Source organism: Ranitomeya variabilis, chromosome 1, assembly GCF_051348905.1.
Source record: "Ranitomeya variabilis isolate aRanVar5 chromosome 1, aRanVar5.hap1, whole genome shotgun sequence".
NCBI lineage: Eukaryota > Metazoa > Chordata > Amphibia > Anura > Dendrobatidae > Ranitomeya > Ranitomeya variabilis.
In genome coordinates this window covers 392,491,599-392,613,494 of record NC_135232.1, presented here as the reverse complement: position 1 = coordinate 392,613,494, position 121,896 = coordinate 392,491,599, and the positions used below count along the sequence as shown (strand labels likewise).

General features: G+C 44.7%; 1 protein-coding gene across 2 annotated transcripts; it reads right to left on the bottom strand.

The window, feature by feature from the left end:
- Positions 1–2,572: 2,572 nt before the first annotated feature.
- LOC143761249 (cytochrome P450 2J4-like) lies at positions 2,573–66,880 on the bottom strand. 2 transcript variants are annotated; one of them, XM_077249091.1, is made up of 9 exons: positions 66,653–66,880; positions 55,960–56,122; positions 55,572–55,721; positions 45,557–45,717; positions 43,231–43,407; positions 42,606–42,747; positions 20,453–20,640; positions 17,580–17,721; positions 2,573–3,301 (listed from the first exon to the last, which is right to left on the bottom strand). In XM_077249091.1, the coding sequence occupies exons 1-9, from the start codon at positions 66,821–66,823 to the stop codon at positions 3,123–3,125; spliced, it is 1,473 nt and encodes a 490-aa protein (XP_077105206.1). In that variant the 5' UTR covers positions 66,824–66,880; the 3' UTR covers positions 2,573–3,122. The 2 variants fall into 2 exon arrangements, with proteins under 2 accessions (XP_077105206.1, XP_077105205.1); XM_077249090.1 differs by lacking the exon at positions 20,453–20,640 and adding an exon at positions 40,168–40,376 and having other exon boundaries at positions 2,997–3,301; positions 66,653–66,876.
- Between the last annotated feature and the right edge of the window lie 55,016 nt (positions 66,881–121,896).

Below are 121,896 nucleotides of genomic sequence, written 5' to 3'. Positions count from 1 at the left end.
TTGCGTGGAGCCCCAGATCGAGGGAGATTATCAGTGGTCTTGAATGTCTTCCATGTTCTAATTATTGCTCCCACTGTTGATTTCTTCACTCCAAGCTGGTTGGCTATTGCAGATTCAGTCTTCCCAGCCTGGTGCAGGGCTACAATTTTGTTTCTGCTGTCCTTTGACAGCTCTTTGGTCTTCACCATAGTGGAGTTTGGAGTCAGACTGTTTGAGGGTGTGCACAGGTGTCTTTTTATACTGATAACAAGTTTAAACAGGTGCCATTACTACAGGTAATGAGTGGAGGAAAGAGGAGACTCTTAAAGAAGAAGTCACAGGTCTGTGAGAGCCAGAAATCTTGATTGTTTGTTTCTGACCAAATACTTATTTTCCACCATAATATGCAAATAAAATGATAAAAAAACAGACAATGTGATTTTCTGGATTTTTATTTCTCAGTTTGTCTCCCATAGTTGAGGTCTACCTATGATGTAAATTACAGACGCCTCTCATCTTTTTAAGTGGTGGAACTTGCACTATTGCTGAATGACTAAATACTTTTTTGCCCCACTGTATATAAAGGTGTTATCAGTCATTGTACATGAGGAGGAGGAGGTGAGCTGTGACATAACCTATTGTGATGGGTAGATCCTGTCTTACCTACTGTATATAGAGGTGTTATCAGTCATTGTACATGAGGAGGTGAGCTATGACATCATCTATTGTGATGGGTGGATCCTGTGTTACCTACTGTATATAGAGGTGTTATCAGTCATTGTACATGAGAAGGAGGAGGTGAGCTATGACATCATCCTTTGTGATGGGTAGATCCTGTCTTACCTACTGTATATAGAGGTGTTATCAGTCATTGTACATGAGGAGGAGGAGGTGAGCTATGACATCATCCTTTGTGATGGGTAGATCCTGTCTTACCTACTGTATATAGAGGTGTTATCAGTCATTGTACATGAGGAGGAGGAGGTGATCTGTGTCATCATCTATTGTGATGGGTAGATCCTGTGTTACCTACTGTATATAGAGATGTTATCAGTCATTGTACATGAGGAGGAGGAGGTGAGCTGTGACATCATCTATTGTGATGGGTAGATCCTGTGTTACCTACTATATATAGAGGTGTTATCAGTGATTGTACATGAGGAGGAGGAGGTGAGCTGTAACATCATCTATTGTGATGGGTAGATCCTGTGTTACCTACTATATATAGAGGTGTTATCAGTCATTGTACATGAGGAGGAGGAGGTGAGCTGTGACATCACCTATTGTGATGGGTAGATCCTGTCTTACCTACTGTATATAGAGGTGTTATCAGTCATTGTACATGAGGAGGAGGTGAGCTATGACATCATCCTTTGTGATGGGTAGATCCTGTCTTACCTACTGTATATAGAGGTGTTATCAGTCATTGTACATGAGGAGGAGGAGGTGAGCTGTGACATCATCTATTGTGATGGGTAGATCCTGTGTTACCTACTGTATATAGAGGTGTTATCAGTCATTGTACATGAGGAGGAGGTGAGCTATGACATCATTTATTGTGATGGGTTGCTCCTGTGTTACCTACTGTATATAGAGGTGTTATCAGTCATTGTACATGAGGAGGAGGAGGTGAGCTATGACATCATCCTTTGTGATGGGTAGATCCTGTCTTACCTACTGTATATAGAGGTGTTATCAGTCATTGTACATGAGGAGGAGGAGGTGAGCTGTGACATCATCTATTGTGATGGGTAGATCCTGTGTTACCTACTGTATATAGAGGTGTTATCAGTCATTGTACATGAGGAGGAGGAGGTGAGCTGTGACATCATCTATTGTGATGGGTAGATCCTGTGTTACCTACTATATATAGAGGTGTTATCAGTCATTGTACATGAGGAGGAGGAGGTGAGCTGTGAAATCATCTATTGTGATGGGTAGATCCTGTGTTACCTACTATATATAGAGGTGTTATCAGTCATTGTACATGAGGAGGAGGAGGTGAGCTGTGACATCACCTATTGTGATGGGTAGATCCTGTCTTACCTACTGTATATAGAGGTGTTATCAGTCATTGTACATGAGGAGAAGGAGGTGAGCTATGACATCATCCTTTGTGATGGGTAGATCCTGTCTTACCTACTGTATATAGAGGTGTTATCAGTCATTTACATGAGGAGGAGGAGGTGAGCTGTGAAATCATCTATTGTGATGGGTAGATCCTGTGTTACCTACTATATATAGAGGTGTTATCAGTCATTGTACATGAGGAGGAGGAGGTGAGCTGTGACATCACCTTTTGTGATGGGTAGATCCTGTCTTACCTACTGTATATAGAGGTGTTATCAGTCATTGTACATGAGGAGGAGGAGGTGAGCTATGGCATAATCCTTTATGATGGGTAGATCCTGTCTTACCTACTGTATATAGAGGTGTTATCAGTCATTGTACATGAGGAGGAGGAGGTGAGCTATGACATCATCTTTTGTGATGGGTAGATCCTGTCTTACCTACTGTATATAGAGATGTTATTTTTCATTTTAATCCTGAAAAGTTTTCTGTAAAGAACGGGCTATGTCAGTCTATTATTAGTGGCCAGCGTGAAAAGGGCAAGATTTCTTCTTTTTATTTATATAGATACAAATATGGAAAATTAAACATAATTATCAAAATTTGTATAAAAACATTTACCATAAAAAAGATTTAAACAATAAGTCATTATGTAAAATACTTTGCAAATATAGCAAGGATTGTTTACGATTACAGCTCAGAAGTCTTCAAAATCGTGAATGCTGCCCTTTTCTGTTACCGATTGTAACTCATCGTTACAATTAAAGTTCGGCAATATATTTATAAATGTACTGGATGTTGTTTTTTTTTCCTCTTTTTATTATTATTATTATTATTATTATTTATTGTTATAGCGCCATTTATTCCATGGCGCTTTACAAGTGAGGAGGGGTATACATAATAAAAACAAGTACAATAATCTTGAACAATACAAGTCATAACTGGTACAGGAGGAGAGAGGACCCTGCCCGCGAAGGCTCACAATCTACAAGGGGTGGGTGAGGATACAGTAGGTGAGGGTTTTCTGTTGTTTTCTGTTGTTTTTCTTTTTCACATCGAGGACAGTTGGGATGTCATCTTTGCATTACACACACTTTAAAAGGTTGAGGCTGTAATGTCAGTTTTGCTATGTACTTTGTATTAACTTCTGTCACTCCTTTTGGAAGTTGGAATCTGAATGCCCTCATTAGAGTAATAAAGAAAATGACCAATTCAAATCGTGCTAATTGTTCTCCCAGACATACTCGGTGCCCTGTAAAAAATGCAATATTTATATTTATTAAGAGATATCAAAGACGTACTTAACCCCTTTAGTGACCTAGCCAATTTTGACCTTCATGGCCAGACCAAATTTTTTAAATCTGACCACTGTCTCTTCATGTGTTAATAACTCTGGAGCGCTTCATCGGATCCCGCTGATTCTGAGATTGTTTTTTTCTGGACACATTGCACTTTTATGTTTGGTGGTAAATTTAGGTCAATATGTTTTGCATTTACTCGTCAAAATAATTTGGTAGAAAAATTTTGAAAAATTCGCAATTTTCAAACTTTCAATATCTATATCCTTAAAGCAGTTAGTCATGGTGTACTAAAAAAATAATAAATAGCATTTCCTACATGTCTACTTTACATCTGCATAATTTTTCAAGCCTAATTTTATATTGGTAGGATGTTAGAAGGGTTAAAAGTTTAGCAGCAATTTCTCATTTTTTCAAAACCTGTTTCTTTAGCGATCTTTTCAGATATACTTGTAAATGGACTTTAAGGGGTCTAAATATTGGAAATTCCACAAAAGTAATACCATCTTAAAAATCGCACCCCTCAAACACTTGTCAGGAAATTTTTTAACCCTTCACGTGCTACACAGGAATTAATGCAAAGTGGAATTTTAAAAAAATCCCCAATTTTGTTCACTTTTACAAGGAATAGAATAAGAAAATGGACCCAAACATTTGTTACCCGTTTCTTCTGAGTTCTCTGACACCCCACATGTGGTCAGAAATCTCTATTTGGACAAAACGACGGGGCTCGATAGGGAAGGAGCACCATTTGAATTTTGGAACACAAATTGTTGTGCAATAGTATGTCGAGATAAACATGTATTTGAGTTCAAAGGACTATCTGTGCTAGCATAATACAATTCTTCAGCATTGGGGTGGTTGGAGACACAAAGCACAGTATATTGGCAGCATTTATATGCAAGTACTTTTGCTTATCTAATATTGTCTCATCATTTTGCTGCCTTGGGCGTCCGACTTATGTTAAGATTAGTGTTGAGCCACCCCCCTAGTGTTCGAGTTCGGTTCGGTTTGTTGAATTGGGGCGTGTTCAACGAATGTTCGTCGAACGTTCGACGAACACCGTCAAACCCCATTGAAACCAATGGCAGGCAAACACAAACACATACAAACACATAGAAAACACATAGAAAACACCTTAAAAGGTGTCCAAAAGCTGACAAACTGCTCAGAAAACACAACAAACACATGGAAAAGTCACAACTATGGAGCGCCCCCACACCGCCGCAGGGCCGAGGGGTACCCGGAGCCGGGCCTCTGGGTCTCAGTCCTGGAGTTGTCACGGTGGCTAGACCCGGTCCGTGGCCCTGTCTGTCAGTGGGGGACGTCCGGTGCAGTAAGTGGTGTTGTAACGGTGCAGTTGTGGGGTGCAGGTCGCGGTAAATAACGAGGACACCAGGTTGCAGTCTCTTTACCTCTTTACTGGAGATCTCTGAGTCCTCAGTCCAGAATACGGTTCACCAAGCTGCGCAAGTCCGGCCGGTCCAATGGCACCTCCAGAGTTCTCTTCACAGGTGGAAATCGGTGCCTTCCTTCTTAGCGCTATGTGTTGTAGTCCTTCCCTGCTGTGCTTACGGAAAGTACCCCACAACTGTTGTGTCTGTTTCTTAAGTTCCCTCACAACTCGATTAAATGATGTTCTTCTAATCGTCCGTCCCTTCCTGATGTTACAGTTAGAACGGCACCCGTTTGTCGGGTAGGCCTGGAGTTCTTCCGGGACCCTAGAGACGCCCCTCTCCCGCAATTGCCTCCCAAGACTTCATAGGTGATATGTGTTAGACAGCCCGCCTTAAACTGACTGTCCTGCCGCTGTTTAGAGTATTGCTTGAAGCTGAATGTTATAATACTCCCTCGGCGTTCCGGCCACCGGTAGTGCGCCTCAGTAGGGTGTTGCTCCGGTCTTACAGCACGACCCCTACTGGAATTCTCCTATCGCTTGATCTCGTTTCTCACTCAGCACAATCTATCTCGCTTCTAGTCCTTTCTTGGGCCCCGCCGCTTCCCGGAGCTGGCGCGGACCCGTTACGTTCTTTCCAATGCCAAGCCTCTGTCAGGATCCCACCCCTGACAGAGACCCTACTGTCTCTTCCTCCACAACACCCTCTGCCACTAGGTGTTGCTTCGTCCAATCCAGTCAGCTTTTTAATCTAACTTCCTGCCTGACCCCCAGTTTACCCACTATGGTGGGGAGTGGCCTAATGAATAGAACCCTTAGCTCCCCCCGGAGGCCCGGCTGTGAAATGTATTGGTGTCTGTGATACCTGATCAGATGAACTCCTTCAGTGCCATCGGACGCACCATGGCTCCCCATAGTGGCGGAGCCACAGTACTGCAACGACCAGGACTCTGGGGCGCTGCACTCCCCCCTGGTTAAACACAGTACTCCGGGACTGGGAAGAAAACAACAATACAAGTTAGCAAAAAGACATACAATTTTGTTGAGTGCAATGACAATAAGTATACTTGAACAGGCTTCCCTTTATGGGAGGTAAGGACACTTGAACGTTACAAACATGGCAAAAATATCATAGCAACATGCTATAATGAACTTTTCTTACCCAACCGGGTATTCTACTAAGTGCAAACATTATTAACCAATAATTTAACTTTGCCTTTAAGGATATACACTCTTAGTCCGCTAAAGACCTTCCTATAATCACATTACAAGGTATTTTAACTTTTTCATTCTCCTACTTTGGATCTGCAGGACCGCCTGTCCTATCGGCACCAGACCTACTGCCTCTCCCTTCTGTTACAGGACCGCCCCGTTCAGCCAGGGCCTACTGCCTTTTCAACTACTATACACAGTATAGAACATAACTTTTCTTTCAGTTTGAGAACACCGAGCCGGCTCTACTTGGCTCCTATAAGGACTCACCCACTAACCCTTACGGGTTCACTTTCTGTCCTTAGTAACACATTACTAACTTTCGATGGGGAACGCAGGGTTTACCTTCTATCCCCCCCCCTTTTCTTATCAACATTATCAACTATCTTCTTTTCACAACATTAAACTTTCTCATTACTTCCTTTTTTTTCTTTCAGAGAACATTATCAGCATTCCTTTACAATTAACTAATGGCATACATATAACTTTTACATGTAAATATTATCATCATTTTCTTCCATTGACATTATTGCTACCGATCTTAAAGCAATATCACCATTTACGTGCAACAAATGAACATCCCCTTTAAGAGGGGACCAAATCTCTGTGAGGTAGCACATCTTCTCAAGCTACCAGTCCATACTCATCAAAGGTTCCAGTGCGGTATCTTCGCAAAGAGTCCTTGTTTAAGTAAAACCAGTAGGGAGCGCCTTTAATAAGGTGCAAACTATATACAAAAGAGTTCGGATCATGCACTGTTCATGATTCAGCAGTTTTTAAAACTTGTGCAAAACTTTTGGTAACAAAAACAAACAATAGGGATCCCGAGTCAACAGAAGGATCCCCTAAAGAGTTAACCCTGGACGGGTTCAGCAGCAAAAGTCAGGAAACAATAACTATTTACATATTCATGGTATCGAGGTTTATTCTCTTGGTAGGTTGCCAGACATCAGCTGATGGTGGACATCTCCCGACCGTGCAGGCTTCAGCCCTTGGTCCACGGCTGATGCAGCGGTAGTTGGTTCCCTCTCTTTCCAGTCCTTCCATTGTAGGATCAAGTACCGCTTATATTGTTCCCAATTCAGCACGGCAATGGTGTGACCTTCTCGCCGGACTCCATCTAGCCCAATTCGGGGGGCCTCCCACCGGAGGATGACTCCCTCCGGGCTCACATCTACGAACTCCCCCGTCTGGGTCGGTGGCAGAGGTATCAGCCTTCCCATTGCGCCGGGGGATAGTACCCCTAGCCCCGCCAAGAGGAAACGGTTATTGGGGAGGCGAGGATCGATCGCAGGATCGGGATCGGTTGGGGGAGCAGGGACGCTTTCTATACCCGCGTCTGATGTGATTCCACCGATGTCGGTCCGTTCCATTAACGAGGACGCTGGAGTCGGCTGCAGCCCGGACCGCAACTCCTCCTCGGCAGCCTCCAGATACGGCTCCGCTCCCCATAGCTCCTCTTCGGCTAGTTCCGAGGTCGGGATAGGTAGGCTCAGCTCCGCTACCGGCTCCGAGGAACTCAGGTCCTCCCGCTGCGGTGGACGCGGGTCCTCTTCTGATGGGTGAGGGCAAGCCGGGATCACCTCGCCGTTGTTCGGGCTCCTGCTGTTCATCGTCGCTGTCCGACATTCGGCGGCAATGCATGCATCTGACTCTGCCATTTCTCCAAGGTCGAGCTCCTCCTTCACCTCGTTCCCGCCGTCGCAAGTCAGGGGGCGGTTGTTCTCTGCTGCTGGGCAGGTCATCCTCTCGCAGCAGGAGTTGGAGGGGGCGGTCACTACTTCTGGCGCCGCTTTGGTAGTCTCCTCCCATGGCACGCCCTCCGTCTCCCTCTGCGCTCCCTGTGACGCTGCAATGGCGGCGATTTTGGCGCGAACTTTTGGCGGCAAGTGACAATCCACAGTCTTTGCAATAAAGTACAGTCTAAGCACAGTAAATCACAGTTCCAAGGCACACATGACCTGATTCTTCAGGCTTAAGTAGATCCTGTTCGTGACGCCAAGTTGGAGCGCCCCCACACCGCCGCAGGGCCGAGGGGTACCCGGAGCCGGGCCTCTGGGTCTCAGTCCTGGAGTTGTCACGGTGGCTAGACCCGGTCCGTGGCCCTGTCTGTCAGTGGGGGACGTCCGGTGCAGTAAGTGGTGTTGTAACGGTGCAGTTGTGGGGTGCAGGTCGTGGTAAATAACGAGGACACCAGGTTGCAGTCTCTTTACCTCTTTACTGGAGATCTCTGAGTCCTCAGTCCAGAATACGGTTCACCAAGCTGTGCAAGTCCGGCCGGTCCAATGGCACCTCCAGAGTTCTCTTCACAGGTGGAAATCGGTGCCTTCCTTCTTAGCGCTATGTGTTGTAGTCCTTCCCTGCTGTGCTTACGGAAAGTACCCCACAACTGTTGTGTCTGTTTCTTAAGTTCCCTCACAACTCGATTAAATGATGTTCTTCTAATCGTCCGTCCCTTCCTGATGTTACAGTTAGAACGGCACCCATTTGTCGGGTAGGCCTGGAGTTCTTCCGGGACCCTAGAGACGCCCCTCTCCCGCAATTGCCTCCCAAGACTTCATAGGTGATATGTGTTAGACAGCCCGCCTTAAACTGACTGTCCTGCCGCTGTTTAGAGTATTGCTTGAAGCTGAATGTTATAATACTCCCTCGGCGTTCCGGCCACCGGTAGTGCGCCTCAGTAGGGTGTTGCTCCGGTCTTACAGCACGACCCCTACTGGAATTCTCCTGTTGTGAATTTGCTTTTTGCTCCCTCTAGTGGTTACTAGTTTTTTGACTCTGGTTTTTCTGTCATTCCTTTTATCCGCACCTGGGTCGTTAGTTAAGGGTGTTGCTATTTAAGCTCCCTGGACCTTCAGTTCTATGCCTGGCAACGTAGTTATCAGAGCTAGTCTGCTGTGCTCTTGTCTACTGATCCTGGTTCCAGTTATATCAGCTAAGTCTGCTTTTTGCTTTTTGCTATTTGTTTTGGTTTTGTATTTTTGTCCAGCTTGTTCCAAATATATATCCTGACCTTTGCTGGAAGCTCTAGGGGGCTGGTGTTCTCCCCCCGGACCGTTAGACGGTTCGGGGGTTCTTGAATTTCCAGTGTGGATTTTGATAGGGTTTTTGTTGACCATATAAGTTACCTTTCTTTATTCTGCTATCAGTTAGCGGGCCTCTCTGTGCTAAACCTGGTTCATTTCTGTGTTTGTCATTTCCTCTTACCTCACCGTTATTATTTGTGGGGGGCTTCTATCCAGCTTTGGGGTCCCCTTCTCTGGAGGCAAGAAAGGTCTTTTGTTTTCCTCTACTAGGGGTAGCTAGATTCTCCGGCTGGAGCGTGTCATCTAGAATCAACGTAGGAATGATCCCCGGCTACTTCTAGTGTTGGCGTTAGGAGTAGATATATGGTCAACCCAGTTACCACTGCCCTATGAGCTGGATTTTTGTATTCTGCAGACTTCCACGTTCCTCTGAGACCCTCGCCATTGGGGTCATAACAGTTTGCCAGGCCAGTATTAAATGTTTAATGCATTGCAGAAGAGGGATTATAAGAAAGAAGATTCTGAGTTTTTTTTTTTTTTTTTTTTCTTCTTCCCCTTTACCTCAGAGTGGCTATGCTTGCTGCAGACATGAATGTCCAGACCTTGATTACAAGTGTGGACCAGCTGGCTACTCGTGTGCAGGGCATACAAGACTATGTTATCAGAAATCCTAGGTCAGAACCTAAAATACCGATTCCTGAACTGTTTTCCGGAGACAGGTTTAAGTTTAGGAATTTCGTGAATAATTGTAAATTGTTTTTGTCCCTGAGACCCTGTTCATCTGGAGACTCTGCTCAGCAAGTAAAAATTGTTATTTCGTTCTTACGGGGCGACCCTCAGGATTGGGCTTTTTCGCTGGCGCCAGGAGATCCGGCATTGGCTGATATTAATGCGTTTTTTCTGGCGCTCGGTTTACTTTATGAGGAACCCAATCTTGAGATTCAGGCAGAAAAGGCCTTGCTGGCTATGTCTCAGGGGCAGGACGAGGCTGAAGTGTACTGCCAAAAATTTCGGAAATGGTCCGTGCTGACACATTGGAACGAGTGTGCACTGGCCGCTAATTTTAGAAATGGCCTTTCTGAAGCCATTAAGAATGTTATGGTGGGTTTTCCCATTCCCACAGGTCTGAATGATACTATGGCACTGGCTATTCAAATTGACCGGCGGTTGCGGGAGCGCAAAACCGCAAATTCCCTCATGGTGTTGTCTGAACAGACACCTAATTCGGTGCAATGTGATAGAAAAACCGCAAATTCCCTCATGGTGTTGTCTGAACAGACACCTGATTTGATGCAATGTGATAGAATCCTGACTAGAAATGAGCGGAAAATTCATAGACGCCGGAATGGCTTGTGCTACTACTGTGGTGATTCTACACATGTTATCTCAGCATGCTCTAAACGTATAGCTAAGGTTGTTAGTCCTGTCACCGTTGGTAATTTGCAACCTAAATTTATTCTGTCTGTAACTTTGATTTGCTCACTGTCGTCTTATCCTGTCATGGCGTTTGTAGATTCAGGTGCTGCCCTGAGTCTTATGGATCTGTCATTTGCTAAGCACTGTGGTTTTACTCTTGAACCATTAGAAAATCCTATTCCTCTTAGGGGTATTGATGCTATGCCATTGGCAGCAAATAAACCGCAGTATTGGACACAGGTTACCATGTGCATGACTCCTGAACACCGCGAGGTGATACGTTTCCTGGTTTTACATAAAATGCATGATTTGGTTGTTTTAGGGCTGCCATGGTTACAGACCCATAATCCAGTCCTGGACTGGAAGGCTATGTCAGTCTCAAGTTGGGGCTGTCGGGGTATTCATGGGGATTCCCTGCCTGTGTCTATTGCTTCTTCTACGCCTTCGGAAGTTCCGGAGTATTTGTCTGATTATCAGGATGTCTTCAGTGAGTCTGAGTCTGAGCCGCTGTTTAGAGTATTGCTTGAAGCTGAATGTTATAATACTCCCTCGGCGTTCCGGCCACCGGTAGTGCGCCTCAGTAGGGTGTTGCTCCGGTCTTACAGCACGACCCCTACTGGAATTCTCCTGTTGTGAATTTGCTTTTTGCTCCCTCTAGTGGTTACTAGTTTTTTGACTCTGGTTTTTCTGTCATTCCTTTTATCCGCACCTGGGTCGTTAGTTAAGGGTGTTGCTATTTAAGCTCCCTGGACCTTCAGTTCTATGCCTGGCAACGTAGTTATCAGAGCTAGTCTGCTGTGCTCTTGTCTACTGATCCTGGTTCCAGTTATATCAGCTAAGTCTGCTTTTTGCTTTTTGCTATTTGTTTTGGTTTTGTATTTTTGTCCAGCTTGTTCCAAATATATATCCTGACCTTTGCTGGAAGCTCTAGGGGGCTGGTGTTCTCCCCCCGGACCGTTAGACGGTTCGGGGGTTCTTGAATTTCCAGTGTGGATTTTGATAGGGTTTTTGTTGACCATATAAGTTACCTTTCTTTATTCTGCTATCAGTTAGCGGGCCTCTCTGTGCTAAACCTGGTTCATTTCTGTGTTTGTCATTTCCTCTTACCTCACCGTTATTATTTGTGGGGGGCTTCTATCCAGCTTTGGGGTCCCCTTCTCTGGAGGCAAGAAAGGTCTTTTGTTTTCCTCTACTAGGGGTAGCTAGATTCTCCGGCTGGAGCGTGTCATCTAGAATCAACGTAGGAATGATCCCCGGCTACTTCTAGTGTTGGCGTTAGGAGTAGATATATGGTCAACCCAGTTACCACTGCCCTATGAGCTGGATTTTTGTATTCTGCAGACTTCCACGTTCCTCTGAGACCCTCGCCATTGGGGTCATAACAGTTTGCCAGGCCAGTATTAAATGTTTAATGCATTGCAGAAGAGGGATTATAAGAAAGAAGATTCTGAGTTTTTTTTTTTTTTTTTTTTCTTCTTCCCCTTTACCTCAGAGTGGCTATGCTTGCTGCAGACATGAATGTCCAGACCTTGATTACAAGTGTGGACCAGCTGGCTACTCGTGTGCAGGGCATACAAGACTATGTTATCAGAAATCCTAGGTCAGAACCTAAAATACCGATTCCTGAACTGTTTTCCGGAGACAGGTTTAAGTTTAGGAATTTCGTGAATAATTGTAAATTGTTTTTGTCCCTGAGACCCTGTTCATCTGGAGACTCTGCTCAGCAAGTAAAAATTGTTATTTCGTTCTTACGGGGCGACCCTCAGGATTGGGCTTTTTCGCTGGCGCCAGGAGATCCGGCATTGGCTGATATTAATGCGTTTTTTCTGGCGCTCGGTTTACTTTATGAGGAACCCAATCTTGAGATTCAGGCAGAAAAGGCCTTGCTGGCTATGTCTCAGGGGCAGGACGAGGCTGAAGTGTACTGCCAAAAATTTCGGAAATGGTCCGTGCTGACACATTGGAACGAGTGTGCACTGGCCGCTAATTTTAGAAATGGCCTTTCTGAAGCCATTAAGAATGTTATGGTGGGTTTTCCCATTCCCACAGGTCTGAATGATACTATGGCACTGGCTATTCAAATTGACCGGCGGTTGCGGGAGCGCAAAACCGCAAATTCCCTCATGGTGTTGTCTGAACAGACACCTAATTCGGTGCAATGTGATAGAAAAACCGCAAATTCCCTCATGGTGTTGTCTGAACAGACACCTGATTTGATGCAATGTGATAGAATCCTGACTAGAAATGAGCGGAAAATTCATAGACGCCGGAATGGCTTGTGCTACTACTGTGGTGATTCTACACATGTTATCTCAGCATGCTCTAAACGTATAGCTAAGGTTGTTAGTCCTGTCACCGTTGGTAATTTGCAACCTAAATTTATTCTGTCTGTAACTTTGATTTGCTCACTGTCGTCTTATCCTGTCATGGCGTTTGTAGATTCAGGTGCTGCCCTGAGTCTTATGGATCTGTCATTTGCTAAGCACTGTGGTTTTACTCTTGAACCATTAGAAAATCCTATTCCTCTTAGGGGTATTGATGCTATGCCATTGGCAGCAAATAAACCGCAGTATTGGACACAGGTTACCATGTGCATGACTCCTGAACACCGCGAGGTGATACGTTTCCTGGTTTTACATAAAATGCATGATTTGGTTGTTTTAGGGCTGCCATGGTTACAGACCCATAATCCAGTCCTGGACTGGAAGGCTATGTCAGTCTCAAGTTGGGGCTGTCGGGGTATTCATGGGGATTCCCTGCCTGTGTCTATTGCTTCTTCTACGCCTTCGGAAGTTCCGGAGTATTTGTCTGATTATCAGGATGTCTTCAGTGAGTCTGAGTCTGAGCCGCTGTTTAGAGTATTGCTTGAAGCTGAATGTTATAATACTCCCTCGGCGTTCCGGCCACCGGTAGTGCGCCTCAGTAGGGTGTTGCTCCGGTCTTACAGCACGACCCCTACTGGAATTCTCCTGTTGTGAATTTGCTTTTTGCTCCCTCTAGTGGTTACTAGTTTTTTGACTCTGGTTTTTCTGTCATTCCTTTTATCCGCACCTGGGTCGTTAGTTAAGGGTGTTGCTATTTAAGCTCCCTGGACCTTCAGTTCTATGCCTGGCAACGTAGTTATCAGAGCTAGTCTGCTGTGCTCTTGTCTACTGATCCTGGTTCCAGTTATATCAGCTAAGTCTGCTTTTTGCTTTTTGCTATTTGTTTTGGTTTTGTATTTTTGTCCAGCTTGTTCCAAATATATATCCTGACCTTTGCTGGAAGCTCTAGGGGGCTGGTGTTCTCCCCCCGGACCGTTAGACGGTTCGGGGGTTCTTGAATTTCCAGTGTGGATTTTGATAGGGTTTTTGTTGACCATATAAGTTACCTTTCTTTATTCTGCTATCAGTTAGCGGGCCTCTCTGTGCTAAACCTGGTTCATTTCTGTGTTTGTCATTTCCTCTTACCTCACCGTTATTATTTGTGGGGGGCTTCTATCCAGCTTTGGGGTCCCCTTCTCTGGAGGCAAGAAAGGTCTTTTGTTTTCCTCTACTAGGGGTAGCTAGATTCTCCGGCTGGAGCGTGTCATCTAGAATCAACGTAGGAATGATCCCCGGCTACTTCTAGTGTTGGCGTTAGGAGTAGATATATGGTCAACCCAGTTACCACTGCCCTATGAGCTGGATTTTTGTATTCTGCAGACTTCCACGTTCCTCTGAGACCCTCGCCATTGGGGTCATAACATTCTCCTATCGCTTGATCTCGTTTCTCACTCAGCACAATCTATCTCGCTTCTAGTCCTTTCTTGGGCCCCGCCGCTTCCCGGAGCTGGCGCGGACCCGTTACATTCTATCCAATGCCAAGCCTCTGTCAGGATCCCACCCCTGACAGAGACCCTACTGTCTCTTCCTCCACAACACCCTCTGCCACTAGGTGTTGCTTTGTCCAATCCAGTCAGCTTTTTAATCTAACTTCCTGCCTGACCCCCAGTTTACCCACTATGGTGGGGAGTGGCCTAATGAATAGAACCCTTAGCTCCCCCCGGAGGCCCGGCTGTGAAATGTATTGGTGTCTGTGATACCTGATCAGATGAACTCCTTCAGTGCCATCGGACGCACCATGGCTCCCCATAGTGGCGGAGCCACAGTACTGCAACGACCAGGACTCTGGGGCGCTGCAACTACATATAGTCATGCGAAAAGAAAAGAGGTGGAGGAGTAAAAGGAGGAGGAGACACAGATATAGGCATGTCATGCCCTTCTAAAATCAAGAAAGGCTGGAGTAAAAATCTAAAATCACCCTACCAACACCCAGACGTCGTGACAAAAAAATGTAAAAAATAATTATCTTTATGTAGAAAGGCGGCGGGTCCATTCAGAACACTTTTCTTAGAAGACGTAGTGGTATCCCCGTTGTGAGTCGTGCCAAAAAAGGAACCCAATACATTTAGACTAATCCACCATTTGTCATATCCAAGGGGCAGGTCAGTAAATGACAACATCGACGCGGAACCAAGTACAGTACTATGTATTGTACCTCCTTTGACGAGGCAAACATGTGGGTCAAGAAGTTGGGAAGGGTCACCCTAATGGCGAAAACAAACATTGAGGGGGCGTTCCGGTTACTACCTGTGCCTCGGAATAGTGTTCTCCCATTGGGCTGCTTCTGTGAAGGAGCATACTACATAGATCGCTGTTTGCCCATGGGGTGCTCCATATCCTGCTCACTATTTGAGGTGTTTAGTTGCTTCCTCGAATGGGGTCGTCATGGACGTTTCTAAGGGGGCACATATTATCCATTACCTCAACGACTTCTTATGCCTGGGACCAAAAGATTCGCCACAGTGTGAATACACGCGGTAGTCCACCTGTGAGAAGGAGAGAGCTGGAGGGAGTGTGGACACCCCAGAGCCGAGGGGTTAGATTGAGAAAGGAAGAAGGCGCTGTAGTTTGCTTCATGGGTGGGGTACTCTGCTGAGTAGCAGAAATAGCTACTAGGCCCAAAGTATTGCCTGGGCTAAATGCAGTTAAAAATTAGTACTTAGATAAACAGGCGGTGTAGCTTGCTTCATGGGTGGGCTACTCTGCTGACGTGCAGACACTGCTCCTAGGCCCAAACGATTTACTGCGTTAGATGCAGTAAAAATTTAGGTACACAGGCGGTGTAGTTAGCTTAACAGGCGGGATACTCCGCTGACGTGCAGACACTGCTCCTAGGCCCAAAACAATTTACTGGGTTAGATGCAGTAAAAATGTAGATACACAAGTGGTGTAGCTAGCTTCACAGGCAGGCTACTCCTCTGACATGCAGACACTGCTACTAAGCCCAAAACGATTTCCTGGGTTAGATGCAGTAAAAATTTAGATGCACAGGCGGTGTAGCTAGCTTCTCAGGCAGGCTACTCAGATGACTACCAGACAATGCTACTAGCCCAAAAGGATTGGCTGAGCTAGATTACACCAAATGCTATGAAAAACACTTGCACAGCACTGGCACAGACCTGCCTGGCAAAAAGTGCTATGAACTGCTATAACCTACCCTGAAAACGGCTGATATTACAACTAGTCCCGACTCCCTAAACCTATCTCTCAGAAAATTTGCTCTCAAAAAAGACTCTTTGACTGTATAGTGCCCACAGCAAGCAGCAGTGCCGTCTAACACTAAGCTGCAGCAGTGAGGAAATGGTGGCGACGGCTAAAATGGCTGGTTCTTATAGGGCAAGGACATGTGACATACACAGCCAATGACACATGCCCTTGCTTGTGTGCATCACATGCACATTGCTGTGTGTGTGCACTGCTGATAGGCTGAGAGACTGCACCACCCCACTGTAAATGCGGGAAAGGAAAAAAAAATGGAGATCGGCATTATTTCAGCACAGTTTCAATAACGAATATGTTTTTAATGATTTAGCTTATATCTTGTGAGGCAGGGAGGGGGATCATATGCGAGGGTCAATATGTATCCCCCAGGATGCGGACGGAGTCCTATTAGACCCACTGGAGTGCCTTGTGGTCACAGCAGGACGCCTGTGAGTCACAAGGCAAAATAAAAGTAAGCATGGACCTGGTCAAGCTATTTGGCCATGGCATTGTTCTGGAAAACCCGTTATGGGCTTTTATTTTTTAAACGGACTACAGGAAGGTAGTGGGGCAGTACATTTCCTCCAGGCCGAGTCTTGCAAGTGGCCCATGGCCACAGATTCCAGTTAAAAAAAAACCTGCAGCAAGGGTTTGGGTGTGTGAGTGTTTGCAAGTAGCGGAGCAGGTGGCTCTGGAGTGTCCAGCCTGTATGAGGTAACACAGAGCCCAGAGCAGCGAACGCCTGGTAAGCCGCAGCCTGATACGGTGGTGCAGTCGCCCTCGGCAACTGTACAGACTGTTGTGACGCTCCGGCTGCGATCCAGAGGATACCATGTGCTGTGCACTGTGTGAGTTTTTGGACATTAAACACGTTTGCTATGAACTTTCTTGTGGTCCCTGTCTATCTGTCACACTGCACCAACCCCGCTGCACTACAATTTCTTTGTATCCTGTGATGAATTTGACTTTTTGTCATGGATAATGGTTAGTTTACTTAGGCTGCCGTCACACTAGCAGTATTTGGTCAGTATTTTACATCAGTATTTGTAAGCCAAAACCAGGAGTGGGTGATAAATGCAGAAGTGGTGCATATGTTTCTCTTATACTTTTCCTCTATTTGTTCCACTCCTGGTTTTGGCTAAGGCTAGGTTCACATTGCGCTAATGGGTTAACGCTAACGGACTGCGTTGCATGGCGAAATTGTCGCAATTAACGCCATGCAACGAATCCGTTAGCGCACCCATTGACGGCAATGTGATTCTGATCTCTAGCGCATCGCTAGCGCATGCCATTTTCGGCACGCGCTAGCGATGTGCCGTTATCTTCTGACGGACCTCGGTGCGTCCGAGGTCCGGTCCTCGCTAGTGCAGATCGGTGATCTGCACTAGCGGGATCGGCAAACGCGATCCCTATAGATACATTGCGTTAGCGCAATCCGCTAGCGCTATACGCTTAAATAATAATGAAAACATCGACATCCTGTTTGCACAAATGCGCACATCCTATTTTAGAGACTGCATCTGTGCTCACAATAACTCAAGCACTTTCAGAAGTCTGTCCAATAGAAATTCAAGGGCAATTGCTAGTTCTGAAATATATGAGACATTTATGAACTCACCAGCAGAAAATGGCAGGAAAGCCTCATTAGATGTAAAGTTTCCAGCTTTGTCTAAGAAATGTTCAGGGTTGAACTTATCAGGCTTTTCCCAGCACATGGGGTCATGTAACACAGAGTCTAGATTGGGTAAGATATGCATGCCCTGAAACAATGAGAGAAGCCAGAAAATACATATTACTTATAGTGTATCTCTCAATTTACATACATTATAATAATCTTCCTGTCCGGGACTGAACAATTCATGACGTATCCTTTGGATCCGTCATCAATATAAGCGCAGTTTAATCCACAATAATAACGTACAAAAAAAAATCAAGAAAAATTTGCATGAATCAACTAGACATTTAATAATGCTTTGAAATATTTGTATTACTAGAAAAAAAGGGGCAGAGGCAAAGAAATTACCATGTCAAATGTCTTGACCCTATGAATGGATTCCCAAGGCAGTACACTTAATAAGCTAGTAGTTTTAAAGGGACTGTAAGCACAAAATGACTGTTCAAGCCAAGTACAGGCGCTCAGTGCATCACGGCGGGGCCAATAATTTACAATACACCTTCCCACCTACTTGCTTTCCATCCATCTCCACCGTTCTCTGGCCATTTGAAGCCAGAGCTGTCATCAAAGAGGGGGCAGTTCCATGTATCATAAAAATTAGTCCCTCAGGTGTACACAGCATACATGAGGTGGACCCTGCAGTTACACAGTTCTGAAAGCGCGTGCCAAATGTTGGTAAGTACAGGAAGCATATGAAGTGATCGCATGCAGACAAAGGTGAAGCAGGATGATCTCACCCAGCTGTCAGATCTGTGTAAAGCATTGGAAGCGTCTGTCTGCAATGACAGCAGATGCTTCCCGTGCTTACCAGCATTCTGCATCTAGAGCATAATCCTTAATAGTTGTAAATGTCAAAAATATTTATTTGAGTTTTCTGATTAATGAAAATATTTGCATTTTGCTGTTTGTACAGTACATTAAATTCACAGATAAAAATTGGGTGTTTCTCTTATATAAAGATGAAACAGATCCAGTTAATGTGCTCACGTGAGCCAGTTGTGTAGGCACCACTCCTGTAAAAGGTCAACAACAGTTGCTGCTGCCCCGTGGCTGGGGGATGAACTCCACCAGGATGTTTGAAGGAAAAGACAATTCGAGGTTTGGGCTTTGCTAACCAAAATGAAGATCCTTGATCCAATAATCTAAAGGAGCTGTTTTTATTCCACAACGCGTTTCACACTGGATTGACGTCTTTCTTAAGTGTAAAAACCAACTATACCAATTGTACAGTACTCAGTACAGTTGGATTTTACACTTGAGAAATACTCCAGTCTGGTGTGGAAACACGTTGTGAAATAAAAATCACTCCTTTAGATTATTGGATCAAGGATCATTAGTTCAGTTATCAAAGTCCAAAACCGGGAATTGTCTTTCCCTTCTATCAGGGGAACACCGGAGAGATCATACAGATCCCACGGTTGCAACTGATTTGTCAGGGAGATCAGCAAGGGGAATCGTACAGATCCCACCAATTTGTCAGGAAGAACAGCAGGGGGAATCGGGCAGATCCCACTACTGCCACCAGTTTGTCAGGGGAACACCGGAGGGATCATGCAGATCCCACCACTTTGTCAGGGGACGCAACTCTGCTGCCACCAATCGTCATGACAATTATGAAATTAACTGACGAGTGATGGACATGGCTGCACCTTATGGTATGGTATATACACCTCAATTCCAACACATGGAATAAATATATGAAAACTGCCAACTCCACAATAACAAAAGGAACTTCTATCTGGCACCACCAATCGTTTACACAGGCCGATTGGACACTTGTTACAGGTAGTGTATGGATGAGGGATGAGGTTTACTGAGCAAGAGGAACAGAGCTATTACATTTTATATATTTAGTCAGGAAAAGTAGGCAGTATTTATAAAAAATATAAAAAGATGTTACAAAATGGGAACAAAACAATAAAGTACATACAATCACATAAAATAAAAGGGATAACAAAAGAAAAGCACTACACCTGTGTCAGGGAAATGGCTCAGAGTTTAATGAAGGGAGGTACTCCTTAAGAGAATGGACAGAACCACAGCTAGCTGTACCTTGCAGGACTGATAAAAGACCAAAACCCAAAGTCTGATTTTTATTAGATCATGGGTACGCTCACATACCTCCCCTTGGTGAGCTCAATGAGGGCTGGTCATGGGATGTGCTAGGTATTTTAGAAGTTTATGAGATCCCCAACTGTTATGATATCTTCACCCTTTGAGGTCCCAGGCGGGAGATATCATTGTCATGTTTCCTATCAAGATTTTACTTTTCTATAGAGATGAAATATGGCATGGATAGCATCATCCATCTGTTCTTAAGTTGGAGGCGTTCACCCAACCTTACGGTGATGTGAGTGAATGCATTATGTTCGTCCCTTTGCTACAACACCAAAAATATATCTCTCATAAATATCGGATCAATACAAACTCCTATATTCATCACTGATCACTGTCTCCAGAAAGTCTGAGATAAATCTTTTGAACAGAGGAATCTCCTATACTTCTCCGCCTCTGAGTGCACAATTCCTAGACTCGTTGACTCATCAAATCCCCTGTGGTAATTACCTGTTCATGGCAAGAGGTCCTATTTCAATAGCGCTTGAAGGGTCATCTCTTTCTCACTTCCACAATTATAATTAATCCCATATGTTCATTGTGAGGGTGATATGTCTCCTCTCTGGAGATGTCTTTATGGATTTTACAATTTTTCTCTGACACCTTCATACATTAGATTCAAGGCTTCCGGAGATACCAAATATATCTGCTACTGATAGGTTTTCTTCATAGTTTCAGTATTACCTCACCTTTTGACTTACCTTTTTAATAGAATAACCATCAAGAGTAATGTCCTTTATGCTGCTTCTCATGGTTCCAGTAGATGCAATATTTCCAAAACGTTGAATTTCATGAATCACTGCATTGGTGTAAGGAAGTCTCTTCCTGTCTTCATATTTAATGGCAGAGGAGTCCTGAAGAACCTGATCTAACTCTCTATGTATGTTCTCTGTGATTTGAACATGTAGCAAGTCAGTATCCAGTATGTATGGTTTAGTTTGACACATATGTATTCATTTTAATTATTTAAATTATTTACAATGTATATATACCTAAAGGGAACCAGTTACCTTTGCATGCAGTACCAATCTGTGGGCACCATGGTATAGAACAGGGGCAGCTTAGCAGTTTTGTAGGATACAAATGTATTTTTATTCATAAAAATCCCTCCTTTTTCTGTGCTTATTGTCTAGTTGGTGTTCCTAATCAGTACCTGATATTCTGAACAGTTACAAAACAGGACCACCAATTCACAGAAAGGGATATCAATAAATGAAATACAAGTTATATTGAATCTTTATGTACAAAACTATACATCAATCTTCTGATGTCATCCTGATCCATAACACCATTTTAAATGTGTCCAATGATTAAGGGGTGCTCACTGACACAAAAGATGTTGGTGCTCTGAAGAAGTAGTATCAGAAAAATTAACCAAGAACTTCAGCACTCAAACTGAAATTTTATTGTCATATGCAGCATGAAAAGAAAACATGACCCTTGTGGATACAAATTGTTTCAGTAAAAAACAATAAAAAGAAAAGGAAAACACGACCCCTGTGGATATAGATTGTTTTCAGCAACGTTTCAGCTAGATTAAGCCTTTTTCAAGCAAAAATCTGCGGAGTAAAGGGTCACTGCATGGTGATGTCCGCATGTGACAGCTTTCCTGCAGGGCTTATTCACAGCTCAGTATTTACGGCACTGTTTCATCAGCGTTTGTAAACCAAAACCAGGAAAAGCTCTAAAACACAACTGTGGGTCTTACAATTGTAATCTTTTTTTGAGACTCTGTGTAGCTATATGTAAAGTTTGACAGGCCCTATTTAAGCATCTACATTATATTTTATCATTATTTTATATTGAGATTTTAGTAGTCTCAAGCTGGCTTGGACAAAGTGAGTGTTTGCGAGTCCACTTGGCAGAAGAGGTTCAATATGGATAAATTTAAGGTTATGCACTTAGGCAATAATAATACATGGGCAGCATATGTTCTGCAGGAAGTAAAACTAGGAGAGGAGGATGTGGGAGTACTTGTAGATCCCAGGCTAAATAACAGCATGCAATGTCATTCAGCGGCTTCCATGGCCAGCAGGATATTGTCATGTATTAAAAGAAGCATGGACTCGCGAGACAGAGATATGGTACTATCACTTTACAAAGCGTTAGTGTGACCTCATCTGGAATATGCAGTTCAGTTCTGGCTGCCAATTCATAGAAACGATGTACTGGAGTTTTAAAAGTTCAAATAAGAACCAGAGAACTGATAAGGAGCATGGAGGATCCTAGTTATGAGGAAAGATAAAAAAAAAATGGTCTTGAGTAGACATGAGCGAATATATCAATGTTTGGTTTGGATTACGATCGCCAAATTTGCAATATTCGCCGATTAACTCGTCGAATATTCGCCAAACATAACAGAACACCATTTACGTCAATGGGAGGCAAAAACAAATGTATGCACAACACCTTATAACGGCCCCAAATGCTGCCAAAATGCATCAAATGAGGGACAGACACCAGGAAAGTGGCTTCACTTCACCCACAGTACAGATTTTAGCATGGCACTGCAGCAATCAGCCAGGCATGAGGTACAGCATTAACAGCTTTCAACTGAACATCACAGTAAGACGAGGTAGGTGTGGGAGTGGTGTAGGGCCCCTTTGCTGGGAGCTCTGATACCACATGCAACACCTCTACCTGCTTTCATGCTGAGCCACACTCAGGTGGGACAAATATCAGTTTTGTAGTCTATCATTGTCAGAAAAATTTTAGGATAGTAACACAGGTAGTTGAGTCCAAGGAAGTGGAGGCCTGACGGTGTCGGCGGCCTACTGCTACAGGCAACACGTATTAAGGAGACCCAACAAGGAGTGTTCACATTTCCCAAAATTATTGGCAGACACCACCAAAGTGGCATCAATTTCACCACAGTAGAAATAGTAGAATAGGGACCGACAGTTCTTCAACTACACCCAATCCAGCAGATGGACACTCAACAAGGAGTGTTCACATTTAAAGAAATGAGTACCTTACACCACAGAAGTGGCATCAATTTCACCACAGTAGAAATAGTATAATAGGGTCCGACAGGTCTTTCACTACACCCAATCCAGCAGATGGAAACCCAACAAGGAGTATTCACATTTAAAGAAATGAGAGCCCGACACCGCCGAAGTGGAATAACTCACGAGAATAGAAATAGCATAATTGGGACCGAGACGTCTTCCATTACATGTAACCCAGCAGATGTAGACCAACCATGACTGTTCACATTTCCACAAATTTGTGTTAACATCAGCGGCAGCAGGCACAGAAGCCACACTAAAGATATCATAGAGTGCAGTTACGTGACATTAAGGCATCACACTAAAAAATGCAATATCATCTAGTCTGCGATTGGGGTTTAAAAGTCCTTGGAGATCCATGACTCGTTCATCTTGATGAAAGTTAGGCAGTCTACATTTTCAAGGGACAGCCGTATGCGCTTATCGGTCAGGACACCACCAGCAGCGCTGAAGACACGTTCTGAAAGAACGCTGGCTGCCAGGCACAATAAAACCTCAAGGCGTGTGAGGAGAGCTCAGGCCACTCATCCAATTTGGAAGACCAAAGTGTGAAAGGGTCCAAACCCTCCCTGATGGTATTGATATTCAGTTCTAGATGCTCCTGCACCATCCTCTCCATTCGTTCACCACGTGTAAGACTTGGACTCTGTTGTACTGGTGCATGAGTTGGTCAAAAAAGTGTCAAAGGACTCACAGAAATTGCTTCTTCTACTTCCACCACTGCTGCTGCTGATAATGTTTTGGCGTTGATGAATTGATGTGCCGGAGGTTGGAAGTCTATAGCTGCGATGCGAACTGTGTGCTTCACTGCTTTCTTGGGGAAAAGCTCTCTTAAGGTTGTATAAAAGTGTGTTTCGACACTCCAGCATTTGCGGGTCCCTTTCTAGGGTGGGAATCATCTGGCAAAATTTGGCTTTATAACATGGATATAACAGAGTGGCAACCCAGTAGTCAGCATTATTCCTAATCATAACTGTGCGGGGATCATGTTGCAGATAGTGCAGCAAAAAGGCATTCATATGTCGGGCTCTACCATGAGGTCCAAGACCATGCTGTGTTGGTGGCTTGGTAATAATGAGGCTCGTTTCCTCCATCTCCTCCCACCAACCACGAACAACAGAGAGGGGAGGATTATCCTCTTCATCTGACAGTTGCTCGCCCATCACCTCTTCCTCCTCCATTTGTTCCTTGGATCTTGCACCTTCCATAACAGTTTGACTGTTATCATCAGCCCCCCTCGATCGCAGTAATCCACCCTTCTTTGGCACCCGCCTGTGTGACGACAGTCTTGAACTTAGAGACAATGTTATCCCTTTCGCAGTCTCTTCTGCTTCCTCCTCTTCTTCTTTGACCACCATCTCCTCCCGCAGGCTATTTAAAGTCTGCTCCAGCATATAGATGACCGGAAACGTGATGCTGATGATGGCGGCGTCAGTGTTAACCATCTTAATAGCCATTTCAAAACTGTGCAGAAGGGTTCAGAGGCCCTTAATCTGTGCCCACTCTGTAAACGTGATATGTGCCATGTCCGTACTGCATTGGCCCAGGCTTTACACCATGACATACTGTGTCAGGGCTCGTTGCTGCTGCCACAGTCACTGCAACATATGCAGAGTGGAATTCCACCATATCGGCTCATCGCATATCAACCTGTTAACTGGCATGGACAAAAACATCTGTATAGATGCAAGTGCAGCGCCCCAGAGTCCTGGTCGTTGCAGTACTGTTGCTCCGCCACTAAGGGGGGCTATGGTACGTCTGATGGCACTGAAGGAGTTCATCTGACCAGGTATCACAGACACCAATACATTTCACAGTCTGGCCTCCAGGGGGAGCTAAGGGCACTATGCATTAGGCCACTCCTCACAGTCTGGTAAAACTGGGGGTTGGATAGGAAGTTAGATCAGAAAGCTGACTGGGTTGGAACCAGGCAACACCTTGTGGCAGAGGGTGTTGTAGGGGGAAGATTCGGAGGGGTCCCTGTCAGGGGTGGGATCCTGACAGAGGCCTAGCAACCAGAGAGAACGCTACGGGACCGCGCCTGCACGATAAAGCGGCGGTACCCCAAGAAAGGACAAGAAGCGAGGTTTATTGTGCTGAGTGAGAAACGAGATCAACGCAACAAGGAGAATACCAGTAGGAGTCGTGCTGTAAGACGAGGCAACATCCTACTGAGGCGCGTAACCGGTGGCCGGAACGCCGAGGAAGTATAGAGCTCCAGGCCAAACTTCAAACCTACGGCAGGACAGTCAGTTATAGGCGGGCTGTCTCACCCAATTGACCTAGGAAGACACAGGGGGGGTAACAACAGGAGTGGGGCGACGCTAGAGTCCCGGAAGAGCTCCGAGCCTCCCCGTCATACGGGTGCGTCCTAACCATAAGATCTGGGGGACGTGGAAGAACATCAGAATCGAGTTGTGAGGGAACACGAGAAACAGACACAACAGTTGTGGGGACTATCCCGTAAGCACAGCAGGGGAGGACCACAACACACAAGCGCTAGAAGGTAGGCACAGATTCCACCTGCAAAGGGAGCTCTGGATGTGCCATCGGACCGGCCAGGCTTGCGCGGCCCAGTTAACCATATTCCGGATTGAGGATCCTGAAACCTTCAGTAAAGAGGTAAAGAGACTGCAACCTGGTGTCCTCGTTATTTACCGCGACCGGCACTTCACCGCACCATAACGACATCCCATACCTCCACCTTCATTGTACGCCCCTCAGCAGGGTCACGGACCGGGTCTAGCCACCGTGACAACCCCAGAACAGAGATTCAGAGGCCCGGTACCGGGTACCCCTCGGCCCAGCGACAGTGGGGGCGCTACAACTTGGCGTCACGAACAGGATCTACTTAAGCCTGAAGAATTAGGTCATGTGTGCCTTGGAACTGTGATTTATTGTGCTTGGACTGTGACTTATTGCAAAGACTGTGGATTGCCACTTGCCGCCAAAAGTTCCCGCCAAAACCGCCGCCATTACAGCGCTAAGGAGAGCGCAGGAGAAGAAGAAGGGCGTGGAAGTGGGCGTGAACAAGCTGAAGAGCGCGAAAGACAATGGCCGCCCAGTCTAAATATTTCGGCCCCTTGAGGACGTGTCCGTCAGCAGCCGAGATCCGCCTCCTGATCCTCAATGGTGGGCAGAGACAAAGAAAACGAAACCGCCCACGGAGGAGAGAGCAGGAAAAGGACCAGGAAGAAGAAGTCAGTGACATGGAGGACGCCATGGCCAGCCGCCCAGAGCCGGAGCGTGGGGTCGGAGCCGAGGACTCCCCCAGCTACCCGGAGAGGCACCGCAGCCAGACCTCCACAGTTGATGCTGACCTCCTGCAGACCGGAGCGGACGAGCTGATCCACCAACTCCTGCGGACGCAGCTGAGCACTGAGGCCGGGTGGAAGAAGACCATCATCGGGAGCCTCACCAGACATCTGTCGGCAGCCTCGTCTGGTCCGGAGCAAGAAAGAAGTTCCAGCGTTCCAAAGCCAGAAAGCAATGCCCTGCCGAAAAGCGAGATGCTGCGAACGGAGAGGACAACGCCGCAGCGCAAGGCCCTGCAACCAGCGTTCCAGATCCCAGCGGAGACGGAGCAAATCGGCACCGGAGGGACCGCATCTGAAGCAGGTATTAAGAACGACCCTGCCCCGCCAGCAGAGGACCTGCTGATAGGCCCCGTCACGGCACCCCCTCTCCCTGGGACCTATAGACTCCGGCGCCTTACACCCTGGGATCGGGCCACGGGTATGGAGCACTTCTTAAAGGCCCCGATCTCGCCGACCACCTTGCCGAGCGAGGTCTATGCGGAGCTACGGCCGCCAGAGCGAGAGTAAACCTCGATGCCATGGATATGTAAATAGTTAACTGTTTGTCTTCCTGATGTTTTGCTGCTTTAAACCCGATCAGGGTAACTCTTAAAGGGATCCCTTTGTTTACCCGGGATCCCTTCTTCTGCTTTTTGTTTTGTTTCCTGTTTATTCATCATTGAAAGAACTGCTGAATCATGAACAATGCATGATTACAAACTTTTTGTACATAGTTTGCACCTTCTTAAAGGTGCTCTCTACTGGTTTTACACAAGGAAAGGACTCTTTGCGAAGACACTGGTCTTGGAACCAGCACCGGAGTCCTTACTGCGAACAGACTTGCAGCTTGAGAAGTTGCACTACCTCATAGAGACTTGGTCCCCTCTTAAAGGGGATGTTCACATATTGCACTTATGAACAGTGTTGCCTTAAGGTGGTTAAATGGCAATAATGTCTTGAAAGAAGAAGTTAAATGTAGCTAACTAGTTGATTGTGAGAAATGTTTAATGATGTTGATAGAAGAATGAGGACAGAAAGTGAACCCGTACGGGGTTAGTCAGTGAGTCCTCCTAGGAGCCATACAGAGATGGCTCAGTAATCCTGAACTGAAAGATGGATGATAAGTTCTATACCGTGTATAGTAGTAGAAAGGCAGTAGGCCCGGGCAGAAAGGTGCGGTCCTGTAACAGAAAGGAGAGGCAGTAGGCCTGGAGCAGATAGGACAGGCGGTCCTGCAGATGTAAAGAAGGAGAATGCAGAAAAGTTGATTAGCCTGATAATGTTTTGTAAGAAGGTCTTTAGTGGATTCAGCGAGTACGTCCTTAAAGGCAAAGTTAAATTATTGTTCAAAAATTTGCACTTAGTAGAATACCCGGTTGGGTAAAAGAAGTTATTTATAGTATGTTACTTAAATACTTAACCATGTTTGTAACGTTGAAGTGTCCTCGCCTCCCATAAAGGGAAGCTCTGTTAAAGTTTACTTGTTATTGCATTTCAAAAATTGTATGTCTTTTTGCTGACATGTATTGTTGTTTTCTTCCCAGTCCAGGAGTACTGGATTTAACCGGGGGGGGGAGTGCAGCGCCCCAGAGTCCTGGTCATTGCAGTACTGTTGCTCCGCCACTAAGGGGGGCTATGGTACGTCTGATGGCACTGAAGGAGTTCATCTGACCAGGTATCACAGACACCAATACATTTCACAGTCTGGCCTCCAGGGGGAGCTAAGGGCACTATGCATTAGGCCACTCCTCACAGTCTGGTAAAACTGGGGGTTGGATAGGAAGTTAGATCAGAAAGCTGACTGGGTTGGAACCAGGCAACACCTTGTGGCAGAGGGTGTTGTAGGGGGAAGATTCGGAGGGGTCCCTGTCAGGGGTGGGATCCTGACAGAGGCCTAGCAAACAGAGAGAACGCTACGGGACCGCGCCTGCACGATAAAGCGGCGGTACCCCAAGAAAGGACAAGAAGCGAGGTTTATTGTGCTGAGTGAGAAACGAGATCAACGCAACAAAGAGAATACCAGTAGGAGTCGTGCTGTAAGACGAGGCAACATCCTACTGAGGCGCGTAACCAGTGGCCGAAACGCCGAGGAAGTATAGAGCTCCAGGCCAAACTTCAAACCTACGGCAGGACAGTCAGTTATAGGCGGGCTGTCTCACCCAATTGACCTAGGAAGATACAGGGGGGGTAACAACAGGAGTGGGGCGACGCTAGAGTCCCGGAAGAGCTCCGAGCCTCCCTGTCATACGGGTGCGTCCTAACCATAAGATCTGGGGGACGTGGAAGAACATCAGAATCAAGTTGTGAGGGAACACGAGAAACAGACACAACAGTTGTGGGGACTATCCCGTAAGCACAGCAGGGGAGGAACACAACACACAAGCGCTAGAAGGTAGGCACAGATTCCACCTGCAAAGGGAGCTCTGGATGTGCCATCGGACCGGCCAGGCTTGCGCGGCCCGGTTAACCGTATTCCGGATTGAGGATCCTGAAACCTTCAGTAAAGAGGTAAAGAGACTGCAACCTGGTGTCCTCGTTATTTACCGCGACCGGCACTTCACCGCACCATAACGACATCCCATACCTCCACCTTCATTGTACGCCCCTCAGCAGGGTCACGGACTGGGTCTAGCCACCGTGACAACCCCAGGACAGAGACTCAGAGGCCCGGTACCGGGTACCCCTCGGCCCTGCGACAGTGGGGGCGCTACACAAGTCGATGACCAGAGGGGTGCGAACGGCGGTAATTAGCACAAAGCTTACATGCTTTCTGGAGCAGCTCACCCAGGCCAGGATAGTGGCTGAGAAAACGCTGCACCACCAGGTTGAGGATGTGAGCCATGCAAGGCATGTGTGTGAGCTTGCCTCACCGTAGGGCCACCACCAGGTTTGTACCGTTATCAGACACGGCCTTCCCTGGCCTCCATTCCTCAAAGGCCAATTTGACAGCAAGTAACTCCTGATTCCCAACATCATCATTTCTCTGCTGGTGAAAATTTTTTAGAAAAAAAAGTGTCATGATACAGTTCGGAGTTTGTTTTCTGCTGTTCCCTCTTTGGACTGGTCATGTGGGAATTAATCCCCTCGGCCTCGCTTTGGAGCTGGCTGGGCTTTTTAAGTCCTCTGTAGTCTGCTGGCCGGCGTCAGTGATAGTTCATGCTTCCTGGCTAGAGCAGCTGACCCATATATCCTGATGTTCCTTCTGCCTCTGACTTCCCTTATTTGTATTAGACCTGTTCCCTACAGTAGAAAACAATCAGTATCATACCATGCTGCAAGCAGCAATGAAACTGACAAAAGCACACCATAAATAGAGTATAACAATCAATTTTTATTTTTATCCCATATATAAACACAAACAAAAACAAAAAAACTAAAAAACTGGTCTATCTCAGATTGTGAGGGACTCACAAGGTTACTAATCACTATCATCCACATGTGCAAATTATATATTAGTAACACAATGAAGTACATATATGTCTCAATAAATAACCTGCTCAATGTCTATCGCTCCTAAGAAGCCTAATGCGGGTATAATGAGACAGTACCTGCCATAGTATGAAGCAAGGGGCCGAGGCTGCATGCATGCCACCTTACAGCAATTGCACCATACACAGCCTCAAACACCAATCATGCTTACTATGAGCTGCTATTTAACAACAATAAATTACAACAAATAACAATAATATTGCTTACATAGGATGAGTGAAGAGTCCCGGTCCCTCCAACCCCTCCCAAGGGGTCATCCTGGAATCTCAGCCATGTGTAAAGCCATCACTAGGCTGTTTTGGTGGCCCTCATTGGTTTCTGACATCACTGGGTTTGTGTCCTCTTGTGAAACTTGTGTCCGTGCAAAAACCCCCCTTAAATGGCTGGCCGGGGAATTGGTGCCACTGTCAATTCCAGATAGACCGTGGACTCATCTGTCCATGGATTTTATCACCGATCTTCCCCCCTCTAATGGCAAAACCGTGATCTGGGTAGTTGTTGATAGGTTCAGTAAACAGGCACATTTTATACCATTGTTGGGTCTTCCTAATGCTGAGACTCTATCAAAACTATTCATTGAGCATGGGGTCCGATTGCATGGTGTGCCTTTCAGTGTGGTGTCTGATAGAGGGGTGCAATTGTGGCAAAATTCTGGAGGGCTTTTTGTAAAAGGCTGGTTATCAGTCTGACCTTTTCATCGGGCTACCATCCTGAGACCAACGGTCAGACTTAAAGGACCAATCAGTATTTGGAGCAGGTATTGCGTTGTCTTGCCACATCTAGACAGGATGATTGGTGCTCTGCGGTACCCATGGCGGAATTTGCTTTCAATAATCATGTAAATCAGTCCACTGGTACTTCCCCATTCTTCTGCAACTATGGGTGTCACCCGCATTTTGATGAGTTTTACCGGCTGGATTCGGGTATCCAGGGGCTGATTCGGCCTTTCTACGGTTGAGGGGGGTCTGGAGGGAGGTTCAGAGAAACATTGGGGAGGCTCAGGGCAAATATAAATTTTTTGCAGATAAACAACGTTCTGTGGGGCCGGCTTGCCAGGTGGGGAATAAGGTATGGCTATCCACCAAGAATATAAGATTGAGGATTCCCTCTGCTAAGTCCCAAGTTTATTGGCCCTTATGAAATTTTAGAGGTGGTTAATCCTGTGGCCTTTTGTCTGCGCTTGCCTCCGTCATTGCGGATCCCCAATGTGTTCCACAAGGCGCTTTTGAAGCCGTCAGTGCCTTCCTCAGGGGAATCTCCCTCGCACCCGCTGCCTGTTGTGGTGGATGACCAGACAGAGTTTGAGGTGGAACGGGTGGTGGATTCTCGTATGTTCCACTGTTCACTTCAGTACTTAGCCCATTGGAAAAAGTTACGGTCCTGAGGACTGGTCGTGGGTGCCAGCGCATTCAGTCCATGTGGATCGGTTTGTCCGGGCCTTTCACGCTCATTGTCCAGGGAAGTCTGGGGGTCCTGTGGCACCCCATGGAGAGAGGGGTACTGTCATGATCCAGTTTGGAGTTTATTTTCTGCGGTTTCCTCTCTGGACAGGTCATGTGGGAGTTAATCCCCTCGGCCTCGTTTTGGAGCTGGCTGGGCTTTTTAAGTCTTCTTTAGTTTGCTGGCTGGTGTCAGAAATAGTTCATGCTTCCTGGCTAGAGCAGCTGATACCCTGGTGTTCCTTCTGCCTCTGACTTCCCTTATTTGCATTAGACCCGTTCCCTACAGTGTATGACTCGGCCTGATCTCTGACCCCATCTCTTGTTTTCCGTCTCTGTACCACATTCCCTGACCAGCTTTTGACTCTCAGGATTGTACCCCGACTTCGTCTTACGTCTCACGTTTTGGACACCGCGCTCCCATCTGGCTCTGACTTCTGGCTTATCTCTGACTACGTGCTCTTCTGTTACTTCTGGTACCTCGTCTCCTATTTGTTGTGGACCGGCCTGTCTGACCACTCTGCTGCCTCCTAGTGGTGCTCTGCGCCTTGCATTGTGGTGCTACACGGTGAGGGCTACCTTGTCCCCCTTACCTGCACCCCCTGGGGGAGGTTGCATCACACAAAGCACATGGACGCAGATTAGTCAGAGTTTTGTGCCCCTGTGATAAGACTGCCCCCACTCCGATCTCCGAAGCATCCACCTCAACAATGAACGGTTCTTGGAGATCAGGTTGGATCAGAATGGGTGCGGACATAAAACACTCTTTTAATCCTTCAAAAGCCCTGATAGCACCCAGCGACCAAACTTTGAGATTCGCCCCCTTAAGCGTAAGGTCAGTAAGTAGTTTAGCAATTTGTGAAAACCCCTTGATAAATTTTCTATAATAGATGATGAATCCCAGAAAACGCTGCAAATCCTTAAGATCACGAGGTTGAACCCAATCAATTATGGCCTGCACCTTTCCAGGGTCCATCTTAAACCCTTCTGCTGACAAGATAAACCCCAAGAAAGAGATTTCCTGAACAGAAAAAAAAACATTTTTCTAATTTAGCAAACAGAGAGTTCTCCCTCAATCACTGTAAAACCACACGGACATGTTCCTGGTCAGTGTCCAGGTCTGGCGAGAAAATTAAAATGTCATCGAGGTATATTACAACAAATCTTCCAATGCAATCAGAGAAAATATCATTAATAAAATTCTGAAACACAGCAGATGCATTAGATAATCCGAAAGGCATGACCAGGTTTTCAAACAAACCCTCCGACGTTAAAAACGCTGTTTTTCACTGATCACCCTTCCGGATACATAACAAATTGTAAGCCCCTCTAAGATCAAGTTTAGAAAACACCCTGGCACCCAGAAGCTGATTATATAGGTTGGGATGAGTGGAAATGGGTAGGTATTTTGACCGTGATCTTGTTTAGTTCTCAGAAATCAAGGGAAGAACGGAGAGCCTCATCTTTCTTTTTAACAAATAAAAATCCACCAGCTACGGAGGAGGAGGAAGGACGGATAAGACCCTTCCGTAAACTTTCACTAACATACTCTTTTATGGTTGTCCGCTCAGGCCCTGACAAATTGTAAAGGCGAGCTTTTGGCAATTTGGTGCTAGGGATAAGATCAATAGTACAATCATAGAGACGATGGGGAGGTAGTATCTCCGCCTATTTTTCTGAGGACACATCTCCAAAGTCCTTCAGGTACCCTGAAAGACCCTCCAGACTAGCGGAGCATATTTGTACATTTTCTAAACATTCCTTAGAACAGTTGGGGCTCCATTTCACAATCTCCTTCAGACCCCAATCAATAACTGTATTTTTGTGTCTGCAACCATGGAAACCCCAGTACCTATCCAGCAGGTAAATTATCCAACACAAAACAGGAGATGGATTCAGAGTGGAGTGCCCCCACTTGGAGAGTGAAATCCACCGTTGCTCTATTGACCAAATTGTGAGCTAACAGTGTCTTGTCCAGGGCGATGATTTGAATGGGTCTTTCTAAACTAACTGTCCCAAACCCTAACTTCAGAACCAGTTCCGAATCAATAAAGTTAGCAGCAGACCCACAGTCAATGAACACCAACACCTGGTTCTCAAAGAAAATCATCATGTTTATCAGAACTTTGCCATAGGAAGAAAAAGGTACCTGGGAGTCTGAGTGACCTCCTCAGTCGTCACCCAAACTCAGATGTTCTACTGATTGTTTGGTGGCTTTAGGATGAGTTGGGCAATTCTTAAGAAAATGTCCAGAGAGACCACAGTATAGACTGATTCCATGATCTTGTCTCCGTCTTCTCTCCGCAACACAAAGACTGGCAACTCTAACCTCGGGACCTGCTCCGGGGAAGTATAACATGCGGCCTGCTGTTCACCGTATCTCTCATTAATTCTGCAGTCCGTTCGTATGGCCTGAGTCATGGCCTCTATCAGAGAACAAGAGGTGCCATGGAGGACAAGAACATCCTTGAGTGTCTTGGAAAGACCTCTTTGGAACTGGCATCTGAGAGCAGCATCGTTCCATAGAACTTCGGTGGACCACTGCCGGAACTCAGTACAGTAGTCATCAGCTGTGCGACCCCCCTGTGTCAGGTTCATGATCTTAGCCTCAGTGACCTGGATTCTGTCGGGTGTGTCATAGATCAGACCTAAACTGTCAAAAAAGGCATAAACGGAAAACCATTCTGGGGCTTGAGGGGACAAAGAAAATGCCCAGGTCTGAGGACCCCCTCGCAGTAGGGACATCATTATTCCTACCAGCTGGAACTCCTTCCCTGATGACAGGGGGCGCAGGGTAAAAAATAACTTACTGCCCTCCCTAAATACTCTAAACTGGTCTTTCTCTCTTGAAAATGTATCAGGGAGGGATATAACAGGTTCGGGAGAGACCAACTGTACATCAGAGGATACTGACGTCACAGCCACTCTCGGAATAGGGGGGCTTTGGGAGGTCTTCATCAAGTTATTTATCTGACCCTGCAACTGATACTGTGATGACTCCAGACTGGCAATCCTGTCCTGCCTGCATTCGCCACCTGGTCAAAAAGCATGTGAGCAGGATCCATACTGACGAAAAAGAAAAATGTAGCGGCCAGACGTAATGTGACGCTAGTCACTTATCACGGCTAAGCTGTGAGTCAGCGTGGTCAGGGAGTCCAAGGTCCGAAGCCAGGAGGGTACATCATAAACAGAAGGAAAAGACAAAAGTGTAGTCAGGTAACGTACCAAGGTCAGAGTAACGGGAGGATAATGGATCAGAGCTAAAGGGGTTAAGCAGGCAGATGATCAGAACGAAGTCCAAAGTCAGGCAACAGATCAAGCATATAAAACTCAAGGCACAGGACAGCACAAACCTCACAAGATGAATGTACGTCTGGCAGTGGTCTGGGAGAAGCTGCTCAGTTAAGTAGGCATGGGCATAACCAAGGATAGTGAACACCCGAGACAGCCAATGCCTCCCAGACACAGATTGGCTAGTCGAGCTGTCAATAACAGACAGACAGCTCAGCACACCCCTGAACCAGACTGGATGGTCCTGCAGTCAATCAAAGTACTGACAGCTTCAGCACGCCCCTGTACCAGATTGGACAGCCGGGCTGTCGGTAACTGCATCCCAGACACCCCGAGAGGTGGAACCGTGACAAAAGGAATCAATTACGATGTCCATTTCATCTCTCACAACTTCAACGATTTCTACTGCCAATATTGTGGCACAGAGTTCAAGCCTTGGTATTGAGTGTGCAGGTTTAGGGGTTAGTTTGGCCTTACTCAGAATGAAACCACAGTGCACTTCATTGTGTGTTCCTGAGGTCTTCAGATAAGCTACAGCGGCTATGGCTTCTGTAGACGTGTCAGAGAAAATGTGGACTTCTCTTCTGGCGCAAACTGAAGATTTTACAGAACAACAACGTGGGACTTGGAGTTGTTCTAAGACCTTTAGTGACTTCTCCCAGGCCTCCCATCTTTGTTGTTTCTGGGATGGCAGCGGAGCATCCCAATCGGTATTTTCAGACGGTGAGCTGTCTTAGCAGTATCTTGCCTTGAATGGTGACGGGTGCAACGAACCCAAGAGGATAGTAGATACTGTTTATGACAGATTGGACTCCTCGTTTAGTGAATGGCCTTTCATAGGGTGACACTTGAAAGGTGAATGCATCCTGTTTAATATCCCATAGCACACCGAGGCTGCGTTGCATCGGTGGGACATCAGAACCTAAATCGAGGTCTCTTAAACTCGCGGCATTGTCTTCAGATGGAAATGCTTCCATTACCTCTTGACTGTTGGAGATAATCTTGTGGAGCCTGAGATTTGATGAAGAGAGCATTTCGTGTGTCTGGGAGAGCAGATTGACAGCCTCTCCACTCAAGGATAATGACTTGAGCCTGTCGTCCACGTAGAAGTTCTTCTCTACAAACTGATGATTATCACATCCATATTCTCTCTCCCCTTCCTGGGCTGCCCGTTTCAGTCCACAGATCACTACAGCAGTTGAAGGGCTGTTGCCGAAGACGTGTACCTTCATTTGGTAGTCTATGACCTCGTCGTGGATGTCGTTGCCCTTGTGCCATAGGAACCTGAGATTGCTTCATTGTGAAGGAAGACAGTAGAAACTATAAAAAACACCTGCTGGATGTCGGCCATTATAGCCACAGGTTCCTGCCTGAATCGAATCAACACTCCTATGAGACTGTTGTTCATGTTGGGTCCAGTAAGAAGTAAGTTGTTGATGGAGATGCCTTCATGCTGAGCACTGAAGTCAAATATCACGCTGATCTGGTTAGGTTTCTGAGGGTGGTAGACCCTGAAGGATGGAAGGTACCAACATTCTTCTCCTTCCTTCAGTGGTGGTGTGGGTCATGCATAATCTCTGTCAAAGATGTTTGAAATCGATGAAATGTCTTTCCATCTCCAGCCTTCTTTTTAAAGTGTGCTTTAGAGAAGTGAACCTTGCTGTTGCTTGCTGCAGATTGTTTGGCAAACTTGGTCTTGGAGAATGAAAGGTAATGGAGCCACCCAGCTGTTGGAGTAGTCTTAAGCAAATTCTTTGTCCATAAGCCTTACCAATTCTTTGTCTTCTCTTGTGGGTGCCAACTTGTTGTCGTCTTCACTTGTGAAATTGAACACCGTTGACCCAAGGTCATCGTGCCAACGAGGGTCTGTGTTCGCATCGTCAAGTGGTAGCCGTCGCCACTTGGTGTCGCTCAGTTTCTCTTTCACCCAGTAATGATGTGGGCATGGCTGGAAATGAGTGCTGCATTTGGCAAGATGTACTGTACGTCTTGTAGAAGATAGCGTTAGGTCTCTTCATTATGTCTACGCAGACATTCCCTATGATAACCCAGCCTAGGTTGGAGTGCTGAGCAAATGGTGCATTTTAAGGGCCGTTGATTTGCTGGTGGTACCTTGTGTAAACGGAGGATGTCTCTACCAAGTAGAATCAGGATTTCTGCATTGTGATTGAGAGCTGGAATCTTGCTGGCTATTGTCTTCAGGTGAGGGTGATGAATAGCAGCTTCCGGCATTGGGATCTCTTCCTTATTGGACGGTATCTGATTGCACTCGACGAGTGTGGGTAGATGTATTTCTACGGTATTTTCAAGAGACGATACCATGAGACCACTGGCCCTTCCTTCGAAGACTTCTGCTGCTGCAGGTGTCTAAGGTGAGGGGGTAGGCACTTCCCTTTAAATCGAACAGATCAAAGAGTTCTGACCTTGATAGTGATCGGTTGCTCTAATTGTCCAGGATGCTATACACCTTCATGGCTTTCTCTGGGTGACCCTTGGGATATACCCTTACCAGGCAAATCTTCGCACAAGACTTGTCCGAAAGACCTTCTCCGCAGACTTCTGTGCTTGAAGAAGATACTGCGACATGACTTGCTGCTTGGCCTGTACTCTCCCCGATATGGCTTGTGCTAGGAGAAGGCGTAGGTGTAGGGTTAAGCTGGGATGGATGGAGCACTTGTATGTGGTCTTCGCTGTCACACTCCATACACCTGATTGTAACCTTACAGTCCTTAGCAAGGTGTTCAGTAGAAGCATAACATCTGAAGCATACTACAAACTTCTTTAGAAGCTCTTTGTGCTCTTGGAGCTGTTTCTTTCTGAAGCCGATACATTTCTTCATTGGATATGGCTTCTTGTTGATGGGACACTGGCGGTTTGATTCTTGACTCTTTCACCCTTGTCACCCTCATCAAGAACCGATGCTGGTGTGGGAAGAACGTCAGTCTTTTTTCCGATGCTGTGCCGGTGGATTCTCCACAGGTGAAGCTTGGGTCAGCATTATGCTCTGCAATGTCTTTGATGAACTCGCAGAAGTAGGAGAATGGAGGAAATGACACCTGGTGTTCCTTTATTTAACTTGTCCCTAGCATAGTCCACCTTTCTTGCATGTTATATGGCAGCTTGGTGACTATGGGTTTCACCCCACGTGCGGTGTCTAGGTAGCTGAGGCCAGGTAGATGCGTGTCTGCCTTGGCCAGCTGGAGTTTGAACAGCACAGGTCACTGATTTCCTGGAATTTTGAAGCATCCTTGCCAGATATTTTAGGAAAATCCTGGAATTATTTGAGCAGTGCTTCTTTTATGGCTTCAGTACCGCTGAAACCTTGTTTGTCCCATGCTGTCGTGAGACCAGCCGCTGGATCGCTGATGTAAACAGATCTGAGTCTCTTGATTCGCTCTGTGAATTATGGTCCCAGACACCTGGTCAGCAGGTCCAGCTATTCAGCCGCAGTATTGCTGAGGTCACTAGTTGCGGTTTTAAAGGCACACTTCCATCATCTGTAGTTTTTGGGTTGGTCGTCGAACTTTGTGAGACCGGTGTTGGTGAGTTCTTGGTGAATCACGTACCATGCAAAGTCGGACATGTCTGTTCTGACTTTGGGAGCACACTCACTGGCTGAGTAGTGATGTTCGCTTTGCTTATAGTTTCTTCGCTCATGTGGGAAGGTATGGAGTGGCATAAGCGTTTAACCTAGCAACCGGTTTGGTGTATACAGTCTCTGTCGTATGCGAGGTTGGAGCCATGCGGTTGTCAAGGTATAGGTGAGGTATAGTGACTTGCCGTCATATTAGGTTGCATGTAGACATCATCCATAAGGAGTTTGCTGAGGTGCAGTGTTTGGCTGCGTGTTGGAGCGTGAATGAGATTCAGGTTTGGACATTGGTGGTGCTTTGGACAGACCTTGAAGATTGGGAGCTGCAGGTGGATCAGCATCTTGGTGCCTTGGAGAAGTGTCGGAACTGACAGGAACGTTATTGGTGGTCGGAGGTTCATTGTTTTGGCTTAGTACATAGTCTCTTGTGTGCTTAAGGGGGTCTTCTGTATCGATCTCACACAAGCTGATACTGTCCCCTTGACTCCCACTTAGAGCTTGTTCAAAGACCTTTAACTTTGCCTTGGCTGTGGCATGTTCGCATTCCTTCTCTAGGACTTCTATTTCCGCCTTCTTACGTTCAGATTCAGCTTCTATGTCTGCCTTCTTGCGTACAGATTCAGCTTCCATGTCTGCCTTCATCTCTGCTTTCTTGCGTACAGATTTGTCTTCCATCTCTGCTTTCTTTTGGGCAAAGACGGCTTGCACTTTTGTAGTTTCCGCTTTGGCACTCGCTCTTATAAGCTGTTCACTGAGGGTAGAGAATTTTGATGCACTTGATCTGGTTGAGTGCTTTGAGTACTTAGTGGACCTGGATTTGGGAGATGACACTTCCGACATCTGCGCGATTTTTGCTTCTGTTTTATTCACGATGTCACGGTTTCTAGATTATCTTTGATCTGCCATGTAGGTTTAGTCAAGTGTTTGGATCTTTCACTGAAGGCTGAGTGAGATCCTATGTCTTTTTTATGCTCTTGTAAATCAGGCAGAGAATTAGAGATCCTCCCTGTCTTTTCAATTGTACACAGGAATGCAAAGGTGGGGCTGTTCTGCTCCTAGCTGCAGAAGAACTCACATACAATGTTGCTGTTTATAAACAGCACAGGCAGTGTCTGCAGACTCTATGAAGCTGTTGTGTCTTCACAATTAGCTTTATAAATGTTCTTTTCTCTGGATTGTAAGATGTATACTGTTTTTGGTGGCAGGCCACTCTTTCCACTATTCTGACTCTTCAAGGCAGTATTAGTCTCTAAATCCTTAGCTATCAATCCCTTAGATAACTGTAGGATTGTTGTACTCACATGTGATGCGTCTTCAGATAGTTCCAACTCAGGCACACTGACTTGTAATAAGAGTCCAGGAGAAACAGAGTTGATTTTCTCTGAAATCTTTTATTTAAGTACAATGCAGCAGGTGGAAAGAGTAATTCTAAACAGAGATGTACACATGTACATCCAAAATGGCTACAGCAAACTGATAAAGAGGAAGTAGGGAGGACAAAACTAACATCATCAACTACAGGAGAGAAAAAGGGACAAACTTCAAAGGGCAGAGCTTCTCTCTAGCAACAGCAGAATGAAATGCATAACATAGAAAATACATAACAAGTTGTTCCAATTCATAGGACACAACACCCACAGTAAAGCATGTTAATTGCGCATGTGAAGGTTCATACATGTAGTAGTCAAATTATTGCACATTTTACCTCGACTCAGTTTTTTTTTTGCAAAGTTGGCAGATTACGTGAGTTGGATCATCTTTTGCAGTGTCAAAAAAGGCCCAGGCTAGGCAACCCTTGCCACCCTTACGAGCTGCAGATCCACAGACGCTGCTGGTCACAGGCATAGTTGTGACTGAGGATACATTGCTCGTCGTGGCTGCATCACTATGTGTCTGCAACGTACAGTGCAACGTAACTTCCTCGTCTTCCTCCTCAGATGACCTACTCAGCTGTGTGCCTCTATGTTCACGCCAACTGGGATCTAACAAATCATCATCATCATCCTCTGTGTTATCACATTCCCTTGGAGTCACCCTCCTCCTCTTCTTGCCCTGACAGCACAGTACAGTCTGTGTAAGCCTCCGATATCTGAGTCTCATCGGGATTACCTTCCCATAAGGGGTTAATGTGTAATGATGAGGGTCAGGCTGCTGTTCAGACCATACTTCGTCCTGCCCCGGATCCAAGCTAAACAAAACTCGGGGCATCGGTGCAGATTTCCTGCTCTTGACTCTGCAAAGCTTTTGAGTACACTTCTGATGAACATGGCATAGAATGTGTGAACAGCTCTTCAGACTCACCCATTTGTGGATCCATGCAGTCAGTTGAACGGTTGGATAGTTGGGACGTGTGGGGAAGGAAGGGGAATTTGGGTTCCACCTCTGTGGACTGTACTGGGTGTAATGTTGAGATGGAGGAAGACGAGGAGAGGCCACTTGAAGCTGCACTTGCCATCCACTCGAGTACATGTTCTTTCTGGGCATCATCAACAAGGTGTACCACTGTGAGTCTGCCAAAGAAAGGTAGTGGTGTAAATCTGTCCAGTAACATAAGTTGTCAGTTGTCTTTGCATAGGACGTGATGTTGATTCACTAGTGCTTTCACAAACATTACCACCTACCCAACATACACCTTGAACACCAAGACTAATTCCCCTTCCACCAAGGACTCGCTTTTTCCCAGTCATGTTGCTCAGATAGTGTGGTAGCCTGGGAGCACAGTATTAACAACCAAAAATTAGATTTTAAACTCTGCACCACCTCTGCAAACAGCTGAATTTCAGCAATAGTAAATTCAAAGTTGAAATATGGCGTGCTGCATCGTGTTAGTCACAGAAAAAAGAATTGTTTGAGTGTGGATGAGGCCTGTATGACAAAGAAGTTATGCTACAAAAATTTTTAAAGTCAGGTCCCTTACTGTATAATGTTAGTAACAGAAGATTTTTTTGTGGCCTATGGATCAGGACTCTATAACACACTAGATACTACAAACTATTTTAAAGTCAGGTTCCCTACTGCATGACACTGGGAACAGAATAATTTTTTGTGGCCTATGGATCAGTCCTCTATAACTCACTTGATGCTACAAACTATTTTAATGTCAGGTCTCTTACTGTATGACGTAAAGAACAGAAGAATTTTTTGTGGCCTATGGATCAGGCCTCTATAACACACTAGATGCTACAAACTATTTTAAAGTCAGGTCCCTTATTATATGACGTTAATTAATAACAGAATAATTTTTTGTGGCCTATGGCTCAGGCCTCTATAACACACTAGATGTTACAAACTATTTTAAAGTCAGGTCCCTTACTGGGTGACGTTAATAACAGAAGAATTTTTTGTGGCCTCTGGATCAGGCCTCTACAGCTTGATTTTAATCCAACCTAATGACAAAGTGTGATATGGTGGGTTGTCTAACTTTTTGCAACTGAAAAGTTATACATTTTTTTAATGTGCCTTAGGTCTACAGACAGGTTCATATTCCTGCCACAAAATGACAACGTGGGATACAGCAGGCTGTTTCACATTTAGCTAGTGAAAAAATATTAATTAGAATGCTATACTCATGCATGGAGCACAATAGAAGCAGTGCACAAAACACTTGTAGGACATGTGCCCTGCTGGCTTTGTCTGTGGACCTCAGTAATGGCCAAAAAAGAAAAAAAATGCTGGAAGGTAAATTTAAGAGCCACACTGGACAGTAGCTCACTACACTATCTGACTGATATACAACCTCCTAACTAGCTAAAATCTTGCTGTTAACAGTGCCAGCGTCAGGAGTATCCTCTCTGCGCTGTTACAGTGTCAAAATGGCACTAAAACAAGATGTCAGCTATTTATATGAAGAGGACATGTGATTTGATCAGCCAATGACACAAGCCATTTCGTCAGGACATTGTGGGTGCTTTCTGCACCCTGATTGGCTAGCCGCAATGTGCACACATAATGTTAGAAAAAAAAATGACTGCTTACAAGAACGCCACGACTCTGAGCTCTGCAACCCCCCTCCCCTCATCAAACACGTGCCAAACACTCATGATACACCACCATTATCACTGCTAAAGTGCTGAAAATACTTTTGTGGCAACACAAATATTTTCCCGCACTTTTTACCGAATGTTACCAATTTTTCCCGATTTTATAAAATTTTGCTTGTGTTTCCGATCACGAATCCAAATGTGCCATATTTGTGCTGAACTTATGTTTGGAGATTGTTTTCCAAACAAATTTACTCATCCCTAGTCTTGAGAAGAGACCTCAAAGGGAAATGGGGAAGTGTGGGTCATTATTACTACGGTATGTACATAAACGGCCCTTCTAAAAAGTATGGTTAAATGCTATTTCAAGTAAAACTTCCTAAAAAAAAAAACACGAAAAAGGTTCAATCCCAAAGCTTCGTTATAGTAAGAGCTAGTTATCTGTGTAACAGCTTGTATTAGCAGCTGGTCACATCCTGAACCATCAATGGTTTCAAAAAGGCTTAGATGTTTGTAGAAAAAAAAATAACAAATACTTATGTATATGTGTACAATTCTTGTTCTGTAGGTGGTTCTGCCGATAGACACTCAGGATCTGGAGGGACAATCTGCTGTTTAGGGCAGACTGAGTCCCTTTTCAGCCCACGCTTGAACTTAATGGACATGTGCCTTATTTTTCACAACAGTACTACGTAGCAAAGTTAGTTTCGTTATGGTATCAAATCTATTTCAATTGGACCACGGTCCACGATTACACACCTTGTATATCAGGGTAAGCCAGCATGAGCATGATCGCCCACTGTAAGGTGGTGGCAGTAGTTTCAGTTCCTGCAGTGAAAAATTCCATTGATACTTGAAGCAGATTTGAAATATCAAATGTGGAGTTAGGATCACCACTGGTCTGGAAGGAAAAATACATTTTTAATGACTAGTATACAATGCATGGAGTGCATTATTATGTGAAATATACAGTGATATTGTCAGTCACAATACTGCATATCAAGAGAAACCCATATAAATAATCTTATTCTAGCCATTTTTATCAGGACTGACCCTAAAGTGGGTTTCCAAGGTTAAGAAAAAACCTGCTTCTTTCCCCCAAAATAACTCTACACCTGTCTGTAGACTGTGTCTGGTATTGCAGCTCCTCTTATGCTGCATTTCAACATACAGATTTCTGACCAATGTTTCAGATTCTGAAATTGGTCTGGTGTATCCATTTACACCATCCGTTGTAATTGTCCTAAAATAAAACCTTCCTATTCCATGTAAAGTAGTTGTCTTTCAGATGCCTGTGGACATGGCACAACCATTCTGTTTTGGTAGACTGAATTTTCTGGCAGATGAGACATATTTAAATCAGATCAAATTGTCATTTACATACCTTGGCAATCTGCGCCAAATAGTGGTGTATGAGATCGTTAGGCTCCTCCGGCGATTCATTTTGTTGGTGAATTCTTATTTCATTTCTTACAAAATTGTAAATATAGTCTCGATTTTTAAACATTTCCTGATGGGAGCCTGGTAAGCACTTCATCAGCCAAGGAAATGCATCATAAAGCTGTGTAACAAAACCATTGACATCAGTAGTATTATGAATAACCATGGACAGGATGATGTGATGGCTACAATGCCACAGAACATTCTTACCCCTCTCGATAGATGTGTATAGCATCTGCATTAAATTTTGTACACTATATGGATAAAAATATTAAGGCCATACACATTACACCTACAGGAGCTATTATAAAACTATAGAAAATTAACATGATGTTAGTCCCACCTTCGCAGCTTGTGGGAAGACTTTGGACTGTCTGTGGCAATATTTGCCCTTTCAGAAGAAGAACATTTGTGAGGTCAGACCCTGATGTTGGACGACTGTCCTACTTGCAATCTTTATTCTAGTTGATCCTAAAGATACTAGATGGGCTTAATGCCACGTTTCTATGTGAGCCAGTCATGTTCTAAAACACCAAACTGCCCAGCCATGTCTTTATGGACCTTGCTTTGTGCACTTGGGCACAGTCATGCTGGAGAAAACAATGCTCCTCCAAAACGTTCCCAAAAAGTTGGAAGCACATAATTGTCCAAAATGTCTTATTATGTTGAAGCATTAAGATTTCTCTTTACTGTAATTAAGAGGTCTAGGCCAACATCAGAAAACCAACCCCATATTATTATCTCTCTTTGAAGAATCTTCACAATTTGGGCAGGTAACATTCTCCTGGCATTCACCTAACCCAGTCTCATCCACTCGGTTGCCGTGATTCGTCACTCCACAGAAGAAATGTCCACTGCTCCAGAGTCTCATACTTGGCATTGTGCTTGGTGATGTAAGGCTTGCATGTTAGATGCTTGGCCATGGAAACTCATGCCATGAAGCTCTCGATATAGTTTTGTGATGATGTTAGTGGCAGATGAGGTTTAGACTCTGCACTTTATGCACTATGCGCCTCAGCAGTCAGTGACCTGGTTCTGTAACTTTACTTGATCTGCCACTTTGTGACTGAGTTTGTATGGTTCCTAAACATTTCAACATTGCAATAGCACAGCTCATAATTGATTGTGCAATATTTAAGAGGCAAAAAATTTAAAGTAATAACTTGTTGCAATAGTGGCATCCTATTGTAGGGCCACACTCAAATTGAGTGAATCCTTTAGAATGATCCTTTCTTTCCAAAATGTTATTAAAGGCTGGATTTTATACACCTGTGGAAATGGGACTGAATGAAGAATTGGTGTGTCCCAAAACGTTGGTTCATATAATATAATTTTGTAAGTCAGTATATACCTCATATGCACCCCTGCAGAAGCAAATTCATATGACTCCTCTATGATATAAGCTGAGCCCATGATGAATTAACCCCTTCAACTGAGCCTGTTTTCACCTTAATGACCAGGTCAAAAATTTTACAATCCTGACCACTGTTACTTTATGTGGTAATACAGTGGGGTAAAAAAGTATTTAGTCAGCCACCAATTGTGCAAGTTCTCCAACTTAAAAAGATGGGAGAGGCTTGTAATTGACATCATAGGTAGACCACAACTATGAGAGTCAAAATGAGAAAACAAATCCAGAAAATCAACTTGCCTGCTTTTGCAAGATTTATTTTGCAAATTATGGTGGAAAATAAGTATTTGATCATTAACAAAAGTTCATATCAATATTTTGTTATATATCCTTCATTGGCAATGACAGAGGTCAAACGTTTTCTGTAAGTGACTCCTTTTTTCTCCACTGTATGTACATTTTTTAATTTATATTGTGATTTTTTTTAAAATACATATATATATATATTTTTACATATCTAAGATATCTATTCTGAGATTATCTATTAAATCAAAATGTATATAAATCTATTTTTATTTATTTATTTTATTTTTTATTTGTCCCAATATATCCACATAAAATATATAGAGAAATTAACAGATACAACTGCAGTTGTTAGTAAAAACTATTGACATTGCCTGGGTGAAGTGTTGTACAGTATATGGAAATTTGATGGTTGAGTTGACACCTACTGCTCTGTAGGCTGATGTCAGGGGTTTTCTATTCCTTTTAATGTTTTTTATCCATGTTAGACATTTATAGAATATAGAAAATAGAATATTTATGGAATATCCTATGGAGATGAATGTGCTATAAATGTCTTAGATGGGAATAACCATGTAAAGTACATTGATAATTCTAGATAGGCAATTTGACTTACTATTCCAAACTTAGAGGCAAAGCCCTCAATCATTTGTTGATTTATTGATACCAGTTTTTGGAACGATGGATCATCAATGGGGAAACGGTGCCCAAAAACAACTGCACAAATGACGTTTGCAACAGAATGTATAATGAAGTTTGACACATCCATTGGTTTACCTATAAGCAGAAGAAAAACATTAAGCTTTTAGGCGTGACAACATACTACACAAATTTATAGTATAGACGATCATGTTTTAAAATATTTCAGCATCATATTTCATACATTATTCAGATGTGTCAAAAGCTTCTGAATTTAAAGTTATTGTGCCATCTTGGACATTTGATTATCAGATCGATGCAGGACCGACCAAAGGGACCCAGGCTTATCTTGATAACGAGGCCCTATTCCACAACATTGGGAGAGGAAGATAACTATGCACCTACTAATTTGTTTGGGGGTTCTGAAAATTGCTTGTGCGGTTGCTCTGAAATTTATGGAACTCCTATACAGGTGAATGGAAAGAGCAATGCCGGTGTCACCACATCTCTTTTCCTGGTGACAACATTCCCAAGATAGATGTGGATACTCATAGAGTATGGAATGTATGCCCAATATGTGACTAACCTTTTTTGGGGGAGCTTGCCTGTCTCCTCCTATTGGAATGAATGGCAGTGATATATATGTTTGAGACTTCTTGCTGTCATGCTTCCACTGAATTGACACTTCATTTGACATATTTGATTGACAACATGTTAAAGATGGATTAAATGTTATTAAAAAGTATGATTTTATTAAGTATTACAAATCTAGAAGATATTCTCAGCATTCTCTGTGTGATCATGCATACAGCTATTACTGTCAGATACTAAAAAATATACATCAATAGCCCCTAAAGACTCGGCACCATGCTGCTGGCACATAGCAAATCATGTTCAATATTTTGTATAAACTAGCAATGCAAAATTAGAACTCGACAATTTTCAATATTTTCATGTACATCACATTTCCCTCAAAATTTCACCTTTGTGCTACCGAGTTCTCATAATGCGGTAACAGCAAGTTCTCATCATTTTCTATCATGTTACAGATAGAGTGGAGCAGTAGTCCCTTTCGACTAAGTTCACACTAGCGTATAAAAATTAAAAATAAAATCAGCCAATTTTCATCCAGAAAAATTAACTATTTTTGTTGTAATTGTCATCCAAATGCTATTCGTATGGCGTCTGTACAACCCCTGGCAAAAATTATGGAATCACCGGCCTTGGAGGATGTTGATTAAGTTGTTTAATTTTGTAAAAAAGAAACACTTTAAGGCTTTAAGAAACACTAAAAGAAATCAAGAACAAAACATGTGGTAGTCAGTAATGGTTACTTTTTTTAACCAAGCATAGGGGAAAATTATGGAATCAATCAATTCTGAGGAAAAAATTATGGAATCACCCTGTAAATTTTCATACTCAAAAATAACCCCTGCATCAAATTAGATCTGCTCATTAGTCTGCATCTAAAAAGGAGTGATCACACCTTGGAGAGCTGTTGCACCAAGTGGACTGACATGGATCATGTCTCCAACACGAGAGATGTCAATTGAAACAAAGGAGAGGATTATCAAACTCTTAAAAGAGGGTAAATCATCACGCAATGTTGCAAAAGATGTTGGCTGTTCACAGTCAGCTGTGTCTAAAATCTGGACCAAATACAAACAGCATGGGAAGGTTGTTAAAGGCAAACACACTGGTAGACCAAGGAAGACATCAAAGCGTCAAGACCGGAAACTTCAAGCAATATGTTTTCAAAACAGGAAATGCACAACAAACCAAGTGAGGAACGAATGGGTGGAAACTGGAGTCAACATCTGTGACCGAACTGTAAGAAACCGCCTAAAGGAAATGGGATTTACATACAGAAAAGCTAAACACAAGCCATCATTAACACCTAAACAGAAAAAAAAGCAAGGTTACAATGGGCTAAGGAAAAGCAATGGTGGACTGTGGATGACTGGATGAAAGTCATATTCAGTGATGAATCGCGAATCTGCATTGGGCAAGGTGATGATGCTGGAACTTTTGTTTGGTGCCATTCCAATGAGATTTATAAAGATGACTGCCTGAGGAGAACATGCAAATTTCCACAGTCATTGATGATATAGGGCTGCGTGTCAGGTAAAGGCACTGGGGAGATGGCTGTCATTACATCTTCAATAAATGCACAAGTTTATGTTGATATTTTGGACACTTTTCTTATCCCATCAATTGAAAGGATGTTTGGGGATGATGAAATCATTTTTCAAGATGATAATGCATTCTGCCGTAGAGCAAAAACTGTGAAAACATTCCTTTAAAAAAGACACATAAGGTCAATGTCATGGCCTGCAAATAGTCTGGATCTCAATCCAATTGAAAATCTTTGGTGGAAGTTGAAGAAAATGTTCTATGACAAGGCTCCAACCTACAAAGCTGATCTGGCAAAAGCAATCAGAGAAAGTTGGAGCCAGATTGATGAAGAGTACTGTTTGACACTCATTAAGTCCATGTCTCAGAGACTGCAAGCTGTTATAAAAGCCAGAGGTGGTGCAACAAAATACTAGTGATGTTTTGGAGTGTTTGTTTGTTTGTTTTTCATGATTCCATAATTTTTTCCTCAGAGTTGAATGATTCCATAATTTTTTCCTCAGAGTTGAGTGATTCCATAATTTTTTCCCTATGCTTGGTTAAGGAAAGTAATTTTGCCAGGGGTTGTATTTCATACATCTGCAGTTGTTAAATTCAACAAGAACAAATACAGTTTCATATGTCGTATCTGTAAAAATCAGATGCTGTACGGTCGATCCATGTGGGATCTGATGTATTTTGCGTGCCTATAGACTTGAATAGGTGAGTCTCATCAAACACATGGAAAAAACTAGTGCATGCTGCATTTTTTTTTAACACTCACATTTGGTCTGTCAAAAAAAAAAGCTCATCTAAACATTTGATGTCTGTGTGATGTTAATTTTTTCACAACAGCACTAAGACCGAAAAATACTTGGCCTTAAGGTACCGTTACACTAAACGACTTACCAACGATCACGACCAGCGATACGACCTGGCAGTGATCGTTGGTAAGTCATTGTGTGGTCGCTGGGGAGCTGTCACACAGACAGCTCTCTCCAGCGACCAACGATCAGGGGAACGACTTCGGCATAGTTGAAACTGTCTTCAACGATGCCGAAGTCCCCCTGCAGCACCCGGGTAACCAGGGTAAACATCGGGTTACTAAGTGCAGGGCCGCGCTTAGTAACCCGATATTTACCCTGGTTACCATTGTAAAAGTAAAAAAAAAAAACACTACATACTCACATTCTGATGTCTGTCACGTCCCCCGGCGTCCACAGGGTTAAAACTGCTTTCGGCAAGAGCGCTGTTAATGCACGCGCTGCTGCTCAGAGTTTCCCTGTACTGAATGTGTCAGCGGCGGCAGTAACAGCGGTGATGTCACCGCTGTGCTCTGCTTTACGGCCGACGCTGACACATTCAGTGCAGGGAAGCTCTTGGCAGCAGCGCGTGCATTAACAGCGCTCTTGCCGAAAGTAGTTTTAACCCTGTGGACGCCGGGGGACGTGACAGACATCAGAATGTGAGTATGTAGTGTTTTTTTTTTTTTACTTTTACAATGGTAACCAGGGTAAATATCGGGTTACTAAGCGCGGTGAACACATCGCTGGATCGGCGTCACACACGCCGATCCAGCGATGACAGCGGGTGATCAGCGACCAAAAAAAGGTCCTGATCATTCCCATCGACCAACGATCTCCCAGCAGGGGCCTGATCATTGGTCGCTGTCACACATAACGAGATCGTTAGCGGGATCGTTGCTACGTCACCAAAAGCGTGACGTTGCAACAATATTGTTAACGATATCGTTATGTGTGACTCAGCCTTTAGGCCATGTTCACACGTTCAGTATTTGGTCAGTATTCTACATTAGTATTTTTCATCCAAATCAAAAAGTGGAACAATCAGAGGAAAAGTATAATAGACACAAGTTACCACTTCTGTATTTATCACCCACTGCTGGTTTTGGCTTAGAGACACTGATGTATTTGCAAACATATTATTTTCTGGTTAGCCAATAAATGTATCACTCCTAGAATACTTCTGTCATCATTGCGCAGAAAAGTATTCACATCAATTTTTCTGGCTGACACAGTACCACAATACAATTTGTTATTGTACATCAAGATACTGATGTAAAATACTGACCAAATACTGAACATGTGAATATGGCCTTATAGTCACAGTTTTGACTAGTATGCTATCTTAGGCTGGTTTCACACTTGCGTTTTGATCTGCAGCGTTTTAAACGCATCTGCAAACACATGAAAAAACGCATGTAAACGTGTACAAACACAGCGTTTTTTAGACGCATTCGTTAACACATGCGTTTAAAAAAACGCAGCGTTTGACCGCGTTTACATGCGTTTTTTCATGCGTTTGCGTTTTTTTTTGCGCAAGAAGAGAAATTTCACAATAGCAAAAACAAGATAACCAGACACCACCAATGGGACTACAGAGGGCGTATATGATGGGCTCTCTATATATAGACCCTACGGCTACTTAAATTTTAACAGCTTGCTACTGTATCCTGTGTCATGATGGATCTTCGCATGGAGAGCTTTTATTTCAACCTGGATTTCAGCTTCAAGATGTTTCTGGCCTGTGCTTTTGCTTGGAAGCAAGACCGAAACCGCGAAAGATGGAGGAGACAACGTAGGCGTTTTTGGAGGCACCCGATTATTGAAGTGCGTGAGAGGCGTGGAGCCTATCACACGCTCTATGCCGAGCTGAATGCCAACCCGGAGAAATTCCAGGAGTACACGACAATGTCGCAAGAATCGTTCCGGGATTTGCTGTCTCGTGTCCAAGGAGCCATACGGCGACAGGACACCCAGCTCCGTAGAGCGATTCCACCGAGGAATGTCTGCTGGTGACATTAAGGTACGTTCAAAATCTAAACCAATGACAGTCCAAATTTTGGTTATTCTGACATGTTTTTTTTTTTTTTTCATTTTTGAACCACACCATAAAAAGAGTCGATTGTAATGTTGTTTTTTGTTTGTGTTTTTCTTCTAGATTTCTTGCCACAGGGGAGAGTTTATCTTCCCTCCACTTCCAATACCGGCTTGGAATATCCACCCTGTCCGGAATAGTTGTGGACACCTGTCGGGCTATATGGAATGCACTCCGTGATGAGTTTATACCACTACCCACCACGGACATGTGGTGTGAAATTGCTGTAAAATTCTGGAATGTGTGTGATTTCCCCAACTGTTTAGGAGAGGTGGATGGAAAGCACATCCGCATTATCAAACCTTCCAGAACCGGATCGGAGTTTTTCAACTACAAGAAATATTTTTCTGTAGTGCTCATGGCAATAGCTGATGCGGACTGTCGCTTCATCGCCGTGGACATTGGAGCTTTTGGCCGTGGCAACGATTCCCAGACTTTCAAGAGCTCGGATATGGGCCGGTGTGTGTATGGGAACAATTTTAATTTTCCCCCTCCACAGCCTCTCCCCAACACTCAAGGCCCATCGCTGCCATTTGTTATGGTTGGGGATAAGGCCTTCCAGATGTGTGAAAATCTACTGAAGCCCTATTCCAGTCGTGACTTGGACCACACTAGAAGGATCTTTAATTACAGACTGACCAGGGCCCGAAGAACAGTAGAGTGTACCTTTGGCATTCTGGTCGCTAAATGGCGCATTCTTGCATCAGCCATAAATCTAAAAGTGGAAACAGTTGACGAGGTGGTCAAAGCCTGTGTGGTTCTCCACAATTACATAATTACTAAGGAACGACCCCACATTGAACTGGATGAACCAGTTGCACACCCTCTGCCTAATTTCCAGCATCACCCGCTGCGGTCAACTGCAGCCATTGGTCTCATGCGGGACCAATTTGCTGCTTATTTTGATTCAGATATTGGACGGGTGTCATGGCAGGACAATGTTGTGTAAATGTCCTGTTGTATCTTTATCTGTACCAGTAATTTTCTACAATGAAAATAATGTTTCACATTAATAAACTTTAGTGTTGGTTGTGTTGACCGTGTCTCCTATCTTTTTCCTCTCCAAACCAAGGTTACCCAAAAACGGGCAGTAAACCATGTCATATCCCCCTTTTTTTGCATATTCCACACTACAAATGTTAGTAGTGTGTATGTGCAAAATTTTGGCGCTGTAGCTTTTAAAATAAAGGGTTAAATCGCGGAAAAAATTAGCGTGGGCTCCCGCGCAATTTTCTCCGACAGAGTGGTAAAGCCAGTGACTGAGGGCAGATATTAATAGCCAGGAGAGGGTCCATGGTTATTGCCCCCCCCCTGGCTACAAACATCTGCCCCCAGCCACTCCAGAAAAGGCACATCTGGAAGATGCGCCTATTCTGGCACTTGGCCTCTCTCTTCCCACTCCTGTGTAGCTGTGGGATATGGGGTAATGAAGGGTTAATGTCACCTTGCTATTGTAAGGTGACATTAAGCCAGATTAATAATGGAGAGGCGTGAATTATGACACCTATCCATTATTAATCCAATTGTATGAAAGGGTTAAAAAAGCACACACACATTATTAAAAAGTATTTTAATGAAATAAACACACAGGTTGTTTTAATATTTTATTGCTCTCTCAATCCATCTGAAAAATAATAAACCAACAATATACATACCTTCCGATGATCTGTCACGTCCCACGAGGTAAATCCATCTGAAGGGGTTAAAATATTTTACAGACAGGAACTCTGCTAATGCAGCTGTGCTCGTGCCTGTAAAAACCCTGGGGAATGAAGGTAATGTAGGTTAATGACCTGTATTTACCTTCATTCACGGTGATGCGCCCCCTGCTGGATGTCCCTAGAACGTGGGAAAATATTTACCAGGCTTGAGGTCATATGAGGACATCCAGCAGGGGGCGCTTCACTGTGAATGAAGGTAACTACAGGTCATTGACCTACATTACCTTCATTCGCGGTGATGCGCCCCCTGCTGGAACCTGGGCCGACAGTCGTGCTGTGTGTGCTGTGAAAAAAGGAAACAGAAAATTAATACCAAAAAATAACCAGACGCTAAATCCTGTGGAATTTTAAAATACAGATTATGTCAATACAATACAACCGAAAGCATGTGAGAAAAATTTACGTTCACTGGACAAGGACCGGTCTTAGGTCCTTGTTGAAGCGGTCCTTCATGGAACGCCAACGTGTTTTGACTTTGTCCACTGTTAAAAAAAAAAAAATATATATATATGGTCAGGACATGGAATTTTTGACGTTCAAAGACAACTGTGTGTGATGAGAGAAACTCCGGAGAGTTTCTTTCATCACACACAGTCAAGAGAACACGGCAAAGGTCTCTGCTGCTTCACACTGCAGTGCAATACTTACCAAATGCACTACGGACCCGTGGCGTGGCATTGTCCCATCCATCCCACAACGCTTGGGCCACCTCATTCCATAAACGGCGGAGCGTGGTGTTCATCGAATGCAGTGGATCCCGGCTGTCCCACAACGGAACTCGCTCCTGGACCAGGGTTATTAGGAGGTCGTTGTCGATAAGGTCATCGTCCCGTTGTGAAACCTAAAAATTAAAGACAATCATTACAGTTTGCTCAATCACATAAGGAAAAGAAAGAGAACAGATGATGAGAAATGGCATGAATACGAAAGCAAACATACAAATTGATTCCATAAGAAAAATTTAAAGAAATACGAGTGTAAAGAAAGGAAGATTCAAGAATTTTACAATGAGGACAGTCAGCCATGTATACATACCCGCTGCCGTCTTCCCACCGGACCTTGACTCCGCTGCTCCTGCCTGGTCTGTGCTCTAAAAAAAAGGAAAAATCAAATTGCCACATGTGTCGATGTGACAGTGAATACTTACCAATCTGACGAAGCAAATGCTCACCTCACTGACATGCTCCACTTCCGACTGACGTAGTTCAAACTCCTCACCAGATGAAGACTCCGAAGAAGACATTCTGAGGCATGTAGAAAGAAAGAAATGGAAGAAATTAGGACATGTAGAGCCAAAAAATAGAAAATAAAGGCATTGGTAGGATATACTCACATTGATCTGGGTCTTGTCCTCCAAAATGCGGTCTGCCAGTGTCTTGTCTTCTTGAGAGTCTGATGAGAAGTGTCTGGAAACTTTCCCCAGCCTCCCTTTTATCACCTTGTTGGCAGGGGTTGTCTTATCAGTGTCTAGACATGGTTATCTTAATTGAAACACATGAGTTCAAAAACGCATGCAAACGCATGTACGCAAAAACGCATGCGTTTCCATAGACATCAATGTATTTTTTGACGCAAATCAAACGCAAATGAACGCATGCGTTTTTTTGCGGCAAAAAAAGCCTCTAGAAATTACTACATGTTGCATTTCTGCGACAGAACGCATGCAGCAAAAAAACGCATGCGTCGTTAAACGCGGCCAAACGCGTACAAAAAAAACGCATGCGTTTTTAATGTTAAACATAGGGGAAAAAAACGCATGCATTTTTTTCAGTACAAACGCTGCAGATCAAAACGCAAGTGTGAAACCAGCCTTACATTATGCTCAACACATCTACCCCTTTATGCCTTTAGCACTCTCCTGTAGTCACATCTCTCTGACAATGCAGAGAAAGGCTGCATTTGATTCAGTGCTGGTGCTACTGTAAGTACAGGTCTGCATAATAGCAAGTTTTCTCCATAACCCACTCATAATTCATTGGATGGGGAAGATATTTATCTAATTTTAGCTATCTTTTTCAGCAGTTAAGCTAAAGGGGTATTCCCATCTCCAAGATCCTATCCCAATATGTAGAAGATGTAATAATAATATTAGCAAATACCTCCAATTAAAATGTAGTATAGTTCTTCTAATTGGTGATGTCGCTTACCTCATGTGCAGGGCATTGCAGTAGCTTTAGATATCCATAGTTATGACCACTAAGAGCTCTCTAACTGTCACTATATGAGTGGTCGTAACCATGGATACCTAAGCTACTGCAATGCCCTACATGAGGTAAGCGACATAGAGAATCTGAAGAACTATATTACATTTCTAATTGGAGGTATTTGCTAATATTATTAATTTTACACCTACTACATATTGGGATAGGATCTTGGAGCTGGGAATACCCCTTTAACGAGTATAGTAATTCAAGTATTCTACTCTGCCCTGTAATAACATGAATATAGATTGTGCAGTTTACAAAATACAATTTTAATACTAGATTAAGAAACTGAGTTTAAAAAAAATTTTGAATTGAGAGTCCTCAGTGGTTGATACCTTTTAAAGGGAACCTGTCACCCCCAAAATCGAAGATGAGCTAAACCTACCGGCATCAGGGGCTTAGCTACAGCATTCTGTAATGCTGTAGATAAGCCCCCGATGTATCCTGAAAGATGAGAAAAAGAGGTTAGATTATACTCACCCAGGGGCGGTCCGGTCCGATGGGCGTCGCGGTCCGGTCCGGGGCCTCCAATCTTCATAGGATGACGTCCTCTTCTTGTCTTCACGCTGCGGCTCCGGCACAGGCATACTTTGTCTGCCCTATTGAGGGCAGAGCAAAGTACTGCAGTGCGCAGGCGCCGGGAAAGGTCATAGAGACCCGGCTCCTGCGCATTGCAGGACTTTGCTCTGCCCTCAACAGGGCAGACAAAGTACGCCTGTGCCAGAGCCGCAGCGTGAAGACAAGAAGAGGACATCATCCTATGAAGATAGGAGGCCCTGGAGCGGACCGCGACGCCCATCTGACCGGACTGCCCCTCCAGGTGACTATAATCTAACCTCTTTTTCTCATCTTTCAGGATACATCGGGGGCTTATCTACAGCATTACCAAGATATATATCTTTCCTATATCGAAACTGAGTTTACAAACTGAAATACATCTCCCTATGTTTTAGCATGGAGGTATAGTATAGTGTGTGGAAAGTTTTTTCATGTATCCACTTGACACTCAACTTTTTATTCATATGCTAAATACAAAAATAAACTGTCATAAAAATACCATTTTGTGCTGCTAAGATCTCGACAAGGCTCTGAGCTTCTTTCTGAATCCGTGACTCCAATCCACGTTTTCCTAATCCAAGATTCCTTAAGGTCATTAAGCCAAAACGTCTTTGTTGTCTCCATCTATGCCCATTTGAACCTACAATACCTGAAAATGAAGGGGATGAGAAAGGTTGTTTGTTTAAGGTTTTAAGGGAAGGTTTTAAAAGTTAGGGAAACATTTTAAATGTTCCACATTAAATCTGCTATAGAAAAACATTTATATTAAAATATCACTTTTCACTATTTTGAGCATAGTTATACATTGCCTTAGAAATTGTGGTAATGTATAGTTAGTGTTTCATACCTCCGAATAGTACACTTCCTCCGTTATCCCTTGACCCTACCTTTTCTATGTGTAACATCAGCCATGAAGCTGGTGACTGGGCGTCCAGACAACTCTTCTGAGTGAGAGACAATTGCATTCTTCACAGCCTTGTATCCATGTAGTACTATCAGAGGAGTCTCACCAATCCAAACAGTGTACATATTCCCATAAAGTTTAGTCAACTGTAAGAAAAAATTTAGATTTTAGGATACGAGAAGGTACAAACTCTGGGCCCTCAAGAGGATGGGCTGATTGTTGAGGGTCCAACCACTGGGACCTATAGCAGTCTCAAAAATGGGGCTCTTCAGTGCTCTGTCTTGAATGAAGCAGGGAGAGGTTAGCATATTGAGCCTCTGCTCCATTCATTGTCTGCTGGACTGCTGTAAACTTTCATGGCCAGTACCACAGAAATTGACTGGAGTAGAAGCTTAGCATGATGCACATCTCTGCTCCATTCAGGAGAGGGCTCCCCATTCTCAGCGTTTCGCAGCCTCATGATTATTGAAATCACTTGGGTTCTGACCACTGGGATAGTGGACAACTTCTGATTTTAAGAAGGCTTCTTTAAAATTAGATGCATAAGAACATTATGAAACCATTAGCTCACTATAAAGTGTTCTTTAAAGTGCTCCTTATACAGAAATGTGGTTATAGTTCAAAGGGAAACAGCCATTTGCTGCTGATGAGAGCGTAAAAAAAGGATAAGTTCCCTCATTACATAATTATTTTTTTACTATGAAATGTTGCAATGTTTCGGGGAAAACATACGGTAACTTGAAAAACAAGATGGGTATGGAGGGAAGAATATAATGGACAGTTCTGTCTGGTTTCTGACTGCCTGGCATGGCTTGATGGACAGATTGCCCCCTAAATGTTCAGTAAATAAAAAGAGACCTATAGATAAAGCTAAAACAATATTTGATCAGTTTTTACCTTCTCTTTTGCACTGATTGCTACATTGCTATTTTTTTTAATAATCATAATAATAATACTTTTATAAATTATAGCAATGAATGCAAATACTGATTAAGTACTGCTGCATCCATATTTTAAGTATTTTATACAGACTTTAATTGGCATATTCTATCCTTTTAAATAGATCAAAATAGAACATGTTGCATTTAAAAAAAAATGATGTGAAAAAAAGACAACTGTTTCAAACTCTGATAACTCCAGACAGATCTTATAAAAGCTGATTGTCAGGGTTGCTATTGTGTAGCAGCAGCTGCCCGTGTACTGCAGAACAGCCACTATTGTCTTGAAAAGGAGTGCTTCTGCAGTACCCAGCAACAGCCACTACACATTGGACGGAGTAGCTTTGTTCAATGTGTTTACCTCCAGCTGCTGCCTAAGGCTGCTTTCACACTAGCATCGGCACGGGGCCGTTGCTATGCGTCGGCCCGACGTCCCGACGCATACTGTGAAAATAATGCCCGAAGTGGGCAGCAGAAGCAGTCTTACGACGCTTCTGCTGCCCCATTGTAAGGTCCGGGGAGGAAGGGGCAGAGTTTCGGCCGTGCATGTGTGGTCGAAAATGGCGGACACGACGCGCAAAAAAAGTTAAATGTAAGGTTTTTTTGTGCCGACGGTCCGCCAAAACACGACGCAACCATCGCACGACGGTTGCGACATGTGGCGATACGTCGCAATGTGTCGGTAATGTAAGTCTATGGGGAAAAAACGCATCCTGCAGACAACTTTGCAGGATGCGTTTTTTCTCCTAAACGACGCATTGCGACGTCCGCCGAAAAACGCTAGTGTGAAAGTAGCCTGAGCTGATAACAGCTGATCAGTGAGGGCGTCAGGCCGTCTTAGTTCCACATACACACGTTCAGTATTTGGTCAGTATTTCAGTATTTGTAAGCCAAAATCGAGACTGTAAGACCTCGCTCCCATTTCCATATAAACTCAATGAGTGCAATATGCGAGAAAAATTTGCAACATGCTGCGATTCATTGTCCCCTGAGGAAGGTTTCGTTAACCGAAACGCGCGTCGGGGTCAACGGTGGACGGCGTGGTGACTGCGGGTACATTTGGGTATGTGTTCTTACTGCCGGTTTATGATATAATACTTTCTACCTTGTTTAGATGGTCACCGGGGTATCCACCCATGGATATATATGTGTTAATGGCTGTGCGGTGCACTAGTTGTGATATAATTGCTTCTGTTGGAACTTTCCTGCATATTTGATGTACGCTATGTCCACTGTTTTTATTGGGCACTTTTTGTGTCGCATTGTTCCATGTTTTCCCCTTGTTTCCCTTGAACCTGTTCAATAATTTTATGATAATAAAGCATTGTTGATATTTTGGATATAAAGACTGTTGTTTGTGCTTTTGGTTTTCTCTTAGTGAATTTTGCAGTTTGTCCTGCTACAGTCCATATGTATGGTGGGGATTATTTTCTGGCTTGATTTTTGGGCCTGTATCTTTGTTACCTTTTATCCATGCGTACATGATGTCATTTACTGTGTATCTACTAGATTCATTGTGTTTGTCAGACAAGAGTCGCCAATGCAAGTCAATGGATGAGAAAAAAAAATTGGGGGCACACGGACCGTGCACATAGCATCCATTTTTTTCTCTGCTTAAGTAAAAAATGAACAGGATCTTCAAACATCCCCTGACAGGAAGTCATCATACAGGAAGTGTATACCCAGGATATGTTGACAGGGCCAAACCGGACACATCCTGGATTTACATTTGTTGCCAACTCTACCCAAACTATGATGACCGCAGTTGTGTGGTTCAATTAGAAAGTAATAAGTTTGAATTTATATTTTAAATCATGTTACATCTCCAGTATGTTTTTTCACATATGTCTAACACAGCATAATCAGACATGCATTCAAATGCAATGTTACCTCCAACACATGCAATCCGCTCCACCTCCTGGACTTGGCTATCCCACCCAATGATCCTCAGGAGGCCATTGAGACCCTTCAGAATCTCACTAGGAGAAGGGACAACAGGTCACCACCAACACCAATTGTGCGCACCTCTCTGGCAACAGCACCACCATCCCTTGGTAATCCTGCGGCCCAACAAAGCCATCATCACTGCAGGCCCTCCGCTGAAGGCTGGCACCAAGAGCAGCACACACAGTGCTACAGTGCTGGACCAATGGACTATTCTGACATTCAACACCACCACCATGAACCATCAAAGTGTGGCAAGTGAAATAGGCACCTTTTTTTGTAAAAAGCATGTATGTATTGTTATATATGTTTGATTGTATATAATTGAAAAAAATTTTGGGGGAATTATGTTTTTTTAATGACTATAAATCTACACACACATTATTAATGTCATGCTGTAATGGTCTTCGATAAGGAAGGGGGATCTCAAACTGTCCCTGAAACTGGGACCCTAACTATCCCTTTTTGGGTGGTACTCTTGAAGGTACAGAGGCCCGATTCTCCGACCTTACTATGCTACTGTAAAGCCGTGATCTGTCCCCTTCCCCACCCCATGAGGCATGGGACAGAAATGTAAGGTAAACAAGACACAAAGACAAAACAGGGATAACAAAAAACTTCTATCATACAAAAGCACTAACCAACAAGATGGAGCAGGATAGGGACAGGGAGGAATGAACAAAATGGAAACAGGGATCAGGAGATAAACACACATGTACTACAGCAAGTGACAGATCACTACTCCAGTCTAACCACTTAACTTTAGCACACAGCACAGGAAGACAAATCTTTCACTGGCAGGGACCAGACTGTCTGGCCAATTTTTATAGGAAGAGGAAATGACCAGATCTGACCTGCGCTGAACTCTGCACCATCCACCAACGTTACGTTGCACCACCAACTGTCCAGGAGTTGGCAGATGCTTTAGTCCAGGTCTGGGAGGAGATCCCTCAGGAGACCATCCGCCGCCTCATCAGGAGCATGCCCAGGCGTTGTAGGGAGATCATACAGACACGTGGAGGCCACACACACTACTGAGTATCATTTCCTTGTCTTGAGGCATTACCACTGAAGATCAGCCTGTAGCTTCATTTTCTACTTTGTTTTTGAGCATCATTCCAACTCCAGAACTCTGTGGGATATTAGTTGTGATTTACATTGATCATTTTTAGGTTTTATTATTCTCAACACATTCCACTATGTAATGCAAGGGTCCCCAACCTGTAGCTCGGGGCCCACATGTGGCTCACGGTCCCATGCATTGTGGCTCGCGACTGTCTGCCAGCTTCGTGCATTAGCTCCAGGTCTAGCAAACAGATATGAAGAGCACATCTCAAAATGGTGAATTTTGTGAGTAGCTCTGCAGAGAAGAGCAGATCTGGATGCACATATACTGGTCTTAGGGCTTAGAGATGATTTAGGTATGTTACGCTGGAGGATGATACTACCTGTCAGAGGAGCTTCTCGAAGCTGGATGCAACAGTGTGTTGGGAGTGCTTGATAGGAGAATACTGAATGGGGGTACTGTGGGAAGCCCTGGATCTCAGTGTACTTCTTTGGAGTGATTTATTTGGAAAGGCTTTGGAAATCAATATTCCTGTAATGTGGGCTTTGGATAACACTACTTTGAGGGGGGCTGGAGAAGGATGTTGCTTGTGACCCCCTCTCAGAGCTGAATGTGGCTCTCAAGGTCAAAAAGGTTGGGGACCGCTGATGTAATAAATAAAGATTTACAACTGGAATATTTCATTCAGTGATATCTAGGATGTGGGATTTTAGTGTTCCCTTTATTTTTTTGAGCAGTGTATATATATATATATATATGTGTGTGTGTGTCACTGACATCTATTTATACATATATATATATATTATGGGCAGCACGGTGGCTCAGTGAATAGCATTGCAGCGCTGGAGTCCTGGGTTCAAATCCCACCAAGGACAACATCTGCAAGGAGTTTGTATGTTCTGCCCGTGTTTGCGTGGGTTTCCTCCGGGCACTCTGGTTTCCTCCCACATTCCAAAGACTTAGGCTGGGGTCACACTTGGCGTAAGACAATACGCCACGTATTATACGTCCGTACTACGGCCGTAATACGGAGAAATGTTCCCAAAATATTGATCCGTAGTCAGGGTGTGTCAGCGTATTTTGCGCATGGCATCCTCCGTATGTAATCCGTATGGCATCCGTACTGCGAGATTTTCGCGCAGGCTTGCAAAACCGACATCTAATGGATTTATGTGCTCAAATGTTAGGGAAAACATATATACAGTATATATATATATATATGTCATTGAGACACATATATATATATTCTGTATTTAGATTTCATTCAGCGCGATATCTGTGAAAAGCCGGTAATTCAATTGCCGGCTTTTCATTTCTCCTGCACAAACCCGACAGGATATGAGACATGGTTTACATACAGTAAACCATCTCATATCCCCTTTTTTTTGCATATTCCACACTACTAATGTTAGTAGTGTGTATGTGCAAAATTTGGGCGCTGTAGCTGCTAAAATAAAGGGTTAAATGGCGGAAAAATTTGGCTTGGGCTCCCGCGCAATTTTCTCCGCCAGAGTGGTAAAGCCAGTGACTGACGGCAGATATTAATAGCCAGGAGAGGGTCCATGGTTATTGGCCCCCCCTGGCTACAAACATCTGCCCCCAGCCACCCCAGAAAAGGCACATCTGGAAGATGCGCCTATTCGGGCACTTGGCCACTCTCTTCCCACTCCCTGTAGTGGTGGGATATGGGGTAATGAAGGGTTAATGCCACCTTGCTATTAGTAAGGTGACATTAAGCCAGATTAATAATGGAGAGGCGTCAATTATGACACCTATCCATTATTAATCCAATTGTTGGAAAGGGTTAAAAAACACACACACATGATTTAAAAGTAGTTTAATGAAATAAACACAGCGGTTGTTGTAATATTTTATTGCTCTCTCAATCCATCAGGAACACCCTCGCTTGGCAAAATAATAAACGCACAAGATACATACCTTCTGATGTCAGATCACGTCCCACGAAGTAATCCATCTGCAGGGGTTAACTAATATTACAGGCACGAGCTGTGATAAACCACTCGCTCGTGCCTGTAATCCCCGGGTGCTGAAAGGAAAGCAGGATCTGTACTTACATTGAGTCGCGGTGATGCGCCCCTGCTGGATGTTCTCATGAACTGCAGCCTGGGAACTTTTTCCCACGCTCCAGGTCATATGAGGACATCCACCAGGGGGCGCATCACCGCGACTGAAGGAAATGTAGGTCAATGACCTACATTTCATTCATTCGCCGGGGAATTACAAGCACGAGCACCGCTGCATTTAGCAGGGCTCCTGCCTGTAATATTAGTTAACCCCTTCAGATGGATTACTTCGTGGGACGTGATCTGACATCAGAAGGTATGTATCTTGTGCGTTTATTATTTTGCCAAGCGAGGGTGTTCCTGATGGATTGAGAGAGCAATAAAATATTACAACAACCGCTGTGTTTATTTCATTAAACTACTTTTAAATCATGTGTGTGTGTGTTTTTTAACCCTTTCCAACAATTGGATTAATAATGGATAGGTGTCATAATTGACGCCTCTCCATTATTAATCTAGCTTAATGTCACCTTACAATAGCAAGGTGACATTAACCCTTCATTACCTCATATCCCACCGCTACAGGGAGTGGGAAGAGAGTGGCCAAGTGCCAGAATAGGCGCATCTTCCAGATGTGCCTTTTCTGGGGTGGCTGGGGGCAGATGTTTTTAGCCACGGGGGGGCCAATAACCATGGACCCTCTCCTGGCTATTAATATCTGCCCTCAGTCACTGGCTTTACCATTCTGGCGGAGAAAATTGCGCGGGAGCCCAAGCCAAATTTTTCCGCCATTTAATCCTTTATTTTAGCAGCTACAGCGCTGACATTTTGCACATAAACACTACTAACATTAGTAGTGTGGAATATGCAAAAAAAAAGGGGATATGAGATGGTTTACTGTATGTAAACCATGTCTCATATCCTGTCGGGTTTGTGCAGGAGAAATGAAAAGCCGGCAATTGAATTACCGACTTTTCACTAACACCGCTGCGTATTTCTCGCAAGTCACACTGCTGGTCCATGTGGAATCCGTATTTTTCTCGCCCCCATAGACTTTCATTAGCGATTTTTTTGCGCAATACGCTGACAAACGCAGCATGCTGCGATTTTGTACGGCCGTAGAAAGCCGTATAATACTGAACCGTAATATACGGCTAATAGGAGCAGCCCCATTGAGAATAATTGTGCCGTATGTAATGCGAGTTTTACGGACGTAGTTTCTGCGCTCTTACGTCCGTAAAACTCGCATGTGTGACGCCGGCCTTATACTGATAGGGAATCTAGATTGTGAGCCCCATCAGGGACAGCGATGATAATGTGTGCAACCTGTAAAGCGCTGCTGAATAAGTTAGCGCTATATAAAAATAAAGATTATTATTATTATTATTATATGTGTATATATCTATTCTATCTATTCTATTCTAACCTGTCAGTGTGATTTTACTGTACACGCACAGGAATTGCTGGCTTTTCTACTATCTATCTATCTAAATAAAAAGACTTGACAAAGACTGTGCTGTGAGGTCGAAACGTTGTACCACTTGGTGCTGGATTAAAGCCCACAATTTTTCCTAGAACTGGAGTGCTGCCTGATTTTCTTCTTTCTATCTATCTATCTATCTATCTATCTATCTATCTATCTATCTATCTATCTATCTATCTATCATATATATATGTGTGTGTGTGTTTTGAAAAATATTTCCTTTGAAAACGATGTGGAAATGACATAGAGAACTGCTGTATGTAAAAGGTCATGTTAAATTCGCATTGCAATCGGATGTAAATCAAATGCTACGTGTGAAAATCGCATTGTACTCGCATGACACTCGTCCTTTTTTTGGTCCAGATTACTGACCGTTTTTTTAATCACATATGATTACACTGGTCAACAGCATTTTTGGTGCCAAAGATATTTCATCGAATTTAGGGTATTTTTGGGGTGCTGATTCTGAATATGTCATCAGTTTTGCCAGATTGGCTCAAGTTTTTGAGATTTTTGGTATCTTATTTATAGCACTTGTTGGTAAATGCGACGCATCATCTCATTAATTTCTTTGGATTAGTACTTGAACTGAGCAGTTCTCAATATAGTTTTGTGTTAATTAGTGTTCTAAAAGTTTGTTCATAGCTTGATTTTTGCACTAACTTTATGTTGTTGTCTGTTTTCCAGTGAAAAGCATGAACTCATCAAGAAGAAGTTGTCTTAACGATCCAGACTCATTCTGTTACATTTGTGGTGAATACACACTGCCAAAACATAGAAGAAACATAACAGACTTCATAAAAAAAGTGTATTTTGCCTATTTTGGGGTTATGCTTGGGGACCAAGACCAGTTTTGGGCACCACACATAGTGTGCAAAGCATGTATCGAATTATTACGAAAATGGAGCAAAGGACAAAGAAAAAGCTTCAAATTTGGTGTTCCAATGGTGTGGAGAGAGCCAAAAAATCATCATGATGACTGTTATTTATGGTAAACACAGGTACAGGCACATCTTCACAATGAGGGACAGGCCTTCTTGCAGATTCCATGTTACTCCCATTTTCGTTTCTTATGCTTATTGAATCCTTGCACTTGCACTGCACAGAAATAACAGTCGTCATGATGATTTTTTGGCTCTCTCCACACCATTGGAACACCAAATTTGAAGCTTTTTCTTTGTCCTTTGCTCCATTTTCGTAATAATTCGATACATGCTTTGCACACTATGTGTGGTGCCCAAAACTTGTCTTGGTCCCCAAGCATAACCCCAAAATAGGCAAAATACACTTTTTTTACGAAGTCTGTTATGTTTCTTCTATGTTTTGGCAGTGTGTATTCACCACAAATGTAACAGAATGAGTCTGGATCGTTAAGACAACTTCTTCTTGATGAGTTCATGCTTTTCACTGGAAAACAGACAACAACATAAAGTTAGTGCAAAAATCAAGCTATGAACAAACTTTTAGAACACTAATTAACACAAAACTATATTGAGAACTGCTCAGTTCAAGTACTAATCCAAAGAAATTAATGAGATGATGCGTCGCATTTACCAACAAGTGCTATAAATAAGATACCAAAAATCTCAAAAACTTGAGCCAATCTGGCAAAACTGATGACATATTCAGAATCAGCACCCCAAAAATACCCCAAATTCATTAAAATATTTTGGACACTAGAAAAAAAAATTTTTTTTGTTGACCTGTGTTATGAGCCCATAGGGTCAAATCACACTAGCATATGGCATCCGATGCGAGAGCCTAGTGAAACTGGGCTCCAGCTCTGCTGCGAGCTGGACTGTCAGTGCTCTGTGCTTCGATCGGCTCACATGCGAGAATCACAGCACAGGTTCCGAGGAGAAAGATAAATTAATTTCTCCATTTCCTACATTACCTGTCTCGCTGTATATCGGACTGCAATAAATGCTGAGAAAAAAAACTGACAGCACACGAATGGCAAGTAACAAGAAAATCATCCCACTTTTCTGAATGAAAATTGAACCAATTTTTTTTATACTTCTGTGTGAACCTGTCCTAATAGCGACATAATTCCACCCAGGACAGAAGTGGTACGGTGCAGTGTATATATATAGATATTTAGATTTACTCCCCAAAGGCAGTATATATACAGTGTGTGTATATATATATATATATATATATATATATATATATATATATATATATACAGTACAGACCAAAAGTTTGGACACACCTTCTCATTTAAAGATTTTTCTGTATTTTCATGACTATGAAAATTGTAAATTCACACTGAAAGCATCAAAACTATGAATTAACACATGTGGAATTATATACTTAACAAAAAAGTGTGAAACAACTGAAATTATGTCTTATAAAAATACATAATATGTCATGAAAATACAGAAAAATCTTCAAATGAGGTGTGCCCAAACTTTTGGTCTGTACTGTATATATATGTATATATATATATATATATATATATATATATATATATATATATATATATATATATATATATATATATATACATATATGTACATATACACCTGTTCTATGTGTATATATGTATTGTATCTATTCTATTAAAACCTATTCTATACTGTACGCGGCAGATCATTTGACGTCTTTTAATCTATCTAATATATATATACTGTATATATATATATATATATATTGAAGAATATTTGGTTTTAAAACGATGTGTACAGTTGTGTATTACAATGTGATTTTAACATGAGCTTTTACATACAGAGAACTGCTTATGTAAAAGCTTATGTTGAAATCGCATTGCAATCGTATAGCAATCGCAATTAACTCGGATGTAAATCAGATGCTACAGTAGGTATGAAAATCGCATTGTACTCGCATGACACTCGCATAGCACTCATCCGTTTTTTCGGTCCGGAAATCGGACCTAATACTGTGACTATAGGATTAACAATCAATCACGCCATTGGCTAATATTGTTTTAAATTTAGAACATTTGCAGGAAAAACACATTGCATAAGGATTGCATACACATTTCATATGCAAATCATATGGATGGTGCCTGAGAAAACCAGAATTTCTGCAGAATTTCTTAATGAAAAACTTGTTTCTGTAATAAAAAGCGTGTGTCTGTTTTTCCTTGCGCCAATGGTAGTTGCTGTATGAAAAGGCTGACAGGTTCACGTTAACGTTTTACATATTATATATAATAAGGTTGAATTACTTTGAATAAAAAAGTAAAATAATGTCAATACCTTAATGAATGTTTCTGGATGCATATTAAAGCGCATCGTCCAAAGATTCCCAATAAATGGAAACGGAGAAGGGCCAGGAGGGAGACTTCTTGCCTTCCATCTCATTTTTAAGTACTTGCAAAAAAAGAGGAAGAATAAAAATGCTAACAGGAATTGTTGAATAAACCACATAGTGTATGGATAGAGAGATTACACCACAGAATCTGCCACCTTTCTGCTCTTGCAAACATCGCCTTCAGGTTATTGTGCTTTTATACTGGTATACTGATTATTCTGATTGTCAATGATTAACGTACTTGTATATTGAAAAATCTTTCAACTCTTATGAACTGTGTACAAGTATCGATCAAATTGCTGATATGGTTACATATCGTTTTTGGAAGTTTTCAATTTAATTTCTACATGTGGACCTTGGTAGATATTGGGTATTTTATGTTGCCAAATGTATGAATCTCCTTTATTCATATTGCAGGCTTGCGTTAGAGTCACACATATATTTTTTAGTTGTGTCCCCACAGTTATATTTCTTAACAGCAGCATACAGTACAACAAAAGTTGAGCTTTTGATGCACCTATATAGCATCCATAACTGGACATGAAAAAGTTGCAGGCATTATATCTCTGTCTTGGTCAGTGAGGTGTCTAATGAAAATGCACAAAAGATTGTAACAACAGGATACTATGAGATTAGTTTTGTTACCAATTTTTGACTATTCGTTCTCTTCCCCTTTATTTGGCTGATAGATTTTGAGGAGGACTGTGATAACCAGGGGTGTAACGACCACAATCGCAGAGGTCACGACCACGACCGGGCCTGTGCGGGTGGGGGCCTGCTGAAGCCATCATAAGCTTCAACTGGATGTGCATTACAACACAGAGACCTGTCGGGTCAGTGAGTAGCAATTCGCACTGTGGGCCAATCAGAGGCCTTCAACTGGCGTTGGCGTGCGTGTGACTAGGGGGCATAGCCGTGACATCATGCGCTACCGTCGCTCTTAGCCTGAAGTCAGCTGCCGACTACAGAGGAGGAGGATGTGTGACGCCCCAGGGTCCTGGTCGTTACAGTGACATTGCTTTCCTCACGGGTAGAGTGATGTTACGTTTGGAAGCGATGAAGGAGATCTTTTATCAGGTAACCACAATGCATACAACATGTTTACACTCCAGACCAGAAGGGGGAGCACTAAACCTGTTTAAGGTGAACTCCCCTATAACTACATCCTGATCTGGAGGGAAAGGGTTCAGAAAGTGAGAGACACAGAAGAGAGCAGACCGACATAGAGTGTCAGAAAGTCTGAAGGTTGTGTAGTCTGAAGCACTACAGCTCCTGGAAAGAGACATACAGAAAGTCGAACATTCAGTGAGTGTGCAGGAGAGCAAAGCACAGGAGAGTAACATCAGGGGAGACCTTCTGCAAATGATTTATCTCCTTCTGAGGCGCAGAGACTGGTAACTGGAACACTGAGGTTGTAGGGGCCTCTACGACTTACATCAGAGACCGGCAGGACAGTTGAACTGCAAGTTACCTGTCCGCCACATGCACCTGAGACACGGTAACACATAGAGCCTGGGGCGTGCTAGAGTCCCTATAAACCGGCTCAAGTCACCAGTCATACAGGTCGAGTCCTATCCTATATGGGGGACAGAGAGAGAACATCTGTGAGGACCTTATCTGAAGCCATAGGCAGTAACGGACTACAACACCACGGCGCTAGAGGAAGGCTTTTTACTCCACATGGTAAAGGGGACTCTGGATTCGCTTCCAAGCCGGCCAAACCCTGCCTGCCCTGTGATCTGGTGCTCTGGACTGTGGCTGCTGAAGTTTTCAGTAAATAAGGTAAAGAGACTGCAAACCTGTGTCCTCGTTCTTCACTGCACTTCTCACCATCTTCCATCTACACACCGGGAGCCCTGGGGATATACTTCACGTGTGGGAAGGTATACCATCTAGCTGCCATAACATCACCCCTTAAAGCAGCGTCGGTCCCCACTGACCGAAAACCACAGGTAGCGTCACGAACATAAACTTTATTCCCTTTAAAGCCCTTCCCCTTTTATATGGGCGCCCAGGGCCACAGACCAGGTCGCCACCGTGACATCTCCCTGTAAACGCAGGACCCGATACCGAGTACCTCACGGCAACTCAGATGCGCGGCGGGGGAGCGAATGGGAGGTGGGAGATAAGTATAATTGTTTATTTTTTTCTATGCATTAACATAAGCAAAATGGGGGACATATATCATGGATGATGATATATATACCAGGGTGTGGGAAATATATATTAGGATGGGGCTCATGCTAATGGACATATATACCAGATTGGAGGATATATAATATATACTCTCTCTCTATATATATATATACTGTATATACTCATGTATAAGCCGAGATTTTCAGCACAATTTTTTGTGCTGAAAACTTTCCCCTCGGCTTATACACGAGTCAATTGTCCAGAACGCTGGCAGGGGAGCAGAGTAGCAGAGGCAGGAGCCGGCGGCTGTGGCACAGTGACAGCTGCAGCTGCAGCCGCTGGCTAACAGAAGACATCATACTCATCCTCCATCGCTGCATCTCTGGTGTACTGGTGCCGGCGGCTGTCCTGTGCTGACCGGTCACGTGGTACCGCTCATTAAGGTAATGAATATGGACACATCCCCACTCCCATAGGCGTGGAGCGCATATTCATTACCTTAATGAGCGGAACTAAGTGACCGCTGAGCAGAGGAGGGGAGAGCCGCAGGCGCCAGGACAACGGTGATGCAGGGACCGAGATGTAGGCGTGAGGGGGGTGAGTATGACAGGGAGGGGGAGCAATGTGAGCCATGCATACAACCAGGGGAATGGGGGGAGCCGTGCCATGGGGGACTGGGGAGCCGAGCCATGCGAGATGGGGCAGCTGAGCAATGCGGGACCGGGGGAGCTGAGCAATTTGGGATCGGGGGAGCCATGCATACAACAGGGGAGCACACATAAATACACCTACACATACCAGGACATGGGGGCACATACCAGGACAGGACGAGCCACATACCAGGACAGAAGGGGGGGAGCCACATACCAGGACAAGACTGGAGAGCCACATACCAGGACAGGACAGGGGGAGCCACATACCAGGACAGGGAAAGCCACATGCCAGGACAGGACAGGGGGAGCCATGCATAGCAGGACAGGGATGAGGATGACAATACATACCCAGCTTATACTCGAGTCACTAAGCTTAGCCAGTTTTCTGTGGCAAAAGTAGGTGTCTTGGCTTATACAACAGTGAAACATGGTGGTGGCAGCATCATGCTATGGCAGTGTTTTTCATCTGCAGGGATAGGACAACTGGTTGTCATTGAAGGAAACATGAATGCGGCCAAGTACAGAGATATCCTAGATGAAAACCTCTTCCAAGTGCTCTGAACCTCAGACTTGGCTGAAGGTTCACCTTCCAACAAGACAATGACCCTAAGCACACAACTAAAATAACAAAGGAGTGGCTTCAGAACAATTCTGTGACCATTCTTGACTGACCCAGCCAGAGCCCCAACCTAAACCCAATTGAGCATCTCTGGAGAGACCTGAAAATGGCTGTCCACCAAAGTTCATCATCCAACCTGACGGAACTGGAGAGGATCTGCAAGGAAGAATGGCAGAGGATCCCCAAATCCAGGTGTGAAAAACTTGTTGCATCATTCCAAAAAAGACTCATGGCTGTACTAGCTCAAAAGGGTGCTTCTACTCAATACTGAGCAAAGGGTCTGAATACTTATGACAATGTGATATTTCAGGTTTTTTTTTAAATAAATGTGCAAAAATGACTACATTTCTGTTTTCAGTCAAGATGGGGTGCAGAGTGTACATTAATGAGAAAAAAAATGACTTTTTTGAATTTACCAAATGGCTGCAATGAAACAAAGAGTGGAAAATTTAAAGGGGCATGAATACTCTCCGTACCCACTGTATATACCAGGATGAGGGTTATATATAGCAAGAGGGGATATATATACTAGATTGGAGGATATAGATACCAGGTTGGAACCAAGATAAAGGATATATACCATGATGGATGGTGTATATATATATATATATATATATATATATATATATATATATATATATATATATACAGTACAGACCAAAAGTTTGGACATACCTTCTCTTAAAGATTTTTCTGTATTTTCATGACTATGAAAATTGCACATTCACACTGAAGGCATCAAAACTATGAATTAGCACATGTGGAATTATATACTTTACAAAAAAGTGTGAAACAACTGAAAATATGTCTTATATTCTAAGTTCTGCAAAGTAGCCACCTTTTGCTTTGATGACTGCTTTGCACACTCTTGGCATTCTCTTGATGAGCTTCAAGAGGTAGTCACCTGGAATGGTTTTCACTTCACAGGTGTTCCCTGTCAGGTTTAATAAGTGGGATTTCTTGCCTTATAAATGGGGTTGGGACCATCAGTTGTGCTGTGCAGAAGACTGGTGGATACACAGCTGATAGTCCTACTGAATAGTCTGTTAGAATTTGTATAATGGCAAGAAAAAAGCAGCTAAGTAAAGAAAAATGAGTGGCCATCATTACTTTAAGAAATGAAGGTCAGTCAGTCCGAAAAATTGGGCAAACTTTGAAAGTGTCCCAAGTGCAGTTGCAAACACCATCAAGCACTACAAAGAAACTGGCTCACATGAGGACCGCCCCCAGAAAGGAAGACCAAGAGTCACCTCTGCTTCTCAGGATAAGTTTATCCGAGTCACCAGCCAGGTTAACAGCAGCTCAGATTAGAGACCAGGTCAATGCCACATAGAGTTCTAGCAGCAGACACATCTCTACAACAACTGTTAAGAGGAGACTTTGTGCAGCAGGCCTTCATGGTAAAATAGCTGCTAGGAAACCACTACTAAGGACAGTCAACAAGCAGAAGAGACTTGTTTGGGCTAAAGAACACAAGAAATTGACATTAGACCAGTGGAAATCTGTGCTTTGGTCTGATGAGACCAAATTTGAGATCTTTGGTTCCAACCACTGTGTATTTTTGCGACACAGAAAAGGTGAATGGATGGACTCTATATGCCTGGTTCCCACCGTGAAGCATGGAGGAGGAGGTGTGATGGTGTGGGGGTGCTTTGCTGGTGACACTGTTGGGGATTTATTCAAAATTGAAGGCATACTGAACCAGCATGGCTACCACAACATCTTGCAGCGGCATGCTATTCCATCCAGTTTGCGTTTAGTTGGACCATCATTTATTTTTCAACAGGACAATGGCCCCAAACGCACCTTCAGGCTGTGTAAGGGCTATTTGACCAAGAATGAGAGTGATGGGGCCTCCACAGTCACCAGACCTGAACCCAATCGAGATGGTTTGGGGTGAGCTGGACCGCAGAGTGAAGGCAAAAGGGCCATCAAGTGCTAAGCAGCTCTTGGGACTCCTTCAAGATTGTTGGAAGACCATTCCCGGTGACTACCTCTTGAAGCTCATCAAGAGAATGCCAAGAGTGTGCAAAGCAGTCATCAAAGCAAAAGGTGGCTACTTTGTAGAACCTAGAATATAAGACATAATTTCAGTTGTTTCACACTTTTTTGTTAAGTATATAATTCCACATGTGTTAATTCATAGTTATGATGCCTTCAGTGTGAATGTACAATTTTCATAGTCATGAAAATACAGACAAATCTTTAAATGAGAAGCTGTGTCCAAACTTTTGGTCTGTACTGTACATGGGCTGCTACAAAAGTTTGGGTTTGGGCACCCTTGGAAATTTGCATGCTCAAATATCTTTGACCAAGGTTTATTATTAGGTCATTATTAGCTTGTTAGGGTTATGGCTTATTCACTATCATTGTTAGGAAAGGCCGGGTGATTCTAATTTCCAAGCTTTATAAAAACCCAGCATCTTCTAATCTTGTGCCAAAAAAGAGGAGCCATGGTTTCTTCAAAGAAGCTGCCCAGCACTCTGAAAATGAAAATGGTGGAGGTCCACAAAGAAAGAGAAGGCTATAAGAAGGTAGCAAATAATTTTCAAGTTTCCCTTTCCTTAGTTCAAAACGTCATTAACAAATGGCAGTTAACAGAAACAGTGGAGGTCAAGATAAGGTCTGGATGACCAAGCAAAATTTCAGTAAGAGCTGCTTTTAGAATTGCTAGAGAGGCAACTCAGAACCCCAGCTTGACTGCAAAAGACCTTCAGAAAGATTTAGCAGACTCTGGAGTTGTGTTACATTGTTCTACTGTTCAAATATGGCCTTCATGGAAGAAAACCTCTCCTGCATCCTCACCATAAAATTCAGCGTCAGCAGAATGAAAAGAACATCTAAGTCTACGTTCACATTTGCGGTGTGCGCCGCAGCGTCGGGCGCCGCAGCGTCGCCGCATGCGTCATGCGCCCCTATATTTAACATGGGGGCGCATGGACATGCGTCGCACTTGCGTTTTGCGCCGCATGCGTCGCTGCGGCGCCCGCGTCTGGGCGCAGAGGACGCAGCAAGTTGCATTTTTGCTGCGTCCAAAATCAATTTAAAAAAGGACGCATGCGGCGCAAAACGCAGCGTTGTGCATGCGTTTTGCTGCGTTTTTGTTTGCGTTGTGCGCTGTGGCGCCGACGCTGCGGCGCACAACGCAAATGTGAACGTAGCCTAAGGCTATGTTCACACTTTGCGGTTTTTGCTGCGGATCCGCAGCGGATTTGACGCTGCGGATCCGCAGCAGTTTTCCATGCAGGGTACAGTACAATGTTACCCTATGGAAAACAAAAACCGCTGTGCCCACATTGCGGAAAATCCCTTTAAAAACCGTGCGGAATTGCTGCGGAAAAAAAGAAGGAGCATTGTCACTTCTTTCTGCGGATTCCGCAGCGGTTTTCAACATGCACCAATAGGAAAGTGCTGTTGAAAACCCGCAGAGGAATCCGCGGAAGAAACCGCAGGAAAATCCGCAGTGAAAACCGCAGCGGTTTTGCACTGTAGTTTTTCCAAATCCGCTGCGGAAAAATCCGCAGCAAAATCTGCAAAGTGTGAACAAGCCCTTAACAAGTCTGATGCATTTTGGAAACCAGTCCTGTGGACCAATAAGGTAAAATGGAACTCTTTGGCCACAATGATCAAAGGTATGTGTGGAGAAAAAGGTCACAGAATTTCAGGAAAAGTACATCTCGCCAACTATTAAGCATGGGGGTGGATCAATCGCGCTTTGGGGTTGTGTTGCATCCAATGGCACGGGGAATATTTCAATGGTAGAGGGAAGGATGGATTCATTGAAATTTCAACAAATTCTTGATGCAAACATAACACCATCTGTAAAAAAGCTAAAGTTGAAAAGATGATGGCTTCTACAAATGGATAATGATCCTAAATACACATCAAAATCCACAATAGGCTACCTTACAAGGCACAAGCTTAAAGTTTTCCATTGGCCGTCACAGTCTCCTTATCTGAACCTCACTGAAAATCTGTGGCTCACAGAACTGGAAGAATTTTCCAATGAAGAATAGATGAAAATCCCTCAAATAAGAATGGAAAGACTTTTGTCTAGCTACAAAAAGCATTTAGAAACTGTGATACTTGCAAAAGGGAGTGCTACTAGGCACTACTCATGCAGGGTGCCGGAGTAACAGGCCAGATTAACCCCCGGCCCAAAATATACCCGGGGTTAAAGTGGCTTAGGCCAGATTATACCCCAGGTATATTCTGACCTAGGCCAAACTATACCCCGGGGTATAAATTGCACTAGGCCAGATTATACCCCTCCGGGTCAGAATAAACCCCAGCTGCTGTTGATCAGATTTTTCAAGCTTTTGAGAACCAATGAGTGATATACTCAATAACGGGGCCCCAGGCAGAACACGGGGCCCTAGGTAGCACATGGAGGGTAGAGACAGCGAACAGGGTCCCAGGCAGCACACGGGGCCCCAGGCAGCACACGGAGGGCAGAAACAGCGAACGGGGTCCCAGGCAGCACACGGGACCCCAGGCAGCACACGGGACCCCAGGCAGCACACAGGGGCCCCAGGCAGCACACAGGGTGCCAGGCAGCGCACAGTGGCCCCAGGCAGCATACCGGTGCCCCTGTCAGTGCACAGGGCCCCAGGCAGCACACGAGGGCCCCAAGCAGCACACAGGACCCCAGGCAGCACACGGTGGCTCCACGCAGCACATGGGGGGCAGAGACAGCAAACGGGGTCCCAGGCAGCACATGGGACCCCAGGCAGCACACAGGTGCCCCAGGCAGCGCACAGGGTGCCAGGCAGCGCACAGTGGCCCCTGGCAGAAAACAGGGGCCCCTGGCAGTGCACAGGACCCCAGGCAGCACACAGTGGCCCCAGGCAGCACATGGGGCAGAGACAGTGAACAGGGTCCGAGGCAGCACATGGGGCCCCAGGTAGCACATGGGGTCTCCAAGCAGCACACAGGGCCCCAGGAAGAATACAGGGGATCCTGGCAGAACATGGGGGCCCCAGGCAGCGCACAGGGCCCCCGGCAGCATACAGGGGCCCCTGGCAGCGCACGGGGCCCCAGGCAGCACACGGGGGCCCAGGGAGCGCACAGGACCCCAGGCAGAGCACGGGGCCCCAGGCAGCACATGTGGGCAGAGACAGCAACCGGGGTCCCAGGCAGCACACGGGGGTCCAGGCAGCACATAGGTCTCCAAGAAGCACATAGGGGCCCAAGGCAGCGCACAGGGCCCCAGGCAGCACACAGGGGCCCCAGGCATCATACAGGGGCCCCAGGCAGTGCATAGAGGGGCAGAGACAGCGCATGGGACCCCAGACAGCGCACAGAGACAGCGTGCAAAGGGGGAAGAGACAGCGTGCAGGGTCACCACAAGCTGTCTCTGCCCCTGTGCGCTGTCTGGGACCCCTGTGCGCTGTGTGGGACCCCCTGTGGGATGTTTGGGGCCCCGTTCTTGAGTATATCACTCAATCCTGTGTAATGTCTGGGGCCCCTGTGTGCAGTCTGGGGCCCCATGTGTGGCCTAGGGCCCAGTTCGCTGTCTCTGCCCTCTGTGTGTTGCCTGGGGCCCCTGTCTGCTGCCTGGGGCCATGTGCGCTGCCTGGGGCCTCTGTATGCTGCCTGGGTCCACGTGTGCTGCCTGGGACCCCGTTCGCTGTCTCTGCCCCCTTGTTCTTCCTGGGGCCCCTGTGTGCTGCCTGGGGCCCTGTGTACTGCTTGGGACCCCTGTGTTCTACCTGGGGCCCCGTGTGCTACCTGGAGTCCTGTGCACTGCCTGGGGCACCGGTGTACTGCCTGGGACCCCGTTCGCTGTCTCTGCCCCCATGTGCCGTTCGGTGTCTCTGCCTCCCCTTGTGCTGTCTGGGACCCCGTTTGCTGTCTCTGCCCCCCTGTGCGCTGCCTGGGGCCCTGTTCTTGAGTATATCACTCAATCCTGTGTGATGTCTGGGGCCCCTGTGCCATATCTGGGGCCCCTTGTGCTGTCTGGGGCCCCATGCGCTGTCTCTGCCCCCCTTTGCGCTGCCTAGGGCCCCTGTGTGCTGCCTGGGGCCACTGTGCACTGACTGGGGCCCCGTTATTAAGTATATCACTCAATGGTTCTTAAAAGCATGAAAAGTCTGATCTACAGCAGCTGGGGTATATTCTGGCCCAGAGTGGTATAAACTGGCCAAGTCCAATTTATACCCCGGGGTATAGTTTGGGTGGGGGGTTAATCTGACCTGTTACACCGGAACTTTTGCATTGCCCATTTTCCTTTTTGTAATTGTAAAGCTGAAAATATACAGTTGAAACCAGAAGTTTGCATACAGTATACTATATAAAAAGACACATATGCATGTTTTTCCCAATATCTGACATGAAATCAGAATAAACCTTTCCCATTTTAGGTCAATTAGGATTACCATAATTATTAATATTTGCCAAGCGCCAGAATAATGAGAGAGAGAGAGAGAGAGAGAATGTTTTAAGGTATTTTTATTGCTTACTGCAAAGTCAAAAGTTTACATATATTTCATTAGTATTTGGTTTAGATGCAAGTCTGACACCAAAATTTTAACAACTTAGATGTCACGCCAACGTCTAAGTGGTCAAGCAGAGCCTAACAATATCCCCTAGATTAGCCCTTTTAATATACCTATTAGGTCCTGCTAGGCATAATAATACAGTGTATCATATGCGTGTTTAAGGCTCCTTTCACACATCAGTTTTTTGCTTCCGGATCCGTTTTTTTCTCATAGACTTGTGTTAGCGATGGATTGCAACGGATAGCCTCACGTTTCATCCATCGTTCGCCGGATCCGTCGACAATTGTTTGTCCGGCAGCCGGCTCTGCAGAAGCTCCGTCTGTGTGAGGGAACACAGGGCCAAGCAGAGTGAACTCCTGGCACCCGCAGTGAGATACCGTGGTGCAGTTACCCTCAGCAACCGGACACACTTATGGACTGTCTTGTTTACCGGCTGTGATCCGGAGGATACCGTGTGCTGTGCACTGTGTGAGTTTGGACATTAAACACGTTTTGCTGTGAACTTTTCCTGTGATCACGGTCTGTCACACTGAACTAACCCCGCTGCACTACGGTTGGTTGGAGAATGCTGTCAGTGTGAATTGAGGCATACCCCAAGGCCAGCTGCATGTCTGTCATTAGGCCTGCCACACTGCAGCCCAAGCCTGCGGACAAAATGGAGGAAATCCTGAGGCAGCTGAACCTCACACAGCAACAACAGCAACAGACCAATAACCTGTTCCTGCAGCAAATTGCAGCCCTGCGTGAGGCACCTCCAGTGCTAGTGCAGCGCCCCAGAGTCCTGGTCGTTGCAGTAATGTCTTTCTTCCACCAGGGGGAGTGATATTACGTCTGATGGTACTAAAGGAGTTCACCTGACCAGGTATCACAAGTCACACACTACACTTCACACTCCAGTCCACCAGGGGGAGCCTTGCTTCTATCTATTAGGGCACTCCTCACACACGGGTAAAACTGGTGGGTTGGATAGGAAGTCAGGGAGAAGCTACCTGGGTTCGACCCAGAGAGGACCTGTCAGGCAGACAGGGGGAGAAGGAGGAACATCTGAGCTGCAGACAGAGGGTCCCTGTCAGGGGTGGGATCCTGACAGAGGCCAAGCACGAGATAGAACATTACGGAGCTGCGCCTGCACCCATTGCGGCAGGATCCTAAGAAGGGACACGAAGCAAAGTATATTGTGGAGAGTGAGAAACGAAGTCACAGCACAAGGAGATAATACCGGGAGGAGTTCTGCCCCAAGATCGGCAGCCTCCTTCTGAGGCGCGTAGCCTGTGGCCGGAACACCGAGGGAGTAATTGACTCTACGTATTACTTCAGAGACCGGCAGGACAGTCAATTCCAAGTTGGTTGCCCGACCTTAATACCTAAGAAGACACGGAGGCAAATTGTAGGAGAGGGGCGTCTCTAGGGTCCCTATAAATAAGCTCCAGGCCTACCCCATCATACGGGTTGTCCTATCCATACCATCTGGGGGACAGAGAGAGAAAACATCAGAAACATCCACGAAAGTTGTGAGGACTATCCCGTGGTGCTAAGCAGGGAGGTACTACAACACACAGGCGCTAGTAGGAAGGCTACTGATTTCCACCTGGATAAGGGAACTCTGGATGTGCCTTCGGACCGGCTGGACTCTGCCTGCCCTCTGAATGGTACTCTGGACTGTGGACACTGAAGTCTTCAGTAAAAGGTAAAGAGACTGCAACCTTTGTGTCCTCGTTATTCATTACGCCTTACAACGTCCACCATCACTACCTACACATCAGGGAAGCCCTGGGGACATACTTCACCTGTGGGAAAGTATACCATCTAGCTGCCATTCCATCACCCCAGCGGACCCCTAGCAGCGTCGGTCACCCTGACCGAATACCACAGGTGGCGTCACAAACACCAGACAAACTACACCTTTAATTGGGCGCCCCTCAGAAGGGCCACAGACTGGGTCGGGCCACTGTGACATCCCCAGAAGAGAGAGAGATAGACCCGGTACCGAGTACCCCATTGCCCTACACGTGGGGGCGCTCCACTGACCCTGGAACATCACAAGGCCCGAGACAAGGTCCTCTCTGCTTTGAGGAAAATAAGTCAAGAAGATGACGTGGAAGCATTCCTCACCATCCATGAAAGCATGGCAGAGTGGGAGAACCTGCCAACTTCCCAGTGGGCAGAAGTGGTGCCTCCGTTCCTGAGGGGTGTCGTGCTAAAGGCCTACTTTGACCATAGTCGGGAGGACACCCAGGACTACTCCAAGCTAAAAGGTGAGATCCTTGCCCGACTGGGGGTTAATACCTGCGTGAGAGCCCAACGGGTGTTTTAATGGACTTTTCTGGAGGCCCAGCTCGCCTGGTCTTAGGTTTATGACTTAATGCAGCTTGTGAAAAGGTGGCTGCAACATGAGACTTTGACTCTGGCCCAGATGGTGGAGAGGGTGGTCGTCGACCGTCTGGTAAGAGCTCTGCCAGCAGCCATACAGCGTTGGGTGGGGCAAGGGGACCCGGGCACTCTGGACAAGGTGGTGGGACTGATTGAGCGGTACACGGCCACTCAGGACTTTATTATGGCTGTCACATTGGGCCCCACCAACCCAGGAGCCTGGGAAAAATCTGTATCCCTCTACTGGGGCCAATCAGGACGGAGGGGGTATCCTGAAGGAAGAGTCACAGCAGACCCGTGTCCCCTAAGTCAGCCCCAAGGTCCAGAAGCGCATCAGCTATCAAGTGTTGGTGGTGCCAGGGCCCTGGACATTTGGATGGCAACTGCCCCCTGACAGCTGAACCCATGGACTGCGGGTATACTCACCGTGTGTCTATATATGCCCAGCCAGTCTGTACCACCACTATAGGCACTGCTGGTACCGAACCCCAACTGCAACACCCACATAATTTTTTGAAAAGGTGTTTATGATGCCCGTAAAAAAAAATTGCCCCCCAGGGGTAAATGTTTGTCAGCCCATGCTCTTAGTGCATGGGCATTACAAGTATTTGAGACCCACTCCTTTCTAATGGGAACATTTTTTTATGAGGTCCTCCTCCACGTCTCTTCCAAGGGGCATTGGAGTGCTTCCAAATTTTTGACAACCCATGCATTCACTACATAGAAAAACACTATGGGAGACCTACTTCCTAATAATGGAAGCATTGTTTTCAGGAGGCCCTCTGACCTCTATGTCTCTTCCAAGGGGCACTGGAGTAGGTCCAAATTTTTGACAGCCCTTGCATTCACTGCATAGGCAAACAGTATGGGACTGTTCCTAATAATGGGAACATTGTTTTCAGGAAGCCCTCGTGTGTGTCTCTTCAAACGGGTATTTGGGTGCTTCCAAATTTTGGGCAGCCCTGCCACTCACTGCATATGCAATAACATTATAGGATACCTACTGTTTAATAATGGGAACAACAAGGCATAGATGGCTGATGGCTCTCTAAGAATAGTGAGGGCCGACTGCTGGCCCTTCACATAGAACCAATATAGAGGAAAGGTGGGCCTTGTGGAGTTCTTCACAATGGGCCTATATACCTAATATTCCCTGAATTCAGTTTTTGCAACTCTAGATCTTTTAAATGTAGTATGCATTCTTAGATCTCAGACATCTATTATGGCGTCCTGTTTATTGGTTATATTGTTATTCCCATGTTTATTCTTCCAATTCCTAATTTCCCATTTCCCATCCTGTACCAACTACCCCCCATCTCCCCTCCTTATCCCCTCCTTATATATAATTTTAGGGTAATTGTGTCATATACAAATGTATAAAACCTAAGTGCCGTTTTACTTGTTACTGTTTTTGGAAAAGTTCTATAAAAAGTTATTGGTTTAAAAAAAGAATAATAAAGGCCGCCTGATGGCCCTATAAAAATAGGCTATGTGACTTTCAGAGTCCCGCCTTCATAAATGAAACACGATGTGTCTGATGATGTGTCACACACCACATGGCCAGATAAGGTTGTAAAATGTTACAATGCCATTTCCCTGTGAATACATTTGTCTTAGTTGAAAGCAATACTAAAGTTGAAAAACGCATCAAAAACACTACGTGTGGAGGAGCATTTTTATTTTTGGTTATTTATTTTGCCTTACATACAAGTCATTATCCTGGAAAGGATGTTCTTTAACACATTTCCCAGGAAAATCCATTTTGGTTTCGTTTTTGTATGTTTTATTGTGAATCTGTAAAAGTTCACAGCAGTGACCTGGGAGTCAGAAATGCTTCCAGGGGTATTCCCAATGCTGTTCCTATGTCATTTGAGCACTGTTTCCATCAATTTCTGCAATTTCTAGTCCCTCTGCAGACCGCCGGTGGGGCCGCCGGAAAAATGCCCGAGTTTCCCATAGATTTACATAGGGCTCATTGTTCAGGTCGAGCACCTGAGCATTCCAATTTGCTCGACCCGAGCAACGAGCACCCGAGCATTTTAGTGCTCGCCCATCACTATTAATAAACTTATTGAACGTATTTTTGTGGACTATGTGGGGTGCAGTTTTTACAGTGGTGTAAGTTTTGGGTATTTTCTGTTATATAGGCCGCCCAAAAGCACTTCAAATGTGATGTGGTTCGTAAAAAATAGTTTTGTAAATTTTGTTGGGAACGTAATTATTACGCTCCTGTGACCGATATATAGTTGTGTCATGTATCAGATATCATTTATAAAGGAAATATCATATATAGTGTGAGATAGCTAGCAGAGAAAACTATTTTCATCCAGTAAGAAAAGCTTCTGCACCATTGTGAGACCCTCGGCCTCTGCAGCTCCATAAATTTAATATCATTTTATAATTTTTTTTTCACCCAAAATACTATATGTTTCTCAGAGAACAAAATGGGAACTACGAGAAAGCTTGAAAGTCATGTTCAGTATTGCAACAATGCACAAAAAGAAAAAACTCACATGTAATACATGTTTGTGTTACACGCTGTCCTCAAATAAATATGACCCGATCAAATCACAGGCAAACTTGGCGAAGTTTCATCAATTCCGTTATTCCTAGAAAAACAAATTATAAACTCAGCTAACCTTAGCTTTCCACTCAGGTTAACTTTTATCCTCTGTTATTTAGATATGATGAGCATTATAGTATTAGTAGTAATAATAATAATCTTTATTTGTTGCGCTCCCACATATTCCCAAAACTTTATCACATACAAACAAAAAACTGAAATTATAGTGGTCCCTGCTCACAAGAGCTTATAATCTATGAGGAAACAGAGATGACACGGAGGGTAAAAGTAATCAAACTAGAGTCTGTGTGGGAACAGATATAAACTGCATTTGAGTGCATGGAGGTCACTGCTAAATGAAAGGTTTTGAGAAATAATAAAGAAAGGTAGAGGGAATATAAGGAAAAGACTAATCGCCCCCATACATGTTAGTTGACAGTCCAAAGTGATGTTGGGGGAAAGAAGGATTCCCAAAGGCCGATCCTTTTGTTCTCCCTCAAAATAAGTCAAATAGAACAACTATCTTATGTGTGTGGTGTTTTTTGAATAAGGCCACGTTAACACATTCAGTTTTTGGTCAGCATTTTACTTAAGTATTTGTAAGCCAAAACCAGGAGTGGATGATAAATACAGACGTAGTGACGTGTTTCTATTATACTTTTCCTCTGATTTTTTCACTCCTGATTTAGGCTTACAAATGCTGATTATTATTATTATTTATTATTATAGCGCCATTTATTCCATGGCGCTTTACATGTGATAAGGGGTATACATAGGAAAAAACAAGTACAATAATCTTAAGCATTACAATTCAGCCACTGGTACAGGAGGAGAGACGACCCTGCCCGCGAGGGCTCACAGTCTAAAAGGGATGGGTAAGGATACAAAAGGTGAGGGTAGAACTGGTCGTAGGCTTGTTGGAAGAGGTAGGTCTTCAGGTTCCTTTTGAAGGTTTACATAGTAGGCAAGAGTCTGATATGTTGGGGTAGAGAGTTCTAGAGTAGGGGGGATGCAAGCGAGAAATCTTGTATGTAATTGTGGGAAGAGGAAATAAGAGGGAAGTAGTATCGGAGATCTTGTGAGGATCGGAGGTTGCGTGCAGGAAAGTATTGCAAGACTAGGTCACATATGTATGAGGAGACAGGTTGTGGATGGCTTGTACGTCATGGTTAGGGTTTTGAACTGGAGGCTATGGGCAATGGGGAGCCAGTGAAGGGATTGACAGAGAGGAGAGGCATGGGAATAGCGAGGACACAGGTGGATTAGTCAGGCAGCAGAGTTTTGGATTAATTGGAGGGGTGTGAGAGGGGTGGCCACAGAGCAGGAGGTTGCAGTAGTCAAGGCGGAAGATGTTGAGAAATATTTTTGAGTTGGAGTCAGTAAGAAGTGAAAATGGCTTGGATATGTGGTTTGAGGGAGAGGTTTGAGTCCAGGGTTACCCTGAGTCAGCGATCTTGCGAGATTGGAGAGAGGGAGCAGCCATTTACTTTAACCCCTTAATCCCATATGACGTACTATCCCGTCAAGGTGACCTGGGACTTAATTCCCAGTGACGGGATAGTACGCCATATGCGATCGCGGCCGGGTGTCAGCTATCGCAGCTGACATCCGGCACTATGTGCCAGGAGCGGTCACGGACCCCCGGCACACTGCGATCAAACATGATCGCAGTGTTCCGGTGGTACAGGGAAGCCCCCTCCCTGCGTGCTACCGTGAGACGATCGGTACAAGGCGATGTGCTCACCTTGTACCGAGCGTCTCCTCCCTGCAAGCCCCGGATCCAAAATGGCCATGGGGCTACTTCCGGGTCCTGCAGGGAGGTGGCTTACCAAGTGCCTGCTCAGAGCAGGCGCTGGTAAGCCAGGAGCAGGGCACGTCAGATCGCTGATCTGACACAGTGCTCTACAAAGTGTCAGATCAGCGATCTGTCACTATACAGTGATGTCCCCCTGGGACAAAGTAAAAAAAATTTTTTTTAAATGTGTAAAAAAAACTAAAAAAATTCCTAAATAAAGAAAAAAAAATATTGTTCCCATAAATACATTTCTTTATCTAAATAATAAAAAAAAACAGTAAAAGTACACATATTTAGAATTGCCGCGTCCGTAACGACCCGACCTATAAAACTGTCCCTCTACTTAACCCCTTCAGTGAACACCGTAAAAAAAAAAAAAAAATGAGGCAAAAAACAACGCTTTATTATCATACCGCCGAACAAAAAGTGGAATAACACGCGATCAAAAAGACGGATATAAATAGCCATGGTACCGCTGAAAACATCATCTTGTCCCGCAAAAAACGAGCTGCCACACAGCATCATCAGCAAAAAAATAAAAAAGTTATAGTCCTCAGATTAAAGCGATGCAAAAATAATTATTTTAATTATTATAGTTTTTATCGTATAAAAGCGCCAAAACATAAAAAAATTATGTAAATGAGGTATCGCTGTAATCGTACTGACCCGAAGAATAAAACTGCTTTATCCCTTTTACCAAACGTGGAACGGTATAAACGCCCCCCCCAAAAGAAATTAATTAATGGTTTTTGGTCATTCTGCCTCACAAAAATCGGAATAAAAAGCGATAAAAAAAGTCACGTGCCCAAAAATGGTAAAAACAAGACCTCACATGACTCTGTGGACCAAAATATGGAAAAATTATAGCTCTCAAAATGTGGTAACGCAAAAAATATTTTTTGCAATAAAAAGCGTCTTTTAGTGTGTGACAGCTGTCAATCAAAAAAATCCGCTAAAAAACCTGCTATAAAAGTAAATCAAACCCCCCTTCATCACCCCCTTAGTTAGGGAAAAATAAAAAAATTAAAAAAATGTATTTATTTCCATTTTCCCATTAGGGCTAGGGTTAGGGTTAGGGTTAGGGCTAGGGTTAGGGTTAGGGCTAGGGTTAGGGCTAGGGTTAGAGTTAGGGCTAGGGTTAGGGCTAGGGTTCGGGCTAGGTTTAGGGTTAGGGCTAGGGTTAGGGCTAGGGTTAGGGTTAGGGCTAGGGTTAGGGCTAGGGTTAGGGTTAAGGTTGGGGCTAGGGTTAGGGCTAGGGTTGGGGCTAAGGTTGGGGTTGGGGTTAGGGGTGGGGCTAGGGTTAGGGTTGGGGCTAAGGTTAGGGCTACAGTTAGGGTTAGGGCTACAGTTAGGGCTGGGGCTAAAGTTAGGGTTAGGGCTGGGGCTAAAGTTAGGGTTGGGGCTAAAGTTAGGGTTAGGGCTGCAGTTAGGATTGGGGCTAAAGCTAGGGCTAAAGCTAGGGTTAGGGTTGGGGTTGTGGCTAAAGTTAGGGTTGGGGCTAAAGTTAGGGTTAGGGCTTGGATTGCATTTATGGTTGGGATTAGGGTTAGGGGTGTGTCAGGGTTAGTGGTGTGGTTAGGGTTAGGGTTGGGATTAGGGTTAGGGGTGTGTTTGGGATAGGGTTTCAGTTAGAATTGGGGGTTTCCACTGTTTAGGCACATCAGGGCTCCTTCCCTTCCAAGCTCTGCCATGCGCCCAAACGGTGGTTCTCCCCCACATATGCGGTATCAGCGTACTCAGGACAAATTGAATAACAACTTTTGGGGTCGAATTTCTCCTGTTACCCTTGGGAAAATACAAAACTGGGGGCTAAAAAATAATTTTTGTGAAAAAAAAGAATTGTTATTTTCACGGCTCTGCATTATAAACTGTAGTGAAACACTTGGGGGTTCAAAGCTGTCAAAACACATCTAGATAAGTTCCTTAGGGGGTCTACTTTCCAAGATGGTGTCACTTGTGGGGGTTTCAATGTTTAGGCACATCAGGGGCTCTCCAAACGTGACGGTGGTGTCCCATCTCAATTCCAGTCAATTTTGCATTGAAAAGTCAAATGGCGCTCCTTCCCTTCCGAGCTCTGCCATGCGCCCAAACAGTGGTTTGCCCCCACATATGTGGTATCGGCGTACTCAGAACAAATGGCAAAACAACTTTTGGGGTCCAATTTCTTCTCTTACCATTGGGAAAATAAAAAATTGGGGGTGAAAAGATCATATTTGTGAAAAAAATATGATTTTTTATTTTTACGGCTCTGCATTATAAACTTCTGTGAAGCACTTGGTGGGTTAAAGTGCTCACCACACATCTACATAAGTTCCTTAGGGGGTCTACTTTCCAAAATGGTGTCTGTTGTGAAATTGGATTTTGGGCTCCCCCGGTGGCCACTGGTGGAATTGAACTGGTGTGCATCATCCCCTCTGTTCACCTGTTTCCATCAGGATGTGGGAGTCGCTATTTAACCTTGCTCCTCTGTCACTTCCATGCCGGTCAACATTGTAATCAGAAGCCTTTCTGTGCATGTTCCTGCTGCTAGACAACTCCCAGCTAAGTTGGACTTTAGTCCTCGTTTGTTTTTGCATTTTGTTCCAGTTCACAGCTGTAGTTTCGTTTCTGTGTCTGGAAAGCTCTTGTGATCTGAAATTGCCACTCTGATGTTATGAGTTAATACTAGAGTCTTAAAGTAATTTCAGGATGGCGTTTTGATAGGGTTTTCAGCTGACCATGAAAGTGCCCTTTCTGTCTTCCTGCTATCTAGTAAGCGGACCTCAATTTTGCTAAACCTATTTTCATACTACGTTTGTCATTTCATCTAAAATCACCGCCAATATATGTGGGGGCCTCTGTCTGCCTATCGGGGAAATTTCTCTAGAGGTGAGCCAGGACTATATTTTCCTCTGCCAGGATTAGTTAGTCCTCCGGCCGGCGCTGGGCGTCTAGGGATAAAAAACGTAGGCAACGCTACCCGGCTACTGTTAGTTGTGCGGCAGGTTTAGTTCATGGTCAGTTTAGTTTCCATCCTTCCAAGAGCTAGTACTTATGTTTGCTGGGCTATGTTCTCTTGCCATTGAGAACCATAACAGTTTGACCGGCCCCAAAGGGTTAAATTAATTGACAGAGAAAGGAGAGAAAAGAGAAGTCTGCTGAAGATTCTTTTTTTTTTTTTTCCCTTCCCTTCAGTTCTGAGTGTGCTTGTAATTGAATCTCTTGCAAGTCTGCCTATATTGCAGCCTTTCTCTCTCTCTCTCTCCTTCTAATCCTGGAATGGCTCTGTGTTCACCTGTTTAAAATGGATATTCAGAGTTTAGCTGCAGGTTTGAATAATCTCACCACGAAAGTTCAAAATTTACAAGATTTTGTTGTTCATGTTCCTATATCTGAACCTAGAATTCCTTTGCCTGAATTTTTCTCGGGGAATAGATCTTGCTTTCAAAATTTCAAAAATAATTGCAAGTTGTTTTTGTCCCTGAAATCTCGCTCTGCTGGAGATCCTGCTCAGCAGGTCAGGATTGTGATTTCCTTGCTCCGGGGCGACCCTCAGGATTGGGCTTTTGCATTGGCTCCAGGGGATCCTGCGTTGCTCAATGTGGATGCGTTTTTTCTGGCCTTGGGGTTGCTTTATGAGGAATCTCAGTTAGAGCTTCAGGCGGAAAAGGCCTTGATGTCCCTATCTCAGGGGCAAGACGAAGCTGAAATATACTGCCAGAAATTCCGTAAATGGGCTGTGCTTACTCAGTGGAATGAGTGCGCCCTGGCGGCGAATTTCAGAGAGGGTCTCTCTGATGCCATTAAGGATGTTATGGTGGGGTTCCCTGTGCCTGCGGGTCTGAATGAGTCCATGACAATGGCTATCCAGATCGATAGGCGTCTGCGGGAGCGCAAACCTGTGCACCATTTGGCGGTGTCTACTGAGAAGACGCCAGAGAATATGCAATGTGATAGAATTCTGTCCAGAAGTGAACGGCAGAATTTAAGACGAAAAAATGGGTTGTGCTTCTATTGCGGTGATTCAACTCATGTTATATCAGCATGCTCTAAGCGTACTAAGAAGCTTGATAAGTCTGTTTCAATTGGCACTTTACAGTCTAAATTTATTCTATCTGTGACCCTGATTTGTTCTTTATCATCTATTACCGCGGATGCCTATGTCGACTCTGGCGCCGCTTTGAGTCTTATGGATTGGTCCTTTGCCAAACGCTGTGGGTATGATTTGGAGCCTCTTGAAACTCCTATACCCCTGAAGGGGATTGACTCCACCCCATTGGCTAGTAATAAACCACAATACTGGACACAAGTAACTATGCGGATTAATCCGGATCATCAGGAGATTATTCGCTTTCTTGTGCTGTATAACCTACATGATGTGTTGGTGCTTGGATTGCCATGGCTGCAATCTCATAACCCAGTCCTTGACTGGAAAGCTATGTCTGTGTTAAGCTGGGGATGTAAGGGGACGCATGGGGACGTACCTGTGGTTTCCATTTCATCATCTATTCCCTCTGAGATTCCTGAATTCTTGACTGAATATCGTGACGTTTTTGAAGAACCTAAGCTTGGTTCATTACCTCCGCACCGGGAGTGCGATTGTGCCATAGATTTGATTCCGGGTAGTAAATACCCTAAGGGTCGTTTATTTAATCTGTCTGTGCCTGAACATGCTGCTATGCGAGAATATATAAAGGAGTCCTTGGAAAAGGGACATATTCGTCCTTCGTCATCTCCCTTAGGAGCCGGTTTTTTCTTTGTGGCTAAGAAAGATGGCTCTTTGAGGCCGTGTATTGATTATCGGCTTTTGAATAAAATCACGGTTAAATATCAATATCCGTTGCCACTGCTGACTGATTTGTTTGCTCGCATAAAGGGGGCCAAGTGGTTCTCTAAGATAGATCTCCGTGGGGCGTATAATTTGGTGCGAATTAAGCAGGGGGATGAGTGGAAGACCGCATTTAATACGCCCGAGGGCCACTTTGAGTATTTGGTGATGCCTTTTGGTCTTTCAAATGCCCCTTCAGTCTTTCAGTCCTTTATGCATGACATTTTCCGTGATTATTTGGATAAATTTATGATTGTGTATCTGGATGATATTTTGATTTTTTCGGATGACTGGGACTCTCATGTCCAGCAGGTCAGGAGGGTTTTTCAGGTTTTGCGGTCTAATTCCTTGTGTGTGAAGGGTTCTAAGTGCGTTTTTGGGGTTCAAAAGATTTCCTTTTTGGGATATATTTTTTCCCCCTCTTCCATCGAGATGGATCCTGTCAAGGTTCAGGCTATTTGTGATTGGACGCAACCTTCTTCTCTTAAGAGTCTTCAGAAATTTTTGGGCTTTGCTAACTTTTATCGTCGATTTATTGCTGGTTTTTCTGATGTTGTTAAACCATTGACTGATTTGACTAAGAAGGGTGCTGATGTTGCTGATTGGTCCCCTGCTGCTGTGGAGGCCTTTCGGGAGCTTAAGCGCCGCTTTTCTTCCGCCCCTGTGTTGCGTCAGCCTGATGTTGCTCTTCCTTTTCAGGTTGAGGTCGTCGCTTCTGAAATCGGAGCTGGGGCGGTTTTGTCGCAGAGAAGTTCCGATTGTTCCGTGATGAGACCTTGTGCCTTTTTCTCGCGTAAATTTTCGCCCGCCGAGCGGAATTATGATGTTGGGAATCGGGAGCTTTTGGCCATGAAGTGGGCTTTTGAGGAGTGGCGTCATTGGCTTGAGGGGGCTAGACATCAGGTGGTGGTATTGACTGACCACAAAAATCTAATTTATCTTGAGTCCGCCAGACGCCTGAATCCTAGACAGGCGCGCTGGTCGTTGTTTTTCTCTCGGTTTAATTTTGTGGTGTCCTACCTGCCGGGTTCTAAGAATGTTAAGGCGGATGCCCTTTCTAGGAGTTTTGAGCCTGACTCCCCTGGTAACTCTGAACCTACAGGTATCCTTAAGGATGGAGTGATATTGTCTGCCGTTTCTCCAGACCTGCGGTGGGCCTTGCAGGAGTTTCAGGCGGATAGACCTGATCGTTGCCCACCCGGTAGACTGTTTGTTCCTGATGATTGGACCAGTAAAGTCATTTCTGAGGTTCATTCTTCTGCGTTGACAGGTCATCCTGGAATCTTTGGTACCAGGGATTTGGTGGCAAGGTCCTTCTGGTGGCCTTCCCTGTCTCGAGATGTGCGAGGCTTTGTGCAGTCTTGTGACGTTTGTGCTCGGGCCAAGCCTTGTTGTTCTCGGGCTAGTGGATTGTTGTTGCCCTTGCCTATCCCGAAGAGGCCCTGGACGCACATCTCGATGGATTTTATTTCGGATCTTCCTGTTTCTCAGAAGATGTCTGTCATCTGGGTGGTGTGTGACCGTTTCTCTAAGATGGTCCATTTGGTTCCCCTGCCTAAGTTGCCTTCTTCTTCCGAGTTGGTTCCTCTGTTTTTTCAAAATGTGGTCCGTTTGCATGGTATTCCGGAGAATATCGTTTCTGACAGAGGAACCCAATTCGTGTCTAGATTTTGGCGAGCATTCTGTGCTAGGATGGGCATAGATTTGTCTTTCTCGTCTGCTTTCCATCCTCAGACTAATGGCCAGAACCAGCGGACGAATCAGACCTTGGAGACATATTTGAGGTGTTTTGTGTCTGCAGATCAGGATGATTGGGTTGCTTTTTTGCCTTTAGCGGAGTTTGCCCTCAATAATCGGGCCAGCTCTGCCACCTTGGTGTCTCCTTTTTTCTGTAATTCGGGGTTTCATCCTCGATTTTCTTCTGGTCAGGTGGAATCTTCGGATTGTCCTGGAGTGGATGCTGTGGTGGAGAGGTTGCATCAGATTTGGGGGCAGGTAGTGGACAATTTGAAGTTGTCCCAGGAGAAGACTCAGCTTTTTGCCAACCGCCGGCGTCGGGTTGGTCCTCGGCTTTGTGTTGGGGACTTGGTGTGGTTGTCTTCTCGTTTTGTCCCTATGAGGGTTTCTTCTCCTAAGTTTAAGCCTCGGTTCATCGGCCCGTACAAGATATTGGAGATTCTTAACCCTGTGTCCTTCCGTTTGGACCTCCCTGCATCTTTTTCTATTCATAATGTTTTTCATCGGTCATTGTTGCGCAGGTATGAGGTACCGGTTGTGCCTTCCGTTGAGCCTCCTGCTCCGGTGTTGGTTGAGGGCGAGTTGGAGTACGTTGTGGAAAAAATCTTGGACTCCCGGGTTTCCAGACGGAAACTCCAGTATCTGGTCAAATGGAAGGGATACGGTCAGGAGGATAATTCTTGGGTGACTGCCTCTGATGTTCATGCCTCCGATCTGGTCCGTGCCTTTCATAGGGCTCATCCTGATCGCCCTGGTGGTTCTGGTGAGGGTTCGGTGCCCCCTCCTTGAGGGGGGGGGTACTGTTGTGAAATTGGATTTTGGGCTCCCCCGGTGGCCACTGGTGGAATTGAACTGGTGTGCATCATCCCCTCTGTTCACCTGTTTCCATCAGGATGTGGGAGTCGCTATTTAACCTTGCTCCTCTGTCACTTCCATGCCGGTCAACATTGTAATCAGAAGCCTTTCTGTGCATGTTCCTGCTGCTAGACAACTCCCAGCTAAGTTGGACTTTAGTCCTCGTTTGTTTTTGCATTTTGTTCCAGTTCACAGCTGTAGTTTCGTTTCTGTGTCTGGAAAGCTCTTGTGATCTGAAATTGCCACTCTGATGTTATGAGTTAATACTAGAGTCTTAAAGTAATTTCAGGATGGCGTTTTGATAGGGTTTTCAGCTGACCATGAAAGTGCCCTTTCTGTCTTCCTGCTATCTAGTAAGCGGACCTCAATTTTGCTAAACCTATTTTCATACTACGTTTGTCATTTCATCTAAAATCACCGCCAATATATGTGGGGGCCTCTGTCTGCCTATCGGGGAAATTTCTCTAGAGGTGAGCCAGGACTATATTTTCCTCTGCCAGGATTAGTTAGTCCTCCGGCCGGCGCTGGGCGTCTAGGGATAAAAAACGTAGGCAACGCTACCCGGCTACTGTTAGTTGTGCGGCAGGTTTAGTTCATGGTCAGTTTAGTTTCCATCCTTCCAAGAGCTAGTACTTATGTTTGCTGGGCTATGTTCTCTTGCCATTGAGAACCATAACAGGTGTCACTTGTGGGGGGTTTCAATGTTTAGGCACATCAGGGGCTCTCCAAACGCAACATGGCGTCCCATCTCAATTCCAGTCAATTTTGCATTGAAAAGTCAAACGGCGCTCCTTCCCTTCCGAGCTCTGCCATGCACCCAAACAGTTGTTTACCCCCACATATGGGGTATCGGCGTACTCAGGACAAATTGTACAGCAACTTTTGGGGTCCATTTTCTCATGTTACACTTGGTAAAATAAAACAAATTGGAGCTGAAGGAAATTTTTTGTGAAAAAAAGTTAAATGTTCATTTTTTTTTAAACATTCCAAAAATTCCTGTAAAACACCTGAAGGGTTAATAACTTTCTTGAATGTGGTTTTGAGCACCTTGAGGGGTGCAGTTTTTAGAATGGTGTCACACTTGGCTATCTTCTATCACATAGACCCCTCAAAATGACTTCAAATGTGATGTGGTCCCTAAAAAATACTGGTGTCAAAATGAGAAATTGCTTGTCAACTTTTAACCCTTATAACTCCCTAACAAAAAAAAATGTGGGTTCCAAAATTGTGCTGATGTAAAGTAGACATGTGGGAAATGTTATTTATTAATTATTTTATGTGACATATCTCTGTGATTTAAGGGCATACAAATTCAAAGTTGGAAAATTGCAAAATGTTCTAAATTTTCGCCAAATTTCCGTTTTTTTTCACAAATAAACGCAAGTTATATCAAAGAAATTTTACCACTATCATGAAGAACAATATGTCACAAGAAAACAGTGTCAGAATCGCCAAGATCCGTTGAAGCGTTCCAGAGTTATAACCTCCTAAAGGGAACAGTGGTCAGAATTGTAAAAATTGGCCCAGTCATTAACGTGCAAACCACCCTTGGGGCTTAAGGGGTTAATGGATAGGTCTGTTGGGGGGGTTTGAGTGAGATGATGAATTCTGTTTTGTCTAAGTTACGTTTTAGAAATCTAGCAGAAAAGAATGATGAAACAGCAGACAGATATTGCAGAATACTGGTTAGTAAGGAGGTGATATCATGTCCAGAGAGGTAGATCTGTGTGTAATCAGCATAGAGATGATACTGAAAGCCATGGGACTCTATGAGCTGTCTCAGGCTTTAGGTGTAAATGGAGAAGAGCAGGGGTCCTAGAACAGAACAATGGGGGACACCGACTGATAGGGGGTGAGACGAGGAGGTGATATGTGAGTGGGAGATGCTGAATATCTGGTCGGTTAGTTATGAAGTGATCCAGGATAGGGTCAAATCTGCGATGCTAAGAGATGAGAGAATCTGTAGTAAGAGGGAATGGTCCACTGCGTCAAAAGCCGATGACAGGTCACTGAGGAGGACAGAGTAGTGTCACTTGGATTTGGTGGTTATTAGGTTAGTAGGTCATTGGTGACTTTAGTAGTGACAGTTTTGGTTGAATGATGAGGTCGGAAGCCAGATTGTAAGCAGTCAAAGAGGGAGCAGGAAGAGAGGTGGGAGGACAGTTCAAGATGGATGTTTTGTTCCAGTAGTTTGTTAGCATAGGGGAGAAGTGATATGAGGTGATAGAGAGGATGGGTCAAGGGAGAGCTTTTTGAGGATGGGTGTGATCGAGGCATGTTTGAAGCATGAGGGTAAAAAAACACCAGTGATAGGTTAAATAGATGGGTTAGGACTGGGATGAAGACTGTGGTATGGTTTGTGATGAGGTAAGATGGGATCGGATCGAGTGCACAGGTGGTAGATGTCAGTAAGTTGGAGGATGGAGGAGGAGTAGTAGATGTGCACAGAGTGCACCTCAAAAGAAGGGAGAGTAACAGAGGGTGGTAGTGGAATTGGGGTAAAGGAGCAATTATGTGACAGGATAAAACCAACTCCTCTCCCAAGCTTGCTCCTGGGGTGAGGGGTGAGAGAAAGATGGAGTCTCCCATTAGAAAGTGCAGCTGTAGAGACTGTGTCAGAGGGGATTAGCCAGGTTTCAGTGATGCCTAGGAAGGAAAGCTTGTTAGTTATTAAAAGATCATGGATGTATGAAAGTTTGTTGCAGACAGGGTGTGTGTCCCATAGACCTCCTGTTAGTGTTAGTGGGACTGGGTGAGCGGGGGCTGTTCGAATGGGTATGAGAATAGAAAGGTTGTGGAAATTTGTGATAGATCATGGATGTAAGGTAAAACTGACTTTGGAGATGTGGTGAGGAGGACCAGGATGAGGAGCAGAGAAAGTGTTAGTAGGTGGGAGCTAGAGAGGGCATGAGGTGGCTGTCTGTGTATGGAAACATTTGGAAAGATTGTATGTTGAGGAACAGATCTGAGGAGTAAAATACTGACCAAATACTGAACGTGTGCACGGGGCTTCAGGCCACACTTCCCAACTTTTGAAGAACAGAAAGTGGGACAGATCACCCCCTTATGTGATGAGCAATTAACCCCTTCATGACCCAGCCTATTTTGACCTTAATGACCTGGCCATTTTTTGCAATTCTGACCGGTGTCCCTTTATGAGGTAATAACTCAGCAATGCTTCAACGGATCCTAGCGATTCTGAGAATGTTTTTTCGTGACATATTGGGCTTCATGTTAGTGGTAAATTTAGGTCGATAATTTCTGCGTTTATTTGTGAAAAAAATGGAAATTTGGCGAAAATTTTGAAAATTTCGCAATTTTCACATTTTTAATTTTTATTCTGTTAAAACAGAGAGTTATGTGACACAAAATAGTTAATAAATAACATTTCCCACATGTCTACTTTACATCAGCACAATTTTGGAAACAAAATTTTTTTTTGCTAGGATGTTATAAGGGTTAAAATTTGACCAGTGATTTCTCATTTTTACAACAAAATTTACAAAACCGTTTTTTTTAGGGACCACCTCACATTTGAAGTCAGTTTGAGGGTTCTATATGGCTGAAAATACCCAAAAGTGACACCATTCTAAAAACTGCACCCCTCAAGGTGCTCAAAACCACATTCAAGAAGTTTATTAACCCTTCAGGTGCTTCACAGCAGCAGAAGCAACACGGAAGGAAAAAATGAACATTTAACTTTTTAGTCACAAAAATGATATTTTAGCAACAATTTTGTTATTTTCCCAAGGGTAAAAGGAAAAACTGGATCACGAAAGTTGTTGTCCAATTTGTCCTGAGTACGCTGATACCTCATATGTGGGGGTAAACCACTGATTGGGCGCACGGCAGGGCTCGGAAAGGAAGGAGCGCCATTTGACTTTTTGAATGAAAAATTGGCTCCAATCTTTAGCGGACACAATGTCGCTTTTGGAGAGCCCCCGTGTGCCTAAACATTGGAGCTCCCCCACAAGTGACCCCATTTTGGAAACTAGACGCCCCAAGGAACTTACCTAGATGCATAGTGAGCACTTTAAACCCCCAGGTGCTTCACAAATTGATCCGTAAAAATGAAAAAGTACTTTTTTTTTCACAAAAAAATTCTTTTAGCCTCAATTTTATGACTTTCACATGGGCAACAGGATAAAATGGATCCTAAAATTTGTTGGGCAATTTCTCCTAAGTACGCCAATACCTCATATGTGGGGGTAAACTACTGTTTGGGCGCACGGCAAGGCTCGGAAGGGAAGGCGCACCATTTGACTTTTTGAATGGAAAATTAGCTCCAATCGTTAGCGGACACCATGTCGCGTTTGGAGAGCCCCTGTGTGCCTAAACATTAGAGCTCCCCCACAAGGGATTTCATTTTGGAAACTAGACACCCCAAGGAACTTACCTAGATGCATAATGAGCACTTTAAACCCCCAGGTGCTTCACAGAAGTTTATAACGCAAAGCCGTGAAAATAAAAAATAATTCTTCTTTCCTCAAAAATGATTTTTTAGCCCGGAATTTTTTATTTTCCCAAGGGTAACAGGAGAAATTGGACCCCAAATCTTGGTGTCCAGTTTGTCCTCAGTACGCTGATACCCCATATGTGGGGGTAAACCACTGTTTGGGTGCACGGCAGGGCTCGGAAGGGAAGGCACGCCGTTTGGCTTTTTGAATGGAAAATTAGCTCCAATCATTAGCGGACACCATGTCGCGTTTGGAGAGACCCTGTGTGCCTAAACATTGGAGCTACCCCACAAGTGACCCCATTTTGGAAACTAGACCTCCCAAGGAACTAATCTAGATGTGTGGTGAGCACTTTGAACCCCCAAGTTCTTCACAGAAGTTTATAACGCAGAGCCGTGAAAATAATAAATACGTTTTCTTTCCTCAAAAATAATTTTTTAGCTCAGAATTTTTTATTTTCCCAAGAGTAACAGGAGAAATTGGACCACAAAAGTTGTTGTCCAGTTTCTCCTGAGTATGCTGGTACCCCATATGTGGGGGTAAACCACTGTTTGGGCACACGATTTGACCAAGAAGGGTTCTGATGTTACTAATTGGTCTCCTGCGGCTGTGGAGGCCTTTCGGGAGCTGAAGCACCGGTTTTCTTCTGCTCCGGTCTTATGTCAGCCAGATGTCTCTCTTCCTTTCCAGGTCGAGGTTGATGCTTCTGAGATTGGAGCGGGGGTTGTTTTGTCGCAGAGAAGCTCTGATGGCTCTGTGATGAAGCCATGTGCTTTCTTTTCAAGAAAGTTTTCGCCTGCCGAGCGGAATTATGATGTCGGTAATCGGGAGTTGTTGGCTATGAAGTGGGCATTTGAGGAGTGGCGACATTGGCTCGAGGGAGCTAAGCATCGTGTGGTGGTCTTGACTGATCACAAAAATCTGATTTATCTCGAGTCGGCCAAGCGGCTGAATCCTAGACAGGCTCGTTGGTCGTTGTTTTTCTCTCGTTTTGATTTCGTGGTCTCGTACCTGCCTGGTTCGAAGAATGTGAAGGCTGATGCTCTTTCTAGGAGTTTTGTGCCTGACTCTCCTGGAGATTCAGAGCCGGCTTGTATCCTCAGAGAAGGGGTGATTTTGTCCGCCATCTCCCCAGATTTGCGACGAGTGTTGCAGAAGTTTCAGGCGGATAGACCTGACCGTTGTCCACCGGATAGACTGTTTGTCCCAGATAGATGGACCAGTAGAGTCATTTCCGAGGTTCATTCTTCGGTGTTGGTGGGCCATCCTGGAATATTTGGTACCAGAGATTTGGTGGCCAGGTCCTTTTGGTGGCCTTCTTTGTCGCGGGATGTGCGTTCCTTTGTGCAGTCTTGTGGAATTTGTGCTCGGGCTAAGCCTTGCTGTTCTCGTGCCAGTGGTTTGTTGTTACCTTTGCCTGTCCCGAAGAGGCCTTGGATGCACATTTCCATGGATTTTATTTCAGATCTCCCTGTCTCTCAGAGAATGTCTGTCATCTGGGTGGTGTGTGATCGTTTTTCTAAGATGGTCCATTTGGTGCCCTTGCCTAAGTTGCCTTCCTCCTCCGAGTTGGTTCAACTGTTTTTTCAAAATGTGGTTCGTTTGCACGGGATCCCTGGAAATATTATTTCCGACAGAGGATCCCAGTTTGTGTCTAGATTTTGGCGGACCTTTTGTGCTAAGATGGGCATTGATTTGTCTTTTTCGTCGGCCTTCCATCCTCAGACTAATGGCCAAACCGAGCGAACTAATCAGACCTTGGAGACTTATTTAAGATGTTTTGTTTCTGCTGATCAGGATGACTGGGTCACTTTTTTGCCATTGGCCGAGTTTGCCCTTAATAATCGGGCTAGTTCTGCTACTTTGGTTTCTCCTTTTTTTTGTAATTCGGGGTTTCATCCTCGTTTTTCCTCGGGTCAGGTGGAGCCTTCTGACTGTCCTGGAGTGGATATTGTGGTGGATAGGTTGCATCAGATTTGGGATCATGTGGTGGACAATTTGAAGCTGTCACAAGAGAAGGCTCAGCGCTTTGCCAACCGCCGTCGCTGTGTGGGTCCCCGACTTCGCGTTGGGGACTTGGTGTGGTTGTCTTCTCACTTTGTTCCTATGAAGGTCTCCTCTCCTAAGTTCAAGCCTCGGTTTATCGGTCCTTATAAGATTTTGGAAGTCCTTAACCCTGTGTCATTTCGTCTGGACCTCCCAGCATCGTTTGCTATTCATAATGTGTTCCATCGGTCGTTGTTGCGGAGGTATGTGGTGCCTGTGGTTCCTTCGGTTGAGCCTCCTGCCCCTGTGCTGGTTGAGGGGGAATTGGAATACGTGGTGGAGAAGATCTTGGATTCTCGTGTTTCTAGACGGAGGCTTCAGTATTTGGTTAAGTGGAAGGGCTATGGTCAGGAGGATAATTCCTGGGTTGTCGCCTCTGATGTTCATGCGGCCGATTTGGTTCGTGCCTTCCATGTGGCTCACCCTGATCGCCCTGGGGGTTTTGATGAGGGTTCGGTGACCCCTCCTCAAGGGGGGGGGTACTGTTGTGAACTCTGTTTTCGGTCTCCCTCTTGTGGTCACAGGTGGTATTGCGTGAGTTTTATTTTTGGGCTCCCCCTGGTGGCTTTGTTTGTTATCTTGCGGGTCTGTGGCGATCAGCTGCCTCGTTATTCTCTAGGGAGGTTCCTATTTAGCTCTGCTTCACCTCCACTTGTTGCCGGCTGTCGATGTATTCAGTGCTTTTCTGATTACTCCTGACTATCTTGGTTTTCTGTCTCTTCATGAGAAGCTAAGTTCTGTTTGATTATTTTTTGCTCATCTGTCTGCAATATTATTTCTGTTTATTATGAGTTTAGTCCAGCTTGCTAATATGTGATTTCTTGCTGCTGGTAAGCTCTGGGGTACGGAGTTGCTTCCCCCGCACCGTTAGTTGGTGCGGGGGCTCGAGCAATCTCTGCGTGGATATTTTGAATAGGGTTTTTCATTGACCGCACAGTTCTCTTCCTATTTTCTGCTATCTAGTGTTAGTGGGCCTCATTTGCTAAATCTATTTAATCTCTGCGTATGTGCTTTCCCCTTAACTCACCGTTAATATTTGTGGGGGGCTTTTCTATATCTTTGGGGGTCATTTCTCTGAGGCAAGTGAGGACTTACTTTCTCTCTAGGACTAGTCAGTTTCTCAGGCCGTGACGAGACGTCTAGGATTTCCAGGTAACGTTCCACGGCTACTTATAGTTGTTTGCGGTTAGGATCAGGTTGCGGTCAATTCAGTTACCACTTCCCCAGAGCTAGTCGTTGGTTCAGTTTCTTAGCTAGTCAGATTTGCGATCCTTGCCACTAGGATCATAACAGGTGGCGCCCATGCGAGAAGACGGAGGACACCGGGAGGGACACCGGGACTAGGTAAGTATGGGGGGGTGCGATCGGACAGCGGGGGGGATGGAGGGGAGGACGGGGGAGGGGCGGAGGTGAGAGGAAGGCATTTACAACAGGACGGAGGGGTACGGAACACTGACGGCGGCTGCAGATCGCCGCCGCCAGTCGGTGGGGGGGCCAGATGGGGGTCTCCAGCCATGGCCGATGCTATTGCAGCATCGGCCATGGCTGGATTGTAATATTTCACCAATTTTCATAGGTGAAATATTACAGATTGCTCTGATTGGCTGTTTCACTTTCAACAGCCAATCAGAGCGATCGTAGCCACGGGGGGGCGAAGCCACCCCCCCTGGGCTGTAGCACCACTCCCCCTGTCCCTGCATGTCAGGTGAAATTTGAGTTAACCCTTTCACCCGGCCTGCAGGGACGCGATCCGGCCATGACGCATATGCTGCGTCACAGGTCGGATTGGCAAAGGTTTTCATAACGCATACGGTGCGTCAAAGGTCGGGAAGGGGTTAATGTGCTTTTCATACTACAGAAAAGTTTTGATTCTGCATTTAAAAAATAAACTGCAAGCTTTTTTAGGCTCCACATAGAAGCATCTAGAGAAAAAAAAGCACCAAAACTGCACAGTTTAGCAGCGTCCGTGGGTGCATTGCGGGCACCTTTTTTGTTAAAGTAGTTTTTATGAAGGATTTTTTACATAAATGGTGTAAAGAAAATGGGTGGAGGCATATTATAAATACACAGTAAAACATGCAAATAAGAACTAAATTTAAAGGAATGAAAGATACAGGCAAAATAACAGGTGCAAAGGGTTAAGGATGAGAAGAGGAAGGAAAAATATGGTTTATTAAGGAAAATAGGAAAAAGGGAGAAAGAAAAAATTAAAGGGCTAGAAGGAAAGTTTAAGGCTACTTTCACACTAGCGTCGGGCTCGGCCCGTCGCTGTGCGTCGGGCCGACGTTCCCGACGCTAGCGTTGTCTCCGCCGCACAACGGGGGCAGCGGATGCATTTTTCCAGCGCATCCGCTGCCCCATTGTGAGGTGCGGGGAGGTGGGGGCGGAGTTCCGGCCGCGCATGCGCGGTCGGAAAAGACGTTTACGACGGAGCAAAAAACGTTGCAAGCAACGTTTTTTGCTCCCGACGGTCTGCCACTGCACGACGCATCCGTCGCACGACGGGTGCGACGTGTGGCAATCCGGCACAATGCGTCGCTTAATGTTAATCAATGGTGAAAAAACGCATCCTGCAAACACTTTTGCAGGATGCGTTTTTTCGGCAAAACGACGCATTGTGACGGAATGCAGTTAACGCTAGTGTGAAAGTAGCCTAAAAGATTGGTACAGGATAGGCAAGAGAAAGGGGTAACGATACACATAAGATACCTTATTTATTAAATATTTAAGATGTAGGATGGGAAAGAAAAGGAATGGGAATGTCAAGGAAAGAAAAGGTAAAGGAAGAACGCCTGTAAAACAGGTGGAGAGACAAGCATATAGATAAATACCAACTTTTAAATAGTGTAGTATACTGTTTGTTGAATTCTAATAGCTGGTGCAGTTTTCATGAAATCACATCCACTTTGCTTGGACAGTTAAGTAGTGATGAGCAACTTTGTTCGGAAAACAATCGGCAAACATAAATTCTACACGAATATGGCACATTCAGATTCGTGATCGGAAACACAAGCAAAATTTTATAGAATCGGGAAAAATTGGTAATATTCGGTAAAAAGTGCGGGAAAATATTTGCACTGCCACTATAGTATTTTGACCACTATGGCTAGGATAGTGGTGGTGTATGATGAGCGTGGAGCACATGTTTGATGAGGGTAGGGGGTTTTCAGAGCTCAGAGGTGAAGTGTCCTTGAAAACTTTTTTTATGCATTTATTTTTTTCTAACTTTATGTGTGCACATTGCGGCTAGCCAATCAGGGCACAGAAAACGTCCACAATGTCCTGACACAACGGCTTGTGTCATTGGCTGCTGAGATCACATGTCCCTCGCCATATAAAGAGCGGACATCATGTTTGAGCGCCATTTTGACAATGTAACAGCGCAGAGAGGCTGCCCCTGAGTGTGGGACTGTTTGCTGATAGATTTTAGGTAGTTAGCTAGGCGGTTGTTTCTAAGTCAGATAGTTTAGATAGCTAGTGTGTGTCATGACACAGCTGTCGGATGACCCAGGACCAGGGGCTCCTTCCCTTTCCCTAACACTAGGGGGTGCCCTAGCTCGCCCTGTTTCCCGGAATACTTTAGATGGTGAAAATGCCGGGGCCTCCGCCCGTGCCTTATCTCCTAAGTTAGCCCTCCGTCTGTTCTCCCTCTCTTGCCCAGGGAAGAGGTGGCACTACTGTGCACAGTAGTACACCAACCCGACAAACAAGGCAACATGGAAAAGGGTTAACAGAAAACTCCAGGGATACAAAATATTCACTCACATGTAACAGAGAAATGCATCGGGGTGTGAAGGTAGGGGAATAAACAAAAACAGAGAAGGATAAGGAATTACCACACATACAAAACAAGCAACAGTCACTAATAACTCCTTCAACTCTCCTTCTCTTATGTACTCCTTTCCCAGCGATAGCCATGCAGCAAATGCTAGCTCTGACGAGGATTAGTAGCAGAGCCAAGATTATAAAGGAAAAAGTAGCGGCTAACCAAGCACAGCTGAGCACAGGAATTTCCAACATGGCCGATTACCCCTTTTCTGCCAGAAGAAATAAACCCATTTAAAATGAAGAAGTGCTTCTTCTCAGTGCCTGAGTAGAAGCAATCAGAAGCTGCGGTCTTCTGGCTCCACACTGCCGTGGTAACCCTCGTGACAGTGTGGCCGATAAATCAACCTTCTAGCAGATTTTTTTTTTGCCATTAATGAGGACCTGAGACAAAGACAGCAGGGTACATGTCATACAAGTGTGCTGTGCACTGCTTCTATTGTGCTCCATTCATGAGTAGACCATTCTAAACCTTATTTTTTCAGTTTCTAAATGTGAGCATGCCATATCCCACCTTGTCATTTAGTGGTGTGGTGACATTGTTCTGTGATTTAAACTGTTGACCAGGAAAAAATAATTTTTTTGACAATTTCTACCATGATTCATCATGCCATATCTCAGCTTGTTATTTAGTGGCATTGAAATGAAGCTGAGTGCAAAGCTCATGCACATGAAAAAAATAAATTCTGTTGCTAAACGTGATACAGCTGCCATATCCCACATTGTAATTTTGTGGCGGTGAAATGAAGCTGTCTGGTGTCTGGAGAGTAAATCAACACGTGTCCCACTCAATCTACTCAATCTAAGGCACTTAACAATAATGCAACAACTAATCTCACATACTGTATATATATGTGGGAAGAAGAAGAGATCCCAAATAATATAAAAGCAACATGTTATTGAGAACTATTAAAAATACATAAAGGTGTCAATACATAAAAAAGCAAAAATACCGTAAGGGACACTTTATAAAGAATCAAAACATAAATGCTTAATATATAGGTTTAATGTATCTATAGCCATGGTAGGTGGTGACCCAGTAAAACAAGAAAAAATGCCCAGGAAATACTAAGAATTGCCATATTCTAGTGATCCAAATCTCAAAATCTAATGTGCCAGTTCAAATACAATGGCAAACAAATAGTTGTTATACAACAAATGTCAAAAAGAAAGCAGCATTAGATTAGCTATCAATATACTACATCATAAAGCACAGTGGCTCATACACCATATGGTATGTCTAGTCTAATATGCTAGCCAGTTTCCATATATAAAGGGACCACCTAATCATATAACAAACAAAGTGACATAATCATGTGAACAAAGTTCATTACCTAGCGCAGATGCAGATGCTCGTGGTGTCCCCTCACCCTGATGCGCGTTTCGCCTCCTGCTTCTTCTGGGGGCGTGTCAGGGTGAGGGACGGCCGTGCTTAAATAAGAGTGGCGAGTGGTGGACACACCGGTAATCACGGCGCATTGCATATGGTCCCGCCCCACTATGATGCGCCTCCCTCCGACGCTCAATGACACGCAAGCCGAGGCTAAAGTGCGCAGGAATCAGTGCATAGATACAGACAAAAATAGCGAAGTGAAAATATTATATCTTTATTGTATATAAAATGAAAAAAGTGCTAGTGGCTCAATGTCAAATATATGTTATATATCAGCTATTAGTATCCTTAATCAATGAAAAAAGTGCCAAGTGCCCGTATCCCTCTGTAAACATTATATGCTCTATCCACCAACAACAATATATAAAATTATGAAATATGAAATATATTAATATATAATATAATAAAAATGTGAAAAATTAATGTAAACAATATGGAAAGAATATAAAATTCTTCATCCATGGTGACATTTATAACTATTCATAAAATATTATCCAATATATCACCCCCATAAGAAACATGAGTATAATAATAACATTCAAAAATACCCTAAGGTGATTAAATATAGCAATTACTATTAAAAAATACATCCACAAATAAATAAATAATTCATTAATCTTCATAATTCCTCATGGACCAATGGTGTAGAAGGTATGCCTCATTACGTTCTGAAAATACGAAGCTCCAATTTCATGGTACAACCCAGTGAAAAACAGACCACTCATAACTAAAACACAGAAAAATATAATTAATATACAAGAAATAAAACAATTCAATAAAACAACATACGGTACCATAAAAACATATGGTCAAACACCCCTCAACCCCATAAAAAGATGCTAATCACAGAAATGCAGAGAAATCCATGTTTTCATTTAGTCCTGCAGGGCTTAAAGTGCCCAAGCGTAAAATCCAGCGACACTCCAATTGTGCAAGGGCTTTGCCCATATCGCCACCTCTGGCTCCCAGTTCCAGTTGGTCAATAGCCTTGATCTGTAAACCTCAAGAGTTACATCCATGGTATTTTTTAAAATGACGCGGTAGAGTTTTTAAAAGGGGATAATTTTCAACTGTGGATGCCTTTTCGTTTTCTAAAGCATGTTCACTAACTCTGAATTTCAACTCCCTTGTGGTAAGGCCGACATATATCTTCCCACACGAACACGTGGCATGGTATATTACTCCCTTAGACGTACACGTAAGATGTTTTCTGATGTCATATAGGCGTGCCCCATTGAAGTTGCAAAAATTTTTTTAATTTGTCTAAATTTAGACAGGCCTTGCAAATGCTGCATAGGAAGAAGCCCAGCGAAGACTGTCTCTACTGATGAAAGAACGTTTGAGATCATAGTGGCTATGCACCAATAAATCCTTAAAGTTGGCTGAACGGTGGGCCACGCATTGTAGGGACGAGGGCAAAGCTAGTTTCAGGACTGGATCTGTTAGGAGGACTTTCCAGTGTCTCTTGATCAAATCCTTCAGATTATTCCATTGGATCTCATGCAAGAGCCCCACATATGAGTGCCTTCCTGCTGCATCTGAAACATGATCCAGTATAGTTATAATTCTAATAATTCTAAACCGTGTTGACTACTGGGTTGCCACTCTGTGAGATCCACGTTCACACAAAATTTTGACACATGCTTCCTGCCCTGGAAAAGGACCAGTGAATGCTGTAGTATCGAAACATGCTTTTACACAACATTAAGAGAGGTTTTCCCCAAGAGAGCAGTGAGGCACACAGTGTGCATCGCAGCTGTAGACTTTGTGGTAGTTCAACTCACGTGGTGGTATATGGAGGTAGAAAATAGGAACACTGTCTCTTTAAATCTTCCTTTGGTTTATTATTATGCGGCATAAACCAACAAGAGGGGAAAATAAACACAGCCTTTCCGGCTAAAACAGATAAAACAACAAAGAAAAATCAACACGTTGCAACACCGTCCAGACTTATGCGGGTACCATCCCGCTCTGGAGCAACACAGGTTCAGTCTTTCATCCACAATATACAAGCCACGGGAGAATCCTCTCTACAGTCTTGCTGACCAAAGACTGCCTCTAGAACCCAGTTATTTAAACCCAAGACCATTTGACTCCTCCATCATGTGACTGATCACATGATCTTGACTTCACACAGATCCTGTCAACACTCTGCATGTGGAGATAAGGTGGACCTCCTCCTACCTGCTGTATGAAGGTCCACTAAAACCAGCCCATAACATAACTTAATGTTCACAATACGTAGTGTGCTGGAGGAAAACACTCTGGTTTCATATCACTGATGCCATTAAGCGCAGTGACATATCTCCCCTCTATTACAGTTCCAGTGACTTTCTCACATATCCCCCCTCTACCCAAAGCCAGGGGTTTTGGCATCTTTACTCGCTAAGCTGGGGAGTCTGGACAGGGCATCTGCGCTCCCATTAAACTTTCCTGGCCTATGCTCGATGTGAAACATGAAATCTTGGATGCCTAAGAACTACCTAGTTACCCAAGCATTTTTACCCTTCTTTTCCCTCAACCACCTCAGAGGGGCATAGTCAGATACCAGCTTATACCTACGGCCTAGCAGGTAGTACCTCAGGGTATCTACGGCCCATTTTATGGCTAAGCACTCTTTCTCAACGATGGCATAATTTATCTCGCATGAAGAGAGCTTCCGGCTCAGATACATAATAGGATGCTCCTCATTCACTTCCTGAAATAGCCCTGCTCCAAAGCTGACTTCTGATGCATCCGTCTGGACCACGAACTCCTTGCTGAAGTCTGATGCGACCAGAACCAGATGTTCAAACAGAGCCTGCTTCAGCTCCTGGACAGCCATCTCAGACTCAGGAGACCATTTAATCAATGACGATCTTGTGCCTTGAAGGAGGTCAGTCAACGGTGCGGCAATCATGGCAATCTTTGTAACCCATAATTCCAAGAAACGCCCTCACTTGCTTCTTGGAAAGCAGTTGTGGCCATTTCTGGATTGCCTCAATCTTGTTTATCTGGGGCTTGATTTCATCCCTCCCGATGACATAGCCAAGGTATTTGGCCTCTTCCTACCCTATGGCACATTTTGGGGGTTTATGGTGAACCCCACATTTCTCAACGCATCCAGGACTGCCTGTACCTTTAGTAGATGACAACCCAAGTCAGGGCTGAAGACCACAATGTCATCTGGGTAGGCGATGGCATACTTCTCATGCGGAACCTGGACCCAATCCAGAGCCCTTTGGAAGGTTGCTGGAGCCCTCTGTAGTCCCAAGGGCATTCTGGTATATTGGAAACCCCCATCAGGTGTCGAGAATTCCATCTTCCTCTTTGCACTCCGGGACATGGGGATCTGCCAGTAGCCCTTCATCAGTTCTAGGGTTGTAATGTACCTCGCGATTCTCAGTCTCTCAATGAGTTCATCCACCCTGGGCATCGGACATGAATCATATTTGGAGACCTCATTCAGTTTGTGTTAATCATTGCAAAACCACCACTATCGGGCTTCGGCATGTGAGCAATGGGACTCGACCATCCACTTTTCGACTCCTCAATCACTCCAAGGTCTAATATCCTCTTCATCTCATTGGCTATAACCTCCCAACATGGTTCAGGAATTCTATAGGGCCTGAGGTTCACCCTTACATGTGACTCTGTCAACACGTCATGTTTGACCACCTGCGTATGCCCTGGCAACTCAGAGAGCAAGTCACGGTTCTGCTGCAACAGTTCCCGACACTGTTGTCTCTAGGCCAGCACGAGAGACTCTGCAATGGTAACATTGTCCACTGTGGCTTTGGAACTGGCTCCCAGGCAAGGGGTTTCCAATGACTCCAGATCTCGCAATGGCTTGAGGAAGTTCACATGGTATATTTGGTGCTGCTTCCTTTGGCCTGGCTGGTGTACCTTGTAATTCACCTTACTCATGTTTTTCCATCACCTGTATGGGCCTTGCCACTTGGCTAGGAACTTGCTCTCCACCATGGGGATAAGCAGTCGCACACGGTCCCTGGGCTGAAACTGCCTCACTCTCACTGAACGGTTATACACTATTGCCTGTACCTCCTGTGCCTGGAGAAGACGCTCCTTCATGATGGGCACAACTTTTGCCATCCTCTCCTGTAACTGAGCAACATGCTCTATGATGCTCCAGTGTAGTGTGAGTTCGGCTTCCCAGGTTTCCTTGGCGATGTCCAGGAGTCCTCACAGATGTCGACCATGGCCAGAAGCCAGTAGAGGCTTGTGGAACTTCTCTGAACGGAAGCAGATAGTCCCAGTCTCAACTGTCCTTCTCAATTCTTGAACATCGCCTTCAATGTCTTATTGAAGCCCTCTACTAGGCCGTCTGTCTGTCGATGGTAGACTGAGGTTCGCAGCTGGGCAATCTGAAGGTCCTTACAAAACTCCCTCATTACCTTGCTCATGAAAGATATTCTGTGGTCTGTCAAAATCTCCTTCGGCAGACCTGTCCATGCGAAAATATGAACAAGTTCTTGGGCCATACTCTTGGTCAAGGAGTTTCTTAGTGGTACTGCTTCAGGGTACCGGATCACATAGTCCATGACCACTAAGATGTGTTGGTGTCCTTTTGCAGATTTAACTAGAGGACCACTAGATCCATGGCAATCCTTCAAATGTGACTTCTATCACTGGTAACGGAACTATGGGACTTCGAAAGTGAGTAGAGGGCGCGTTTATCTGGCAGGTTGGGCAGGACCTACAATAATTTAGCGTCTCCCGGTAACACCCTGGCCAATAGAACCTCTGCATTATTCTCTCCTGTGTTTTCTCTAAAGTTCCCCCTAAACATGTGAATGGGCCATGTCTAAAACCTTCTGCCGGTTGGCACCTGGAACTAAGAGCTGCTCCGCTATCTCCCCTCCCCTCAGTGTGATCACCCGATACAGTAACTCGCCATTAACAGCAAAGTGTGGGAACCTGGTGTCAGCCCCCGGCTCTTGATCAACCCCATCTATGACAGACACATTTTCGAATGCACCTATTAGGTTAAGATCCTGTATTTGAGCAGAGCCAAAATTTTCCCCAGACACCCCCAGATCAGGAACCTCGGCCTCACTGACCATCGTCTCATCCTCATCACCAGCTATGATAGACAAGGGGAACTCCTCCACCTCCGGCTGTGATGGAGATTGATCAGGGTTGAGTTGGTTTCTGTCTGAGTCACTTAGTAACCCCACCTTCCCCCACAAGTGTCAAAACAGGCTGAAATCCCACCTGATTATCACGGGGTGTAGTAAGTCTCTTTCCCTACCCCGACCTCATGGGACTCAGTACCACAGTTTGTTTTTATATACACTCTGGCAACAAGGTAGTTGTTGACATCTCCATGGATACAGAGGACGCCCACGTGTTTCCCTGGGATTAAGTGGTGGGGAGTGTGACCCTTATCAGGGTCACCAAACTCCCTAAGTCCAATAGTCGTGACACCAGCACCACATTTATGGACACGGCCCATGACTGCCAATCTCCAGGCTGATGGTCCACACTGCAAGCGGGATAAGTATAATACGAGCAGCGCCTGCCTAGGCTGCAATCCATCTGCTCAGAAGACAAAAGACAACGGTCTGCTATGTGTCCAGGACCGTGACACCGCCAGCAGATCAGGTCTTTACCAGCAGTCTTTTGCAACCCATCAACAGCTCCTTGGGACCTTGGACTTCCCCCAGTGGTGGCTCTGCTACCCCTCTTTTGGGACTCGGGCTCCTGCTGGGTACCCCAATATGGAGATGCACCATCCCCAGGCTTCCTTAGAGATCTCTCGACCACCTGGTACCTTTCTACTAGGCTGAATAGGTCATCCGCATTCTGGGGATCCCCCTGGGCAACCCATGTCTGTACCGACTTTGGAAGGGAGTCTATAAACCTGTCCATTACAACTCGCTCCACCATCTGGGCTGGGATGGAGGACTCCGGTTGAAACCGTTTCTGCACCAGATGCAGCAAGTCAAACATTTGGGTGCGAGGGGGTTTATCACTGCAATATTCCCAATGATGAACCCTTTGTGCTCAGACAGACCCCTGAGCGTGACAGTATCTCAGTTTTTAGTTTGGCATATTCTCGGTCATCTTGTAAGGCCAGGTCATAATAAGCCTTCTGGGGCTCACCGGTTAGATAGGGGGCAAGCACGTCCACCCACTGGTCTGGCGGCAGTCTCTCTCGCTCTGCTACCCACTCAAAAACAGTCAGAAATTCTATATCATCACCCGGGGTCATTTTCTGCATCGCGCATCTTACTGCCTTCTGGATGTACATGTTATCACCTGGACTTGTGGAATGGGCTTCCGGTCTCCCACGAACTGCCTCATTAAGCAACTCGATCTGTTGCTACTGTTGTCTGAACTGGTCCTCATGCTGTTGCTGCTGCTGTTGCATCGGCTGGATAAGCAACTTACTCGTCTCCTGATGTGCCAGCTGTTGTTGCAGCTGCTTGCTCACAAGATGCTTGAGCAAGTCCTCCATTTTGCCTGATGTCCTCCGCTGGCTTGTGGCCTCCTTTACCCAGGACATGCAGTTTGACCACGGCTGCTACTGGTGTTTCTGGAACGTTGTCCGCATTCAAAACACCACTTGTGGTAGTTCATTCATGTGGCGGTATACCGAGGTAGAAAATAGGAACACTGTTTCTTTAAATTTTCGTTTGGTTTCTTATTATGCGGCATAAACCAATAAGAGGGGAAGGCAAACCTCACCTTTCTGGCTAAAGCAGGTAAAACAACAAAGAAAAAACAAAACGCTGCAACACAGTCCATACTTATGCGGCTAACATCCCGCTCTGAAGTAACACAGGTTTAGTCTTTAATCCACAAGATGCAAACCTCTTGAGAATCCTCTCTCCAGCTGACCAAAGACTGCCTCTAGAGCTCAGTTATTTAAACCCAAGGCCATGTGACTCGTCTAACATGTGACTGATCACATGATCTTGACATCACACACACAGGTCCTCTCAGGACTCTGCATGTGGAGATACGGTAGACCTTCTCCCACCCGCTCTATGAAGGGCCACTAAAAACAGCCCATAATATAACTTAATCTTCACAGCACGTAGTGTGCTCGATTAAAACACTCTGGTTTCATATCACTGATGCCATTTAGTGCAGTGACACATATCTCCCCTAACGTCATTACCAGTAACTTTGTCACAAATTCCAACCTCCGGCACGTGAATTTGTCAACGCCAAAACATTAGCACCAGCAGCAGTAGTGTAAGTGGCAGAAGCAATTTCTGTGTGCCTTTGACACATTTTTTAGACCAGCTCGTGCACCAGCACAACGGAGTCCAAGTCTGGCACGTGGTGAATGACAGGAGAGAATGGTGCAGTAGTGTTCAGAACTCAATATCCGTACCATTAGGGAGGGTATGGACCCTTTCAGATTTTGGTCTTCAAAAATGGAAGAGTGGCCTGAGCTTGCCTCTCATGCCTTGGAGGTTTTATCATGCCTGGCAGCCAGCGTTGTCTCAGAACATTTCTTCAGCGGCGCTGGTGGTATCCTGATGGATAAGCGCAGCTGGCTGTCCCCTGAAAGTGTAGACCGCCTAAAATGAAGAAGTTATGTATCTCCAGGGACTTTTGCACCCCAATTGCAGACTGTACAGACTTGGCGATGTAGTTTTTATTGTGCTGCATTGATCTCACGTAAATGCAGTCTGTGATATCTTAAAGGGCCAATGTCACCCCCCTCCAGCCGTTATAAACTAAAAGAGCCACCTTGTGCAGCAGTAATGCTGCATTCTAACAAGGTGGCTCTTTTAGTTTTAGGTTCAAGTATGCCCCAAATAAAGCGTTTTTATACTTAGCCACAATTCCTGTCTCTAGCCACATAGGCGGGTCCTCACTCCCCAGCTTGGCCAGCTCCTCTGCCGTCACTCCAATCTTCCTGCGCTTTCGGCGCCACCCCCTCAGCGCTGTTTCGGTTCAAAACCGGCGCCTGGCAGTGTACTGCTGTGCTGCGCAGACGCAGTAAGCTCTGGCCTTCTGACGTTCCAGCCAGGCTTGCACACTGCGCCTGCGCGGGCATTGCGGCCACCCACCTTTGGAATCCCAGCCCCGCACTATGTGTTATGCATTATGCACAGTGCGGGGCGGGGATTCCAAAGGTTCTATTTATACAGAATATTCCGTGTAACGGCTGATACCAGAGAACAAAAGACATCCACAGAACACCAGAATGGATCGCTGCACAGCAAATAGCTGTAGGACCTGCGATGATGTCACTGCCATGTGATTGCCCTAATCACATGGCAGTGACATCATCGCAGGTCCTACAGCTATTTGCTGTGCAGCGATCCATTCTGGTGTTCTGTGGATGTCTTTTGTTCTCTGGTATCAGCCGTTACACGGAATATTCTGTATAGGTGGAACCTTTGGAATCCCCGCCCTGCACTGTGCATAATGCATAACACATAGTGCGGGGCTGGGATTCCAAAGGTGGGTGGCCGCAATGCCCGCGCAGGCGCAGTGTGCAAGCCTGGCTGGAACGTCAGATGGCCAGAGCTTACTGCGTCTGCGCAGCACAGCAGTACACTGCGCAGGCGCCGGTTTTGAACCGAAACAGCGCTGAGGGGGTGGTGCCGAAAGCGCAGGAAGATTGGAGTGACGGCAGAGGAGCTGGCCAAGCTGGGGAGTGAGAACCTGCCTACGTGGCTAGAGACAGGAATTGTGTCTAAGTATAAAAACGCTTTATTTGGGGTATACTCGAACCTAAAACTAAAAGAGCCACCTTGTTAGAATGCAGCATTACTGCTGCACAAGGTGGCTCTTTTAGTTTATAACGGCTGGAGGGGGGTGACAGTGGCCCTTTAAGTGGGGCTTCTGTGCCTGCTGTTGCTTCTGCTGCAGATAGCAACACTAATTTGTGGAAATGTACAGTCCTGGTTGGGTGTCCATCTGCTGGGTTGGCTGTAGTGGAATACATGTTGGTCCCTATTATACTATTTCTACTGTGGTGAAATTTATGCCACTTTGGTGGTGTCCCCAACTAATGTTTGGAAATGTGTACATTCCTGGTTGGGTGTACATCTTCTGGATTGGCTGTAGTGGAAGAGATGTCGCTCTACATTATAATATTTCTACTTTAGTGAAATTGATTCCACTTTGTTGGTGTCTGCCGCTATTTCTTGGAAATGTGAACACCCCCTGGTTGGGTGTCAATCTCCTGGGTTGGCTGTAGTGGAAGATGTCATGCACAGTGTAGGACAGACTAAGTGCAACACAAAGGAATAAGGGGATTGGGGGGCCCAAAACTAGGTAAGCGGGGAGTGGAGACCCCTAGGCAGATCTAACGTCATCCTGTCTGCCCTAACAGACCCTAAATAGATTCCAAACCTATAGCCGAGCAGGATACCTAACCCCTGTCAGACTCTAGCAGTAAGACCTACTTAGGGAAGGAAGGGATGAATGCTGGTGGAACCCCACTATCACTAGACAGCTAGAATAAATGAAACAAGGGAGACACTTAGCTTGAGTAGACTCAGAGAGAAACACCAATGCCCATCAAACTCCAAAGAGGACACTAGCAAACTGCTACAGCGCCAAGCCTCAACAGGGAAGTGCAAATAGAAAATATCACCCACAACTACCAACAGAAAGTTGGGAGTTATAAACACCAAGATCCATGTGACACCATTAGGGTCAGGGGAAGTAGCCACTAGTCTGCACTGCCAACCACTGAGACCTTCTGCAGCTATATGCAGTTCGACTGTCTGCAGCCTCTGACATACCCGTGACAGTACCCCCCCTTCTTCTAGTGGCCTCCGGACACTCAGGACCAGGCTTGTCGGGATAAGAGGTGTGAAATAAACTAACCAGCCTGAGTGAATTCACTTCTGATGCCGAGACCCACATCCTTTCCTCTGGACCATAACCCTTCCGGTGCACCAAGTATTCTAGGGAACGACATTGGAGACGAGAATCTACAATCCTCAAAATCTGAAACTCCAGATTTCCAGCAAACATTATTGGGGACGGTGGTAGGGGTGAGTGCTCAAGAGGTTCAACATATTTCTTGAGTAACGACCTGTGGAAGACATTGTGGATTTTAAGAGCCTGAGGTAGCTCAAGACAAAATGCTCCTGGATTAATGACGGCGGTTATTTTATAGGGACCAATGAATCTAGGTCCCAACTTTCAGGAAGGAACCCTGAACCTAATATTCCTGGTCGACATACACACAAAGTCATTCACATTCAGGTCTGGACCTGGCACACATTTTCTGTCAGCCATACGATTGTACCAGTCTCCCATAATCTTCAAATTACTCAGAACCCCCCTGCAACACTGAGGAGAGCGACAAAGCAAAACATTCCTCTTCAGGAACTCCTGAAGCCCCTCCCATGCTAAAAGTACCATACTGTGGATGAAAACCATATGCACCAAAGAACAGACCTGGCGGTAGATTCCTGATGGTGATTATTGATGGCAAATTCTGCCAGTGGTAAGTAGGATGTCCAATCCTGATTTTTGGCACGTCAGTGCCCTTAGTCATAGGATACATGTATCCTATGACTAAGGGCACTGACGTGCCAGAAAAGGGTCAGGTTTTGTTTTTAATTACGCTTTTTGCTCAATAAATTTTTGGATTTTATTCCTGGATGTTTGTGCTGAACTTCACCCTCCCCTCCTGTTTCTAATTTTTGGAAATGTGAACACTACTGGTTGGGTGTCCATCTGCTGGGTTGGCTGTAGTGGAAGATGTGTCGTTCCCCATCAGACTATTTCTACTGTGGTGAAATTGATGCCACTTTGGTGGTGTCTGACACAAAGTTTTGGAAATGTGAAGACTCATGATTGGGTGTCCATCTGCTGGTTTGGCTGTAGTGGAAGATGTGTCGGTCCCTATTATACTTTTTCTACTGTGGTGAAATTGATGCCACTTTGGTGGTGTCTGCCATTATTTTTTGGAAATGTGAGCATTCCTTGTTGGGTGTCCATCTGCTGGGTTGGCTCTAGTGGAAGATGTCGGTCCCTGTGAGACTATTTCTACTGTGGTGAAATTGAAGGCACTTTGATGGTGTCTGCCACTATTTTTGTGAAATTGGGAAAAAGAATTGGGGCATCTGTGCAGATGATTTCCTCTTCTTCACTCTGTGAATCTTTGGAGTACACTTCCGATGCCCATGGCATAGAATGTGCGATCAGATCTGCAGACTCAGCCATCTGTGGTTCCCTACAGTCAGTCGGGCGGTTGGAGAGTTGTGACACAGGGGAAAACAATTGTAATTGGGGTGCCACCTCTGAGGACTGTACTGTATGTGATGTTAAGGTGGGGGAAGAGGAGCAGAAGCCACTTGATGCAGCGCTTGCCATCTACTGGAGCATGTTCTTTCTGGGCCTCATCTACAAAGCATACCACTGTGCGGCTGCCAAAGAAAGGGAATGGAGTAGCCTCTCCAGTAAAAGAAGCTGTACAAATGCTGTGCAATTGCTCACTGCATCAAATCAAACCTACTCCTTATCTCTTATATCATAGCAAACCTAAACAGCTATTCAGTACATTAAATTCTCTCCTATGTCCACCAGTTTCTCTTCCCTCTCCTTTCAGCTCAAGACTTTGCCTCACTACCTGTGACCCAATAACGTCCCACATCTTTTCAAACCTTACCACAGTCTTCTTCCCAAGCCTAACCCACCCCTTCAACCTGTCACTAACAACTGGTGTCATCCCTTCCCGATTCAAACATACCTTGATCACACCCATCCTCAAAAAGCCCTACCTTGACCCATCCTCTGTGTCTAGCTATCGCTCCATGTCATTTCTCCACTATGCCATCAAACTACTGGAACAACATTTTGAACTGTCCTCACATTTCTCCTCTTGCTCCCTCTTTGACCTCTTATAATCTGGATTTTGACCGCACTATTCCACTGAAATTGCCCTGACTAAAGTCACCAACGACCTACTAACCGCCATATGAAAGTGATGCTAGTTTGTCCTCCTCCTTCTCCTGGACCTGGCATCTGCCTTTGACTCAGTGGACCATTCCCTCTTACTACAGCCTTTCTGATCTGTTGGCATTACAGACTTGTCCTTTTGTTGGATCTTCTCGTACTTAACAGACATGACATTGTGTCTCCCATTCGCACACCACCTCCTCACTTGCCCCCTATGTCTCAGTGTCCCCCAAGGTTCAGTTGTAGGCCCGGGCACTATATTTAGGGCACGTGCTCTCCCTCTCTCTTAAAAGGAACGCATCGCCCCAAGGATGTTCCCAGCCAATAGCTGGGCAACACCTTCTATTTAAGGCTCCTCCTCCAATGTGGAGGTACCTGAGCAGTGTTTTTAGTTTACCTTGCATGCTTACTAGTTGTCAGGTTCCCCAGGTCCGCCCGTCTGCTTTTCTATGCTGTACCCGTTTGTTCGTACCTGTCTGTTTTCTGCTCCAGATCACATCTGCCTGTGCCCATCTGTCTAGCACCTGGTCTAGAATACATCTGCCAGAGCCCATCTCTGTAACACCTGGTCCAGCTCAGTCCAGCGCACACCTGCCAATGCCAATCTGTGTAACATGCGGTCCAGTCCACACCTGCCAGTGCTCTCCTGTTCTTCAGCCGATTTAGCTGATTAAGCAGGAGAGAAAAATAAAGGCAAACTGATCAAACTTTAATCAACTGTGATCAACTGCGGGACCATGGTGCCACCTACCCCAACGTGCATTTCGGTGCAATGCCTCCTTCGGGGGGTCTGGCATCATAGAGAAATGTGATCCTTTTATATGTACAGAACGCCAGTCCAGGGTAAGTATGTACGGAGGACGTGACGTTGCTCAAATAGCGGTGAATGCACAGCAAGCCGCTCTCCAGAAGTCAGAATCACCGAGGGTGTCATCGGATGGAAGGAACCCGCGTCACTTGGTCACTCGGCCACGCCCACAGGAAAGAACATGTGAGCAGGACCTAGGAAGCCGGGACAGGACGCCGTCAACAATGCCGAGCAGTGGAGAACCAGCACGCATGCGCACAGAGCACTCGAGTACTAATGTGTTACGCAAGAATAGAGAATCAGGGAAAATGAGTGTGAAAGTGTTAGAATAGGATATGCTTGTGTAGGAAATGAAAACAGGGAAAATAATAATAAAATATAAGCAGGCAACAAACATCCGCACAATAAGAAAAAAGTGTGGTTAAAGGGTAAATGTTTATTAACCAAGACACGATTACAATATATATGCAAATAAAAAGACAGTAATATATAATGTTATACAATTTGCACAACAAATCTGTAATTATATATATACATATATCAATAAGGTATCAAGTGCAATCAAAAAATAAAATGGATGATGAGTGCAGTTCTCCCCTGGAAATGATGGAACCATGAGTCATCGATGCAAAATGCACCCAAAAGGCGACATAGATAATAACGCAATAATCTAAAAAATAAAAATATATAAATAACACAATTAATAATATTAAAATCAGAAAAAAGAGAATAATAATATAATAAAGGGGAAAGAAAGGAAAAAGTGTAGGATGACAATTAAAAACATAGGACAGGTGATCAAAGAAAGGTGGCAAAACTCAAAGTTTCATTAAGACCAAGAGGTTGTAAGGTACGTAACCTCCAAATCCACCATGATTCCCTCTGTACCAAAAGGCGACCCAAATTCCTGTGGGTGTGACCAAGTGACACGGGCTCCTTCCATCTGATGTCGCCCTCGGTGATCCTGACCTCTGGAGTGGCCAGCTGCGCATGCGCCGCTATTTGAGCAACGTCACGTCCTCCGTACATACCTACTCTGGATTGGCGTCCTGTACATATAAAAGGATCACATTTCTCTATGATGCCAGACCCCCGGAAGAAGGCATTACGCCGGAACACGTGTTGGGCGGGTGGTACCACGTTCCCGCAGTTAATTCCTTAGGCACACCATTACTTTACTTTACGGTCACTGCTCCTTTACCTTATTTTCTACTGTGGCTATTTACCCTTATGTATTTTTGATGTGATTCTAGTGTACTTTGTACTCTTTGATGTATTCTACATCTACTGTATGTTGTTTATATAATGGTACACTTTGTTGCACAAATGCACAATGCACTTTTGAGCTGACCTGTATGTTTACAGCTTGATCACTTTGCTTTTGGTTTTCTTTCCTGCTTACAACCGTGGGTCCATCATCTATTTGGTTTACCATTGTTATTTCCCTGTGATTTTCTTATGTTACTACCCTCATCCACAAAGCACTCCATGGCTCAGCACCACCCTACATCTCCTCTCTGGTCTCAGTCTACCACCCTACCCGTGCCCTCCGCTCCGCTAATGACCTCAGGTTAGCATCCTCAATAATCAGAACCTCCCACTCCCGTCTCCAAGACTTTACACGTGCTGCGCCGATTCTTCGGAATGCACTACCTAGGTTAATACGATTAATCCCCAATCCCCACAGTTTTAAGCGTGCCCTAAAAATGCATTTATTCAGACTGGCCTACCGCCTCAACGCATTAACCTAACTATCCCTGTGTGGCCTATTAAAAATAGAAAAAACAAAACAAAACACATAATCAGGTTCCTTGCATCGTGTTCTCATACACTTCATGCAGTTAATAGCACTCTATGTCTGTACTGCTACATACTTAGGCAGCTAACTGGTTCATGCAGCTTTACATGAACACCCGAGCCTTACACTATGGCTGGTCCAAATAACTAAAGCAATTGTTACCATCCACCTCTTGTGTCGCCCCTTTTCCTCCTAGATTGTAAGCTTGCGAGCAGGGCCCTCATTCCTCCTGGTATCTGTTTTGAACTGTGATTTCTGTTATGCTGTATTGTCTGTACAAGTCCCCTCTATAAGTTGTAAAGCGCTGCGGAATATGTTGGCGCTATATAAATAAAAATTATTATTATTATTATTATGTTTTACAACCAGTGTTTTATTGTTATATCAATAAAGTTTTGTAATTTTTTGGTATATTGGTTCTTTTTGGTGCTTTTTACTTGATATGATTTTCATTATTTTTGCACTGAACCCTTTCTATACATCCTCACACCCCCATATACTGATCCTTTGAATAGTGTTACTATTTGTGGGTGTTGGCTTGATACATATGATTGTAAGAGCAGCTACTTGGCATGTGACTGTAAGCATGAAAATTACATATGATTGGTCAGATATTGACTGCTGGAACTGGCAAGCAGAGGCGAATCATGACAGTGAGTGTATTACAAGCTGTTAGGATTTGGAAAGCCACAGTACTTAATTTTATAATGAATACTCCTAACATAAAAATGCAGATATTCTTACCCTTAACTTGTCAGACAGTTTAACACTTTATTAATATAGCAATGATTCACGTTATCTGAGAAGTTATGGATTTCTACATATGTACAGGATCAGAATCAATTACTGTACATGAATGCAGCACTAGAAGAACCAACAGTACAGTGATACATCACTAGAAACACCAACAGTGCACAAATTAATCACCAGAACAACAAACATTACAGAAATACAGCATCACAACCAGCATCAGTACAGGAATACATCACTAGAACCACCATCTCTACATGAATTCAGCACTAGAACCATAAACAGTACATCAATAAAGCATCTCATATTCCTTTTTCTTCAGGTCCATTGAAGTTGTCGCAGTTCATCTCCTCTGCGGAGCAGAAGCTGACCAGATGATCACCCTACTGATGTTGCCCTGAACGGAAACTTCAACTGAAAGCTGGGAGTTGGTGTTTAAGATATCCTCTGAGCCAACTAACTGGCTAGGAGAATGGCAAATCTCACTCCTGGGAGGCAGCAGAATGCCTCTTCATGGGAGACACCTCGAACTGCTGCATTAGACAGCCCGATGACACAACCAGGCTGGCAGCAGCAGGGGCAAATGCTGCACCTGCCACCTCTCGATATTCCCCTGATTTTAGAAGTCAGAAAATCATGTGAGGTTTTAATAAGAGTATTTTCTGTACAGTGTACAGTAAAGGGTGAACAAGAGAATTCAGAAATAAAGAAGATTTTGAAGCTGGCTATATAGGATGGATCAAATTTTTTTTATTTTTTAGGAACTCATTTTTATGACTTATGTCAATTTACAAAATTACTCAATTACAGCTAATGTTTCTGGGTGAAGTTGGGTGATTGCGATACAATACTAGAACCTTGTCACCCCATTTGAGCGTTTTTAGCTAATAATATGGGCATACATGTTCTTTTCTTTATTTCTTTATTTTTTTATATAGCGCTAACATATTCCGCAGCGCTTTACAGTTTGCACACATTATCACCCTGATGGGGCTCACAATCTAGATTCCTTATCAGTATGTCTTTGGAATGTGGGAGGAAACCGGTGTGCCCAGAGGAAACCCACGCAGACATGGGGAGAACATACAAACTTGGTGGGATTTGAAGGACTCCAGGACTGCAAGGCTGCAGTGCTATCCACTGAGCCACCGTGCTGCCCTACATGTTGTATAAAGCTGTATAAAGCTGAAACTATCCATACCTGTATGACTCCTTGATGATGCCTCGTTGATTAAAGGGGTTTTCCACTGCTAGGACAACCCCTTCTTAAACTAAATGTTCGGCCTTGATAAAATAATAAAGCCTATACTCACCTTCCGTGCCAGTGCCGTTCCTGCGGTGTCGGCACTACAGTAGTTGTCTCCGGGGCTGTGATGCGGTGTTGTGACATGTGACGCAGGCGCCCAAACAGCGCTAGCATCACTGTGTCCACTTTTGGACAAACTGAACATGAAGAGGAGCCAGGGATCAGCTGCAGCCCGGACTTTCTCTTCATGTTGTGGAAGGTCAGCTCACTTAGCAGCTCTTCAAGGTAGACACAGGCACATGTGTGGTTAAAGTTTCTGGGTAGTTTATTGCATCATAAACCAAAAACCCAAACTGGTAACAGAAAAACAGCCTGTCCAGCTCAAATGAAAATAAAAAGTTCATATACAGTCCTGCCCAGTTCCTCTGGGGGGAGGGGCAGTTTCTCTGCTGCAGACATCTCCAACTAGGAGTTTCATCTGCCTTTGCTGTTGTTGCAGCTGTTGTATTAGGAGTTTATTTGTCTCCTGTTGTACCTGGCGCTGTTGCTGCTGGCTCAAGATCAGGTGCTGGAGTAGCTCCTTCATTTTGTCCGACCGCTGTTCCATCTCCTTAGCTGCCTTAACCCAGGACATACGACTTGTTCACCGCTGCTACACGTGTTCCTAGAATGTTGCCCGCATCCGAAACACCACTTGTGGAAGGCCGGCTCACTTAGCGGCTCCTCAAGTTAGACACAGGCACACGTGTGGTTAAAGTTTCTGGGTGGTTTATTGCATCATAAACCAAAAACCCAAACTGGTAACAGATAAACAGCCTGTCCGGCTCAAATGAAAATAAAAAGTTCATATACAGTCCTGCCGAGTTACTGTGGAACAACACATACGGCAGCTCTCGCAGGAGTTAGCAGTCTAGAGGCTTCCTTTTTTCTACATACACAGACTGAGAAAAAAAAACTGACTGGACATTTATTTCCCCATCCACACCCTTGAAGTAGAGCTATGGTGAGTAGGCGTCTCGCCCATATCTTGACCTACTCACCTAAAAACCTGCCCATAACATGGCCACTTAGCATGCTGAAAGGAAACTTATGGGTTTCTGGATTACGGAGGAAAGCAATCTCCGTGACACATATCTCCCCTCACATGCTGTACATGGCCAATGACCCTGTCACAATGTTCAGTTTGTCCAAAGGCAGAGTAGTGCAGCGGGGTTGGTGCAGTGAGACAGATAGGCAGTGATCACAGAAATGTCCAACATAAACAATGTCTTTAATTGCAGACTCGCATACAGGAGTGTTATCCTCCGGATCACAGCCGGGTTTCCATATATACAGTCCAGAACTCAAAACCCGTTGCCGTGGACGATGGCACCACAATGTCTTTTGGTTGCTTTAGCCGCCTTGAAGTCCCTGGCTCTGTGCTAGCTTCACATAGTAATTTGTTGCACAGAGACACCTGTTCTGCAGTTTGCAAACTCCAAATTGACACACCAAAAGCAAAAACTGACAGATTTCAAAGGAAACTTGGCCATAGATCCACTTCCAAATCCCGGAGTGGAGAGAGGGATTTGCCTCACTACCAGACCTGCAAATCCCTCTAAAAATAAAAACCCTTAACAGGTTTTCCTAAAAATCTGACAGAGTCACTACTTGGACCCAATCCATTCTTTTTTTAATTGTGCCTTGTGATCAACAGTTGTCCTGCTGTGAACACAAGGCACTCCTGCGGGTTTAATAGGACTCCATCCGCATCCTGGGGGACACATATCGACCATCGCATATGATCCTCCTCACTGCCTCACAGCAGAGACAGCGATGTCAGCACTGATAGGGTGCTGGGCAGGGCTGCCACTAGAAATTTCGGGGCCCCACACTGGCAAAATTTTCGGGGCCCCCTTGAGACTCCGCCCAGGCTCCACCCCAGCCACGCCTCCACGTTCCACCCCTCGAACTGTCCACAGTCCCACCGCTCTCTCTTGGAAAATTTCCACTTCTCACCTATCACACATTGACAGTTCCCATCACCAGATCACACATATAGCCGGCAGCTTTTGTTTTGGCCAAAAGATTTTTTAAGCCACCAAAATGACAAGGTAGACACTTTTGGCCAGGCCCTACTCTACTGTAACCTATTAAATATTTGTTAAAATATGCAATACAATTTAGGTATATTTTTAGTTATTTTTCAATTTTTAAAATGACCTATAATACCACATACAAGGAACAAATACCACAGCACCATGACCAGACACCATATTATCACCACAGTGACCTATAATACTATCTACAAGGCACAAATACCGCCACACCATGACCAGACACCATATTACCACCACAGTGACCGAATAATATCAAATACAAGGAACAAATACCACAACGCCATGTCCAGACCACATATTACCACCACATAGTGACTGAATACTACAATACTGATCAGTAATAAAAAACACCCCACAATACTATCACCATAAGTGCCAGTATTCACAGGAGATCTGTACTTAGTATGCAGTGTCTGTGTACAGGTAAGGCTGGTTTCACACTTGCGTTTTTATCTGCATGCGTTTTTTAAAAAAACGCATGTGTGAAAAAACGCATGTAATCGCGGCAAAACGCCGCGTTTTTTAGACGCATGCGTTTTTTTTTTTCCCATGAAAAAATCAACTAGAAAATCCACTAATAGTAGAATTAACTAGGGTTAGGGTTAGGGGTAGCTTTTTATTAGAAGAATGTCCTGGTCACCGTAACCCTAACCCTACCCCTAACCCCTAAACGTAACTGAAATACGTGGCACTGAAATACGTGGCACTGAAGTACGTGGCACTGAAATACGTGGTACGTGGCACTGAAATACGTGGCACTGAAATACGTGGTACGTGGCACTGAAATACGTGGTACGTGGCACTGAAATACGTGGTACGTGGCACTGAAATACGTGGCACTGA

Coding starts and splice junctions, on each gene's coding strand:
- LOC143761249 (XM_077249090.1), bottom strand. CDS start 66,823: ATGTGGTTTATTCAACAATTCCTGTTAGCATTTTTATTCTTCCTCTTT. Junction 40,377..42,605: donor GGCTTACCCTGATATACAAG/GTGTGTAATCGT, acceptor TTTCTTTGGCAG/ACTCACAGTGGTACACCTTG. Junction 17,722..40,167: donor CTGCATGGATCCACAAATGG/GTGAGTCTGAAG, acceptor TCATTGTTTCAG/GGCATGCATATCTTACCCAA.